This window comes from Erigeron canadensis, chromosome 2, assembly GCF_010389155.1.
Source record: "Erigeron canadensis isolate Cc75 chromosome 2, C_canadensis_v1, whole genome shotgun sequence".
Taxonomy (NCBI): domain Eukaryota; kingdom Viridiplantae; phylum Streptophyta; class Magnoliopsida; order Asterales; family Asteraceae; genus Erigeron; species Erigeron canadensis.
Window position 1 is genome coordinate 35,288,963 of NC_057762.1, and position 144,179 is coordinate 35,433,141.

A 144,179-nucleotide genomic window follows, 5' to 3' on the forward strand; every position below is an offset into this window, starting at 1 on the left:
TCGCTCATTTCACTATATATGAGAGAATATATGTCAAATTTCGTACAAAAGTGTCTTATATCATATGTATATATAGATGAAGATAATTTGATATATTTATTAGCTAGCTAGTCATATTACAAATATACTAATAGTCTTTACTAGTAGTAGTACAAGTTTGCCTAACTTAAATGTGTATTTTTTTTCTAACTTAAAAGAACTCGATCAACCCCACCACCCACTAACAAAATTTGTGACGAAAATGCCCGTTACTAGACCCCATCCATACTTTCTATTTGCCTTTAAATACCCTCGTCATATCTATTGTTCCTTCCCTTTCCCTCTCCAACCTTCTTCCTTACTATACTAGCTAGCTACTCTTTAATTTAATTTAATTTCCGGCCATGTCGTCTTCAAGCTTCAACTCTAGCAACGACGATAGTCTCACCTTTGATGGGTTCCTCGACAACATTCTTGTCGACTTCCCACCTCAAAGTCCAATCTTATTTCCCCCCGGTTCCGATAACTCCAATATCCTGAAAACTAACACTTCAAATTCTAGCTCCGATAGTGAAACCAATACATGGGAAGCTATCATAAAAGATGAACGTAAGAGGAAACGAAAGATATCTAACCGTGAGTCGGCTAGGAGGTCACGATTGAGAAAACAAAAGCATTTGGAGAACCTAACAAACCAGGTTACCCGATATAAGTCGGGTAACCAGGAACTTATCAACCGGCTACGATTTGTCAATCAGAACTGGCAAATCGTCCGGCATGAAAATGAAAGAATGCGAGTAGAGTCAGTAATGCTCCAGCAAAAACTATACAATTTACATCAATTACTAGTCGTGCCTGATTTCCATCAAGTCCCAATTCTACAGTCTGCATGGCCATGCAATAATAACGTTACCACTATCATTGAGCAAAACCTACCATCACTAATCACATTCGAATCTTAATATTCACCCAAAAAAATGATCAGTAACGTGCATCACTCCCTCTATATATATGGAGTATAGATTACGTACTCGTATTATATATATATGTATATCGAGGCTGGATCAGCTTAGTAATTAAGTAATTAAAGAGAAATTAATTTAGTTGTTTTATTTTGTCCTTAATTATTACATGTAATTATTAATTAGAAAAGATATGGTGGCTTTGGACTTTGAGCGAGCCCTATGATATATTCACTTTTATTTGGTGTAAGCTCTCTTTTTTTGGGTGCAAGTTCCATTCGTGTGCATGTGTTTTTACTTTACGTATATAAACTAAAACAGATTCGAATTATAGTTGGAAACAAAATTAGTCAACCTAAACGTGTGGCTATCAATTTAATATCAACTTATTGATATTTCGATCGTGTCTAAATTATATTATACTAGGATTTTTGCACAGGTTCTTGAATTATATTTTTAAAATTTTTAGTATTTAATCAATAAAATTTTTAATAAGCAACATTTAAATAAAAAATTATATAAAATTAATTGAAAATATTTAAAAATCTAATATTCAAAATTTTCTTAATATCAGATCCACTGCATTAATAAGTGGAAAAACAAAATATTAAAATACATACATACATTTAGCAATAACAATTTTGTGAAATAAACTTGATATACATACATTTAGCAATAACAATTTTGTAAAATAAACTTGATATACTGACTTAGACACTTCGTACAAAACACATATTGATATAGACGTATTTATAGGTTGGTAATTAACAAACTTATATATTGAAAAAAGGTGCTAGCAATTATTTATTTGGAAACAAATAAAAACTTGACTATTTTACTTAATATATTGTTATTTTATTTTATTCATATTGTAACGAAAAAAGGAATGTAGTATATATTAAATAGAAAAATTCATGGAGATGACACATAGAAAAAATCTTATGTGACAAAGTATAAAGATAATTTTAAGTTGAGTTGGATGACTTTAAAATGCTAGAATAACTACTGTTTTATTAGATATATAGATATAGATATATGTTATTAATAATAAATTTAATTTTATTAATTTATATATATATATTATATTATAAAACAAATCGCACATTTTAAATTTCCCATAAACCATTGCATAATGAAGCTAGGTATATTATAAATCAATCATTTGTAATTCATCTAAGATATATCCATACATAATTATTAAGTTAAATTTAAGACTGTCATTGAGTCGAGCTTTTTTCGAGCAACTCAAGCTCGTGTCCGACCCCTAAATTCAAGCTCGAAATAATTATCGAGTCAAGTTCGAGCTTTACGTAGTTCGGCTCGAATATTTATCGAGCTTTTCAAGCTTTCAATATATTATGCAATATTTATATATATAGTTCTTAAATACTAAAGTTAAAATTCTATGAGGGCTACTTGTATTTTCGAGCCGCTTATCAAGCCAAGCTCTAGCCACATATATAGATACAAGCCAAGCTCGAGCCTTTTTCGAGCCACGTATATAGGTACCGTAGGTATAACGAGTTGAGCTCGTGCCTACACACTGAAAGCTCGACAAGCTATCAAGCCGAGCTCGAGCCTACCAAATATTTTTCGAGTCGAGCTCGACCTCGGCTCAGTTTGATAACACCATAGTTATATTTGGTATTAGTCACCACTATTAATTTCTATTTATTTAATAAGCTCGACTCGGCTCGATAACACCATAGTTATATTTGGTATTAGTCACCACAATTAATTACTAGAGAAAATTACATTTTTGGTACCTCAACTTGGCAACTTTTGCACTTTTAGTCTCCAACTCAAAAAATTACAGTTTTCATACCTAAAGTTTTGTGTTTTTTTCAGTTTTGGTATCACGTTCATACGCCGTTAAATTTTGTCGTCAACGCCCTCACATGACAAACACGTGAGGGGTATTTTAGTCTTTTGACCCCCTCTTTTGATAGAAAAATTACAGTTTTGATACCTCAAGTTGTCAATTTTTTCACTTTTGGTACCTCAAGTAGACAACATTTTTTTTTATAACACATTAACACTTTATAATTTTCATATCACACATTAACATCTATCAAACACACTTAAAAATCAACACAATCACCTGTAATTACACCAACAACATATAATATTAAGGGTGAGCGAATTCAGGTCTCTTATATGAATCATACACCACCAGAGAGAATTTTCCGGCGACATGAGTTTTTTTTGGCCATCGATCCGCCAATGCATTTAGTTCATCCACAATCACCCGAATTACGCCAACAACATATAATATTTCAAGAATAGATACACACCATTGGGTGTTTGTTTAATTAGGAGCCGTAAAAAAAATTAAAAAATCATGTTTGTTGATTTTTGAGTGTGTGTTCTTTGATAGATGCTAATGTTTCTGAAATGAAAATTGGAGAGTGAAATAAAAATATGTTGTCAACTTGAGGTACCAAAAGTGAAAAAATTGACAACTTTAGGTATCAAAACTGTAATTTTTCTCATAAAAAAAAGGAGGTCAAAAGACTAAAATACCTCTCACGTGTTTGTCATGTGAGGGCGTTAACGGCAAAATTTAACGCCATATAAACATGGTACCAAAACTAAAAAAAACACAAAACTTTAGATATGAAAGCTGTAATTTTTTGAGTTAAAGACTAAAAGTGCAAAAATTGCCAAATTGAAGTACCAAAAGTGTAATTTTCTTTAATTACTATTTATTTATTGATCGAGTGAGATTTTCTTTTGGGTTTCTATATAATAAGGATTTCTTATCGAGAAATTTAAATTATAAATATTCTACAAAAGGACTATTAAATGTGGAGCCGATTAAATATATACTAATCTTTCCAACATTCGCTGACCTTTTAAAAATAAATAAACTATTAAGCCATGGAATGTTAACGAAAGCATTGATTATATGTAATCAAATTAGTAGATGATAAAGAATTTTTAAGCAAAATAGTTTAGGGAAATATTTACTACTCATTTGATAATAAAAAAAGAAATTCTAAAAGAATCCGTGTATGAACTCATCAAATTGCACGCTAGCTTTTACTAGGTGACGCAAGCAAAAGGTAAAATCAATTTCTTCTTCTTTTTCCTTTAATCTTTATATCTTATTTTCAGTTCGATCCCATCATTGTTTTTTGCTGTCATTATCAACACATTTGGCGACATAGTTAAGTTTACAATTAAGCAAATAATAAGCCAATTAATATAGGTAATTGACATATCAACTCATTTAATTGGCCACGCCACACATGCAGTTTACAATGATTGATGATGGTGTATGTGTATGTAGACGAATTGAAATTGCCACATATAGGCAGATAAAACTGATGGTACTGTACCTTTGAAATTGCCATGTAGGCTTGTGTGATGACATGGATACATACGATTGTCACGTAATCCTATATATGTATATGTTCACCCGGCCAAGTGTACCAAATTAATTACTGTAATTGGATTGTGTAACTTGAAACCGGAAAATATATCCAAAGTAGGAAGCGTATCCCGTATGTAGAGAGGCCGGGTTATGAATCACATAGAAGCTAACTAGCTACTAGCTAGGGGCGGATATATATGATAGAATGAAAAGCTATCGATCGAAGCTGCTTAGGGTGGCAGGGTAATAATGGTTAATTAGTCGATCTAAAAAAATACCCTGGCCGGTTTACAGAATTTCATACAAACACGTACAAGTTAATTTTTCTTTTAAGATGGAGCTAGACTTAATTTTCAAACTATAGAAATCCTCTCAAATTAAGAAGCCAAAAAGTTGCTATATATATCCCATATATAATTAAAGAAAAGTTTAAAAAAAGAAAAGATGCACATAAAGAAGTTGATCTTTAAAAATTGGTAGTCTAAGTAGAAAAGTTTAATTTTCTACCGTCTGTTTCTTGAAATATAATCTCAATGTTAGATAACATCTATGATATGATCTATGTATAAGTTTACACAAAGAAGTGAATGTAGTTATCATATCATTAAGCTTTTGATGTAGCACTTTTGTTGAGGGCCACATTGTGGGTTAAATGTAGACAAACAAAAGTGGTTGCGGTTGTAGTGCACATGAATGGTTCGAGGATACATCCCCTAATTAAAACGTATATGCAACCATCACTGAATATGATCCTCAGCATCTAAAGTGTTTTGTATGTAACGTTGATGTTGGTCAAATCAGCTCGGCTTCTTTTGTGAACATGCATCTTTATATATGAATATGAAATTTAACAACAACAACAAAAAAAAAAAGAACTTCAAATTCATTGCCAAGTGTAAATGTAGGAGCCACAATACACTTTTAAATACTTTTCAACTATTTCTTTTTGCAACAGACCATACACATGGCATTGCTATCGGCTATGCAATCCTACAAAATCAAAGAAAATCAATAAATAATGTAGACCAAGGTACTTGGCTTTTACATAATTTGAATAGAAAACATTTTAGTGACACAAAATCAACAGACCATATACATGTTGGATTGTGTATATTTGAATTAAAGACTTATCCTTTTTAAAGTTAACTTTTTTTAGAACCTTCAAGCTAAGAGGTTTAGAAACTTGACCTTTCTTGAACACCTAAAGCAAATTAATGCGACTGAAAGTTGAATTTTAGTGTAGTAGTGAATTGAACGCTAATTCCTCATCCACATATCATTTTGTGGGTTATTTATTTTATTTTGATTAACTTGTCCAGGAAATGAAATGATTACAAGTGTCAATCAACTATTTAACTGCCTAATTGCTCCTAGCTTTATATCCCTAGGCAAGCTCCAAGAAATGAGCATAGAAAAGATGGGGAACAAAAGACACAACAAAGATCACATCCATGATTGAGGATCCTCTTTTGGTAAAATACAATTCTTTTTTCTCATCAAAAACTACTTTTCCAACAACCAAAAGCAGTTGTGCACTTTTTTTCTTTACCATTCTTATCTCTTTGAATTTTACTAGAACCTTAACATCAGCAAAAAACATAACCTAATACCTCAGTGAAATAGAGTACAAATACTTTACCTTGTTAGTATCTTTCAAAATATCAACTAATACAGAACAAAGCACACACGTTCAAAAGCGATATCAAGATCGAACAAAGAGGTTTGGTGGTAAAATATATAATCGGACCAAATTAGCTTACTCGCTTATCATCCTTGACCTCAATTACCTTGGTTATATACAACATTAAATCCTTGATGAACAAAATTTAGATTTCATACAACATATAATAGCTAACCCAAAATTTTCAATTTCTTAGCAACAGTGGCGGCCTGGTTATCGGATGACAACTGTATGTAAGCCTTTTTTGTCCCATCATAGTTTATCAATGTGTTGATTTTCTTGGTCTTAATCTTAAGCATGTTCTCAAAGGCATTCCTAATGTCTTTCTTGTCAGCACGTACATCCACCATAAACGTTAATGTATTCTCTAGTGTGATTAGCTTTATAGCAGCTTCAGTGACGATTGGATACTTAAGAACCTGTTGATAGTCCATGGATGTTTGCGTAACCACCTTCTCCTTGGAGGATTTCTTTGCTTCGACAAACTTTAAGGATTGCTTTTCGGCTTCAGGTTCCTTGAAATTGTCTATTCCAGGCTTACTTGGTGCTGTCACGCTTCTTTTCGGTTGGAGTTCTCTTGGAAATTGCTCCTGTAGTGTCATTTTTATTTGTCAATGTCCGCAAAATTTAAATTATAATTGAAAATTGTATAGAACTAGTGGAAGTAACTATACAGACAAAAATCCAAAGTGATATCATATAACTGAAACATATAAGAGAATAACTATACAGACAAAGCTCTCGTCCCGGAAAAAATTCATAGTGATATCATACAGAAGAAGAAAATAACTCAGTTGGGTACCACTCTAGAAGGAATTTCAATTTTCAAGAGCTGTAAAAAAAAACATAACCATATAGGCTTTTGTATCAAGTCAATTAACATGAGCTCTATGGACTTTCCGGAAACATAGATTTGTAAACTCAGAACATTAAAATGTATGTCTTTCATTCTCGGTATGGTTATACTATGTGGTCTAGTTGGTGTTGTATTAGGTGTGGTATTCGGTATGGAACCTTACTCATACTGCCTAGAGCCGAAACCAATGTCCTCCCAAACTCAAAACCGATCCAATACGAATTAGACATATATTAGTACTGGTTTGGTACCGTTTCCGGTGCCGGTATTTTCGGTACAAAAGCATTCATCAAAGTTCACTGAGAAAGCCTATGTGATTACTGGAGGTAAGACTGTTATTATTGTTTAATATATATCTTTTAAAGAGTAACGGCATGAAAGAATCAATGAAATAGATTATTACAGTACTAGTCAATGAAGGAGGTCATAATCTCAAGCTACTATTACCAGGCATTTCGGTACTGATACCGGGTTCGGTGTTTCAGTACTTCTGCTCATCCCTGATTAAGTGTTACTCCGTATTTGTTATTAGTGTCACAGATTAACTTTGTAGTGAAAGATAAAAGGTTGTGTCACAAGTTGTAAAGGTGACAGTTTAGGACACTTTTTGTGGTTTCTAAGAATGGACTTGAAGGGCATCAAAGTAAATGGTTTAACTCCCATTTTCCATCTCTCATTTATTCCGTAACATCTCATGCCTGAGTCCCCTTATTAAACTTTCATTATTGGATTAGCCATACACTTCATATAATTCTAGCAATTTATCAAGTCCAATTTCTAGTAGCCGCAAAATAGGCCTAAACATTCACTTCTACAAAGATTGCCATGACCCACTATCTCCCATTAACAAAAAATCCCAAAACTTAAAGAAAACAACACAATTTGAGAAAAGCTTATGATAAATCAATCAGACGGAAACTACTACCATAAACAGATTGAAATACATGTTATGTAGTTTCAGCAAGAGCAAAAGTTAATAAGATTCATTCGATATTTTTAATAAAGTAGACTACTAGAATGAACTTTGCAGCATAAGTATACTTATTATGACATTAGAATTCCTTTTAAAAGATAACAATAGGGTAAACGCAGGAACCCTCTAATCCCCTGTACCTTAGCGGCAAACACACTAACATACAAATGTTGCGGTTTAAAGAAAGCTTAACTTTTATTTATTCTATAATGCCTGAATAGTAGATGTTCTATGGTGCACTAATAATATGCCTTTAGAAAAATTGCTTCAGAACACAGGTCAAACCTTAAAGATCAGCCATAAATGATTGTAATGTTGGCGGATAATGGTCATGGCAGTAATGTTGGTAAACTATTGTCATACTTTGGAGGACATTTGCTTCTAAACCAAGATTGTTGACCAAAAATACAAAATATTTAATGAATATGGTGAACTTCTATACAAGACACCTTGGAGACGTGCCACATATAGAACAAAGCTGGTTATTTTCTATTTGTGGCATCACAGGCCCCTCTTACCCCCGGTACCTAAACACATGCACACCACTACCACTGAAGCTTCCTTTCTCTATTTTGCAAAATCAGTAATTATCTCTGTTTATTTGAAGTTTTCTTTGTTTATTACAATAGTTATTATGACTTTTTTTAACCACATTTAATCAATATACATTGTACTAATTAAAAAGAAATTGTCCAACCCAAAATATGTTCAAAAGTTTGCATTATCAAAATTCAACGGGTGAGACATCGTGAAACTTGGAAGGCCATTCATGTTCAAAAAACTAGCTGTTATAAAAACATATTTTTAAAAATAACTATCATAAAACTAATCAACCTTCGAGAACATCTCTATGAAATTTTTTATATTTAAAATTTTGAAATGGTCATACTACTAAACTAACTAATTCGTACAACTAACGCCTACAATGAAACTTGAACGCATGACCACAAATCCTTCGGGGGCTACCGATGCCTACCAGTGGGCCAAGACCCAAACGGGTCAAAAGGGGCAGATTTTCATAGTCCTAAGATGGGAGTTTAATATTACCAAAATCTGAAGGTATACATTGTCACATGTATGGATTGGCCAAAACGGGTCAAAAGGGGCAGATTTTCATAGTCCTAAGATGGGTGCCCAAAACCAACTAAGATTTGGATTTATTTTAGAAATTAAGCAAAAGAATCACCCTAAACTAATACTAGGAACCACCTTAAAGATGAAGTGTCGTTGGCTTAGTGGTCTGAGGCACCTGTAAATCAGTATTGCAGGTGTTCAAATCTCTACTGCTGAATAATTTTTTCTTTTGATTTTTTCAGATTCTGTGAATGACAATTCCTTATTCCTTAAACTTGAAGTTTTCCAAATTGTTTAAACTGCCATTGAATCTATATAAAACCTGCATATTAAATTTTTAACCCTTTTATACTTTTTAATTTACCAATATTATCATTATATCGATTATTATTAGTAGTATAGTATATCGTTCTTGTCATATATTGAAATATATATTATATGGTATTAGTATAGATAATAGATACACTTAAGCATGCTTATAATATATAAAACAACATCTGGAACGAGCGTAAAAAAAATTATACTAGTGAATATATGATTTTTGTTTGGTATTAACAATCTGACCAGCCAGTCAGAGTGTCAGACCCATTCATTTTCCACCTTAACCAAAACAAGAAACCACAACTTTCAACCATAACTCTGCCGCTAAAATTAATCTATTGGATCAATGGATCAATTTGTTTGACCCATTAGATCATCCAAATGGACTGGAAAAGATCTAGCTTAAGAATTCAAGAACCAAGCTTGTAGCAATCCTATCATAAATTAGGCCTTTCCTCTTTACAATTTACAAAGAATAACCATAACAAGAAAGCTAAGCTTGTTGCAAGCATAAAAAGATAACATTTTGTATATATACACAAAATCCCTATGAAATGCCACAACTGAAAGTTGGTAGACTCTGCCAACAACCACACCAAACTATAGATGGGGCCATGGGGGAGCTTATATACATGAATTCATTGTTTCTCTCCTATCTAGCTATGTATCTTATTTGAAAGCCTATGTTTGTGACTTAAAGACTTCTAGTCCCATCGGGAAAAAAAACAAATAGAAAAACATGCCGCATTACAATATAGTTTTTAAAAGTACATTTCATTTCTTCAATCACCAATAATACCCTACTACACACCTTAACTTCCCTCTTAATCTTGTTACAGGACCACGCTACACATATATATAAATAGCATCACTAGTAAAACATCGACATATTATCTTAGTTCTATCATCCCATTGGATCACATTGAATATATTGTGCTACGTTTTTCAACAAAGAGCTATGCATTGGCTCATATATGCAAACCACTTTAAATGGACCTAAAGTGCATTTCAATGTTCATTTTGTTGACAGCTTAGACATAGAACTATTTGTGTGGTTAACTTTTATTCAGCCGAAGCTTCTATGATAATGATAGTAATAATATTACTTTGTTCGGAAAAAATGTGAATTAACTTTGTCCAGCAAAAAACTACTTACTTTTTCAACTTAGTTGTCTTCGATCCGAACTTACCAGCTGATAAGGTAGGCATGTTAGAAACCATACAACAGTTGAAGGTTATTTGGGTTATGTGTTAAGAGTCGAGTTCAAACTACGCAGAGCAAACACTTCGACCTACGTTTTGTCTTTCAAAAAACATTATAATCATAAGCACTCCCAAACCAAGCAGTTATCAAAGAAACGCAAGTAATTGAAGTATTTCCAAATGGGGGGTTACATGCACAATGACACTACTTCTTTTGCATCGAAATTTACCTAATTTTCACTAACATATTGATTTTGAGCACACAAACATATACATTCATATAATAATAATACACATGGAAGCATTTTATTTGGAATTAACAGATATATCATATGCTGTAAAAAAGAAGAACACCAAAAAAAAAATTACCAAATCATCCTGAAGGGCTTTGATAGCAAAATGAGAAGATGGGTAAGTTAAAGAAGAAATCTTGATAGATTTTACAAAAGGCCCATTTGATAAAGCAAAGCCCTTTACTGACTCATGGTTTCTGAGCTGGGTCATCATGTTCAAACAAGAAAATATTACCGCCATTGATTGCCTTGCTGTTTTCTTTGAATTATATTATGAATTTATTTATTCTGTATTCTTAATTCTTATATGAATATATATGTATATATATGTATGAATGATATGAGAGGATAGATTTCAAGGGTTTTACTGGAACAAAATTAGCTTGAAGATGAAATGGATAGCAGTTTTGTAGTTTCGGAATAGTTTTAAAAGGTAGCCCCTCATGCTTTATTATTTTCAATCCCACCCCTAAACTTTTTAGTTTTTATCCTCAGGGCGTGGGTGGCGGAACTTGAGCTAAAATCCTTTCGACCTAAACGAGTACCCATCATCATAGTCAAACAATATCTAGGAGTCATGGCTGAATTGACTTTTGATTTTAACTATAAAATTACAACAGGTGACCAAAAATTAATAATCATCTCAATTTTGAAGTTAATAAGTTTTGACTTGAGAGTCAAAAATGTAAAATTAATAATGGAAGTGTAAAGGCATAAGAGAGTCATCATACATGATTGTCTAGATCAAACCCTAATTGAATCTAAGCTAAGATTTAAGTGGCATTTTAAACAAAAATGATGTACGCATCTTAAATTATTAATGTGCATCTTAAATCCACCTTGATGACAACCCCATATATATGATCAATCGATGCAAGGGAAGTAGGGAACCACAATAGCGATGTTCAAACAAACTATTCATATATTACAAAACAGTACTTAGGATTATAGTTGGATTATTATCTATATCTATGTCTATAATCTATATCTATAATACCTTATAATCGAGAAACCCCTTTACCAAAATTTCAAAAGATGAATTAATATACCTAAAATATCTCTTCCTTATATTCATTAATTTAAAAATGTTCACCTAATATATCTATAATACCTTTAATGAAATAATTTACAACATAAATCTCTCAATTCTTAACATAACTAGATCAATACCCGGTCGTTGACCGGGTTACAAACAATTTACTTCTTTTTTTAAAAAAAAAAAACAAAACGGATAAATAATTAACACCCCCTACTTTGATGCGTTTACGCCGGGTTCGAATCTTGATAATGCCCTAAAAGGTTTGATCTTCCATGTGTAGATAAGTATAGCATTGATAAAGCCCCTCACTATATTTGCATGTGACATAATTCGAACCTATGACCCCCTAGGAAAAACAACAAATTGGAATACATAGTACACAAAACATGTTCATCTTTGTAAATAAAGATTTGAATTAACTTTCAATACATTCTGTAGCAACACACCACATCTATCTAAAATATCCTTAAAATATTTCTAACTATGTGTATCCAAATTATTTCTCTTTTTATCCACTAATTTAGATATTTCTATCTAACATACCTATATACTCTTAACAAAATTATTTACAACATATATCTTTAAACCTTTAAAATAACCTCAATACCTATTTTACATCAAACTTTTACATCAATAATCTCATCAAACTTCTAAAGGTGATGTGCTATTTCAAGTCGATATTTTCATTCAAGTGAAATGCATCTTCTTCTTTGTTATCATGATATATATAAGAACAAGTACTCGCGCGTTGTCGCGGTGAGATAGTGAAGGATTAGGTCATAGGAGGTGATATGTTATAGAGTGTCAAAACCAAATGCCTTAGCTGTACGGGCTCCGCCCTCGGATATAAAAATTCTTCGAAAGTATATCGAATGACATCTCTAATGAAAGAGCATTAAATTTTAAAAACACCCATATAACTTTTATAATTTATCGATGTACGGTTTTTGAGATAAAAGATCTTAAAAAAATTAGAGGAATAAAATGATTTATGGAGGAGAGAAAAAGTTGTAGGCATTGGTGTATGGTACTTCTTGCATTATTATGTGTATATTGTTGAAATTAAAAGTTGAAACCCTATTTGCTTTATAATATAGTATAGATATAGATATGGGGAAAAAAAATATGGAGAAATATATGAATATAAAAAACAATACTTTTTTTTTTTTTTTTATGAAATTTGAAAACTATAATGTGTTAAAATGAAAAGAAGATATTTGTAGTATTTATAATGATGTAGTAAATATTTTCGAAGATTTGCAAAGATTTCTTATTGATTATAAATTTAATTTTTAATTATATACGTGATAGGTCAAAACACCACGTACTTAAGGCAATACGGTGTAATAATTTGGTACACTATTCAAATTGTATATACCACAATTCGAAATTCGAAATATGAGATATGATTATTTTTCTAATTGATTAAATTTAGCATGTAGTAAAGATGTTTATGTGGAAATGTCAATAATTCCAATATTTCTAATTTTGGCTTTTGTAAATGTGATTGTCTATTTTTTGTTTTTGACTTTTGTAAATGCGATTGTCGACTTTTGTTTTTTATAAATATATTTCTCTATTTTGTGTAAATAACAGAAAAGTATGCAACTATTAATATAGCATGTACTTTTTAAAGTTAGGAATCATCGATGTTTGCTAATGAATGTCTTCAATAGACAATCCATATAATATTTCATAAGTGCTTTAAACTTTGTTCAACACTTCTAGCATGTCATTCTTTTTCTTCTTATGTTATAAGATACATATGTCATTAAATTTGTTTAGTTTTCTTCTAGCAATTCTTTTACTAAAGGACTAACAAATTTAAATGTGCACTTGTAATAAAAAGATGCTATAAATAAAATAATACGTGTACAAAATAACTGAAACAAAAACATTGAAATAAATATTACCATATATCAGATTAAGATCATTAGGCATAAATGACTTCCATACATTTACAATAAAAATATTTAAATAATTTAAAGCCTTCAACAATGTAGAATAAAAGAGTAATAAGCAAAGTTATACAACATCAAAAGATAATGGATTAATCTTCACCTATTAGATAAAATCTATTATTGTTTTTGACTTGATTCATATTCTTATGTTTGATCAATGGGATGTAATCATTAACAATGTACAATAACATAAATAAATACAAGATTGGTATACAATTGAAATGAATGACCTCACTATTTCATGTACATAATCTTTATGAATATATATACTTGCACATTGGCCAAAGGTATCCGAAGTCATCATCGTCTAAAAGTGTATCACCAACATCTAATCACAAAAAGCAAATATATGTAGACATTTAACAATGAAATAATATGAATATGGGAAATAAAGATTAAGAAATATATATAAGTATTGAACACATTACCTTCTTCATCTTGTTTTGTTTAAAAATTGTGATGTATTAAAATGAAAAGAAAATTGTAATGTATCGAAATGAGAAAATGTGTTTGGTTTTTATAATGGTATAAGAAAATCTTCTTAATATTTGTAAAGATATCATTATTAATTATGAAATATTACTTTCACTTTTGTTGAATAAAATTAACCTCATTATGTATTAATTAATTGAGATGTATAGGTAGAAAACATGGAAAGTTAGAATTTTAAAATTGCTAACCGACGAAAACATATTGCAATGCATAAATTGAACGTGATTATACTTATATTATGGTAACATTGTAATGTCAAAACATATACCACCTTTGAAGGTTGACTTGTATGTTTTTTATATTTGACTTTTAGTTTCATTATGAATTTATTGATAGTTAAGCTTGATTTTTTTTTCTCTTTGTTTTGGGAGCAACTAGCCTGGTGCCCGCACGTTGCGACGGTTAGAAGGCGGTTGTCAATATTAGAAAAACCCTTGTTGATGGTGAGGAATCTGGTGGTGGTGGTTGGGGCGATGAATCCGGAGAGAGAGAGGTTGTGATTTAGTTGTTGATGGTGATGAATTGATAGCAATGGTTGCGATAGGGAGATCGGCTGGAAAAAGTGATATATATATATATATATATATTTTTTTTTTTTTGATATGTTTTTTTTTTGTGGGTTTAAATTTTGATAGAGATAATTTTAGCATTTAGAGGAGAGGATGTAAAATATAATGTAATTAAGGAGGGTAGTATGAGAATAAAAAAAAGTGTTTAAAACTTAATCCCAATACCCTTTATAAGAGTTTATAGATATGTTTATATATAACTTGAATCTAATTTTTATAGTTTCCCTTTAAATTTGGTTGTTACCATAAATGAATATGACATTTAAAAATAGTTTCTAAATATAATCCAACCAATCAGAATATAAAAATATAAAATTTTTCAGCCAATCAGAAGCGAGAAAATTCATTATTTTTTTCTCTCTGCTCTACCGGCAATATATATATATATATATATATATATAATTACACTACCTCCTTTAACATTAATTACTTTTACATCCACCACCATTACCGCCCCACCCGTCAGCACCACCGTTGCCGACACCACTTCCACTAGGGTTGTCAATGGGTTCGGGTTTGGGTTGGCGGGTCGAAAATCTTCAACCCTAACCCAACCCACTAAAAATTATAGGTCAGAAATTTTCAACCCTGACCCATGACCTGTCAACCCGGACCCAACCCACCAACCTGAAAAAAATCGAGTTGACGGGTCGAGTTTCGGGTTGACAGGTCAAATGGGTTGGTGGGTTGGCGAGTCGACCTGTTAACCCAATGGGTCAACCCGAAAAAAATCAAGTTAATGCGTTAGCTGGTTAACGGGTCAAGATTTCACAACCCTAACCTGATTTTTTTCGAATTTAGTCGAGATTGACAGCCCTAACCGCCACTACCCCGCGTCGCTACCACCATCGGCGCCACATTATACGGGCATATGACTCATGTATATATGTATAACTAAAAAGGGTACATAAATGATAGGGATTGATGTCACACACCCCCAACGCTCGTACATTTTCACGCTAGCATCGCTTTCACTATAGCTAGCTAGGATGGACCAAATTCTAATCTATGAAATAAACGAGATCATCAACAATATCATGGATCACTGCCACTCACCTACCACCCTTGCTACTAAATCTTTACATCAGCAAGCTAGGTTGCATTCATTTACAAATTAATTAGCTGATCTATCATATATATTATAGTACCTCATATATAAAACAAATCAATATCGGATTGCAAGAAGTAGAAATGAGTATAGATAGCTTAACTGAATTCATATAATCCAACTCGAAACTACGTTGAACTAGCTACTTATTATAGCCATTTTACCTTTTAAGTATTTTGTTAATCATATATATTAGCATATATACTAAGGTTAAATATGTGTATAAGTACGTGTTCCTAAATAAATTTACTGAAATTCAAATGATAGTAAATGAATCCTAAAAAGCATCACCAAGCGATTATATTGTGGTGATATTCTACTTAACATTATTTTGAGGGTAATTTGTATTGTCTCTCAAGTTACATTTAGGTCGATCATATGATTTGGTTAACTAATTTAGTAATCATTACACCTTATGATTATATTCAAACGAACATATATAGGAGTAGTTCAGGCTGACGAGTCTTTAGCGCGCTAGATACTATCTTTTTGGTAAGTAATAATAGATTATAACGAACAACAAGAATCCATATAATTGACAGCAATAAAGTAGATCGAAAAATAAATCAACAAAGTAAAATCATGCACATATAATATATATGCATATCTTCATTATATATGATTGATCATGTATTCCAATACTTTCTTGAGCCCTTGTGCATTCTCATAATAAGACCATGATCGGCACGTTGTTGATGACCCACCGATCCGACCCTTGATGGTAGTACTACTGGCCTCTTCCTCACGAGGTTACCCTCTTGGACATCAAACGAACATCTACACCATAAAAAAGACTTGTTTCCCCATATTCCAAATTTCTTCTTTTCACTACTACTTTTATTAACCTTACAACAACTATCCTTTGAACACTCTTTCAAAGCCACCAAGAAAGGGTCCTCCTCCCTCCAAAATTTACTCGACACACTTCTTTTCATAAATGGATCTCTATAGCACCCTGGCGGCGGTACTGGTGGTGGCGGAGTTGGTGAATCATGAGCTTTTTGGCTGATCATCGCCTCTTTATGTAACTCTCCAAGTGTAGTAGAGGATTTCGGAGAGGTCATATACTTTGGTACACCAGGGATCATCTCCCATGAAAAGGGTATGGTGCATAATGAGTTAGTTTGCTTGTGGCTCATGGCTTAATTAACTTTTGTACAATTTTTTATGATGGTGATTTTAATATATTAAGTGGTGATGGTGGGTTATATATGTATATGTATGATATATATGCATGGATAGTGTGTTTAATTTCACATTGTTGGAGAAGAAAATGTGAAGGTTTCAAGCAAATGAAACGTGAAGGGGAAGGTATGGTCACATTGCTTTTAGAGTAACTCATGAGAATTTGATGAGACTTTTAAGAGAAAAAAGGAAGTTAGGGGAGTCTTTTGGTGTTTCAAAGTCCAAAATTTACTCTTTTTTAAAAACTAACTATTCGATCGGTTATTTAGTTAGTTAAAAGGTTAAAAGGGAAAATGACTGAAAAGGATGAGAGGTTATAATATTTGACAATATAGGTATCTTACGAAAGGACACTTGTTTGTTGAATGAATTTAATTTCAAACCGATAAGCTTAAACCAAATCAAATTTAAAAGTGAACTAAACCATTGTTAAACATGTTCATATGTGACTTTCTTTGTTTTTTACTAAGTTTTTTAATTATATAATATGAGATGAGATGACAAATACGACGGTAATTAGTACATTGGAGTGGTGAAATTTATATACGAAAGAATTACGGTTGATCATATCCAGTTTTAATCAGATTAAGACTCATTTTTTTCATAATCAGAGTTATTTTTATTTTAAAAAAATGATAGAACTTTTAAAATTTATAGTAATTAACTAATCTATTTGTTAGTGGGTTAGTGGCTACTCCAAAAGGTTAAAATGGGCTTAACGTACTATAAATAATGATACTTGGGCCTATTTCAAGAATGCGAACATGGGCTTACATTACTATACTAGATAGCCCGGGAAATCAACTCAGAAGTAGAAGTTTAATAAAAACAGGGAGAGGTCATTAACAAAAGAGAAAATCATGTCATTAGCCAAATTTTATTGGGATTATACCAAATTAGTCAAGTTTTTTTGGATTTTCAGAAAATAACCAACAAAATTACAATAAACTGACAAAATCGCAATGAGATCTTCAAAATCGCAACGAGATTCTAAGAATCGCAATGCGATTCTGATGATCTCTATGCGATTCTGATAACCTCGTAGAGATTTTGCAGAAGAATCTCATAGAGATTATGCATGATCTCATAAAGATTCCGTAGGATCTCATAGAGATTCTACAGATTGCGATTCTAAAGATCGATCTCGTTGCGATTCCGTTAATCTTATTACGATTTTGATGTTCTAATTGCGATTTTGAAGATCTCATTACGATTTTGTCAGTTTGTTACGATTTTGTTGGCTATTTTCTGAAAATCCAAAAAAACTTGGCTAATTTAATATAATCGCAATGAAATATGGCTAATGACGCGATTTTCTCTTAACAAAATAACAAGAATCAAGAATGACATCACCTATTCACCTAGCTATTTTTGTATTCAGTTAAACAGTAAAAATTACATTTTTCTTAAGTTATGTAATTTGATCTCGTTAACCTATAGACTATAGTAAATCACGAATCGATGATATCAAGTTTATATGTGAAGCAATGTGGTTTTTGGCTGTGTGTATAAGCCGTGATTTTAAATGTTGAAGTATACAAACACTTTGATTTGGTTACATGTATAAGACAGAAATTTTGATGCTAAATCGATATTAATGTAAAGGTGTTGATAAAAGTATCAAAATTAAAATACTATTGAGTAATAAGTAGTTTTAACTTGTCAGCTTACTTCTTAAACAAATAAGGTTTTCCTTATTATGCAACCTAATTTGATATCTGTTATTATTTTCTAATCTGTTTCTTGGTAATCTCTTAATTTTCACCTTGAACAACCTTAGCATATATACTTTATGTTTTTTTTTTCTTCTAATTTTGCTTATTGTCAGTTTATAGTGGAATACTGGAATGATAAGTGGATGATGACTTATAAGAAATTAATATTATTTCTTCACCGTAATATTCCTTGATTCTTGGACTCTTGGTCAAAATATACATTAATTAGTGTTAGTGCGCCTTGTGCAAAGTGCGAATACAAATATATTATGATTATTGAAGCATAAAAATCCTTTAAAATGGTCATTAATAATAAGATGTCTATAACTTGATGGCTTGTGATGTGTTTTTTAGATAATGGATGATTATTATCAACCAACAATAGCTTGGATTACCATTAAGTTGGTATAGTATAAGACATTCGAATCTAATTGAACTGATTAAAATTTATTCGCTTACATTTTATGACTTTGCCACAATAAGCTCTTGCTAAATACGGCCTGCGTTATACACTTATTATATAACTTCATGATTATTATCGGTGTACGCTTTTAAATATCCATAAAATATCTTAACCAGTAGATTAGAATTGAAAACAGTGAAAAACAAAATATGAGTTCACCCGTTGCTTGTGTATTAAAGCATTTTAACCATAAAACAAAAAACAAAAAACATTTTGGCTTATGCAATCCTTTGAATATTACTCGTGTTATTTGTAAATACGCGGATATAATAATAATATAACAAAGGATATGTGCTCTTTAATAGCTAAATACAATAAGGTCTATATATGTTCATACTAAATGTTCATTGAATTATTTGTGAGACCACGTTAAATGAATGAAGATGAATAAAACACTCTATTTGTTCTAATATATCAACGAACATAAATATAGCTTTGTTAACTCATTTTATGCCTATGAATATTCGATAATTTGTTTGTAAATATTGAGTCATTTATAACATGTGAACCATTTTTTTTTTATTTAATCTACTTATATTTTTTTTTTTTCTGTTTTTTATGTTTTGTGAAATTAGACGTTTCTAGTAATTAGTATGCGTGATTTAAATTGTGTTTCTATTTGCAAATGCAAATGTGTTTTTCTTTGTGTAGTCGTTCATGAACATATAAGTGAAATGAAATATAGTTTTATATTTGGTTATTTATTCATAAATTGTTTGTTAACAAGTTATATAAAAGACATAACAATAATTTATTCATGTTATATCAGGTATGTGTATAGTCTTGATCATAAATTTTAGATGTGTCTTTACGTTATTAACTTATTTGAAACTTGGTGTTGCCCTGTCTCTCTCAAAACTGTAACATGTGGTGTGGGTGCAATTTTCGTTACATATATATATTTATATTTATCTTATTATATAATAATTGAAAATAAACGTTTTAATTTTGTGAAGATAATGGTAAATACTGAATGTCCAGATGATTGATCTTCCCAGATAAAAGAGAGAAAAAACTCTAATAGGCACCTCGTGGACACCTTTGTACGTACGTACAATGCCTAAATTTCAGCTAACTTTTAATATTATCTGTGAAAAAAAAAATTGTAACTGTAAATCTTAATAATAAAATGAAAGTTAGAGATAGTTTAATGTTTATCAAACTTTATAATAGCTAAAAACCAATGGTCAAGATTTAAATATCAAATTGTAATCTTGATTATTGGATTTAATCTAATGGTATTAGTGGATCTAACTTAAGGTTAGATCAACTTTAACAAATCCTAATTTTAAATTGAATCATTATTTGCAATATGATTAAGTGTCCTGCTATAAGAACATCCAAATTTGACATAAAAACTTATTATTATACGACGAGTATGCTCTTTTAATGGCAAGTATCAACGTATAGACCCATGCATCATAGGGGAAGTATCTACTCCTCGTATGAGACTTTGAATATTTTGGTCAAATCGCGTATATTTCTCGTATAAAAGCATATACTTATGTATGGTGAGTGTTTATGTTGAATTGACAGGTGTGGGTAGAAACTCCGTATATTTATTGTTATGTTATCTTTATAGATATACATATACACTATAGTATCAACCGTTACCAACTGAACTTTATATAAATAAAGCCTTGCTCCTAAACTATAACAACAATATATACATTCCCCTGTTACCACTCCTTAAAACCAAACCAAACCAAACCAAAAAATGTCTCGTCATTTCAGAATCCTCACAGGCCAAAACTCAACCACGACGGACACACCACCGCCAGATCAGCCAAGCAATGTAAACTCCGACTTTGTCGTAATCCTTGCCGCTCTTCTCTGTGCCTTAATCTGCGTTCTGAGTCTCGTGGCAGTAGCTCGTTGCGCCTGGATTCGTCGAATTTCAGGAATAGTAATAACGGGCCGTGTTGATCCTTCTTCGCCGCTGCCACCACCACCAACGTCAGCTAACAAAGGTCTTAAAAAAAAAGTCTTGAAGACCCTCCCAAAATCGACATACCATAATACAGATGACACAATTGCGGATAATAAAGTTACCGATTGTGCTATTTGTTTAACCGAGTTTGTTATAGGAGATGAAATACGAGTGTTGCCTCAGTGTGATCATTGTTTTCACGTTGTGTGCATTGATACGTGGTTTGGATCACACTCTTCGTGTCCTTCGTGTCGCAAGATTTTAATAATGCCCACGACATCTAGATGTAACAAATGTGGTGAATTACCTAACTGTAATTCGGTTAATACGTTTTTACCGTAGATATATGGAAAACATACATATTGCATAGTGATTTGTTTAAGTTGTTGTAATTAGTTAGGTTGATTATTGCAAAGATATATAATTATTGGTTTGTTTATATAATTATGATAATATATGACATGAAATTATAATGGATGTACAAGTTTTTTTTCTTCTTTTGTTAGTACTGTTAATTGGTTTGTGAAATTACAACTGTGAGAAGTTCTAACTTGTGGTTTACTCTAGAGATATTATAATCTTTATGGTTTAAACTTGACAGAGAGGTGTCGGTTCCTTTTGGAAAAAATAGCATAAAAAGTGACACTACTAGCTATAAGGAACAAAAACAAATAATAATTGAGCTTCAATAAGAAGCTGTATAATAAATATTGAATAGTGGTAACAAATTGGGATCCAATGATATCTATGAAACACTTCATGTTGTGGACTGTTGCAACTGCACTTATTAAATTAACTAGCAGATTATAAGATGTAATTATACAGTTAATAAGGTTTTTTTTAATCTAATCGGGATTTAATGTCTTTCAGAAGCGGAGATAAAAAGGGATATCAACACATTTCATTTCATAGCTATAAAAATGAAAAATTATAAAAAGCATTTTTTCTATCTAAAGTTTCATTTTGTAAAAAGTTTTGTTCTCCATGTTTATTGGTTTAAGTTTGCCTGTTCAATTAGCTTTTTGGGACCAACCTGATACCGTTAAAACAGAGTTATTTGAAAACTAATTCGGTTTATGCTTACCAAAACAAAGTCGGCATTGTTGATGCGCGAATTAAAGTAAGAAATTTGCTTGTGCAAAATATTGTTGTGGATTGTATATATAAAGATGTGTGTGTTCAAAGGAAGTAAATCTACACGCAAAGATTAATTACATGCCAAGGAGGAGGGTTAGTTGCACAAAATATGGACATACATATCGCATGTCAAATAATATTTGAATACTTTCGATAAGACAAATATTAGTGGGCAAACCTAAATTGCTTCTCCTTTTGGAAAACCATGTGTGATTTGATAAATGATTAAATTAGTTGACAAGGCGGTGTGGAACGTGTGTTTGAGAATGATTGTGGTGATGTTTACATATAAAAAGAATATGTTATGAGATAATTGGTAGCAGACTCTTTACTCCTAAATAAATATATGTGAGTGTGCATGTCACACGTCTTTTATATCGATCACAATTAGAAAATTTTGAAGTTATTGTAAACTTTGATGATAACTAATATAAATATAACCGATAAATTTCAATCAAAATTGTGAAGTAATATTTTTTTTATATTATTGTTGGTTACGATAACCGATGTATGGGGCTGTAATATATATATATATATATCTACAGTTCTACACTCATGACATACTCAAGCTGTAATGTAAGAGTAAATTAATGTATTAAGTTAGAATTAGAATAAAGTCAAAATGGTCAAATTTGGATTAAAGAATGTTGAAAGGTAAACTCAGAATAAGACAAGATTGGATTAAAATAAGTGGAGTAGATGATAATATTAAGTATTACTCCATTTGATAATCACTAAAGATAATGATACTGCACCCTATTTGTGTGTGTGGTTAGTACTATATTCTAAGCCTAAATGACTAATAAGTTATTCCTTTTTAATAGGAACCGTTGAATATACTAATAAAAAGCCTGATAATAATCCACCGATCCTCTTTTTTTGTGGGCTTGTGGCGTGAAACGTGATAAGAATTGTTTCTTTACATTTGTTGTGATAACATAGTCGATAAAACTCACGAATACCCATCATTCGTTGAAATTATGATGAACGAGTCACCAAGAATGATGTATATTCCGATAATTCGATCTGCATCATGTTATGGTAGATGTTTTGAAGTTGGCTAGCTAAGTCGGTGTGGCAAAATATGTTAATAAATCGTTAATGAAACCGTGTGTGAATAAATTGTTAAAAAAAAAAAAAACAATATATATTTATTACATAAAAATATTATTCGTGTATAAAGAGAAATTTATAGACAAGATTCGTTTACAGATTACTAATTTATCGTTTTATCATTGAGGAGGTATGTGTATGCTATAATGTAAAGTTTTTTACAGGACAGGAGTTACTTTGATTGGAATGGTTTGTCATTGCATGTATTGTTAGGACTTTAGTGTAATAGAACATTGTATTTTATGATTTTAAGGGTACGGAATAATGAAGTATACGAAAACCAACCGGGACCAACATAGTGGGAGTCAACTAGTCAAGTGGTTGCGCCGCCCCCTTGTGGGGTCCTAGGGCAGCACCCCTAGCAAGGTCTAAGGGCAGCACGGCAAGTCGGCAACACCCCTTGTAGCGGTAACAGCAATATATTCACATAGCTGGACATCATGTAGTCTATAACGCCTATTTGATATGTTATGTGGCCTTAGTATCTCAGAGGTTGATCATTTATCCAAAAAGTTAACCATTGTTAATGGTCTCTTCACCTCTCGTTTCCCCATTGCTCATTTCGTATAAGAGTTACTAGTGTCATATGCTTGATCTTATATTGTTTGCTTGATGAAGTCCCATCTCATGTTTCACCAAAACCTCATGTGGGACTTTATTTAGGAACAAATCGATGTAAATGCATTAATAGGTTCATCAAGGGTTCATCGACAGAAACTGCTGTCGATTTACGTTTTGATAGTCTCCATCAAAGGCATTCGATCAGTTTCCATTATATATGTTAAATTTTCATATTTGTAGTATATGATGCAAGACCTCCCAGCTCCCACAGTCTTTGGTCTACATACTTTGTGCCATGCCACTCTACAATCCATCTTTGTTTTCCACCCCATACAAATTGACGCTTTAGTCTTTTAGTTAATTTCACAATATCTTTTGGAGTTTCTGAGAAAGGATAGATAATGAAGTGACAAACTATCCAATTCTACTTTTCTTATAACCAACCTTCTCCAATTGATAGCAATCTGCCCTTCCATCAAACTAGTCTTTTCTCGGTTTCAGTCACACGAAACCCAGTAGATATTCTTCTCCGACTACCTTCAATTTACCCAATTACATCAGAGGCAACATATCAAGTTTGCATACATAAATCTCAGTTCAATATTTCCAAAACATGTACCGTTTATCAACGTAGTTTCAATGGCATTATCAAACACCTCACTCACTAGTTCTCTAACAATTAGAAGAAAGAAAGGAGTCAGAAATTCTCTTTGCCTAATTCCATTTTATATGTTGAATTGATTCAAAGGTGATCCATTCACAAGTATAGACATTTTCGTGTTCCACCTGATGAAAGTAATTAACTTCCAAATCCCAACGTTTTCAGACTCATACTCAATGGACTTATTGAATAAGAAAAAAAAAACAATCTGATACTAAAGCTATATTCTCAGTAGGTGGACGATTTTTTCTGAAATGTCAGTAGATTTGTAATCTCAGATTTCATCTCAATGGCACATTTGAAGGCAAAAGGTCTCCAAGTTCAATATCATTTGCAACTTCATTCAATATGTCAAGCTCTTGTGTCGCATAATTAAAGAGACATCTTTCTCTAGCTAGCATGGTATAAATATGGATGCAATTATATTCTCCAGCAGAAAAGTTATATATTGCATATGATATCTTGTTACCAAATAATCATATCTTTGTCAATAATTTAGCAATGACTAAATTAGTACGGCTTGTTTCACGATCGCCAACAATGTATGAATATTATTAATAACACCCTTGTAATACATATCACAACAAGGGACACAAAAAGCAAAAAAATTAACACTCTTCTAAAGAAACCGGCTAAAATTAGCTTCGGCTTAATACTGTTGAAGCTTCACAAGAAATATCAATGTATTTTCATACAAAACACTAAATCTTACATCAGAGGTTACTTGGAAAGAAGCAACAAATGTTTTTTGATACATGTTTTTTTTTTTTTGCTCCAAATTGGCTTTTAATTGAACCTTTGCCAATAAAAAAACAAGGTCAAAAAACCAACAAAGCCAAACGAAAACTCCATTATCTCAAACTGGATACAAACTTACAAGGAAGATTAATTGGCGAATGTTGAAACAAGCAGTTCGTCACAAAGGCTGCCGCTATATTCATCCTTTTTGTCGCCTTTAGGGCTGCTCCCGGAACTGCTATTGGATAGTGAGACGAATGTCGTTTTCTGAAGCACTCCTGTAGGTGAAGATCCTACATGATAGTTAACTGCATCCCACATTTCATTCATCTGGTTCATCTCTGAGCCAGATGATGCATTCTTGCTCTGTATCCCACTATTACCAGAAGTTTGATTCAAGGCTTCACCCAGTGGACCACCCATCGAGTTTCCCCATGAAATGGGAATCCAGTTTAATCCTTGTTTATGGGTTGGATCAAGGTCAAACTCAGTAGTCAGAGCAAGTGGTGGCGTAGTAAGTTGCTCTTGAGCAGGAGAGTTTGAGGATGACGAGAAATCTGAAGCCATGGGAATGGACATAGAGAGCTGGGTCCAGTCTGACTTAAGTGACTGTTCTTTGGACCATTCATCTATAAAATTCGGAAGTGGGTTAGGGTTAGGTGCACCTTGATCCAAGAATGAGTTAAAGTTTGTGGGATTCATCAAAGACTCGGATGATTCTTCAGTTGTGTTATGTTGTTTTGGAATCGAAAACAAGTTAATACCAAACGTTTGTGATTCTTGTCCTCTGCATCACAACCAATGTTGTTTACAAAACCAAATCATAAAAATGTAAAATGCTAGAAATAAGAAATGAGAAATTGAACTTTATTTTCACCTATTAATGGGGGTCACTATGGATGAAGAGAGAACGGCGTTATGGTGCTGCAAGAGCGTGCACTGGTTGTTGACAGTAGCACCAGCAAGAGCGGTAGTGGATACCTGGCTGGTGGAAATGGGTACAGACAAGGAGGAAACAACTTGGCCCGCTTTAGAAGCAGCAGGACCGGAGACAGCATGGCCATTTTGGCCTTCCACAGGCTTTCTTGAACGATGGCGGCCTCTGTTGATGTGTCTTTCACAGTATTTCTGATCAGGGACAGCATCTCTAGAGCACCTCCATTTCTTCCCATCTGTTCTACGACACCTCCCTGGATCTGGATCGCCATTACCTGAGAACCCGAGATGGAAAGTTCCCCATCCATCTTCATACCAAAAACAAACAAAATCAGATTCTAGATATTCATACAAAATACAGATACATGATTGGATTGCAAATAAAAATTGTTCGTATGTTCTGGTAATTAGTACTTACTAAATTATTGGTTTTTAATAAGCAGTTCCAAGTTCCTTATTGTAATCCGTAATCACATGTAATCTAATAAACAGTTTGGACAAGCAACCCAAAAACACCCTTAAAACAGCTAATCTAATGTATGAAAAGGCGATAAGGAGATAAACATATTTAAGAAGTAATCCCAAACACCCTCTAAAACTTAGAGTATTATACACGTACATGAATTGGGGGCATAGGAGATTGAAGACGAAGATCCGGGGAAAAAGAAAGTGTTAAGCGACTTTCGGAGAGAAGTGAGCAAATGCGACGGAACAGGCACATTAGCAACAAGATATTTATAGATCAAAGCTTGGTGTTCAAGTTCCATCCATTGAGAAGGGGTAAATGGTCCTTTATACCTTGAAACAGCAGGCATATGCATACCTGTTTGTAACCCTGTAACAATAACAGAGGACCATAAAAAATGTCAAGATACAATTAGTATGTAAAATAGTTTTACATTCATATATCCCTAACAAAAGTTAGGTATACAAAAGTATGTTAAGATTTACATTTTATATTATTGTACATTCTGCAGTATACCATTTAGTATTTACACTTGTAGAGTTAACCAATATTTATCACCTCCTAATAAGATATGGTAAAAGGAAAATGAATAGAAAGGATAAAAATGAAAATTTTGACAAGACTCAAAGAACTTGCTTCCAAACAGCATTTCATAGATGCCAATGAAAAGACCACTCTGTTTTCAGACCAAAAAATAGTGACATACAGACTAGTAGTAATAGTAATAGTAACTTTGCACAACACACAGTGAAAGTTACAACATTGATGATGTGGTTTACATTTCAGTTATAGAAGTCAAATGAACAAGATAACACACTTCCAATCATAGATTCCATTTGTTATAGTGACACCATCTCAATAAAAACCAAAAAAGGATGCCCTGCCCATTTTACATTGAGGTAGACATGTGTAACTCCTAATGCATTCAGTACAAGTCCCTATAGCACATTCCAATATCAAAACCGAAAAGGCTAAAGGGGTTTGTTAAATACAGCCCCTAATGTGCATAAATTGTTTGTACATTTACCATGAAAATCAGGAGCAGACTTTTAATATGGAAGGTACAAATTTTTTTATGCACGTTAAATACTACCTGTATTTAGCATTTCCCAAGGCTAAAATACTTTTCTTGGCCTTGTTCCCTAGGATCCTATTTCTTCCCCATTAATTTGTGGGGTTAGATGAAATGAAACTTAATAAATATCTATAAATGAATTACTCCGTAAAAAAAGATTTAAACCCCTTTAACATAGATTCATATTCCAAAAAACCCATCTTACAAAATCACTAGTTTAACATTAAAAAACCAAGCTTTTACTTCAATTTACATTTTGGGATTGGTTTTTCTCAAAATATTTTCTAGTGAGCTGGGGCCTTTCATGAAGAAATCAATTAAGTATTCCTCTAACTAACATTACAGATAAGTTCCAGATATCAAACTTCATAAATTAGCACACACATACATAATACATATACATATAGATATAGATAGAAATGTATGTATACCTGTATTTTTAATATAAGAAGGTGGAGGCTGATAGAAAGAAAAATGCGAAGCACCATCTTTAGTAGTATTTGAATTTGAATTTGAAGAAGAAGAAAAACTAAGCATAATATTATTATTGTTATCGGCATCATCAAAATTAGGAGCTGAAACTGAAAGCAAAGAATCAGATCTTGAAGACATTGTTTTATTTGGTTGGTCAAAGTAATCACTTCTTAAAGATTTTGAGGTCGGAAACAAGTTTTGTTGTTGTTGATCAATGTCAAGTTTGTGTTTTGTATTGTAGTCGGATCTTTGTTGTTTAGTGAACACTAGAGATCCATGTTGTTTTTCATTATGACTTGAGATTTTTGAAGTATTATTGTTGTTGTTGAAAGTTGACATTATCCCAAAGTCCATGTTTTAATTTGTTTTATAAATTGTTGAGGGATGGTTTTATGGAATGTAAAAGTTGTTCATATTTGAAGATGAATAAACAAGTGAGTTATGATGGAGAGAGATGAAAAAGATGGATGTTGGAGAAGACAAAGTTTGGGATGAAAGAGGGCCAAACTCAAAATAAAAAATTTATAAACTTGTAAGATATATCATGAAATTGATCATTGTGTAGTTCCCTTTGTAAGAATTGGGAGATTCAAGTTCAAGATATCATTGTAGTGAAGTTCACTTTGTAAGAAATTTGGAAAGAGTACTTGTAGTTTAAAGGTTTGACAAGATATACACTTTTGTAGTTCATATGTATGTTGCATATGATACTTCTTTCATCACTTTTGTTTTGTCTAAGATATATACTCGTATTTGTCTTGGATATGTTTTTTATTTATAACGTATTAGTTGATATTCCATTTTAAATTTAGATAATAGAAAGTATAATGAGTTAAAGCATCATTGGATTATCCATTATGGTGAATAATTACAATAATCTGTTATATAAACGTGAGAAATTGAAAAGGACAAAAGAGAAAAATATATATACACTACTTAATTTCTAGAAAGAAATTAATTCTTTTAGTTTAAGAATTTAATTCTTTTAGTTTGAGTTTTGTTAACCGAAACCTTAATAGCTATCATTAAATTACATTAAATAGTTGTATAGTTATTATAAAATTCAATGGTAACTTTTGATATGAAAATGTCCAGTTTTTTTATACACGGTAAGTTGAATTTACAACTTTATAAGCCTTGAACAAGTTTAAAGAAAAAATAACGATAAATCAAACTAAAAGTTAACCTAACTATAAAATGATGATATTTGTAGATTTCAAGAGATAAGATTGACAAAGAGACATAATGAAATCTACATGTCAAGTTAAGGTTTTAGGTAAATCGTTATGACAATGAGTTAAATTGATTTAATTATTTTTTTTTTAAACAAAAGTACTTTTAAACATGACCCTAAACCTTAGTCATCCTTTACTGACTTGAACTCAGATCCACTCAAAACTACCTAATTAATCACCTTGAACTCTGAACAATCACACTCGTGTTTGAAGTTAAGATAAGTCTCCTCTCAAAATCGTCGTTATAATCTTTGTGTAGAAACCATGTCGATCCATTCATGGTTTCGCAAGACCATGCCAAAAACCGGCGTGGTTTTCTTTCACCATACCAAAAATTTTACTCTACTAATTAAGAGTGCTGCAATATATCATTTAGAGTAAATGACTCAAGCTCTTCGTTTTAGAATGTATGAAGATAAATACATTGCATAGAAAGTTATTTGTAATACATTCATAATATTATTGTTGAATGTATTTCGAAGGGGGTAAAATACTTCACTGGTTAAGATGCAAATACTAACGGGAGTTTTCTTTAATATAGAAGGGTTGTTAAGTAATTTAATTTTGTAAAAGGGGAGCTTATGTCATTTTTAGTTGAATAAAATTATAGCTATCACAAACTTTTATAGAAATTGATTTCTATGCTTGTCTGCCTATATCTTATCCATGTTGAATGCATATTTCACATTTTTGGAGAAATTTGGTTAATACGTTTTTTTTAAGAGTTCCCAGCTTCATAAACAATTGCCTATGAGCTTGAAAGAGTTTAACGTGTTAGAATTATTAAATATAAGTGCGTATAATGGAAATCTTATATCAACCATTTTTGTTTTCCAAAATATATATTTCTTAAAGTACAAATATTTATACACAATGTAATTGTTTATTGCATGATAAAATAAAAAAATAAATGTTTATAATTCATTATATATAGGCTTTTGCTAAACGTAGCCTTTACGGATACAATTAAGATGCATTATATAGTTATACACTTACTATAAAGTTCAAGAAGTGTGATTTTGGTATGAAAAATAAAAAATTTTTATGCGCGTTAAATGCATTTATAAGGACTGATTATAGCATTTTTCTTCATTTTAAAATGCTAAAAATTAACTATTATATACATTTTTAGATTTATTCAATAAACATTAATTATTTTTAATGATCTTATAGAAAACTTGGAGAATGCCCTAATCTTAAAAAAAAAAAAAAAATGATAAATCATCTTAAAGAATAGCCTAAAAAATCTCCTAAAACTATAAGAAAGTGACATGTATTATCCACTAATTCTCTTTCATAATCTTGTCACCTGATTTTTTTCACATGTCATCATCTCATGATTATGATCAAGGATCTTTAGGCTATTTAGTTAAAAGAATTAAATATTTTTCTTAAAAAAACTAACAATGCCTTGGGGCATTATTTGCAAATCCCATTTAGAAGCGAGTTACAAAAAATTAAAAGTAGATACTCACGCATAAACTTTATGTCAATATAAGATTAGTTTACTTGATATGAATTTTGTCTCTTGAGGTGAAATTCATATCACAATTCATAATGTAAAGTAATTTAGTTATTTTTTTTTAAAAAATAATTGGATTATTTCAGGTTTATCTTTGGCAATACTCGAATCTAAGACCTCTCATGAAAAGTGGCCACTGGGCTATTACCCATGGAAAATGATATTGGTACCATTTATTTTTATTAATGTACCACACATGTACAATGTTGGTTTGTACAGTCAGCTGTAAAACTTGTACTTTGTGGTATATTAATCAAAAACAATGGTAGGAATATCATTTCCCATTACCCAGTGGTTATTTTAAAAATATAATAAGTAGAAAAATTTACATAAAGTTCAACAATGTTGATTACTTTTCCAAATGGAAATGACCAATGTTTTGTATGAGTATCGATCAAGTATCAACATCAGGGACAATAGGTTATTACTCATTTACGTACGGAGTATAACTTATGCACATTACCTAATGTAATACTCGTAATATTCTATTACTTTTGACATTAAAAATTTTGGTATGTGTTATATGTAGTATGATATTTGATCAAAGTTATTTCAATACAACTAAATTAAAATTTAATTTATTCATATATTTTATATCAAATATTGTATAACATAAATAAAATAAAAACTAAGAGTTACTTTCAAAACATCAACAATACCTTTATTGTATATGTTTGCTTCAGAATATAATCAAATTGATTGACATTATAACATTACACATAGAAAAAAGGTACGCTAGAGAGGAATGGCGTTTCGTATGGGTGGGTCATGAATCATCAATATCATAAAATGGGTAATGGATGGAGTGTAGTAGGTTCCATGCATTCCCATCACCCATTAACCATCCTGAATATGATACTCAACGATTCCTGCTCATTCAAAGGAAACAAACTCCTACCAACTAACATGCTCCCTAAAGTTGGTGGCTATTTAACTCCCACATTAACAACTTCTTTGGTGTGTCACTTCACCCGTTTGTTATATCAATTATCAAGTACCTTTTTATTATTGTTTTTACCAAAAGACTCAAATATTGTGTTTTTTGAACATAGTGTATGCAACCAAATAGGGGTGTGTAGATGCCTTTCCAAAATAAAAAATCTATACTCCCTATATAAACAAACTACCCCTTCCTCTTAAATATTTTACCTTTAAATTCTCTATTTTACCCTTATAATTTACACTTTTTCAAACACTTTATTCCTGAACTTCCTAAAATACCCTTTAAGAAATCTTATGCATCTACATATCTATCATTCATTTTTTGAAATAGAGATGTTTGTGCGTTTAGGTAATGGATATTGTTGTATGTTGATGTTTACAAGTTGTTCACAATGTACATGTAGATTGAAATGAGTTTTTTTTTTCAATTTTATTTTAATCTTTATAACGCTGGTTTGATAAGGGTTAGTTGATGTAAAAGACAAGATCTTAGTTTAATTTCTATATTCGATTAAAATTATTAGCCGCATCACGTGTATTTCTATTCAATACAGCTCATTGTTTTTTGTTCATGATACCCCACATTTAACCGTCTTTCTTTTTCCACATGTGCCGCTGTAACGCGCGGGTATCCCTCTAGTATAAAAAATAGGGGTGTGTGGATGAGTCTGTTTGGATAGGTTTTTAGTTGAAACCAAATCAAAAACGATGAATTTTTTTTAATGGTTAGTTTTCGGAGGTTGTGTTATTAAACTAATGCTAAATAATTTTAGAGTATCAAGTAGTACTCAAACTAAAACGTTTAATTGTTACAAAAATAATTACTGTATTAATTCTACCTGTTGGTCTCTAATCATTATCTTAATTTAAAAAACTAATTAGGATTAACAAATTAAGGTTTCACCCCCCTTTTTGATTATGTGGTTCGACTTCTTTAAGAAACCCAATGATGTTTCGATTTTCATAAGTCTACTAGCTAGACTTGTGTGTGGGATTTGGTAGTTCGCGGTTGATAAACGTGGAGGTGCCTAGCAGCCATCGTCTGGAGCATTTATGCATGATCGTTTGCGTAATTACAATTTGGAGAATTCCTAATTTGGAGTCTTCTTTTTTAAATTTCACAATGTCGTTGTATCACAACATGGTAAATATTTTGACCCTCTTATGTAAGTTTTTCGTATTACATGTATGAGGATTTTGCTGTTGGGTTTTATTATTAGGAGGAATAGATATTTTATTTACTATTAATTATAGAAAAATGCTAAATGAGATCCTTAAGGCTTAATTTAAGGTGCATAAAAAATTTGTATTTTTTCATATCAAAAGCCTCATCCTGAATTTTATGGTAAATGTACAACTATTTAATACATTTTAACGAAATTTTCCAATGTATGTGTACGCAAATGATAACAAATGCGCAAATGATAACAAATGCTCCGGCCGATGATTGTTAGACACTTACAAAAACACGACTTGTGAACTATTAAAACCCAAACACAAATCTAGCTAATAGACTTATGAAAATCAAAACCCTTTTCGGGTTTCTTGAAGAACTGCACAAGAACAAAAGAAGGTGAAATGTTTGTTAATCATAATTGGGTTTTTACTAAAAAACCTAAATAACAAAAACCAAAACAATAAGTTTACTCATTTTTGAAACCATGGAGAAAAAGAAATGGACCGGACTTTATCAAATTTATTAATAATTAAATTATTTAATTGATTGAATATTTATAATATGTAGCTTAAGTTTATTAATAATTAAACTTTTTTAAAGTTTTAACAGTTTAATACTTTAACCACTAAGAAAGATTGTTTGCTGGGTTGCTGCAACGCGTTTGGGCCGATGTACATACCAAACCCACATTTAGAGATACCTCGGTAATCTTTTATATAAACTGGGCCATCTTAAAAGTGAAATCCTTATAGACTGGGCCATCTTTTTATATAAACTGCAACGCCTATATAGTTTGTTGTTTGAAGAGATATACATATATAATTATTTATAGAAATAGAAATAGAATAGTTGGAATCACCTATAGTGAATTTTTAATCATTTATTTCCATATTTTGAGATGAAAACTTTTTTAGATAATTCATTAGATTAAGAGTAACTGCATATATTTAATTTTCAAAAAATGTTAAATACATCCAAGACTGTATTTAATGTGCATAAATTTTTTTACCATCCATTGAATTTTATGATAAGTATACGACTATTTAATGCATTTTAACTACAATCTTTAGGGTTTTGTTTAGTAAAACTCTCTAATTGTTACATATGATGAGTCTAAGTGAGGTTTTTTTTAAAAATTTTGGGCGATAGGAGTTTCTCATCAAGGAAGTTAAAATGTGGAGGACTTTACCATTGTATGAAGATGTGTTTTCTGATATCGAATATTTACTTGTTAAAAAGAAACTAAAAAGAAAGAAAAAAAAATTAAAAAAAAAACATAAAATGGAAAAGTCAATGGAAATAATATTAGTGACTTTGATGGTTACACATCTCATATTCTCAATTACTATCGCGCTAGTGTTTATTTGTCCACCAGAAATGTATGTACTGATCACATTACTGGATCTTCTCTGTTTCGTGGTCTAACAAAAGTTCATAAAATTCCCATCGAAAAAATGGCAATACATATATCATCTTCGGTATCATTCTCACAGATTTTATCAAATTCAAACTTTAAATCTCCACCGTTGATATCTCCTCATCCATCCGTCTTGTCATCCAATACTAGTGCCATACGTTCACTTGTAAAGAGAAACAGTACTAGTGTGGTCATACCAAGAGCTGCTTCTTCAACTGCTACTTTTTCACCAGAAATAATAGATGGACTTGGAGATGTTAACATCTTTACTGCTTCCGGTGATTCTGTTATGTTCAACCAACTCTGGGATCAATCTCAGGTATATATATACACCCTTACTATACTATATATATAGTATTGTGATGACTATACAACCCATATTGTGATGCTTTGTGGTGTGCTTTACCCATCCTGTAAGTATGATGGATTTCAGGGCCTAAAGATTCTTGAAATAACCTTGTCCACATGACACATGAATGCAGCTCCCGAAATCTTAGTGTAAGACTGTAGGTGTTAAAAAAAAAAAAAAAAAAAAAAAAATTTATATCAGGCCTTAAACTTCATGAAAAATAAGGTCCCTTTTCGCATAGTTCGATGGTAATGTGGTATTTATTTCTTGCTCATATTGATGGTAGGGTGGTATATTCGTGCAACGAAAAGTAAAATTGGTTATCCATGATTCTTGCTGTTAACTGCACAATATTTTGTTTACTCTCCAAGTTTTCAAACTCTAGAATTTTGTTATTCTTTTGTAACCTTTTCTTTGTCATTTTCAGGGAATTGCTGTTGTTGCTCTACTGAGGCATTTTGGATGCCCTTGCTGGTAACCCGTTTACAGTTTGATTCCTTCATTTGTAAAGTAGACAATGCACATATCAAAATGGGATAAGTATCTTGAGATGTAACAAACTTTGAACGAATGTCGATAGTAGGAAATAACTAAAGTTGTGTGTATTGTATGTAAATAACTCGAAAATAATGTTTATTGTATGTAAGAAAATGTATTCAACCAATTAAAATCAGACAAGTGGCACCTCTATATGGTTGCCACGTATGTTTTCTTACATACAATAAACATTTTTTAAAGTTGTTTACATACAATACACACAACTTTAGTTATTTCCTACAATAGACATTCGTCCAAAGTTTGTTACATTTGGAATACTTATCCCTATCAAAATTGGTAAACATCAATCTAACTATGTCTCCATCTTTAATTTCATTTTGTAACACATATAGCTGGGAGCTTGCTTCAACTCTTAAAGAATCTATACCAAAATTTGAGTCTGCTGGTGTGAAGCTAATTGCTATCGGTATTGGTGAACCTGAGAAAGCTCAAATTTTTGCTGAAAGGGTATCCATTTCATCTTTTGTAGTTAATTCTGTTTTCAGCCCATTTGCTAAACTTATGATTTCTACCCTTTTCCTTAATGTAACATGGATTAGTTTTCCTATGGCCGCAGTTACCATTCCCATTGGATAGCCTCTATGCAGATCCAGAACGAAAGGTATTTTATATGAAATGGTAATCTCTTGTGTGTTCTCTTTGGCCGTTAGGGATATTTATAGCACAAACGTCCGCCTTTGTGGGCCTAAATGCCTAATAATGAAGCTATGGACTAATAACGAGAAATTATGTGTGTATTATACTAGTATAATAATAGCATATGCATTAGATCAGTCAATAGCTTTGTTATGAGTCCATTGTAGTGTTGGCCCATGGTAGGGCACCTTAATTTGTAGTATAACGATCTCTAATGGCTCATGAGCATACACGATTGAGAGATTACCCTTCAATATTTTAGTCTTTAATATTTGCAGTTTCTGTGTTTGAAACTTGAGTTTGTTTCTTTTATCTTAGGCGTATGATCTCTTGGGTTTGTATTATGGCATTGGACGAACATTTTTCAACCCTGCCAGTGTAATATCCCCTTTCCGTCATGTCGCTATAGTAGAAACTAGAGTGTTTGGCATTTCACATATATACGAAATTAGTGATATGTTTGAATGTTGTAACTACAGGCGAAGGTGTTATCAAAAGCGAGATTTGAGGCTCTGAAAAAAGCTACAAAGAATTATACGCTTGAAGTAACTCCAGATGATAGAGCAAGTGTTTTGCAACAGGTTTGATTTAAAACTATCCCAGCTATTGTGGTACTATTCAAAATTTCACTCTTATATTCTAGTTAATCGGTTAGTTATCAATTGGCTTGTAGGGAGGGATGTTTGTGTTTAAAGGTAAGGAGTTGTTGTATGCATGGAAGGACGAAGGCACAGGCGATCATGCCCCATTAGATGACATCTTCAATATATGCTGCAAAGTACCCGTTCCATGAACAACACAGTTATTCAACTTCCATAGGTTCGTGATGTTTGCAGTTTAATTATCAAGTTGTCCATGTATATATGTATAACTCAAATCCCCCCTTTTCTTAAAACAAGGATTCATACACCTATAGAAAACCATCATCCCAAATATTTACCCCAAGCTAATTGCCTAACATGGAATACTTTTTTGGTTTTTAAGCTATCAAACTACAATGCGTTCTGTGAGGCCTTAAAAATAATACACCATTGTAAACAACTGAATCAAATCATCTTGAATCCCATTGTCTAGTTCTATGCAGATATGTTCTAACAAACTGATACACAATAGATATTCTGTAGAGTGTCCCTGAGCACAAGTTCCTTTGGATTTCTTTATATCATACAAGTATCTACCATCTTTGGGACTGACTTATCAACTAACATTGTGTAGGCTCAAATCTTCTTTAAGACAAATATGTGTACTTAATACAAGGTTAAGGTGCAAGTTGTTAAGCTTAAGAGTAGAATTACAAAGTATTTCCTTAACGTTTCAGTTTCGTTGGTTTATCATAGGTGATGCCCTCATCCTTGATCAAATCATTTCCCCCCTCATATCATGGTTTGTAAATTCCTTGCATTCAGTATGTTATTAATAAAAAATTAATCCATACACATCGTCAAGTCGAAATCACACCTCTTGAATTCCACGGCTTCTAAACCATCCCATATCGACTCATGGTTATCTTAGGCTTCATGATAACTAGTTTCAACGAGTAATCTTGACACCTCTTTAATTCAATCCATCTAGGATTTAATCGATTTTTGCCGTTTTATTGACTCTTGAATGTACATTCTTACTAGATTTTTATATTTGGCCTACAAGGGAAGGGGAAGATACGTTGTCAAATGAACTTTTTACTTCTTTAACAGTTTCATGTCGTTCTGCAAGTTAATACAGTATTAGGCAAATAAGTCGCACATTTTTTATGAAGATTCAACCATCGCGACCTCATACACATCACATTGACATCTTGAAGAAGCGCCCAACTTTCCATTAACTATGGCACATAATTAATGTATGTAACCTGATTTCATCCGCTCTTATCCAATGATAGAATTTGCAGACATTTATTGGGAGATGAAATCATCATATCCATATTTTTGGAGGGGACATAATGTAAATTTTTCTATATCTACAGTACTATAATCTATACTACTCGAATGTTAAAAAGCAAATTTAGGATTTTATTGAATTTTAAGTATCAATTTTCAACATTAAATTTAAAATTTCAAACAATTTATCAAAATTAAAAACTTAACTTTAAACAATAAAAGAGGCCACTGATCAATTCTAAAAATATAAATGGGTATTACCATAAACTATCATAAAAAACCACTACCGTATACCACTATTATACTCAAACAATGTTTTCATTTCAACCTTTATTTGTTTTAAACTGATTAGCAACTCCCTTTATTGTCGTAAAATTAACACTACCTCTTTGTTACGGAAAAGAACAGCATTGCTCTTATTTGGTAATCGCCCTATTCATATAATGAACACATCTAGAAAGGGACATGACACCCGTATCACATATATTGATATATTTACCACATAGTATAAATTTTAAAATATACAGAGTACTGTAAAAGTTAGTAAATCATGTTTGTAATAAATAAAATCAAAAGTTATAATATGAATATCATTTCCTTTTTAAAAAAGGTAATGGTCTGATTGGTCTATTTTATGCATGGTAAAAAAAATGGTACAAAAATTACCTTCCTTTTAGTAAAGGTGTGTATGGTAAGAATGAAAGAATGAGTACTAAGAATTGTGCGTTTCATCATTAATTGGAAAATTCAAACTGGCTTGAACGTCGTTTTGTACCGTGAAAGTGCTATAACTGATAACTTCTAATTAGGTTTGGGGCTTAATGAGAATTGAGAAAGTATTGTGATCATTGTTTAATCATAACATCAAGTTTAATGTGATTGAATGCATAATCTTTGAAGTGAAAGTAGTTTTTTTTATATAAAATGTAATACTTGTAGATAAGTACAGAAAAAAAAATGTTGGTGTTTTGGGAGTAAAGGCAAGTTGAATTCAATATTTGGAGTATGTGAAATGTGAGGCAAAGTCATGTCATATTCATATTAGATTCTCCCTATCTCTCACCAAGTCTAGAATTGCAGAATTGGCTTCAGTGGCTTGAATCAAATTCACTTTAATGCTCATGACATGTCTCTTTCTTTTTTTCCACAAACCTCCCGGTTCACCAATTATCCAATCAATAATCATATTTCATGTTATTATTTTGGCCAATCAATATGCAAAGTTGTATTGGCTTGTAATTTTGTATACCACTTGTAATTGGTGTTATAAATGAACTGAACGAACAAAATCATGTTGGTTTAACTTCAGACGAATATATAAATGAAAACACGGACAAATTGTATCTGTGTTCTTCTATTTTTGGTTTGTCTAAATGTTAAACAAATATAAATGAACAAAAATAAAGATATACAACCAAAATACTTGTGGAAATCCATCAGGGTTCGAATCTCACTTTCTACATTTGTAGTAGTGGATTATTAGGGGGATCTCTAGAGTCCTGAGTTTCATCCTAGGCATGCGTGGTTCAGACAGCGCATACTGTCCAATTGGATGTCACTGTGGTGTTTCAAATGCTAACTGCTAACTACTAACTCGTTAAAAAATAATAATAAAAAAAAATTAGATTATACTTATAAATTTACCCCATCAATGATACGTTGATAATTCTTATACACTTCATATCATATATTGATTATAAATAAAATTGTATTCTTGATAAACATAATAAAATTGCATTCTTGATAAACATAACAAAAATGGACTACGTGGAAGTTCAACTTATATTATATTTATAAATAATGATATATATGCTTAATTAATATGCCTAAAAATAAGTCTACTTCATACATGTCATGTTTTCCACTCATTCTCTTTCATTATTTTTACCTTTAATTTTACCACATATCTTAATCTCTCTTTTATACAAATCTTTAGGGATACAAATTAATCACATAAATTATTTTCCTATATTTATCTTTGAATAAAGTGGAAGTTGAAAATGAGGCCTTAGTTTTGGATAATACTAGTAACATTTTTTTGACTTTGACCAATGTCCAATTGACTATTTTGGTAATTCCTGTTTACATCTATGCACTGAACTAGACCTATAGAAATGTGGAAAATAAACTAGACTAGACATGACTTAACTCTGTTTGGTATTTTCTCCAGGCAAGCAAACAGCAGGCAGCCACAATTAGCGACTGTGTAGGAACTTGTCATCAACCTGCATCCTATATATGAACCCTATAATGGTGTGTGACTATATAGCAAAAGGTACTACTAGCCTACAACACCAGATGCTGCTGCCTCAAGTGACCAACAGGACTCTTTTGTCTTGTTGCCTGCGTGCAAATCTATCGTAATCTACTCGTAATATCCTACCATATCTATACTACATTTTCAATTTTTTTGACTTAATTTCGTCGGCTTTAATTTGTTTAAACAATTACTGTTTGTTCAAAATATCTTGCAAATAATTGGGTTTCATTTTCTCTGAGACTGTGGTGTTTGGCATGTATATATCAAAAAAGTTAAGTATGCAAATCACTACTCGTGTCTTATTATGTGAGAAATAAAATGTGTATATCTTTCTTATTTTCGGTATCACTTGAACCTTTAAATTGAGGGATTGCAAAAGGGAGCCCCCCGTGAACATGTCTTTTTTACTGCGAATCGTTTAGCAATCGGTGCCACAAGCCCACAACAAATAATTATTTAGGCTATCTTCAATGCTAAGGGCATTTTAGGCGTCCTTGAGCTGCCATATCATATCCCTACAAATCCTTATCCTACAAATCTTTCAAATCTTATAATATTATCTCTAACCATGCAAACATCCTTACATATCTTTTTATCTCCGCTAAAAATAAAAAATATATTAGGTACCCTTAGGTAAAGACATTATTCAAAAAATCTTTAGTTTTGGACAAAATTCAATAGCAAAGAATATCCAAAAACAGGTAGGAAAACCAAGGGTACCCATTCGAGATATTTAGGTAAAGATTGTTACTAAAACTATTTCCAAAAATGAATTAAGTATACTATAAGTTGCATGCATAAAACATTTACCTTATAGATGAAACATCAATATCTATCCATCCATCACATAAAGTAAAAGAGAAAAGAGATGAGAGTAAAGAGAAAAAAAATAAATAAATAAAAGCAAAAGATCAAGTCTTTCTCAAACACAGATCCCTATGCAATGCTGGAAGGATTCCCAACATTGTTTGCTGTAAACTCATTCTTTTTGTTTTAAGTTTGAAGAAACTAATTTGCTTTGTTTCCCCTTTACCAATCTTTTCATAGATAAAGACTAGTATATGCAGATTTTACGAATTCTTGAATATATACGTATATACACACATAAGGTTTAAATAATTATCAGATATTTTGATCTAAAAATTAGAAAAGTATTAATATTTTTTTCCTACATTAATTACATCTTAATTTTTTTCCATAACCATAACCCTTTTCATTTTCTACTCCAAAATGTTTTATTTTTTTTTATATGTTAAAAATGCTTTCCTGAACATATCCATTGTTTAAAATTATCGTAAGAGGGTTGTTTTTCCCCATATCTTATATTAAACGATATGAAAAATGATAGATTTTTTTAAAAAATTAGCATGAAAAATTAATTTATGGAGCTAGTAAGGGTTTTCCCTGTAAGGTATTTTATATAGACATTTCTTATTCGAATGAGCACTCTACCGCGAACCTGGTTAAGATAACATATGTTAGACTTCCACTGTAGAATCGAGGTTTTAAATGAAATTCACCTTTTAAAAAAATTAAATTCCGCTTGTCATGTATCAAATTTTTAAAAACTATTAGGTCGATTATAAAAGGATATACTATCATTTTACACACAATACATATACACACATCTATAGATAATCATTTTCCATATGTATATAACATGTAAAGAAAATAACTATGTAACATATAGATTCTGTTTTCTAATTACCCTGCAACTAGAAAACAACAAAAAGATAGACTCTTGATTTCTTCCCTCCCTCTCCAACCCCACCCCATCCCCACCTCATTTGTTATTAGTTTCAAATATGGTGAAAAACATAGTATCATAAGTTTACTACTATATACCACCAATCATTAAAAAAATATATTCAAAACTTGAATATATATTTGTGCTACATTCTTTACTTTCTTCTTTTTATCTTGATAGTGAGTTTGAATAATGAAGTCTCCTATGGCTAGTAACAACAATGATGACAACAATGAGAATAACAAAAACAGTGATAATAATAATAATAATAATAATAATAACTGGTTGGGGTTCACTCTTTCTCCTCACTGCCCTGATCAAGCTGCTGCTGCTCAAACATCTCCTTCAAATGCCATAACTCTATTCACACTTCCTTCTCATTTCAACTACCAAAATATGTACTATGGTGGTGTTGAAGAAGGTGTTAATGGTGGTGGGCTATACTCTGCCTTTCCCATTATGCCCCTTAAATCTGATGGTTCACTTTGCTTAATGGATACCATCACCAGGTCACAAGCACAAGGTCTCTTTTTTCTTCTCCTTTGTACTTATTTTTTTAGGGTGTGTTTATTTAGCTTTATTTTTTTGCTTATAAGCTTATATATCTTTAATTCTAAGTCATGACAAAGCCTATATGACAATATGCAAAAGAAATGATCCCACAAAAAAAATAAGCCAAAATATGACAATATGTTAATTTTTTGCACTTTTGCTTAAAATGTTCTAATGGTATGTTTTCTTTTTAGGAATGGTTACACAAACAACACCAAAACTTGAAAACTTTTTTGGGGGTGTAACAATGGGGACCTCTGATTTAGATACTAGTACAATGTACTCCCACCAAACCATTGAAAATCATCACAACAATATTAGGCCACAAATCTACCAAATTCAACCTCAACATTACCAAGATTGTTATGAAATGTACCAAGAAGAAGCCAAGCATTCTGCAGATACTACAGGTGGTCTTTACTTGCCAACTAATGGAGAAAATTGGATTTCAAATAACTATCATTCTACTGGTGAAAGTGGGTGTTTACAGTCACTAAATCTGTCAATGAGCCCTGGCTGTTCACAATCAAGCTCATGTGTCACTATATCACATCATCAGCAAATTGTCCCTGCTGCTGCTACTAATGTCACTGAAAATATTGCTATGGAAACAAAGAAAAGAGGGTCTGAAAAAGTGAATCAAATCAAGAAGGTTGTTCATAGGAAATCTATAGATACATTTGGTCAAAGAACATCTCAGTATAGGGGTGTCACCAGGTTCAAATTCTTATTTCTTTCTAGTACTTAGCTTTTTTATTTTCTTAACCATAGTCCGGGTTATGGCTAAAATACATAAAATGCTGTACATAAAATTTGCAACATGATACTGCCTGTTAATTACTATGGTTAGTGAAATTATTTTTATTTTTGTAAATGTGAGATGAGAATGTTTCTGAATCTTTATATACATTAGGCATAGATGGACAGGTAGATATGAAGCTCATTTATGGGACAACACTTGCAAAAAAGAAGGCCAGACCAGGAAGGGAAGACAAGGTAATAACAAGTGTTGACTTTTCTTTTTTGGCATTTTGTTTATTTTGACTAATCATCATTCTTCAATTTCTTACCAATTTTCTTGTTTTTGTTTCATGGACTGTAAAATCTTTGCTTCAGTTTATCTGGGTAAGTATCCATTTATAGTTTTAGCTACAAAGTGTTCGACTTTATTCTACATAATAAGATTGCCTAATAATGAGTACTTCATGTTTACCTTTAGGTGGTTATGATATGGAAGAGAAGGCTGCTAGAAGTTATGACTTGGCAGCACTTAAGTATTGGGGACCTTCAACTCATATTAACTTTCCGGTATCATATCAATACCAAACTATATAGCATTCGTGTTTCTCCGTTGAAATCGAGCCGATATTAACATCCATATTGTAAACTTAGTTGGAAGATTATGAATTAGAACTTGAAGAAATGAAGAACATGTCCAGACAAGAATTTGTTGCTCATTTGAGAAGGTACTTTTTTAAAAAATTACTAATAATTTGCTAACTTTGAAAATTTTAATAAGCTATATGATATATTACAGTAATAACTTTGTGAAATATAATGTTGCTTTCTTAAATGATATTCAGGAGAAGCAGTGGCTTTTCTAGAGGTGCTTCTATTTACAGAGGAGTAACAAGGTCCAACATTTGTTCTTTTTTACATTTATAAGTTCCTCAAGAAATATACTTATTGATATTTTATATAATAAATATAAGTTTGTGATTTTCTTTTTTACATTTATAAGTTCCTCAAGAAATATACTTATTGATATTTTATATAATAAATATAAGTTTGTGATTTTGCAGACACCATCAACATGGCAGATGGCAAGCTCGGATTGGTCGTGTAGCCGGGAACAAAGATCTCTATCTAGGCACATTTAGTAAGTGTCTTGGTTATAAATACGGACTGATAGTTTAAGATGTTTGATTAAGAGTCTAACAAACATTTTTAAAATCCGAAATACTATTTCAGGCACTCAAGAGGATGCTGCTGAGGCATATGATGTGGCTGCAATCAAATTTCGTGGTCTAAATGCTGTAACGAACTTTGATATATCGAGATACAATGTGGAAAAGATCATTGAAAGCAATACCCTTCTAGCCGGGGAAGAAGCAAGGCGAACCAAAGTCACAGACCCCACAAACCATGACATACCGAACCAACTTCAAGCCATTCCGGATGAAGACACTACTAACGAATGTGGCTCACAATTACAAGATAGCCCCAAAAGGAACAACAATCTTCCAATGGTTCTTGGGAATACATGGATCCCACCATCAATGGAACTAGCAACCACCCAATTGAAGTCACATGTTCCAATTTTTGCTTCATGGTCAGATGCATAGTATGAACCACTGTGGTTGGGTACTTTTTTCTTGCATCATTTTGGGTTTTAACTTGTGGGTGTTTTCTTTGCTTTTTTGCTTTTTTTTGGAATGGGAAGGCTAGTTTGGGTATTTTGTAGGATATTGTAGCTGTAGGGAAACTAAAAGTATTCAAACCCATGAAAAACCATTTTGATTGTAATGGAAAAGAAAAGCAAATGCAAGAAAAAGTTGAAAGGAAAAAATGATGAAAGTAGGTTGATGACAGAATGATCCTTTGACCATATTATATGACTACTTAAATTAGCTAATCTTTGTCATTATGGCACTACTTAATATAATGACTTTGATTTAGGTAGTTTGTTGAATCTTGTACTGTAGTTTATCTTTTATAGCATGTCCCTCATAAAAAAAATGAGGGAAAACACTTTACACCAGAAATTCCAAATCATTGCTTATTTCTAGATAATTTGCCATAAACATATAAACTTACTCCGCTTGTCATTAGGCATCCTATTTGGTATACATTATAAACCTCTCAGGGTAATCAATACGAGGGTGCATTATGAAATCTTCAGATGATCAGTGAACAAGACCAATACTTTGACAACACGGTCATCTTACGCAACGAAGGTTCATGCTATTCAGAAATGCTTCCGACGCTCTAAGTTCTAACCTAACCATTCCATATTAGCTAGCACGGATCAAGATAGAATGGGTATTGGGGTGACAATCAACATTCGACCTGATAGAGAAAAACTGCTAAGATATTGGGCTTTGCATCTTAATTTTTATGGGCTTATTTCACTTCTAAGAATATGAACATCGAGTTAAAGTTGGATGGTATGTGGTGTGCCATATAATTTGTGTAAATATTCGTTTGAAAATCATTTTGTGTTGATATTATTTTTTTGAATAATAAGCTACAAATTTGTTTAATATGTATGATGAAAAGTAATTTACGTATCTACCTTAATAGTTATATCTAACATAAAAGTGAAAATTCCATGTACATCCATCCTTTCATTTGTAACAGGCTTTTCAAGGAACAAGCGTATACAGTTAATTATTTTGATGAAGTAATAAGGCCCGAGTCACTGAACACTTGTAGAAAAACTTTATTACAATAAAAAAATCGCTAGAAGGAGGGCTTGAACCTCCGACCTTGTGGTTAACAGCCACACGCTCTAACCAACTGAGCTATTCCAGCTGCTTGTTTTCTTTTCAAGGTTTATTATAATCTAACAAAGTTTTATTACTGTAGTTTTCATAAGAAAATACCAGTTTTTAGCTTTCACTCGAATGATTATCATGTTGTACCTGAACATGGATATATACTATAATAACTTAGCTACTATATTCTATACATACAAAAATACCCTAGATTAATATTTATAATTAGTCATAATATCTATAAGGATGATTACTAATAATAGTTTTATAGAAAAACCACTAGAGTTTACCATAAGACGTTATACATGCAATTACCAGTGCCGTCTCATGGATTTTAAAGGCCCTGCACTGCATTATTTATAAGGACCTTTATCCATATCATTTACGTATTCTCTCATTTTATAGAATAAAAAAAAATACCTTTTATAATTAGCAATTCCAAACAGAAACACAATATCACATTGTAATCGTTAGGTATTATGATATGAATATTTAATACTAGCAAAAGAAAATTGAACTTTTGGACCCTTAAACAAAATTAGGCCCTATTCGTTTGAACATGTTGAACACCCTCAAATCCGGCTCTCGCAATTACCAAATATTAAGAAGAAAAAGTGACAATGAACCATCTCGCTTAAAGTTGTATCCTTGATGATATGTAGGATTAAATTACTTGGACGCTCGCAAATTGATTCGTGTTCGTGTATTATATTAAAGAGTAAATTACACTTTTTGTCCCTGAAGTTTGCACGTTTTTCACTTTTCGTCCCTTAAGTGAAAAAATTACAATTTTGACCTTAAAGTTGGCAGATTTTTTCAATCATCGTCCCTCGTCAAACGTCGTTAAGTTCTAGTCGTTAAGTCGAACACGTGCAAAACACGTGAGGGACTGAAACTACAAAAAATGACAAGTTCAGAGACAAAAACTGAAATTTACTTTTCAGTTGTCATCATCTTCGTCTTTTCCGGCTGACTTTCGTCGAAAAGTTTGTCGGAAAACTTAGAATACCGATATCTCACTCGTTTCTTCGAATTAGACCACGAAACCACCACCAAACTTCTCAAAATTAATTTCCGCACGAATCCTAACAAAAAAAAAATCTTAAAATGCCGATATTTCATGAAATGTAAATAAAAAGCATCGTAAATGTAATTGTAACCAAGACTCAGTTGACCAAAAAACTCAACAAACTAGATTGGAACTTGTACGAACTGGAAACTTTGAGTGCGAATAACTTATAACCGAAACGAGATCCAATGAATCGGTTGTCACACCCGAATTCTTTGTACCTCAATCTACTAATCTAACTATTGTAACAACTTAATAACCTTAACGATTGACCAGTAAACTATATCGAAAACCTTACGATGAAACTAACATCTAAGTAAACCGCCAAAAATGAAAGGTAACGAATCACTATGAAACTTAACACAATACTAGATGAATCAATAGTAAACTTGTAACAACTTTCAGAATGAGATTTCGACGTAAGGATTTCACGAACAACGGATTTAAAGTTTCTATACAAAATATAAAACAAGAGCTATAATCAACCAAATGACGAACTGTAAATTGCTTTGAACTTCTATTACATAAACTAAGAATCAGGTGACGATGATCGAAATTTTTGATCTGAAATATTTGAGTTGCAGGGGCATGTCAGGCCTCCTGGTCCTTTTGTCCCTCTTTATATATATTTTTAATTTTTTTATCTTATGTCTTTACCTCATTGACAAAAACCGAACCCACATGAAGGTCTCTCCCCATTTTGTACTTTTCTTTTTGGTTCAGAGCTTATGGAATAATAAATGAGACACACGATTGGTGTCTTAGTTAGGAGCACATACACCTAATCCAACATGGACTTATTTGCGAAAACAAAGAATGCATTCTTGGAAAAAGCTAAATCATATAAAAATATTGCTCAAAATCCATGTTATGGGTATTTTGAGTTTTCCGGCAAGTATTGAATCTGAAATCTTTTTGTTAGGATTCGTGCGGAAATTAACTTTCCAACAAAAGTCAACCGGAGAAGATGAAGATGATGACAACAGAAAATTAAATTTCAGTTTTCGTCCCTGAACTTGTCCTTTTTTGCAGTTTCAGTCCCTCACGTGTGTTGCACGTGTCCGACTTAACGGCTGAAACTTAACGACGTTTGGCGAGGGACGATGATTGAAAAAATCTGCCAGTTTTAAGGTCAAAATTGTAATTTTTTCACTTAAAGGACGAAAAGTGAAAAACGTGTCAACTTTAAGGACGAAAAGTGTAATTTATTCTATATTAAATAATGAACATAAACATGAAAAATCTGTTCGTTTTATTAAATAAAAAAAAAAAATAGATATATATAACTCTCGTTCTTTTATAAAAGTGTTTGCATGTATGTATGTACATTTTTCATTTTAATCCATATTGGTAGGATTTCAAGTCATTGGGCTATCTCCAATGGAGTGTCTTTAGGTGCCCTTGGATATTCTTTATCGTTGAAGCTTGTTCAAAATTGAGGATTTTTTTAAGGATGTCATTACCTAAGGGCATGTCCTTACTTATCCTTACCTAATATATTTTTATTTTTAGTGGAGATAAAATGATATGTAAAGATGTTTGTATGGTTGAAAATAAATTATAAGATATGAAGGATTTGTAAGGATGTATAAGGATTTGTAAGGATATGATGTGACAACGTTGAAAATAGCCTTAATATAAATTTAAAATTTTAGTTTAACTTTTAAATTCCTCTCCCTTTTTATTTTCTACTTTTAACTTAACTTTTAATTTTATAGTCTATACAATGTGTACAAGAGACAATATACAGTTTAATATGGTCTATTTGTGATTAATCAATGGTTTCCATTGTTTAATGGCTTACCTCTAGGAGTAGTTGCAATTTTAATAGTTTAGAATACAATAACTTTAAAATTAATTTTGATAATACTCTTAATTAAGGACCAAGTTCTTAGCTACATTACACATATTGAAGGTTGACGTAGCATTATGTCAAACAATATGAAGCTTTAAAATACATTTTAATTTTGTATGTTATCATGATTAATGATGCACAATTAATTTTGTATATTATCATGATTTATGATGCACAATAATCTTTAATTAAAAAGATAATTATTTTATTTTATCTTAATAATTATTTTAGTTTAACTATAACCTAAATATGATATATCTACTATATCTACTATATATATATATATAAAGAGTATTGAATTTCTTAAATTCAACATTTTTTTTTCTTTCTAAAATACCCCTATTTAAACATAATACCTTTATATACCATCCTTTCCCCCATTCTCTCTAATCATTACACACTCTCATCGACTTTCTATCACCCTCTTCCGTCGCTGCTTTCCTTCTCCACTCCTACCTCGCTCTCCACCACCGCCTCCCTTTTATATTGTCGTCACTTTCTAGCCGCTGCAACGCGCGGGCACTATGCTCGTCTACTATATAAGGGTAATGATAAACTTATAACACAATTTATCCACTGCAACAATAATTATTTAAAATAGTTATATTATGCATTATCATACTCTTATATGTTGTAAATGAGTTAAACGTGCGGTAGATTCGTCACTATTCATAGTATAAAATAGATTAAATTAGTTAATTAAAATATATAAAATATGAAAAATAATAATTTTTCGTAGCAAATAATCTAATAATCTTCCTAAAAGTTTTAAATCAAATAAGTATATTCCATTTAATCTTATCTTTTAATTCCATCCAGTGTCATTAAAAAAAATTTTAGAAGAACTTTTTGAATAATTAGATAAGCGAATTAATCATTTTCTATAAGATATAGCCGCGTACAAGATAAGATAATATAAAACAAAAACAAAAACAAAAACTTTATTTTCCATAAGAAAAAACCAAATTATAACAATCTTTTTCATTGTTGGGTTTGCACCAAACACAATACTTTTAGTGCTCTTCCATAACTTCACACCCTCAATGGCCCAAACCTCTCAACATTAACACCATCACCACCATCAATTCATCCATTTTCTTAACATGCGCACTAGCCATCTACCACCCCAAACATGCGCATTTCCACTTCATTCATTCCCATCTTCTTACTAACATGCACCACTTTCTTTGCACCATCTTCACAAGATCCAAAAGATGAAACTTGTTTAACTCATTTATTCCAATCTTTAAGTGATCCAAACAACAATCTTCACAATTGGTCCATACCCACTTTTTCAAACCCATGTTCTGACTTCAACTCAAACCTAGCCGGAGCCACTTGTAACAATGGCCGGATTTACAAACTTTCACTCCAAAACTTAAATCTTGCTGGACCCATTTCACCCTTTATCTCAAATTGCACAAATTTACAATCTTTAGACCTTTCTAATAACTCTTTAACTGGTCCTATTCCAAATGAGCTTCAATATTTAGTCAACTTAGCTGTACTAAATCTTTCTGTTAACCATTTGACCTCTGTTATCCCTCCCTCACTTGCCATGTGTAATTACTTAAATGTTATTGACTTACATGACAACAGACTAACCGGGTCAATCCCAGCCCAGATTGGGGCATTGGCCCGGTTGTCTGTTTTCGATGTTTCAAATAATAAACTGTCTGGTCCGGTTCCTGCTAGTCTTGGGAACCGGACCGGCAGTTTAAACAGGTTTAATGTGAGCTCTTTTTTGGGTAATAAAGATCTTTATGGGTACCCTTTAAGTGGGGCTAGAAATAAAGGGTTATCTGTGTTAGTGATTGTTGGGATTGGATTAGCAAGTGGATTATTGAGCTTGGTTTTGAGTTTTACTGTGGTTTGTGTTTGGTTAAGATCTGTTGAAAATAAAAGAGCTGCTGCTGATGATGATCAACAAGGCAAGGTTCCTCAACTAATGCCTGATTATTGATTTTGGAGATTGATTTAATTAAATCTTGTATTAATTAGCCTTTTTTCTTGTTTACTATGTGTATTATTATGTTATTACGTTAATTTGATCTTTTTGGACAGAGTTATTTCTGGGAATTGTTTAATTTTATTTTCTTGATGATCCAACAAAACAAGGTTATATATTTTTGGTTGGATAATGGAGTTGTAGAAATTGTTTTTCAGCATGCAAGATGTTAATAACAGTGTTATGTAATTAGTTTTCTCATATTTGATCGAGCCTAAAATACGAGTACTAGTTATTGGCTTGGTTCCTGTTATTGAACAAATTTCTTTATGTGTATTTAAAATGTATATCCTTGATAAGCCAACAAGAAAACATTGGATCTTTGTGATGGAAAATTCGGATGTACAAAAGTATCAAATAAACCCAAATTTGTGTATAATGGTTAACTTTTACAATTGATATTATTGGACAAAAATCTTGATGGGTTTTTTTTATTTATTTTGAATTTCGAGGTAACCAAAAAAAAAAAAGACAAAGTTATCATAATTATTGATTACTTCCTAAGGCACTTCGAGGTAACTCATTTCTTCTCCCTTCTTCCACTATTTATTAGGTTTTTTCTTTCTCATTCTTCTCCTATTCTTCCACTCACGAAATCAAAAACGGGCCCACACACAGCCTTAAACGTGCGTTCAAGTTTAAGAGAAACCCCTCAGACGCCATGGAAGACACAGCCATGCTAATAGCATCTAAGGCCGGGCCGGCATCAGATGGGGTCAGACGCAACCTTAGACCCGCTATAAAGATAGGCCTTACAAAAGAAAAGAAAAAGTTATACCATATATTCTACAATTCAGTAATACGAGTATAAAACTAAGATAAATGTATCAAAATATTGGATAGTATATCGCCTCTCAGAAAAAAGCTTGTAATTGAGATGTGGAAAGTGTCAATAATCTAATTTTAAAATTATTTATTTTGCCTAAAATAATTATAATATCATTTTTCTCTTATCAAATTTCAACCATTTATTTTTTTTCACTCTTTTTCATAAATCATTTTATTTTTTTAATTCATTTAAAATCTTTTATCTCAAAAATCGTATATCGATAGGTTATAAAAATTATACGGGTATTCTTAAAATTTCATGCTCTTTCATTAGAGAGGTCATTCGATATATTTTCGACGAATTTTTAAATCAAAGGGCAGAGTCTGTACGGCTAAGGACAGAGTCCGTCAGGTAGATTACCCATCACCGTCACCGTCATTACATCACCACCCCGCTATCACCTCCATCACCGCCGCAATGGTCGGATACCTTTCTCTCGTAAACTATAAAGCAAATAGCTTTGTCTAAATTTTAAGTTTCAATATTTACTTCCCAAACTGCTCATTCTATCTATTATATATTTACCTAAAATAACTATAATACCCTTTCTCCTCAAATCTCAACAACTCATTATTTTTTTACTCTCCTCCATAAATAATTTTATTCTTCTAATTTATTCAAAATCTTTTATCTCAAAAATCGTACATCGATAAATTATAAAAATTATATGGGTGTTCTTAAAATTTCATGTTATTTCATTAAAGATATCATTCAATATAATTTCGACGAATTTTTAAATCCGATGGCGGAGTCCATTAAGTAGATCACCCCATCATCACCACCACCGTTACATCACCACCCCGCTATCACCTCAATTACCGCCGCAAAGTGCGGGTACCTTTCTCTCGTTTAATTTAAAGTTTAGATGAAATGATATGATTAATCGTTCTAAAGATCATTTTAAAAAGGATAATGATAAATCAACCTAATTAGTATGCCTAAAGTTGTGCCTAATTATAAGATGATGACATGTGAAAAAATCAGGGGGCAAGATTAAGAAAGAGAATTAGTGCATTCCACATGTTAAATTCCTAAGGTTTTAGGCATATCTTTAAGCACATCAATTAGGTTGATTAATCATTTTCCTTTTAAAAATCTTTTTAAAATCTTCAAAACTTAACATTTGAATTTCACTAATTTTATTACCTAATCTCATATTTTGATCATGACATGTGTCTTGATTTTATAATTAGAAGAATTTTTAAATTGATTAGTTCGATTATTTGCTTTTAAATTAATTAATGTAAGAATATTGGAAGGCAGTGTAATATGCATGAGTGAGTACAGGTTTCAGACTTTCAGGTACTATGGATCGTACACTGTGCCACTGTGGCCTATGCGGGTGGTTGTGGTGGTGGGAAAGAAGCCTTGGGCCGTGATATTTTGTCTCAAGGTTTGAATCCAACCATGTTGCCATGTTCCCCAAAACTCATTTTCGTACAATATTTTAAATTGTACTGATTTAATTATTGCTCGTACTATTTACTTGTATATTATATTACGAAAAATGATAAATTTTTCTAATTAATCCTCTTCAAATTTTCTTAATATATCCAATTGTTAATACTTGTAATCCACTAATTCTCTTTTCTAATCTCACCCCTTGATTTTACACATATCATGATCCTATTAATTAGGAGAATTTTTAAGCTAAACAATTAGAATAATTAATCATTACCCTTATATTACTATCTATATCTATAATAATTTCTTTTTGAAAAAGTATCTATAATAATTAGGGAAATGATTTATTCTCATAATTCATTATTTTAGTTATCATCCTAATTCATACAATGATGATATGTGAAAATTCAAGAAGTAATATTAGGAAAGAGATTAATTATAATACACTTGTCACATTCATATGGTTTTACGAAGAACTTCATATGGTTTTAGGAAGATTTTTAGTCTAATCATTTTTCTAATAATTAGAGTTAATTGCAAGAATCATCCGTATAGTTTGTTCCTTTTCGTGATTTACACATCCCTTTAATAATTTTAGTGAAATTGGTCCAAAGTTCCTAATTTTGTTGCATGTTACATCCCTTACACTGATTCCGTTTATTTAACTTTTTCAAAATAAGAACAATACACTTGACCAAAACTGCAATTTCATATTTTATTTAACTTTTTCAAAATTTTAGTTCAAAGAAACGAAGCAAATTACACTCTTTAGGTTATTATTTAGTAGAACTATCCAATTTAGTAGAACTGGTCTTATTATGTTTATATGTTTGTTTATTATTGATGTTTTGTAGGTTCTCGACATGAATATAAACATTACATGTAATGAGTTATTAAGATAATATTGTAGCAGCGTATTTACTACCGTAGAAATATACTTCCAATGGAGGATTAAGTTAATTGTTGTTGCAACGTATTTACTGTTGTAGAAACATTAACTAAATGTACACTTCCAATAGGTAATACAGACAATGTTGTTGCATCGTATTTACAGCTGTAGAAACATTGTCTGAGCTAATTATTGTGGCAGCGTATTTACTGCTGTAGAAACATTGTTTGAGCTAATTATTGTTGCAGCTTATTTACAGCTGTAGAAACATTAGCTGAGTTATTGTTGTTGCTGCGTCTCGACTGCAGTAGAAACATAACTCAAATATTCCTAAGTGTTATTCGAGAGTTCTCGGTAACTAGCAAATAGTTGCTTGTGGAGAGAACACTCAAATGGTTTGAGAGTTCTCAGGAACGAGCAAATAGTTGCTTGTGGTTGGAGAGAACACTCAAACAGTTTGAGAGTTCCTGTGGAAACAAGCAAAAATATGCTTGTACATAAGAACTCTCAAACAAGGCCAAAACCCTAATGGGCTTATGGGCTTGACATGAAAACACTCAAATCTAATGGGATTTGAGAGTTTTTATCACTTGCCTATAAGCAGTGGGTGTGTGTATGCGTGTTCCAACAAGAGTGTATAGAGAGAAACGAGCAAATCCTAGAGAGAGAAACTATAAGAACACATATATAGTTAGGGGTGTTCGCGGTTTGGTTTTTACCCGGTTAAACTGTAAACCAAACTGTTTAAAAAACCAAAAAAAACCAAACCGTTTTTGAATTTGGTTTTGGGTTTGGTTTGTAACCAAAACCGAATTAAATATGTGGTTTTTGGTTTGGTTATGGTTATATGATAATGAATTCGAAAAAACCGAATAACTTATATTACTATGATGTATTATTAAAAATATTTAATGCATATATTTTTTGTATGGATAATTATTTATGTATTTTTTTACTTTTTATGTCTATTTGTTATGTTAACTTTTTCCCAAAATTAGAAAAATTCAAATGACAAACAATGAAGAACTCGATGAATTTTTTTTAATATTGATGACAAACAAGAGTTTAGCAGTTTGAGTTATGTTTACTTATTTATCCATATTGCGTTTGAAGTCTAAATTACCACATTGGTGAAAATTGAAATTATGAACCTATTTTGATTGAACACAACTTAGACAAAAAAAAAAGGGGTGAAATTGTGTTTTTCATATTTGGTTTTTTCGGTTTGGTTTTTTAATTTTGAATTAGGTTTTGGTTCGGTTTTGGTTTTAAAAAATAAAAATAAAAAAACCGAAAAACCCGAACCAAATAGACCGAATAACCGAAAACCGAACCGATGAACACCCTTATATATAGTAATCTTGTGGCTAATACTCGATCTCACGCATGAACCACAAACACACACCCGATTTGGTAGGCTCGTAAATTTCATGTTACCACGTTGGTTGATAAAGGGAATCCGAAGATCCGTTTCACTATAGTAACCAAATACAAGTGTTTATGTTCACGCAAAGATATATATATATATATATATATTAGAAAAGGGAATATAAGGCTGTCTGGCACCTAAGCTTAGGTGTGGAACCCTTCACATAGTAATATTTTATTATTTCTTGTTTAATGAATAAATGCATGGGACCCCATGATTTTTATGGATTAAAAAAACAATATGTGAGTATTCCATACCTAAGCTTAGATACTTGTAAGAACCATGATAACTCTTAAATAATATATTTGTTTACATGTTTTTTTTGTTCATTCACATGTGAAATGATATAAAAAAAATATGTTGTAGAAGAAACTTTTTAAAAAACCTTCAAAATAGCCTTTTGTGAACTTGTGAATGAATATGTTCAAGTTTTCGTTCACATGTTAACAAATGATTATATATAAGGTTTTGAAAAAACTTTCTTCTACAACATGTATTTTTATAACATTTTACATGTGTTTGATCAAAGAATCGCACGGTCCTCCGATCGAAACAAGGTGAAGGTTTTGACCGATTCGTTGGCGATTCCCTATCGGTGTAAAGCTTTGTGAAGCTCAACGCCACAAGATCGGGTGTGTTTGTGTTGGCGGTGGAGTCGACTTCGTGGAGAAGACGACCACCTTAGGTGATCGGGTGATCGGGTGAATGAGGTTTCGTATCTCGTAGAGAGAATATGATACCTTTATTCATGAGGGGATAACTCTATTTATAGGACTAACTTACCTTGGGGGATAAGTTAGGGTTTTAGGGGGATACGCTCGTGTTATGTGGGTACAAGATATGGTATGACATGTTTATGTGATTTACATGCCATATTATAGATATATTATAATAATAAAAGATAAGGAAACTTACCTTTGCTTTAGGAGGAAGAAAGTAAGAGATTTCCTCCATATTTGGCTGAGCTTCGTTCTGACGGATGAGCTCCGTTCCTGACGGAGGTGATCTCCGTTTTCCTGAGGTGACCTCCGTTCTGACGGAGGTGAGCTCCGTAAGCTTCGTTCTGACGGAGGTGAGCTCAGTAATTCTGGCGGATTTACCTCCGGAGATAGAGCTCCGGAGGGGTATATCATCAACATGTGAATGAACAAAAAAAAACATGTGATCCAATATATATTTTAAGAGTTCTCAAGATTCTTACAAAAAAATGAGTTCTCAAAATAAGGCTACCATATCTTTATATATATCATAAAAGCTATATATAAAAACCGTGAGTTATCTCGAGGATTTTTCGCACCTCGACATATCCTTAAGTCAATCTCGGTTCAGTAAAACCCGAGGGACTTACATAGTCATGTTAGGAAATTTAGACCATTGGATTATAATGAAAAGTCAAGATTAAAAAATTATTTTTGAATCTACACCTTTGATTTTAATTCAAAAGTCTAGATGCTTCTAACTTGACTCCTCAAGTTAAAAAATAACTTAAAGGGATCCCTTCCCCTTCACACCCTAGTAAAAAAAACTATAACATTGACAATCTTGTTAACAGTGAACTAGTAAAGGAGGAATATAACAATATTTGTTATGGTGTCCATATTGTTACGGTGACCTCTACACACAACTACACAAGATGCTCTTAATTAGCAATGTACACGTCTGACTCGTCATAGATTTACAACTCCATTTGTGCATGATCATTAAAATCATTTGTTAAGCTGACCCACGCGACAACTTGTGTGTCTTAAAGTTCATCATAACTTCAAGAAAATAAGACAATTAATTACCCCATCGGCTCAAACACCTTGTAGTTATACCATAAATATTTATATTTGTACTTAATTTAAGGATGGTATTGTACAATGAGTGTTATCGGTAACATTATATGTTGAGGTGATTAACAAAAGACCCAACATCATACTAATTTAACCGTGAAGCAATACTCCTTATAAATTAATTGACGCCATTCAGAATTCCGTTTATTTATTTGAATCTATACGTAAGTCGATCTACTATAAGATTTCATTCCATGTGTTAGGCTGTCATGTGTTAGGCTGTGTGGAGTGGGGGGTTGGGGGTGCAAATGACCCGACGATGCCCTAAGTTGACTGCAGGCCGCCTAGCACACTACCCGAGGGACAACAAAGGTCAAAAAAATTGCTTTCCGGCTAATATTGATCGCCCCTCTCATTTTGTTTCCCAAAAATATTCGAACGTTGCAACGGCTCATTTGAGCATGTATTCAAAAAATTTTTATATTTTTTTGCTTTAAAACTTTACCTATTTATACACACCCAAAACCAATTCATTTTCTACAAACAAAAAACTTCTTATACTCATTTTCTCTCTACATTTTACATAATATTCTAGCTTTTTATCTCTATAATCAAATGGCCTGGACTCGGTCTGAAAAAATAAGTTTGGCACGAGCTTGGATCGAGATGTCAGACGACCCGTTATGCAATAACTATCAAAAGGAACGTACGCGCTGGTCGAAAGTGACCCATCTTTTCCTTGCTTATGAAAACCAACCATTGACATATCGAGATTTAGATGGGGTGGCTGCTAAATGGCACCACATGCGTAGAGACATTCACGAATTCGATATGATGTTCTACCATGTGAACCAAGGTCGCGCCGATGAACACGGTGCAATAGTTGAAAGGACTTTGGTCGAGTACAATGCGGTATCTTGAAACAGTTTTCATCACGTGGAAGAGTGGAAATTGCTCCGAAACAATTCGAAGTTTAGAAAAATTTAATCGTTTAGTTGTTTAGTTGTATTGTGTGATGCTTGGAATAACTGTTTAGTTGTGTTGTGTTGATGTATGGAAAAATTAATAAAATTATTTTTTTTTTATAAATAATTAAGTAATTTAAAACAAAAATAAAATAAAAAGGGTGGGGGCTACCCCAAAGAGTTTTCTCACTCCAAGAAAAGGGGGACAACTTTTGGAGGAAGCCTCCGCCACATGGCGGAAGTCCCCCTATGTGGGAAGCCCCTTTGCCCTCCCACTCCTTATAGTCTTAATTGTTGTAACATTTATTTTGACTTGAGTGCAATTTTTTTTTCCTGAAAAGTAAACTTTCGTTCCATGTGTTAACAGTTGTAACATTTATTTTGACGAGTGTAAACTTTTTTTTTTTTGAAAAGTAAACTTCTATTTACATTTGCCCCGGCAACCCATATATACAAGTATTTGCACAAAATTGAAATTACACCAATCGTCCCAAGATAAATTCCTATGTTTCGATCTATTTTTAAACCAAAAATACCCGAGGGTCTTAATGCTTTGAATGATTCCCATGGTATTAACTTCCGCATTGTCAAAAATTTTCGCGTTTCTAGCTATCCAAATGTACCAACAACTAATGATAATGATACCTTTGATAGCCATAGCCTTTGTTTTCCCTATTCCTTGCTGCTTGTATAATTCCAGAATGTCAGACCAAATCAAAAACAAAGAAAGGTGCAGATTTGCTCCAATCATTAATGAAGTGCCATACATGAGTAGAAACCTCACACTCGCAAAATATATGTTGCGTGTCTCCAGCCCCTCCCCACAAAGGGCACAGGAGGTATCCCCATTCCAATAATTGCGTGTCTTTAATGCCTCTTATGTGAGGATTCTCTCAATCGTAACTCGCTAAACAAACACATTACATTTTTTGGGTACTCAGCTGCACCATTCTTGAGCATTCGTTTATTTTAATGGCAATTTTTTTTTTACATCTATATGACCAAATTTCTTATATAAATAAAGTAAGATTGTGATGACATAATATTTTTTTAAAAAAATCTTATTTGACATCATTAGACTTTTTCTTATTAATTATGTATTATTTATCTAATTAATTTATGACATCATCTTTTGAATTTAAATTTTTAGTCCCTTCATTTGAAAATTTTTAAATCTTTCAAGCCTAATGTATAATAACATTGCTTACTTGCTTCTAAAATATAGACATTTTTACTTACAATTTTTTTTTATGTTTCATTATAATAATAAGCATGTATTTACGAAACTTGTTTAGAAATACCTGGATTAAACCCGAGATAATTAGCTAGTAATCTTATATTACACCATTGTTATGGATATAACCTTGGTTTTACACAAAAAAACAAAAAAACATCTACTTACTAAGTAAATTGACAATAATTTTTTGTAGTTTAACAAAAACCATCAGTAATGTAGCTATGGGTATACTGTCCTAAAAACATCAAAACTTTATCCGGACGATATCAATTCCAATTCAGGTATCATTCAGGGTCCAAATCCAAAACCATGATATTATGATATGATATTATGACTTACAAAAAAAAACATGTACATGGGTATACTGTCCTAAAAACCATCAAAACTTGCTACGGGGACTGAGACCATATAATCAGTATTGATACAGGATCCGGACGATATCAATTTCAATTCAAGTATCATTCAGGGTCCAAATCCAAAGCCAACAAAAGTGGATACCTGTCCCGCTCTTATTTGAGATTCGGTACTAGAATCGATATAGGATCGGGCGAGATCGGAATTTTATCTTTTTTGCACATCCCTAGTATAATTTATAAAGGACCCAGTTTGGAAAGTAAAAATAATACAAGGGCTGAAGTTGGAAGAAAACACATCATGGAAAATAACAATCCTTGAAAATAATAGGTCGAAGGGGAGGGGAAGCTTTACCTCCTTGGTTTCATATTCACTTAAACATCAAACCACCGCCGTTACTCTGCCGCCCTTCCTCCTCCGTCACCGCCACCATCTTCTCCCAAAACTTCCACCTTTAGAGAAGACAATAAAGAATATGTCAAATTCAGATGAAAATATCCAAAAAGAAGACACCCAAGAACAACAAGAACTTACCTTTGAAGAACTCGGTTTAGACCCACGTTTAATCCGTGCCTTAACCAAGAAAAACATCCAAAAACCCACTCCAATTCAACAAACTGGAATCCCATTTATTCTTGTAAGTTTTCTCTTTTTTCATTATTTACATTTAGGGTTTAAGGCCTTAAATGTCAACAAATTTGTTGGTTTATAGACCATTGCAACTTCCAAATTTGAAAGTTTAATCCTTTATATGTATGTCAGTAAAAAGGTTGTTGCTTTTTACTACTTAAACCCTTATTTTTATAGCTTTAACTTTCATTTTTTTAATTTCAAATTTGGTCACTAATATGTATATATTTGCATTTGTAATATCTCAGGAGGGTAAAGATGTAGTTGCTAGAGCGAAAACCGGTTCTGGTAAAACATTTGCTTACTTACTTCCATTGCTTCAAAAGCTGTTGTCTGATAGTAATCTTGCTTCATCAAAAGCCTTAGCTCCTACTGCTATGATTCTTGTACCTTCAAGAGAACTTTGCCAACAAGTATATAAATCTTGACCCATTTATAAAGTTTTGATTTTTATTGGATTTGTGATATCAGTTACTTATAGTTTCTGTTGTGATAGGTTTATTCAGAGGTTTTGTCATTGATTGAGTTGTGTAGAGTGCAGTTGAAAGTTGTTCAGCTGACTGGTGAACCTAGTTTTTCTGAAATGGTTGGTTGGTCGTTTTTTTTTCTTTCTATATTGTAATGTAAAGATTTATGTCTTTGATTGTGTTGTTTGATAAGTTGAATAATGATGTGAGGTTGTGTTTTTGGGTTGGTATATAGGCGACCGCGTTGTCAGGGCCTCCACATATACTGGTTTCTACACCAGCTTGTGTCCAAAGGTGCTTGTCATCAGGGGTTCTTCAGGCGAAATCTGTTCAAGATTCACTTTCGATTCTTATTCTTGATGAGGTATGAATATATGCTTTTGTGAAATTTAGTGGCTTAGTTTCAATGTATGGTTTTTTTAGTGTGGTCCAACATTGTTTGCGAAACACTCAATTGGTTAGTTCCTGCTGAGGGTTAGTTTAGCTGAAAATAGTTGGAAACCACTCAATTGTTTAGCTGTTGTTAGTGTCTTTGTTAATACATCAGCTTGTGTCCAAAGGTGTTTATCATTAGGTGTACTTCAATTAAATCTCTTTAGGATCTGCTCCCGATTGTTATTTTGATGAGGTGCGATATCAGTTTCTCTGAAATGTAGTTGTTTATTTTTTAATTTGGTTTCTATAGTGTCGAACTGTCGATTAATCTTCACAAACCAGTTTAAGCATCTAGCTCCTGCTCAATGTATTTCTGTAACATGCTAGGGCGCCAGGCTTTGATAAATTTATATTGAGCATGTAAACATTGAGGTATTCTATTAAGAAAAAAAGGTCCAAATCTTGTGGAAGATTAAGTTAATATAGTATATGGTATTCAGCTTGGATAATATGGTTTTTATTTGTTGAATCTTGATCAGGCAGATCTTCTTTTCACTTACGGATACGAGAAGAATCTTAAAGATCTTAAGGCTCACATTCCTAAAAAATGTCAGTGTCTTCTTATGTCTGCCACCTCAAGGTAGCTATACAGCTTTACTCACTTTCGTGATGTGCTTTCTTTGGTCAATAATCGAAACAAATCTATGTGTCACCTTTTTAGTTAGAATATTGCTTTGTCATTTAGATATATCTAATAAAATGTGATGGAATTCTTGTAGTGATGATGTTGAAAGTTTGAAGAAACTTTATTTACACAATCCCTATATTCTAACTTTACCAGAAGTTGGTGATGGAAAAGATGAGATTGTGCCCAAAAATGTTCAGCAATACTGGGTAAGTCACCAAGTCCTATAACTTGATCTACTTATTTGTTCAACTCAAATGGAGCTTTTCGTTGGAAGACTGAAAATCTCTTATGCCATAATTTGTACTCACTTTTCAAATGTTCTTCATATATGTTCTTGTATAGTATAGTTGTGTCATTCCACTTCTTATAGGAATTGGTTCAGAATTTCATAAGTTTTTCATTTCCATCTGCTAGATGATAAGCTAAGCTCTTCTCTACTCTTTAGATACAATGCGGTGATCGAGATAAGCTTCTTCACATCCTTGCACTTTTGAAGTTGGATCTTGTGCAAAAGAAAGTCTTGATATTTACAAACACGATTGACACTAGTTTTAGGCTGAAACTTTTTTTAGAGCAGGTATCCTACTCATGTTGCTTGCATAATAGAACTTGGCCTCTATCTTACTTGTTTACTAACACTACAGCATATATATATATATATATATATATTTTTTTGACAGTTTGGTATTAAATCTGCTGTGTTAAATGCTGAATTGCCCATAAACTCAAGGCTACATATTCTTGAGGTATCCTCTTCGACTTACTTGCCAGTGTCTAAAACCAAATTGTTTTTGCAAATCTCATATAAGTATATAACTCATATTATTTATCCTTAACAGGGGTTCAACGCCGGGCTCTTTGATTATTTGATCGCCACGGATGATAGTGACTCGAAAGATAAGGAACAAGCTGATGGAGAGAACCAGGCTGAGAGGAAAAAGTCCAAGAAACATAAGAAGCGAAAGGTGGACTCTGAGTTTGGTGTCGTTAGAGGCATAGACTTCAAAAATGTTTACACGGTAAAGACTGTTCGCGTTATATGTTTTCTGTATATTAAAATTTTTTTGCTTTACCTTGCAATTGTCATAGTTGGACAAGTTTCTGACTCATCAGCTATGTAATAGGTCATAAATTTTGATATGCCTGCAACTGCTGCGGGATACGTACATCGAATCGGGCGAACCGGAAGAGCATATAATACAGGACAATCTGTTTCGATTGTAAGTTTGAAGACCTTTTCTCAGAAGTTTTGTTCCTGGAGACTTAGCACTTGTTGATATCTTTAATTGATAATTATTAAGCACCAACTATTTCACATAACATGATGGCCTTACATGATGGGAAGCTTTGTATTGGGGTTTTGTGTAGACTCTAATGGCTGTCTCTGAAACAGGTTTCGCCTGATGAAATGGAGATATTTGATGAAATTAAGTTGTTTTTGGGAGAGGATGAAGAGAAGAACTTGACATATATTGCTCCATTTCCACTTCTGGAAAAGAATGCAGTGGAGTTCTTACGATACAGGGCTGAGGTAATTGTTGAATTTCTATCTGATATAACCTTGTTATAATTAAATTAAGCTGTTTATAATACGGATTTATCTTTACAGGATGTTGCAAGGAGTGTGACAAAAATTGCTGTTAAAGAAGCACGAGCTCAGGATCTACGCAGAGAAATTCTCAATTCTGAGAAGTTAGTATTTTTATTTTATCTTTTGACCAAATATGTTCTTTGTCTATAAATGCCTGTTTGATACATAGCTATGACTAAAACGTCTCACAAGGCCACTTGAATACCCTTGATAAAACACAATCTAGATGACCCAAAAGAGGTCATTAATTTGGAATTGACCAATCTAAATAATACATGTTGCAACTTTTATGGAGTGATGGATCTAATGGTTGATTGATTTGACCAGAATTCATTTAACATGTAGTACTTGTTTTTAAACTTTATTAATGCATGAGCTTTATGTGATGCCAAATGGGGCTCTATTTTTTTTTCCCTCAGGTTGAAAGCTCATTTTGAGGAAAATCCCCGCGACTTAGGTAAGGGATACAAGGTCACTTTATTCATGCATTTTATGAAACTAGAGAACATTGATTAATTGTATCAAGTAATAACTGACAAACAAACCATATATACTTGACAGATCTTTTGAAGCATGACAAACTTTTAAGCAAGAAAGCTCCTGCACCTCATCTACGGGATGTGCCAGAGTATTTACTAGATTCCACAACTCAACAAGCAAGCAAGTTTGTCAAACTCACGAGAGCCGCTATGGGAAGAACTAATAACAATAACCCCAGAGGAAACAAGGGCAGATCCAAGAAAGCCGGAGATCCGCTCAAGACCTTCTCTGCACAAGTATGCCTTTTGTAAACTTCATTCATCATATCTTCATATCTGCTTAACTATATGCTTATAAATATGCGGTTTTGATATGATCAGGCTAAAGGAATGAAGAGGACGTCCAAAGACAAGGGGTTTGGGCCAAAACAGAAAAAGAAGCAAGCTGTATGATTTGTTTTTACTGCTTTATAGCAACTGTAAAGCCTCGGGGTTTTAGTTCACCACAATTTTGTAGCATTATTGACATCTGAAACCATATATATGTGGATCATTAAGGTTTGCTTTTCTAGATTTTTACATCTTATTGACTTACCATATGATAATATTAATGCCACCATAATCACTTGTGTTAATTCTGTTTTGGATGGCATAAATTATCAAAATACAAGTTTAAACAGTTTAATGATTCATCTACATATACAGGCTAGTATTTACTCATCAACAACAATCTCTTCCCTTTTTTCAGGGCACACTTTTGGTTGGACTATCTCTAACCAAGACGTTATTTAATGCACATTTACTTTTTATTTTATTTTTATAGAAAATGATTAATCCTCTTAAAGATGCTCTTAAAAATCCTCCTAAAATCAGGAAGGCGCGACATGTGAATTTCGCTTAACTCTTTTTCCTAATTTCTATCTTTTGATTTTGTCATTTGTCATGATTTGTAACTAGGAGGATTTTAGGTTGATTAGTTAGATAAATATATTATTTTCCTTATTTCATATCTTCATCATATTTTGATTGATTCAATTAGGTTTTTACATGCTCAATAAGGTCAAAAAGTTGTGCACAATGTATTATTATTATTATTATTATTATTATTATTATTAAGAGAATCAAGAGAGTAAAATAAGTGGATTTTCTATCTAGTTTTGACTGTCTTAGTGTCTATGTTCCAAAATGAGAATGTAGTTTTAACATAACTTAAAACTTTTAGCATCCAAGTAGATAGTTACAATCGGTTTTCAAAGAGGTCTCTGATGTTGAAGTGTAGAGATTCATGCATCTAAAATTCTTTTTCTGGAAGGTAAACAGAACTCCTCTACCAGATTACAGCTATAAGAACAATCAACTTTCTGTGATACTGCTTAATCTAGTATTCAGTGAAGGGCTTGGGGATTGAGTGGAACAAATAATAGTGTCTGAATGCCGTTCCACTCTAAAAATAGTGTATAAGCAGGCAAACCATGCAAAACGAACTAGAGGACGCATGGTCGGTCAAGGCAAAGACACCGACCCGCTTTGACCTATTACCAAATCTAACAAAATTAAAAGTCTAAGCAATCTGACCTTTTCAGACAATTTGTCATCCGTCACAAAGCTAGTATGGTTCTATGATCTGATCAAGCTATATCCAGGTTGCTTCACAACTCCACAATTCCTCATCATCTTCCTCACATTCTCAGCCTCTTCCCAATGTCCACCATTTGCAAGAATATTTGCCAAAACGACATAAACTCCTGACTTATCTTCTTCTGTCTTCAGAAGAAACCCAGCGACAATTTTCCCCAATCTTAAATCACCATGAGTAGCACATGAGCTAAGCAACGTCCACCAGACACTACTATGCACTTTAAAACCATCACTCTTTATCAAATTTTCAGCTGCATCAAGATACCCTGCCCGCCCCACAAGGTCAACAACACAAGAAAAATGGTCAATCCCCGGTTCTAAACCATACTTGTTGACCATTGAGTTAAATATTTCAACTCCAGCATCAACAAGCCCAGCATGACTGCAAGCTGTGAGAGCTGCCGTGAATGTTGTGTGATCTGGTTCTACTTTCACCCTTGACTTTTGCATTGACTCGAAACACCAAAGTGCCTCCTCCCCTCTTCCATGCTGCCCTAAAGCAGAAATAATTGAATTCCAAGAAACTACATCTTTGTACATCATCATCTCAAAAACCTTTTGTGACCAATCTATAACCCCACATTTTGCATACAATGCAATAAGTGCATTTCCTAATAACGTCTCGTGGAAATGAGGACACTTGAGTATGTACCCGTGAATCTCTTTCCCATTTTTGAAGTTGGAAACGCCAGCACATATATTCAAAGCAATGCTTAACGTACAAACATCTGGAGTTACAGACGACACAAGCATCTCAGAAAATAGATCCAACCCGTGTAGTAAATACCCATTTAAATGAAATCCGGAAATCATTGAATTCCATGATATCAAATTCTTCAATTCTGATTCACTAAATATTCTATATGCATCTTCTATAGCATTATACTTAGAAAATGCCGATATCAAGGCGTTGGACACTTCAGTTTTTGATTTAATACCATTTTTAATCACAATGGCAAGAATCATTTTAATACTTACCACTGAATCCACAGTTGCTAGAAGGCTTCCAATGGTAAACTCATCTGGTTCAATACCTTGACGCTGCATCTGCAAATAGGCCAAATTTGCATCTGTAAACAAACTTTCTTGAGCATAGCTCGTTATCATAGTATTCCACGAGACACGATCCTTTTCCTCTAATCCCTTAAAAATCAATTGCGCAGCCTGCAAGTCCTTACAACTTGAATACATAGTAATTGCCGCATTACTTACAGAACTAAATTCTTCAAAACCTGTCTTGATGGCATGGGCATGCACTTGAATAGCAGTTATTCCAAAAACACACGAACTCATAACGCTCACAAAAGTCCTTTCAGTTGGTCCAAGACCAACCTCCTGCATCTTTTTAAACATCACAAAACCATCTTCATATCGGCCCAAACTCACCAAACCAGCTATCATTGAATTATAAGTAATCTCGTCATGCACCATATCCCCACTCTCTTCAAACACTTTAAACGCCCGAACATCATCTCCAACGTTAAAATACATACTAATCAACGCATTCAAAACTGACGCTTTAACCAAAACCCCCGTCTTAACAACCAACGGATGCACTTGCTTCCCAAAATCCACCAACTCCTCCAAACAACACAAACTCAACACACTAGCAAAACTATAGTTATCATGCTTAATACCCACCATATGCATTCTTTTAAACACATTCAAACCAACAAAAGCATACCCATTATCCACACACCCCGTGATCACTGCATTCCAGGCCGCTTCATTTCTTTCGGGTATTTCATCAAGCAATTGGCATGCATAATCTACGTCCCCAAGGTTTGTGCATGCAGATAATAATGTTGTCCAAGAATACACATCAGGTTTATTTATTTCATTGAATACTTTTTTAACTGAAGTTAAATCTTGTGTTTTTGAATACATAAATAGTAATGTGTTTGATACATGTGGGAATTTTTTATAGCCTGTCCGGATAACGTACGAATGGAGCTGGTAGCCGGTAGCTGGAACGCGGAGATGGGCGATAGCGGTGAGGGTGGTGGAGAGGGTGTATTGATCAGGTTTAAGATGTTGGGATGATTGGATTTTTTGGAATAATTTTAGGGTTTTTGTGTATTGTTGTGATTTTGTGAGGTTAGTAAGTAAGCAGTTAAACTTAATGAGTTCGCTGGTCATTTAATTAGAGTTAAGTACGTAATCACTTCATATGTAAAGTTCATATATATATATCACTCAATAATTTAGCTCTAAAATTTAAGAGGTTTTAAAGGGTTGGAGGGAAAAGTAAAGACACCTATGAGTTATGACCCACTTAAAAGAAAACTCTGATAATTAAATCTCAAAATTAGATTTTTTTTTCCCCCGACTTTATAAAATACTGGCAGAACTCGGACGATGACGGTTTATGTATGTGACTTTTGGCTGAAAAAAGTTCAATACGCTTTCATTGAATATTTATATGCATATAATATAGATTTGCAAGATTACCAAGTTTCATGTATGTCGACATGTCGTTAGTGTAGGATAGACAGTTGGACATAATCACTTACAGATAGTTGTTAACAATGAACAACCTTGAGATGAAGAATACACTAAATAAATATCCTAAACAAAGGTATTGATTATTCCTCTAAATAAATATCCTAAACAACCTCCTAATCATGATAGGACAAAATTAAGAAAGAGAATTAGTGTATATCACGTGTCTTCTTATAGTTTTAGAAGGATTTTAAGGTTATTTTTTAAGAATATTTATCATTTATCTAAAATAATCACGGGAATTAAACGTTGCAGATCTAGACATCAGATGCTAAAAAAATAAATTTAAAACGAACTACGAATAAAGTTAACCAATTGAAAAAAAACACCTAAGGGGTCTCGCTCCTTTACCCCTTGAAAGCTTGGTCGCTGGTTGTAATACTTCTAGTTCTCGATCGGCACATGGGCGGTACCGAAAATTGGACTCTTAAATTTAAAAATTTACGCGGAATAGTTAGATTTTGTTTATGGTTTTTTAGATTTTGTCCTTTTTTAACTAAAAAATATATGATTTTTTAAATTTTGTTCTTTTCAGATTTATGTATGCTACCGACTTTGGATCATGCACATATTCATACAGGCTAAAACTAGTGGTTTTCTATCTGTTTATTCATTATGATAATTCGCATTCATCAAAAATCACATCCTAATTCCTACATTGTACATAATACCAAGCTAGGAACAAAATTCGTAAAAATAAGAAAAGACTTCTACATATGACTGAAATTCTGAAAACGAGCATGACACATGTATATATACTTCTATGAGAAAGTGTATATGTGAGTATTGATTGAGTGTTATTATTATTATTACTGAAAAGCGTTTCAAGTACCATAAAGTTTTGGGTCAGAACTTGAAAAAGGAAAATGACACCCTGGAGTCAGGATATTTTAGAAACAGAGAGTGTTTTAAGTTTTTTATTTTAAAGTACGGATCAAACATCTCAACGGTAAGTCTAGACTATATTATCTTAATAGAAGTAATACCTTTTATTAATCTGTCCGAAGGCACGATAATTAATAAAAGTAAAACCCTACATCTCCAATTTCAAACCTAGATCTCTCGAGAACAAGACTTTATTGAAGGGCTTCCTGTGCCATTGAACTATTAACCAACTTTTACTTGGTTGTAAAATTTAAAGATAATAATGATATATACATTGCTGTACATCATGTATTTTTACATCTTTTTCATCATAAATCTATGCGGGGACCAAAAAGTTAACTTGTACACATTTATTTCATAACAGAATATAGTTATGATTTTAGTTCCAACTAAATTTTTGGTCTCGGTTGAACTTTATTATTTAATACGAGAGAAAGTACTCGCACATTGTGATGGTAAGATGGTGGGGTGATAGGTCATATATTGTGATAGGTAATAGGAGATGATAAGTTATAGAGCGTGATAGCCAAATTCTTTAGCTGTACGGGCTTTGCCCGGATTTAAAATTCATCAAAAGTATATCGAATGACATCTCTAATGAAAGAACATGAAATTTTTAAAATACACATAATTTTTACTATAATTTATCGATGTACGGTTTTTGAGATAAAAGATTTTGAATGAATTAGAAGAATAAAATAATTTATGGATTAGAGAAAAAAAATAAGTGGTTGAAATTTGAGGAGGGAGAAAAAAATGAGTTGTTGAGATTTTTTCTAATGGTATTATGAATAAGTGACATGGGTATTTTCAATGTTTTAAATACCGGAATATACTAGCCGGTATTACCGGTATAGGAGGGTACTCCGGTATTTTAAGCCCAGTATTTTTTTGGTATTTTCACTATTGTATACCGGCATTTTCACTATTTTTGGTATTTTCCGGTATTTTTAATGTTTTATAATGTACTACAGATAAAGATAGAGATAAAGATGAAGATTTAATATTAGAAATAGTGGATGTTAGATATATATACACAACAGGAAAGTAACAAGTTCAAAATGTTTTATCATATAAGGAAACCGCCGATCAAGTGTTTGAGGTTACAATCTTCGTATGTCCCAATTGTTAAAGAGTTGCCTTGAAAAAAAAAAAAAAAAAAGTTACGAGAGTTTTTTAGAGATCTATCTTCCCATTCCCTAAAAGACGCTTGTAATACTTTCATAGGCAACACAAACTTCTTTGTTTTTTTTTTTTTCTTTTTTGTCATCAACACATCGACACTTTTAAATTAAGACATCAAATAGCAATATAGCATACCTTTGTCAACAATGTCATTTCACCTAATTTCATTTCACTAGGTAAAGTGATATTCGTACCACTAACTTTGATTAATGTATCACAATGTATATATTGTATAGTTAACGGTATAAGCTGATAATATTTATTTATTTAATTTTGTACCTTTTACAATCAATTATATATACAATAATTAAAAAAAAAATCACATTCGCAAAACAAAATATTATATCAACAAAATAAATAAACATTTATAAATAAAGATACACATTATAAATACGAGCATAATACTCGTATGTTGTGGCGAAATTTTGTTTCAGGAGTGACAATTTGTTATAAGGATAAATATGGTAATTTAGTTTTGTAGTGTTTAGAGAGACATTTTAGGAACCATAAATATGCTGAAAGAGGTTTTTTAGAAAAAAAAATGCTTAATCTCTTAAGACATACCATAAATAAAAATTCAAAATATTTTATAATATAGTAAAAAAAGATAAAGATAAAGATAAAAAAAGAAAAGAAAAATTACATTAATAAAAAAGTACTTCATTAAAACAAAAGTTACTTAACGGGTACAACAAAATACATTTTTCCAAATTCACATATTAGGTGACCATTCTTTTTAATGAATATTAGCATGGTGCCTGCATGATGCGGCGGTAACGACGACAATGCAGTGATCACGGATGGTGGCGACGAATGGTGGTGGTGACGACTAATAATGTAAGTTATTGATGTAAATCTAATTGATTATAATGAGTGTATATGCGTTAAGGTACGTGTATTTATTTCATTAAAAGTATTTTTAGTATATTAGTAGAGGTAATTAAATTAGTAACTAAAAAATGAAGTGATTTAGAAAATAAGAAAGGAGTATTTCTGTCATATCGCATAAAGTAACTTTCAACATTTCCAAAAATAGAAATGGCTATTTTTTATAATATAATAATATAGATGTTACAATTTGCATATTTTATTGACGCAATATGGCCTTGTCAATAATATCGAATTATCGATAATAAATTTATGGGGTTTGCTAAATACAGTCTTTAGGGCTGTGTTTAAAGTGCATAAATTATTTGTACATTTACCATAAAAATTAAGAGACGGACTTTTAATATGAAATGTGAAAGTATTTACCATTTTCCCTTTTATCTTTCTATCACATTTGATATTTTATGTCAACATAAAAAAGGAAAGAACAAAGAAGAAAAAGTTTTTAACAGCTAAAAACGAATAGTACACCGACAAGGGAAATCAAGATCCAAATCATTTTAAAGATGGCCCACGAACCATGAGACTTCCCACAACTTGCTCTCTCGTCTCTTCAATTCTGTCACTATTCTGCCTTTCTCTCTTTATACAACTATATTTTAGCTTCATTTTCAACACCATCAAGTTTTATACGAACAACTCATTTTATATATACACAGATCCATCACATTATTTTAGATCCAACTCCGTGACACTTTCCCATTAACCATATTCATCATTTTATCAAAAAGGTCAGTACTTTATCATCAACAATCTCGTTTTTCATCATTCTGTTATATTTATATATGTAAATCTGTATCTATATGACTATATGTATGTGTGATCTTCTTCTTTTTGAACTTTTTGTTGATTTATGTTGATGGGTATTGAAAATCTTGAATCTTTTTGTAAAGAAAATAAATCTGACACAAGTTATGGGAGATTTTCATGCTGAATTGAATTCTGTCTTTCCTTTTTGGGAAAGTACTAGTTTTGGCTTTACATCTCTCTCTAGTCAAAATAGGAAATAACTTTGCCTTTTTAGTGAATCAAAATGCCATTTCTTGTTATCAGGTGGATGTAGTAAAATTTTTATTATTTACATCTAGTAACTTTTTACCTTCTTCTTCTTCTTCTTTTTTTTTTTTTGTTAACTCCTTAGAAAGACAATGTGTAATTATATGATGTTATATTGGATTAGTTTATCTTTTTATGGCTTAGATAGGTTTGATCCTTGAAAGATAATTATTCACACACCTCCCAATTGTCCCAAATAGGAATCGATCACCGACATTTCTTGATTCATGGGCCATTTGGTTTAGATTCATTTTTGGCTTATACTCCAAAATCTCTTGGTTCGTGGACTAAGTTATTAAATTATAATGTACTTCAGTGTGTAAAGTTTAAACTTTTTTAGTAAGGTTAGTAGTTTTTCAACTTTAATGTACTATAGTCATTTACTTTATGTCAACATTATGATATAAGTAAACCTTTGAGGTTGATAGACTAAGAACTTTGTCAAATCTGAATCTGCAGATAACAAAATGTGAATTTTATATAAGAAAACTTGAATTTTTATGTATTGGAGCTAATAAATAGCTAGAATCACACTGATTTTGTTTTTCTTATATTTTTTCTGTTTGTTTTGACAGAGTGTAGAGTCTTTTTCGTTTCATACTTTAGGTATATAATCATGTCAAGAAGGCCAGGAAATGCCACACGTCGGCTTATTGGTAATGGGGGCAATCCACTAGGCGGGATTTTTCATTCGAAATCACAAGCATCTCCTCTATTATCTGTTGTTCTTGTATTGCTAGTAAGTTCATAATCCTTCTTATTTCATTTTTAGTTGTTTACTACATTCCTCAACACCTAAATCGATTTATTTTTTGTAATACAGGGAACACTCCTTGTGATTGGCTATGTTTATCGGGGTTCAGGTTTGTAATAATATTCTTAATAGTAGATTTTTGATTTCATTGGTTGATAGTGGATTCGCTTAAATGCATATGCATATTGTTTTTTGATATTTAACTTGGCACTTATCGTAAAATGCAGGTGGATCTGGGGACTATAAAGCATTTAGCAAGGTCGAAGGTAATGAGTTTCTTTTTAAGATCAATAATCAGTTAATCACAAATCTAACTTTCAAAACCAGACTTGGTGCCGGATTTTGCTGTCTTATCACAAATTATATAATAGAAGTCAAACTTTAATGCTATAAACATTTTCAGGTGACTTTAGTTGCACGTTTGATGTTCATACGGCCATACCTATCTTAAAGAAAACATATGGTGACAGCATGCACAAAGTATTGCACGTTGGGCCCGATACTTGCTCAATAGTGTCTCAGTTGACTACAGAAAAAGACACTGAAGCATGGGGTGTGGAACCATACGATATTGAGGAAACTGATGTTGCTTGCAGAAGTCTTGTGCGTAAGGGTCTTGTTCGTGTTGCTGACATCAAGTTCCCTTTGCCATACAGGGCTAAATCGTTTTCTCTAATTATAGTCTCCGACTCAGTTGATTATTTATCTCCCAAGTACCTCAACAAAACCCTTCCAGATTTGGCTAGAGTATCTGCTCAAAATCTTGTTATATTCACAGGTAACTCGCTATTTTGCTATTAATGGCTACTGTAAATCTAGGTTCAGTTTCTGATGTTGTAATCTTATTATCTTCCAACTTAACTGCAAAATATGCTCTTTCAGGTAAACCTAAGAATTCAAAAGCTAAACTACCACAATCATCAAGATTTGGACGCCCGGTAAGCACCTGCTTGAACTGTATGATTAGAGGTGGCAAGATGGGCGGATGGGTGGGTTCGTGTGGGTCTTTTTCTACAATGGTCAGAATGTGCTGGGCCAGATTGGTTTGACCCGCTAACGTTTTTTTGTCCATATGAAAAGTATACAAGTAAATGCATGCATTTTGATGAGAAAACCATACTAATAATCAGTTCAGGAGGCAGTAAGAAATAGACTTTGGGCCCATGTTACCCATTTGAGATAAAACTCGACCCAATTGGACCCATTTGTAAATAAATGGATTGAGAATGATTAATCAGCTCTTTATGTTTTTAAAATAAATTTTTATATGGTATATGTGTGAAGGCTAAGATGCGGAGCGCGTCGTGGTGGGCCCGGTTTTTCGTTCAGACGAGTCTTGAGGAGAATGAAACAGCAGCAAAGAAGTTCGAGCAGGCTGCTTCCAAGAGCTCATACAAGCCAAAATGTCAAGTTTTTCACTTAAATTCATACCATTAATGGTGAGATACTAATGATTCATAATCAATTTAGCCGGTTTTTTAGCCGGGGAAGAAGACTCCGGCTCACATATAGTTTATAGTTGTGTTGTTGGTTCAATATGGTGGAAGATGTTGATTCCATCACCACCCTTATGCTGTTATTTATACCAATTGATTAAAATTTATGAACACTTTAATAGTTATATAATTATTTGTTTAAGACAACGAAGAACAAGTTTTATAGTACCTTGTTCTATAGATTGAAACTTTTGATTCCCCAGGCTACGAATGAAAATTCATGGTGTCAAGTTGATTCATGATGACATTTTTTTGTTCATAAGAATCCATTTTGTATCTTAATTCTATTTGGCCATATATTTCTGATTCATTACAAATCGGTCCTAATGTCATATTGCCAAAGAGACATGGTGTGAATTTTGAACCTTTGGCATCTATTTTTATGCTGCATATGTTACTATTGTTCGTATGTTGGAAATTAATATTGCACCGATCTACTCGGTTTCACCGAAATATTTTAAATTTTCTCCTAAAACAGATCAAAGTGGGTCATATGATTATGGGTTAGGCTCACCATGACAATGATGTTACAAGCAATAAGGGGTCTTTATGTTGGAATAGTCAAATGAGTTGGATGTCAAATCTTGTCTGTTTCCAACAAGAAACATTAGTATCCCCGTCCTCAATAGGATTATACATTATACGATCAAATGACAAATGTATATATATGTCGGTCCCTTGTACAAATGTATATAGAGTATTTCTCAGAGTCACTTGCTTGATGAACCAAATACATGTCGATACAATGATGCATATTTATACATCTGATCAATCATAAAAGGTGTCTTTTGTTTAATAGAGCTCTTATAATCATTTGTATGCTAATGAACACAAGACTTTCTCTTATAAAGTTTCCACCATGACTACTACTCTCAAACTGTATCTTTGCTTGTGAGATATGAATACTTTTACAAAATCCATTTATGTGTTGAGCCAAGTTTATATATAAATACCCACATATACATATATTTTGATAAATTTATTGGCCCCAACATTCCAACAAACTTGAGGTCCTACACGATCCATAGACTTCCCACCTAAGTAAGTTCACTTTGGTCAAAAGTTAAAACCCGTTTAAAATTATGGCTCTTTTTTCATGTGTTCCCACGTAAGTAAGTTCACTTTGGTCAAAAGTTAAAATCATTTTTTTTTTCCTCCTAGCCACAAAGAAAACGAGACACTCAAACCAACATTTGTAGACTGGGATGAAAATTATTTCTGCAGGCTCCTTTCATAGTGGTAGAGATAAATTCTTTGATATGAGTTGTTTGGACCACATTGCCCCTGGGCCCAACGAAATGATCTTTACTTCTTTAGGATGTATTTGCATAATGGGAATTGATATTCATACCATATCTTTTGATAATTTTATCATAACTGTTGGAGCGTGATCATTTTATTATAAATCGCATGTCCGGGATTAATTTAAGCCTACGGGGTCACACGAAATGACACGGTAACTCGATAATATTAATTGATATATTAAAGTAATATATTGATTAGTTTGATCACGAAATGATTAATTAAACATAATTAAAGGGTTAGTTATATTTAATTGATTAAAGAGGAGGATTAAAATGTAAAAATCGAAAAATGGACTTGGACCTAAAGTCCATAATGGGGGACGACACTTAGAGGCTTGTTTAAGCCTTTATGTTGCTTATTTTCCAAGCTAGGATTAACCTAATTAAGCCCTATAAATAGAGGCTTAATTCTTGGTTTTTTACATACTTTCACATAAGCAAATTCTCTCATTTTTCTTCCTTTCTTTGAAGTGGCCGAAATTCCTTCTCCTAAGAGGGGTTTCGACTTTGAAGTTTAAGGTTCAAGCAAAAGGTTTGTTTGGTTTGTGATCGAGTACTAGCATACGTTATTCGGGGTGTCTAGTGTGCGATCGTAGAGGGGTTTTGCTTTAAACCCTAAGCATTAATAATAATCTTATTATTATTATCTTTATTGGAGCTTTGCATAAGGTACACAACTCAATTCTATTCTTTGTTAATTAATTTGATTGCATATATGATTCGATTTCTTCCATTGCGTTCACTTGTGATTATATGGTTATTTATGTGTTCATATTCTAACAATAACTGCGCATCATTGATTTGTACAATCAGTTGTAAAATCTATACATTGTGGTATATTTATCAAAAATTGTGGTACGAATGTCATCTCCCTTGCATAATGGGTTTGGAGAAAAAGGAAATAATTAGTATTTAGTAACGTTTGTTTTGGTATATTTATTATAATTGTGCATTACTGTTTTGTATATACATTCATCAAATATGACCATGTTGGAAAGAAAAATGATTGAAGTAGTTTATTTTAAGACTTTGGAAGTTATATACAGGAATGGAATTTAGTAAGGGTTAGATCATCCAGTTTTAAGGCATGTGTTAAAGGTCATTTGTGCCGGCTTTGATATTAAGCAATTGGAGCTTCGGTTTTAACACCGGTTAATGGCTTCGGTTTTAAAATGTTCACGTTCGAACTCCTGATTTTAAAGGCATTTTCTTTTTCTTTTTCCTTTTCTTATTACGAGTAATATTTTGTTTTCTTGAAAATGTTAAAAAGTGGGATAAAAGTGTTGTTTATAGTGAGGCCCATTGAGGTTTAAAACTGAAAAACTGGGGGTAAATATATAGTAAATTAGTGTTATATCGAATGCTATAGTGATATAACAAAATTAAACTGAGAAAAGGATAAAACTGGAATAACAATTGGAAAACGGTCTTATGAGTAGTGGATTTACAACTTTATACCCGTTTTCACTAGCTCTACGCTTTATTCAAACGCTCATTTTTTTTAATAAATCTAATTCAATCAAGGTAAAAATAAAAGATTTAGTCGAAACTGGTTGTTGTGAGGTCATTTATGTGTATAAATTAACGTAAAATGTTAACCTATATATAGAAATACAAAGTTAATAGATAACATGAATTGTAACTAAACGTGTTACTGGGCAGGGTTCATATCGTAACGAGGGATTCTTATCATTATTATTATTACTTTAAAATTACATTTTTACCTGACCATTTCACTAAACTAAACTTTAATACATACATTGTCACCAACTCATACTCATCAAGTCATCATAAATACTCATTGCCGTGATAAAAGAGCTAAAGCATCACGTACAATTACCGTGGGCAACGCAAGACAAGGGGCAATCTTGTTGGCCACCAAGACATAAAGTTCTATAAGCACACAATTTTCGGTATTAGCCAAAATTTCAAACTAATATGTAAGCTTAAATATAATATCACTCACTTACTAACTTTTTAATATTTATTATATAATATATAAATGTTTGGGTCCCTATATCATTTAAGGATTAAATAAATGAAGTTTAGGTATAGGAATAAATTAGTAGATGTAATACTTGGTTATTTATAAAAAAAATCTAATTAATTGGCTAATACCCCAATTACAAGATTTTGATTATATACATTTTCTTAAATAACTCTTTGAAATAAGTGTTTTCAAAATACAGTCTTTAAGACTACGGTTAAAATGCAGTAAAATGTTTTGAATAGGAGACCGAAACGATTTTCAATCATGATGGGGGATTCTCTCAAGTTCCTCCAACTTGACTAGTCAAGTTGGGAGGATTTTGGCATTTGATTTTCCGGCCAAGATTCAATGATAATAATTGAATTTTGACCCTTGATTTTCAATCAAAAGTCAAAATCCTCCCAATTTAACTAGTCAAATTGAGAGAACTTGAGGGAATCTTGTACCTTGTTTTATATACTATATATTGTAAGCTAGCTTATCAAAACCCATTTAGTTATGTTTAACAAAATTCATATTAACAAGTCCTAGTAAGTAAAATTAAATTTAATACTATATACCTTAACTAGTTTTTAGTAATCCACTTGAAAATCAGTTGGCAAATACCACAGGCGGTTTGATTGTTTGGTGTTTTTTGAATTAAGCATTTTATATGTTTTTATATAACTACCAACTCGTAGTTACTAATCTCACGATAGTTATTTTCTAACCACCCTGGTAATTCGTCTTACCTCACCAAATATATTTTATTTACAACTACAAAGACATTTGCAACTTACTCTTTTAAATTTAATTATCTACATGAGTTTGTTAATTTTATCATTAATTTATTACTGCTATTATTATCATTACTTAGAAAAATGATAGCACATATCCATATCAATACTATATTATAAAAAAAAATAATAATAAAGGAAGCCCTTAAAAAAGTTATACATTTTCATATTAATTATAAATGTCGACCCTTAAATTTTATGGTAAGTGTACAACTAATTAATGCACCTTAACAAAACCCTTTAAGACTTTGTTTAGCAAAATCCAATAAAAAAATAACATTTTATTTTTAGAAGTGTTAAAAAAATAGGGAATGATATTGCTACAACAATATTTAGCCATCTATAACAACAATTGCATTATACAGTTGTACACTGTATAATAAAATTTGTATCATTGTTGTAGATGGCTAATTATTGTTGTAGCAATATCATTTTCCTTAAAAAAAATATGTAATATTTTCACTTAGCATCTTTTAAAATATTTTTACACACACTACCCTTAACATTAATGATAAAATTATACTATCAATCCTTTATCTTTTAAAATATCTTCATTAACCCTTTACATCAATTATCTATACCACTTGACGCCACATCCACTACCAATAGTTGCTGCCACGACTACCTCCGCCTGCGCAGGTACCGTGTTAGTGGTTGATAATTATATTTAATTAAATTAATTTATGTACAATAGTTTTCTGTGTGTTAACCATAACACTACGATTAGTACGATAATATATAGTTGGCAAAATGTGTGACATTTGTGAACGTGTGTACGAATTTAATGAAGACAATTGTACAAAGTGATACGTTATTCAGAATAGTAGTGAGCAAAAATCGAACCGAAAAAACGAAAAACTATTGGTTTTGGTTTTTTAAAAACCGAAAGTTATGGTTCAGTTTTGGTATCTAATGAAAAAAAGAACCATAAAAACCGAACCGAACAAAAGATATATATTGTTTACTTTATTTTATATCATTTTATTATTAACTTTTGGTAAATATGTTAATATATTTGCATTTTTAGGTGTATATAATAATATTATTTATATGTTTTAAGTGAAAATACATAACAAGGTTGATTTGCCTTAATAATTAATGTATAATTAAACAACGCGTAAAACATATAAATAGTTATATATAAAATGTGTTTGAAGTTTTTATAACTTACTTTTATGGATTTGTTGCCATTGTTGTAGTGTTATTATTAATAATATTGTTTTGAAAACTTGTTAAAATTATTTATGGTGTAATTATTGGGTATAAACTTATAAACTTTTTAAACTCAATTTGACCCAAACCACAAGTGGTTAAAAACTGACTAAAACCGAACCAAAATAGATCCAAATCGAAAAAACCAAAACCCAATGGTTTTAGACTTTTATTTTTTAAAAACCGAATTATAACGGTTCGGTTTTAGTTAAAAACCACCCAAACCGAACCGTACTCACCCTTAGTTCAGAATATGTCATGTTATATTTGAAATGCTAGGCACAAATAAATGTACTTCTTGAGTTCTTGTGACTTCGAGTTCATGGTCATGATCATTTATTTTTATTATTTTTTGAAAAGTGTGGATCATTTGCTCGCAACAGGAGATCTAGCTTACGTTGTCTTAACAGGGTTCGCACTAGAGAACCCCCTCACCCTCAATACCTAGTAAGATGAGAAACTCCCAACTAAACCACCCGGAGGCACGACATTTAACTGGGATAAAACTTTGCCCCTCTGCAGGACTCCAACCTGTTTCACTAGAGGACTTTATTGTGAAATTTCTTCAAATGTCTTTTCATGTCTCGAACTCGAGACCTCTAGCTTGTAAAGCTGGTGCTTAAGCACTAACCTATAATACATTTTGGGATTAAACTTAAATTTGATAAGTAATTTTTATGATGTGAAAGTTAATTTGTATTATAATATGAATTATACTATAACTGGATTAAATTGTAGACCAGTTTGCATGATTACGTGATACTCGGGTAGCTAGTAAATGCCATATGGAACTGAAATATGTCCCGAAAAGGAACAAGGTCTGAAGTAAAAGATACAAATTAATCATGATAATAGACTATGGTACTTTATCATTAAGATATGTATATCACAAAAAGTGTTTTTTTTTTTCTAATATGATACATACTTGAAGCTTAAAATATCCCAATATAAGTACCTTTATGGCTGTATGTGAATACATGTTGTTTTTATTATGAGAAATGGTGAGAAACGGATAACAATGGTTATATTCAAGCTAGATATATTATTTTCTCATATTCTTGCAAAATAACAATATAGTACATGGCATTTGATTACAATATCTAATTTAACACTAATAGGCTATACATTACAACCATGGTGGTCTATTGGCAATTCATCTTGTGCCTCTTAATGTAGGCACAGGTTCTACTTTTGATATCAAATCCCCGCGGAAACAGAGGTTCACCAACTCGCAAATGAAATTAATTGCCTTGAGATTAGTCTATTCACTAATTAAATGAAATCATCCAAGTTAAATTTTTAGGTGGAAAAAAATGATTTATACGTTCTATGAATGATTGAAAGACATTGCAATTTGTTTGAGATCATAATTGTAAGATAGACTACTAGTTCACACAAACGCACCTTTTGCTAGAGAGTTTCAATAACTTGTGAATACTTCGAATATTTTGGATTTTGTATCCAGATACTTTATATAGGAGATTTTAAAAACACATAGACATCTTCATCTTAAATCATACATAGTAAGTTCTAACATCGTGGATTGCTTATCTAATAATCTTTCAACAAACTAACAATTAAGTTGATTAACTAGCAATGTTCAACTTTAAAGAATTAAGAGTTATGACTGATTAATAAGTGGTTAGATTAATTGTCTTTTAATATATATAAAACTTATAATGATAACGTTGATCCGACTTACATTAAACCACTTTAGTTTAGATGGTTATTTAACTATTTTAGTATCAATCATCAATATATTAGTATATGGAGAATTTTAAGCTTATAAAGTTTTGGATTTAATTCTGTGCATGAACAAAACAGTTTTCGGGATGAAGATAGAGGTTTCCTCATAATTAATTGTGTATATTTTGAAATAAGAATTGTATAAGTGGTTACATTCAAGAGCTCTATCTCAATGTCTTGTAAATCTAAAGGTCCTTTTTTGTCTATTTTAAATAAAACCTAGAAGCAGCATATTTACACCATCGTAATAGGAGTATTATTTTTTATATATTAACCTCTTTCATACCCGTCAAAGTATTAAAACCTAAAATCCATACAAGATTGATATGGGGTACTTACTTATTTTTTTATATATACATTTAAAACCCAAATTTATTGTTAAGAAAAACTCTTTCAATTCGGTTAATGTAAGAGATATACTTGATACTCTAAACAAGTGTTAGTAACCAAGTGGCATGTGTGAAAGTGAAAGTTGATATGTGAACCGAAATCGTTTTTATATCGGAAGCTCGAATTACTAGTAAAAGATGAACTCCTACCACGTGGAAAACACGTACGAATGACGGTGGAGCATGTACAAGAATGCGCGTGAAAATCAGAGTACAAACATCAGATCGAGTAAAACGCAAACAAAGATTAAAGCCTGCTAATTAACCCAAAGGTCAAACTGTTTAGTGTCATTTAAGTAAAACTCATTAGTCAACTACACCTCCACACTCTATATATACTGGCCAATACACAACACAATCAAATGTGTCCTCCTTTTGATCATCACTTTTTCCATCTCATCATTTCAACAACTTCAACCATTATTTTCAAACACATCTAAATAATTACCAATATTTTTCTAGAAAATTTGAAGGCATTGTCTAACACGAAATTACCAATTCAATTTGTAGTGATGTTGTCTAAAAAGGTTACTGAGTGTAATGCTCATGGGCAAGATTCTTCATATTTTCTTGGATGGGAAGAATATGAAAAGAATCCTTACCACGAGATTGACAATCCTAATGGTATCATCCAAATGGGCCTTGCAGAAAACCAATTATCATTTGATCTTTTCGAGTCATGGTTCGAGAACAACCCGGATGTGACCGGGTTCAAAAAAGATGATCAATCCATCTTTAAAGAACTTGCTCTCTTCCAAGATTATCATGGTCTTCCTTCTTTCAAAAATGTAAGTCATATATATAATTACCACTTTCTTTATTTTACAAACCTTATATATAATTTTTGGACTATTTATTCTCGTATTTAACTAATTAAATATTATGTATATACGTTTCCTTTTTTATAGGCATTAGTGAAGTTCATGTCGGAAACAAGAGGAAACACAATTACTTTCGATCCAAACAACCTTGTACTCACTGCCGGGGCGACCTCCGCCAACGAAACTTTGATGTTTTGTGTCGCTAACCCTGGGGACGCTTTCCTCATTCCTACGCCATATTATCCAGGGTATGTTCACATTACTTACTTATATATATAATATATATCTTTAACTGAATGTCTAATTAAGTAACGTGACAGCAAAGCAACTCTGCCACTTCTGATTCTAATATTGTTTTCTACGCTATTTATAGATTCGATAGAGATCTCAAATGGCGAACTGGAGCTGAAATCGTTCCTATTCATTGCTCAAGCTCAAATGCTTTTCGGATTACAAAAAATGCCCTTGAAGAAGCTTACCAACAAGCACAAAAACAAGACCTTAAAGTGAAGGGTATTTTGATCACAAATCCTTCAAATCCATTAGGAACAACATTGAACTCCAATGAGCTCGATATTATAGTCAACTTCATATCTACAAAGAATATACACCTTATTAGTGATGAAGTCTACTCGGGCACCGTTTTTGGCTCACAAAATTTTGTTAGCATAATGGAGGTTTTAAAGAACAAAAACCTCATGCAAAATGAAGTTTCTAAGCGAGTTCACATTGTTTATAGCCTTTCCAAAGATCTTGGTCTACCGGGTTTTCGTATAGGAGCAATTTACTCTAGCAATGCAGATGTGGTTTCCGCTGCTACAAAAATGTCAAGCTTCGGGTTGGTTTCATCTCAAACTCAATATTTACTATCAGAAATGCTTTCAGACCGGAAGTTCACGAAAACTTATTTGTTGGAGAACCGAAAGAGGTTGAAGAACCGGCAAGAAACCATGGTGAAGGGGCTTCAAAAATCCGGGATTCGATGTTTAAAGAGTAATGCTGGTTTATTTTGTTGGGTGGACATGAGGCATCTTTTGAGGTCACAAACATTTGAAGGAGAAATGGAGTTGTGGCAAAAAATTGTGTATGATGTCAAGTTGAACATTTCACCCGGTTCATCATGTCATTGCGTTGAACCGGGTTGGTTCAGGGTTTGCTTCGCTAATATGTCGAAGGAAACCTTAACGTTGGCGCTGCAACGGGTCAAGTCATTTGTGGACTGCTTGATGTCGTCCAAGAAAAACAATGTGTCTCGACAACAAAAGATACTACAAAATAGTGCAAGGAGAACAAAGTCATTACCCAAATGGGTTTTTTCGCTTTCGTTAAACCAACTCGAAGTTGGGGAACAACGTTAGCCCATCGATCGATCGATCGATTGATTATACTTTTGTGAATTTTTTGATCTTTATTTTATTATTTTTATTTTTGGGACTTGATATACGTTTGATATATTTTTATTTTAAGGGGATGATATAGTACGTGTATAGAAAGTGGCACTCAATCCATATATGGATTAGTAGGGGCATATGCTGCTTTCTTTAATTACTTTGTAAAACAATGAAGTAATTTTCATGTAACCTTTTTGAATTGTTCAAAGTAAAGGATTTGATTATATACTGCGTTCACTTAATTAAGTTCATATAATTAAGAGTTATTAAAATTCGAGTAATAGTTTAATAGCACCTGTTGACTAACTAAACCTATATTATTGGGTCATATGCACATATAACAAACTTATTATATTTTTTTAACGTTAAATTTAGGCTTAGCGGCATGCCTTTTCATATACTAAATTCCAATTTTAGGAGAAACCTATACTGGAAAAACTCTTGTCTCCATTCCTATAAGGATTTTACTCACACCAAAATTTGAATCTATGATCTTTCACCATATACCAATCCATCTATTGATGATTGGTCCTATCACAAACTAACTATGATTACCTCTACAAGTGACAATTTAATAATTTTGGGCAATCTTAATTTATTGAAAGGAGATCAGAACATATCTTATTATAGAACTAATTATTTATAACTTTTTGTCGTTAAAAGATATCTAGACACATAATAATTAACTAATATTAATGCGTTATCTAACATAGAAATACAATATTTAAACTGGTATACGTATCTGTTATGACTTATAATATATTTTTGAGCGCAATCTACATATTTTGCTTCTATTCGTAAGCTATATAAATGTTTAGCATGCAACTTAAGACTCGAACCCATATTGTTTTACTTAAGGTCAAATACCTTAATTATTAATGACCACTAACCTTATTGACATTACGAGTTATATGTAACCCATATTGATTTACTTAAGGTCAAATACCTTAATTATTAATGGCCACTAACCTTATTGACATTACGAGTTATATGTGCAAGTGTTAATTTGAATAAGCCGAGTCAATGTACATAGACTTAACAAATTCTTAAATAGGCAAAAGTAAACATGAGGTTTTCTCTCATCTAAATTTAAATTTAGATGAAAAACTTTTTACAATCTAGTATTTTAATATTTCTTTGGAAAATAAATTAATGATGAGCCCCCTAAATATTGAATTACGAGGGATTCTCCATCTATTTGTAGATAAAGAACAACCTTACTTTCAGCTTCCTTTTCTTGGATTACCATCTAGCTAGCTCAGAGTTGTTTGTTTTTCCTAATATATAACACAATATAAGTATAATTAGTTTCCAATATATATAAACTAGAAAGACACAACTACCAATTGATTATAAATTAATTGGTATCGTCATCATGTGATCACATGGTCTCATAATAAAAACTGTAAGTCACATGTTCAAATCTAACCAAAGACAAATGGAGAAATTATATCGTTTGATTCATGTGTGATAATGGTGAGTCACCGGACATGAATTCTATGCAATACGTATTCTGAGTACTAAGACGGTACATACATGAGACTAGAGAGTTTTCAGCTAATTACCTTTTTAAAAAAGACACACTACTTTAACCAAACAACTTGGAAAAAACAATGGTCGATTAGAAATCAGAAAGCAATGGCGTATTATGGAGTCTGGTTTTTGAGGTTATTATTTTGTTATAGTGGATCCCGATTTCCGTACTAGCCTGACCACCTATTTTGAGAACAAGTAAGTAAGCTCTAATTACTTAGTCAATAATTACCGTTTGGTGTTAATGGCGTTAACGTATAACACCCATCTTTTTATGTTAACATGACCATTGGTATGCTCGATCGATGGCCAGTCGTAACTTAGAGTGAAGTTTGGAAATAAGTAATAATAGTAATAATAATAGACGGAGTACATATGTAAAGATGGCAGCGCTCGCCGTTATCCGCGGCTACCTACAGGCGTTGATACTTGGACTGCCGACGTCGGCTCCGATCCCCACATATCAGTACGTTTTTAATTATTTACATTAATATTAATAATAACATTATTAATGTATAATAATTAAGCAACTATTTAATATTTTCTTTCTTCAAACCGACCATTTTTTGTGCTTTTTAAGACAAGGTGGCATCATGATCGGTGGGCTTGTCGTCACTGGTTTCAAGTTTTAAACCACAATCATAGTACGTACATGTGTTTTTCTATTTTGTTTATACTCGTATAACTTTTCAAGATTTTGAACTTTTTTTTTGAATTGTGAATTTCGTTTGAAACTTCATGCCACGATTCGATAGCGAGAGATCTAGCATACGTTGTCTTAAACGGGTCTGCGCGTGCTTGAAATAAAAATGTCTATTTCACATACCCAATGGGGGAAAACCCCCTACTAATCCGCTCGAAGGCACGACAATTAATAGGAGTAAACCATGCCCCCTCAGATTTGAATCTGGGTATACCCAAGTCAAGCCCTCATAGAAGGACTACCTATATCTCAAAGTTGGTGGGAAGGAGATTCGAACCTGAGACCTATAGGTCACTAGGGGAACTCCAAACCACTCCATCAACTCATCATTGATATGATTTTGACTTAATACTACTTAATTTGTAACTAGATTTATGTAACACCCCGACAGCGGCGGAAAACTCGGGATGTAAGATAAAGCACACGCGCACATGGATGTTACATAGGAATACTAAATGAGTGCATACATTAAGCATAAATAGTAGTCATCACACACAAGTTAAAACAAGCATTCAAATAAAGATGAGATAAGTTCCCACGCAGGGGAAAAGGTTAGGCATATTGCCATCGAGCATAAACAAAAGCATGCAAACTTCAAAACCTAGCCTGCAGTCTGTTAAAAGTCTCATGCTATCAATCCTAGCTACGATTTGCTTGATTACCTGAAAGGAATACTTAAACGTGTCAACACAAAGGTTGGTGAGTTCGTAGGTTTGAGTAAATAAACAAGTTGTATAAATATGTTTTATGCCGTCAATAGAATGTTGAGAATAAAGTAGTATGATGTGGCTAGAGACTAACTTTGCACATAATTATGTGTTTGAGTATAAACGTGCACTTACGGTACCAGGCTAGCATATATTAATCGTGCACACACAGTCATCAACATGACCGGCAAGTATATCAATCGAGCACTCACAGTCATCAACATGACCGGCTAATATGTATCAATCAAGCACTCACAGTCATCAATATGACCGACTAGTATGTATTAATCGAGCACTCACAGTCATCAATATGACCAGCTAATATGTATCAATCGAGCACTCACAGTCATCAATATGACCGACTAGTATGTATCAATCGAGCACTCTCAGTCATCAATATGACCGGCTAATATGTATCAATCGAGCACTCACAGTCATCAATATGACCGGCTAGTATGTCAAAAAGTAGTCAAACAGCCATAGAATAATAAAAGTAGTTACGGCATATAAAAGCATGTGTAGTATTCCTTTCATCCCAAAACATAAGTAAAGAAGTAGGGGCTACGAAGACTCACAGTGATCTGGTACAAGCGTACTTTACAAGCACAGAGAACAAGCACATATATAGGTAGAATATATCTATTTGAATCCAAGTATGTCTTGATGTCAACCTAATCACAAGTCATTGAGCACAGATGAATACATGTATTAGTTCTTCTGATTAATTATTCACTGAGTTGTCCTTGATGAACTGATGATTTGGTCCTTTGAAGATCTTTGAACGTTTTGACTCGAAAAGTGTTTAAATGAACTTTAAGTTCTCAAACTGGACTCGATATGAACGTCCTAGAACTCACACACAAGTGATTACCATGATAAAAAGTTGAACGTGTCTTTAGATAATGAACTTTAACTTTAAGAACTCGATTTAGTTGTTCATAGGACTCGTACTTTAAAAATCAAGGTAGAACATGTCTTTGTGTACCTAATTAGGGTTTGCATCATGTACATTGTTTTCGATCGATTTATGAACTAGCTTTGATGTAAATATGTAGCCTCTAATGTGATTGATCAAGTGATAATGATGTTATGAATTGGTTTGGTGATCAAGTACGTGTTTAGATTGATTTAGATTTAAGCATAAGGAGTTATAGAACAAGTTCGTCTAGGGTTTTTGGCTCAAGGTCGTCCTAGCTTCCCAACCAAGATAGTCCTAGGTAACATCCAGTCGAGATCGTCATAGGTTGTCTAGGTTCAAGATCGTCTTAGGTAACATCTAGTCAAGATCGTCTCATTCTTCATGATTCAAGATCGTTTCAAGTGTCAAGGCTTAAGATCGTTTCATATGTCCATATGCCCAAGGTCGTTTTAGGTTTCTAAGTCACAAGACCGTCCTAGTGTTTCTTTAGCCTAGATCGTCTCACATTTTGTGACTCAAGGACAAAGTCTTTCATGATTCAAGAACACAAGTTGAGCCAAACCGATCTTAGAAGATCAGTTACCCAGTAGTGTATCAACTCAACATCACATCACAACATTCACACGAGATCAAACGAGCAACCAAGAGAGAGCATAGGCTGCCCTAGGACGATCTTGGGGACCAAGATCGTCCCATCTAGGACCGTCCCACTGCCCCAAACGAGCTGAACAACATATGAATATAATACGAAGATCTAGATCGATTTCAGGACTTGTTAGAACATAAAACTAGTACATATATACATAATAACACTAACCAATAACACTTTTAACAATTTCAAGACCATCTATAACATGAACAAGATGTGGCACATCAAGAGCAAGTTTTCCCTTATTTTTAAAAATGGGTTTTGTAGATTAAAGCATGTTATGACCCAAATTTGTTCACAAAAAGGTTACTAAACACATTTAGACACAAACTCATTAGCTATTAATACGTTGTTCATTCAAAAAATTGGACCAAATCATCAAGAACATAAACTTGAAAAAGTACACTTTTAATTTGATCAAAAACTCAAAATTTGTTGTTGTTATCTGAGATTTGATTTCAGAAATGTGTTTTGATTATCACAATGATGCTAAAAGTACAAATAATTTTGGTTTAACAACCAAAAATCAAAAGATGAATTTTGTGTGTATGAATGGAGGCTGCAAGTGTGTGTTTTAGAGAGAGAGAGAGGTGAGATGAAGAAGATGAAGGAATGAGTTTCTCTCACTAAGTTCTTCTATTTATAGTTTTTCCAATAATAATGATCTTAATAAATATAGGGACTATTTGTGAATATGTTAGGGCTAGAACTTTCATAAATACGATCGTTTACGACTCGAAATCTAGTATTTTATCATAATAAATTATGAACTCGTCTTATAATTCAAGGTTTAAGATCAAATGGGCCTTCATGTAAATACATACTTGAGTCTAAAATATATCAAGAACTTAAGTTAAAATTTGTGGATTTTATTTACTACATTTCTAAGGCGGTTGTTACAATTTAGGCTCGTGCCTAATACATGGAGCTTACGACATTATCAATATTAAATAATAAATTATTTTTAATTAATTAATTTTATATTTATATAATAGAACATATTTCTGATATATATTAACTACTCCGTATTATTCTATTAGCTATTATTATTTATTTATTATATTAAAATTATTGGATAAAAAGTGTAAATTTTTAATTAAAAAAAAAACGGTGTAAATAAAAGTCCAAAATGAAAATAAAAGTCAACTTTAAAAAATAAAGAGATGTGATTAGTCGATAAATTATTAGAGCAATTGTGTTTTGGTATAATAAAAAGTTTTAGTGACTGCGAATATCGATATATATATATATATATAGTGATCATTATATTGCACTTTTATACAACATGTAGCCAAACACGTCGCGAAATCATCATGACTAGATCGAGTTTGTTTAGGGCCTTGATTTGTTACATATATCTTTGAAGAGCAAGTAGGTGTGATTAACTAGAATTATCATAATCAGTTATTCGATCAAGTCAGTCGTTGATTAACAACCAAGTAGAACTCAATCTGCCTAATTAATCACATAATTTTTGTGTTCTTTTCTTTCATACAAATTTGTATGTGTTGTTACTTTTGCGTTTGACTTTGAGTTTGAAAATAATCCTAACAGGGAATGCTACGTTAACGCTCAAAAGGTTCCAAGTTAATTTGTTTTAATGAGTCGTTTGACATGGTTAATTGTTAAGAAACTTAATTAAACCCGGCTTATGTATCTATAATCTAGATATATGGTTTCAGTATTGCTTATAACATTATATACTATATACACAGTATATAGTTAAATTAGTTACTAGCCAAATGTCCGTGCGGTGCGTCAGTGAGATAGTGGGATGATAGGTCATAGAGTGATCGGTGATAGGGTGATCTACATGAACAGGCTCCGCCCTTGGCCATACAGGCTCCGCCTCGGATTTAAAAATTCGTCAAAAGTATATCGAATGACATCTCTAACGAAAGAGCATGAAATTTTAAGAACACCCATATAGTTTTATAACTTATCGATGTACGGTTTTTGAGATCAAAGATTTTGAATGAGTTAGATGAATAAAATGACTTATGGAGGAGAGAGAAAAAAATAAGTGGTACAGATTTAAGGAAAGAGTAAAAAATAAATGTTTGAGATTTACTGGTATTATAAGTATATTAGGTGATGATATTCAAACTAATGGATAAAAGAGAGGGTAATTTGGATAGATCAAGTTTTTTTTTTTTTTAGTTATAAGGAAAATGATCCGTACTGTAGACTTTACCTAAACTTAAGTACTCCCCTTTTAAAAAAGTTACAAATTAAACCTTTGAATTTAATAAACATATATAACCCCACTGAATTTTACATAACCTCCCCTTGCATTTTACATAATCCCCTGTTTTACCTAAAATAGGTACTGTATACTTTACTTAACCTTTCCCTTTAATTATATACTTTTGTTGTCATTTATATATAATTAGGTAGACAACTTAACACTACTGTACGTGTCACATGTTTTAGTCTTCCAATATTCCATCATCAGAATACAAGTAAACTCCCACTGACCAGGTAAGGTTCTATGGTTTTTAAAATTCAAACATGTAACTATCATTAAACAATTTCGTCCCAAGGTAAGAAATAACCGGTTACATCAAAAGAGGCAGTCAATACGCCCAGAACCATACTTGTAACGAAGTTAATTCATGAGGTTTTTTAAATCCACCGGTGAGATATACACAAAATACATGTAGGATCATCATTAGGACCATCATACTTGCCGACCATCGATGAACTGATCGGATTAACCAACCAAACTTAGCTTCAGTCATTATGTATTGAACAGAAACAAAAGCATCAGTAACGGTCAGACGATAGTAAAAGGTCATAGCAAATCATGTAGCCACTTGTACTAAAAATTAGGTAAGCGTAATTCCCCCTAGACAATAAAATATGTTTAACTTAATTACTAGATTATGAGAATAATATCTTGCAAATAAAAGAATATTAATTAGATACACATATCTATCTATAATACCTTATAAAACAAACTTAACTCCCTCGTTACTTAATTAAGATATTGAAATACCTGAATTACCCCTACAAATTCAACCTTATTCTAATTCATCCATTGAATGTACCCAAAATACCCCTAACAATCTCATCTCATACAAATCTACAGTCGAACCCTAATCTAATTATCTATCTACATCTATATTATATTATACAACAAATCTCATTTTGTTGAATTTTAAGTTTCAATATTTCACAATTCATCAAAACCGCATTACATCAATAACTTACACTACTTGCCGCTGTCACCATCACCACCAATCGCCGCCGCCAACATCATCGCCGCTATCGCCGTACGCCAATATTCGTTGCTGCCACCATCGCCGCCATCACATCACCACCGGCCACCACTGTCACCTCCACCACCACCGCACGTCGCCATCATCGCCGTACCGCACGGGTACTTTTTAGTATATACTATATATGTTGTTATTATTAATTAGTATTCAATGTCAAATTTTAATCAGGTCAAAGACGAGTTGTGACATAATTGTAAGACCGTAGACGAGTTGTGACGTAATTGGTAACATCGTACGAGTGTTGGTAGTAATCACATGCACTATGTATAAAAAAAGGAAGGGGGGGGGGGGGGGGGGGGGGGGGGTATGTCTCTGTCATTTTCCTCTAAATTGCTTCCGATCACATCCGGTCCAAGTTGAATCGAATGTTCAAAAAAGATCAACAACAATATGACTGCAACTTAGTCGTCAAACTTCCATCGAGTAATTGAGCTATTATCAAATTCGAGCTTCTGATATAGCCTCTGCGTTAATGGTTATCGAGTTTCACGAGTAAGGTATATTTTCGAGCTTTTGAAGCTTTGTTAAAATAATTGAGATATTTGAACTTTAATCACCCTTTTTGATTTATGTTAATGTTAGAAATGATTTATGTTAATGTTAAAATTGAGTTTAAGAGTATTGGTGTCGAAATGCTGAAATGTAGTTTGAAGTTTACTTCTAAAAATAATAATACTGAAATATAGTTATTTTTGTACTTATAATGTTGACTTTTAACTTATGGTACTATCTTTTAACTTTAGTATATTATTGAGCTTTTCGAGCCTTATTCCAATCATAATCAAGTCGAGTTGCACAATGCATAATGAAATTTGTCGACCTATTGTGCCAATCTTGAACCTAGTTGAGCTTATTCAGTCTAAAGCTTAAAGTTGGCTCGGTCAATTGCAACCTCAAACCACCACATTGCAACAACTAACTATTTATTAAAAAATATTAGATTATGGTGAAGGAAACCTACACTTTCCACATTGAAAAGAGTATGGTACCGAAGATTTCATTGGTTTTTCATAAGGAGAGTAAAATACTAATATACTCCGTATTTGATATGAGATGTGATGGGATGGGTATTGGGTAGTGACTAGTGAGTGTTATATGAGAGGTATAATATGGGCATCACATGCAAGGGAACACACAAACACCTGCCCAAAATAAAAACGTGTCCATGGGGTCCCTTACTATCATACATCAGAAATTATGACATAGATACCGAGTATTAAAGATTATTTTGTCGGTTTACATTCTTCAAAGACTACCACAAGTAATCATTATTACATTGATACGTATGAACTATAGATCTTCGTATTTATATTATCTACACTTTTCTCTTATTGTATTCATAGAGAAAGACTTGTTTGTATTGGTGGAGTCAAAATTTTTATTCTAAAGTAATCGAACAGTTTTTATAATACTAATAAATGTAAAGTTAAATTACAAATTTCAATCACACTACTCTAAGATTGTCAATCACTTTAAAATTAATAAAATTTATGAAAATAATACTTTAAAAATATAAAGTTTTATATATATATTGTAAAGTTATTATAACCACCTTTGACCACCACATAGCTTCTAGCTTGTTTGTACTTGTAAGTTGTGGATTATCTATATCTATATCTATGTTTCTATACTATATTATAAAAATAATATCTTCTTATTTATGGAAATGCTGAAACTTATGTAATATTTTTATTTAATACCATTTAAAATATTTTTACTTACACTATCAATTTTTTTTTCTTCCAATATATTTTCATTGACCATTTATATCAATTACTTTTACATCAATATATTAAATCATTCGACACCGCCTCCACCACCAACCGTCACCCCACCATATAAGAGTAGATATAGTTCTTTTTTCCTTCATGAATAGCTATATGAGTAGATATAGTAGACCATTTCGATAATTTAATAGTCAATTTCTTTAGATTCGTAGTAAGAAGTGGTAAACAAACTCCTCTCTTCTGGCTACCAAACTAAAAAATGTTGCATACAAAACAAGAAGTTGAGTTCACTAGTTAGGCTCTATAGTTTGACTAGCTTGTAGCCATATACAAATATACAATCGAGCTTTTCATTTCCAAAGCCTGGTCCAATTCCGATGTCTCTCATTGTCTCATGCATGTTGTTAATATAAACTTTGTACTAACAGTGAGCCAACACAGAAAAAAACTCCATGGCTTTAGGTTCTATCAGCTTTGAATATTGACCATAAACTCATTACTTAACGCAGAACGAAATAAATATAAAGACGATGTAAAAAATGAACACGGCATTTTTAAAGTTTGAATGATTAAAACTCGAAAGATTATGAATCAGCTACCAACTCAAGGGCAATAAAAGAAAAACAAAGAAATAATAAAGCTAAAGAATATCTTACACAAATATAGTTCAACAAGCAGCATCAGTTTACCAACTGACCACAATTGACACCAAATTTAAGCCAAGGTTAGGAAACCATATACAACTCCAAACCAACCAAAAACCTTAAGCCATTATACATGCTTAAGTGGTTAAGACTATGCGGGCAAAACACATTAACACCCGAAAAAGTGGTTAGAGAAACCCTCCTCTAAACCTATTGCCTATAGGTATTTGCGTCTATTATCGTCAAACTTCTCTCAACACCAAACTCTAAAAAAGATGACTTTCTTTAAACTCATGACAACAAACCCTAACCATGAAAAGTAATGCATGAGGAGAAAGGTTCACATACATGTAACTAAAACCCTAATATATATGGGTTATTATGCACACCAATCACTACTTTAATCTACAACTTGTCCCTTCAGCTTTTGGCTTGCGGATTTCCTGGTATCATCTGATCCAAGATCATCTTTATGTTCAAGTTGCTGCTCGCCCTCCTAGTCAATACATGTAATTAGATTCCATGAAATTTGAAGACTGTGATATCATAAATTACCAGTATTTTCAACGTTAACTCAACAAAACATGACAGATGTTAAGTCACAAGATGTTACCTGAGTATTTTTAACAGCATTTGCACCATTGACAGAGGTCACTTCTCTAATTGTGATGATCTTGTCTATATATACAGTAGTCTCCTTGGTACCTACTGCAGGCCTTCCATTTTCATTCTCAACATTGCTTAACAGTGATGATAAGCCACTGCATACAGAACAAAGATGGTAAACTCGATAAAACATGTCAACTGAACCAAGGTAAGCATGATATAAATAAATTAAAAAATGTACCGAGGGCTAATAGTCTCCGCAGATTGTTTCACTTCACTTTGCTTCCTTCTCTTGTTACTCTGTGTTTGTTCCAGCAAAGTACTAGCACATCTTTTAAGCCATCCAAAAGGAGCAGAGAGAGGAGGTGACCCATTACTTATTTCCTTATTGGATGACGAATTGATTGCAGCATCTTCACGACTGCCATTTTTCTGAGCTGAATCCAGCTTACGCTGATGTTTCACATATCTTTTTGAATGTTTCCGGGAATCTGAATCACATTCTTCAATCTCACTTGCTACAATACGATAAGGAACAGCTTTTACATTTTCAAGTTTCTTCAGCTCCTCAATCTGACCAAGAATCTCTTCTCGATCAGCATGCAAAAGTTCCCTCTGTTTCTCCAATTTTTCCCTTTGAACTTTAAGTTCTTCTATAGAATTATTTAATTCTGCCCATTCTTTGTCCCTTCTCTCATGATCAACATTAATTTCTTTCCTCTCCATTTCAAGTCTTTGCATCTCAATGTTAACTTGTTCTGCTTCTTTTGCTGCTATTTCTTTAAGAGATGAGATATACTCGAGTTCTTTCTTCTTCTCTTCTTCAAAGGCTTTCTCTTTTTCCTTTAAATAACCTTCTAATTCTTCACGTTTCTTTTCAATGCAATTCTCCAACTCCTTTTTCTGCAACTCAATATCTAGCAAGAAATCAGTACGCTCTTTCTGAATTTTACTGAACCAATCAGATCGTTCTTGCTCGATTTCTCTCATGAAGACTTCCCGATCGCGTGAAAGTGACTCAGTATCTTTTTGATATTGTTCACGAAATAGATCCTTTTCTAACTTCAGAACATCACGTTCATCCTTCAAAAACTTTGAAATTGTAACTCTTTCTTCTGCAATACGCTCGGCCTCAAGTCTCAATTCTTCTCTTTTTTCATCGATCATCTCCCACTCTGCTTCAAACTTCGCTTTCTCTGTTTTCAGCTTGTCTGCTTCAATCTCAAGTTCCTGTTTTTGAGCTCTTATCAAATCAATTTCTTCTTTCAACCTGCCTTCCAATATCATTAACTCATTTGTTTCAGTTCTCTTAGCCTCCACTTTCTCCTCTGCATGAGAGATGTCTTTGCTTTTATCATCTAATAACTTCAATGACTCTTGAAGGTCAGCTTTCATTCGATTAACCTCTTCTTTTTGTCTCTGCAATACAGTTTTCTGCGACTCTATCTCTTTCTCTGCAGAAATTATACTTTTTTCCTTCTCCTCCACAGCGTTCATCTTTTCAGAAAGTTCATTTTCTTTATCACCGAGGGCTCTTGACTGAACTTCCAAATCTTGCTCCTTTTCTGAAATCAAATCCTCTCTCTGACTAAGCTCGACTTCCCTTAATTCTGAAGCCCGCCTCTTGCTCTCAATCATTTCCTCTGTTAATTTGAGTTTTTTTTCTAACTCGGCTTCAAATTGGGAACTTCTTTCTTTCAAAGCAGCTTCATGATCAGCCAATGCTTGTTTAATTCGGTCCTACAGAGATACAAAAAAGCAGCAAACTATAAGCAATTATATAAAAAAAAAGAAGAAAGCATACTTGGTAATTGCAATTATAAACAACCATATAGATCTATCAATTAAGGCAAGGTAACTCACAGATTCCTTGCTTGCAATTAACTCTTGCTGCTTATGCAACTCTTCATACTTCATTTTTAACTCATTTTCCTTCCTGGTGAAATCCTGAAATCACCCGTATAAATACTCATGCATCACTTCACATTTATCAAGAGCTTTTACTAGTATGTACTTAGAACAGATAATAAAATATTTGACCGAACCTCTTCTCTTTCATCCAACGAAGTTGCTTTTAAGTCCAAATTGGATTTTTCCTCTTTGAGAGATTTCTTCTCCTCCTCAAGGTTTAATTTTGAAGCCTCTAGCTCCTTCTCAAGGCGAGCTATTTCCTGAGTCCTGCTAAATATATAATCTTCTCGTTGATTTAGCAAGGCCTGCCCTTCAAGTAATCTCTCTTGTGATTGTTGAACAGATTTCTGTCTCTCAAACAAAGATTGTCGTTCAAGCTGAATTTCTTTTTCTTTAGACTCGCACCTATAATGATAATAATTAAAAGAGCAAAAACTCATAAGTTACACTATCTTTAAAAAAAAAACATCAATGCAATAAAAGTATGTACTTAATAAGACACAGAGAATGGAAATAAGCATTAGGTGTTATACATTGTTGCTAGATCTTTTACAAGATATAAGTTCATTCAAAAAGCTGCAGCATTGTACATGCTTTATACGCAGTGCTCTCTACCTACACCTTGCTTACATTTTGTACTGTCTTGTTGTAATACAAATACACAACCATATTTGCAAACCATTAATACGCTAATGAAGTGACAATAATTAAAATTCACACGTGTAAAAATCATGTTTCAACAAGCGATGAAAAGAAAACATACTCGGACTTGAAAGCATTCATCTGTCTCCTAAGATCATCTTCACGGCCCTCAACTTCATGCAACTTCCTTTCAGCAGCACGACGATTCCTACTAGCTTCCGCTTCCAAAGACTCAGCAGCTTGCATCTTCAAATTAGCTTCAGCCATCCTCTTCAAAGCATCCTCCATCATAGTCCGTGCATCAGCTAACTTAATATCAGCCGCAACTTTTGCCTCAGCACATTCCGCACGCATCTCATGCAACGCCTTCTCAATCTATAAAAAATCCAATATTTATGACAAAAAGAAAACCAAACACCCAATTCAAAAACAAACTTCACAACCAAAATATACATACATTGGAGACGCATTCTTTCTCAATTCCAAGCGCCTTCTTCAAACTTTCCTCCCTTTTCTTCCCTTCCGCCAACGCACACATATTCACAGCCTCACCCCGCTTCAGCGCCAATTCAGCCGACTCCGCAGCAGATTTCATCTCCTCGTAGTTAGCAACCCACTCCTTTTTCTCGATAATCAATATCCCCATTTGATTTTGCAAATTATATATCTACATTCAATAAATAAAAAAAAACCTAAATCACTTCACTTACCCTATTAAACAAAACCTCCTAATTCATAAACACACTATTAACTCAACATACATTTAACTCAACAATATTATAACATGTAAGTATATATACATATAACTAATTAATACAAATTGTGAACTACTTTTTAAGAACACTTATTTTTATTATAATTATATATATAAATACAACATTTTACATAAGTCATAAAAACAATGATCAAACTTCATGTACAATATTTTACTGCGGTAATAAAAATCGAATAAAATAACCTAACTTTACACAACAAACATTATATTATAATAAAAATATAATATAATATATATATATATATATATTAAAGTGGGTGAACCTCGGCTTCGAGTTTAGCAATATGAGCAACGAGGGAGCCTTTATCTCTGCGTTTAATAGATTCTTCATCAAAACCTGCTTCACGAAGACGTTTCCATATACTTTCGTCGCTTAATGTAGGGGTATTTGGGCTTTTTATATTTGAAACCCTAAAATTATTATTATTGTTATTATTATTTGCAGGTGTGACTGCAAATCGAGGACTTGCCATATGATCTTCTTCGGAGAAATAAAAAAACCCTAACGAGATTGAGATTGAGATTGAGATTGATTTTGATTATTTGCGATCGGCTTTACTCTTATTTTTTCTGTTTTAGTTACAGCTGTGAGCTGGCCGGATCTTTTTTTTTTTCTTTCTATTTCGAAAGAGGATTTTTGGTTTAGTGGAAACCACGTCGTATTTATTTTTTACGGGGCGTTACTCCTTTTTCCGATTTTAAACGTTCATATTTTCGTTTTTAGACAGTTTCTTCATTTATTATTATTTTTTAAAAAAAAAAAAAGAAGAAAGATTTATATATATTTCATTTTTTATATTTAAGTTTTAATGCATAAATACAATATTTCTATAGCATATTTTTAAAAATATATAATTATACCTCAAAAATAGAAAGTATACGTGATTTTCAAGAAAAATAGAACATATAATTATTACCATTCTTTTAAAACTTAAGTAAAATAGTCATTTTTACTGAGACGAAAAAAATAGTTTTGCATATATCTACTTTTTTTTAAAGGGTGTTTGTTAAGTTCAACTTTGAAACATAGTTCGTCTCAACTAAAAAGTTCAATCGAATTTCACTATTTTTAGTTAAACTTAAGCTCGATAAGTAAATGTACGGTAATTGATGTAACGGGAATCATGTAATTATTTGACTAGTTTATGAAATATGGATACATGGTATAAATTAATTTATTAATAATACTTTTGTTATGTCATAGTGTTAGACTATGTATGTTAGGTATTAGATGAGTTGAATTTAAAGAGGCAAATTAGATACATTGGTTTGAGATTCTAATTCTTAAGGACAAGGTGGAGTCGGCAAAAATCTATCGACAAGACCATCGGCAACAATCGGCTCATCGGCAACACTACACTATACTTGTTGGCAACTATCGGCTTGTGACATTGGCTCATTCAATCGGCCACATTTGGCCAATGCAAGTGAACATTGGGTGTGCATGCATCGAGGTAAGAAACAAAAAAAATCATAAGTTTATATATATACACACACATACCTGTTGTATATATATATATATAAAAATTTATATATGTATATATACACATCGTCGCCTCATTGGAATAAATGGGTATTTCCCGTCGTCGTCATCATCATCGACGTGCCCCCATCGTCGAAATAAATGAGGAGGAGGTTTTTCAACCATTTTCACGCCCTGAACTCTAGTATGTGTGTATATATAGATGTGTGTATGTATAGATATTGGAATTGTTTGGGTTACAGGGAAGAAGACCAAAAAAATTTTTGGGGAGTGGTAGGTATAGATGTATATATAGATTTTATATTTATATATGAGTATTATCATTATTTTTTTATCATATGAAGAAGCCGATTGGCGCCTTTATCTTCTTACACCCTTACGGTGAGTTCTTGAGTTTATTAACTAAAAGAAAGGAAATGATTGGGAGTGAATATCTTTTCTTCTAAATCGCCCCAAATTTGGGCTGAAAATTTTTTAAGCAAAATAACACTAAATCTTTCATCCTTTTCCTTAGTAATCATTTCCTTTCCTCCTTTAAAAAGAACTCAAGAACACAATTAATTTTAAAATCATTTGTATTCCGTTCTTTTCCTCCCTAAAAAGGACTCGAGAACTCACCATTAATTTTTGCAACTATTAGGTAATTTTTGGCATTGACACACATGGCAAGTTGTGATTGGTTAAAAATTTGGCAAAAGTTAGCAATTCCGCTTTGCACCCTTTCCCTTATACCTCAATTTAATACACATTTCAGACTGAAATCTTAAGTCTGGACTTTTGATCAAAGCTTGAATATTTGCTTATCAGTTATTATTGTGCGTAGATATCATAAGTTGGTCAAAACGTGAATCGTGTAGATTGACATGTGTTTAAGTGGACAGTAAAGATCGATCTACAAATGGAAATTCAAAATCATGGTTTCATTAAAATTACCTACTATGATAAAGGTGTAGGATGTGAACAATATTTTTTTGTTTTTACATGCAGTTTTAATATAAATAATAGACTTAGCAATTATAACAACAAAAGTGGATTTGGTAGAATGGTTGGTCTCTATGGCTTAGGGGTGAAGGTCACGAGTTCAAGCCTTCCCCCCAATTTTTATTTTTTTTTTTAATAATAAAGTATTTGCATTTTAGCCCTTCCTTTTTTTGCTTTGTACTTTTTAGTCATTCCTGTTTCTCTTTTATTACTTTAACCACCTAACTTTATATAAAAAAATTTTTAATCTTTTGTAACATTTTATTTTTTTATACCTATATCACATTTAATATTTTTTTATAACTTTTTAAAATGCTATATATTTTGTTATTTACTATGTTTTTTTAATTTTTTTTTAAAAATTTTTTGTTGCGTTGTATTTCTTTTGTACTCTTTTAAACATTTCGTTTTTATACCTTTTTCGCATGTAACATTTATTTTTTTATATAACTTATTCATTTAGTTTTCATATTTCTTTTTGTTTTTTTGGTTTACTTTTTTTATTTTTTGGTTTAGTATATTCCTTTTGTAACTTTTTTAAATTGTGTTTTAATATTTTTTGTCTCCCATAAATTTGTGATCTTTTTAACCCTACCCATAAACGCAAACGTTTTTAAAAACTTACGTCACCCATTGGGCGGCATGAAATTGCTAGTTATAAAGATGGGAAGACCGATCGAAGAGCAATGATTGAAAAAGCTTTTGTTAAATTTCAAACATAGGATTAAACCCACCAAAACATAATATAGTGGATACTCCTCATTCCCTCCCTATTCAAACGCATTCCCATTTTCGTTAGAGCAACATTCCAAACGGCCCCCTGAAAATCAAACATGAAGAAGTAGATAAAAATCTAAGTCAACGGATTAGTCACACACACATTGAAACTGAAAGTGCCTTTTGTTAATCCATTTATCATGAAAGAATCTTTATTCCATTCATCTTTCTCATTCTTCTTCTTACTACTACTACTGTTACTCATCGCATCAACATCAAAATCAAAATCTCTTCACCTCACTCATCATTTTCTCGGCAAATTATCACGTCCACACAAACAGCAAAACAACCTTATTATTCAAACACAACAAAACTATACTTATGATATAAAGTATTTTCAACAGACTCTTGATCATTTTAGTTTCAATGATGATCTTCCTAGCTTTCAACAACGTTATCTTATCAACACTGATCATTGGGTTGGCCCGTCTCGAATGGGTCCAATATTTATGTATTGTGGTAACGAAGGCGATATCGAATGGTTCGCTGCTAACACGGGGTTTGTTTGGGAACTTGCTCCTCGTTTTGGTGCCTTGGTCATTTTCCCTGAAGTAGGTATTCTATATATATATATATATTTAGTATATTTGCTCATATAGAAATTTCTATGCTAAATATGTTTGCATTCATTCATATATATAGGATGAAAACTTAATATTTGTATAATTAGGATAAGACTTAAGAGTACCCGGGTAATTTAAAGTGGGTTAATCATAAGATAAGACTACTAGGTAATCTAATATGAGACAACATAAATTAGTTAAATAGGATGATCTGACCCAAGTCGAGTTTTGTGGAAAATTTTGTTTGGATTGATTGGAAAATTAGTTAAATAGGATGATGTGACCCTCTGGTCCCGACTTGGTACCCAGAGCGCACACCACATAAAACTCATAAGGCACTGTTCTCATACATGGATCACAAGATATAGTTCTTCCACTTGCCTTTGTCAAGTTTCGAACCTTTGACCTACAACCTTCATCTGTGAGTCCATTAAGGTTATGAATAATCATAAGAATCATTTGTTTACAAGCTAACTTATGTCACTTCATATCGAGGTCAACTTAAGTTTACCCTCTATGCTTGTGTATGGGTTAGGAAATATGACAAGTTTTAAAAGTTTGATGGTCTTCAGAGACATAGTTAGTGAGATGGTGAATAACGCCACAAATGATGATTAACCCTTTTGATTTTCCAAAAATGTACCATTATATTAGAATCTACTTTAATGTGAAAATATTGTAGTGATTTGTCAATTTTGGTGTGCATATTTCTTTAATTGCAGCATCGATATTATGGGGAGTCAATGCCATTTGGGAGCGTGGATAAGGCATTTAAGAATGCTTCTACTTTAGCATATTTAACAGCCGAACAAGCACTTGCAGATTTTGCTATTTTGCTGACTGATTTGAAAAGAAATTTGTCGGCAAAGCTTCTCCTGTAATCTTGTTTGGTGGATCATACGGTGGAAGTAAGACTTTCAAGTTTTCTATCATTTGTAAGCACTTTAACATAGATGAGATGAAACTTCAAATGATGTTTATATATTTAAATAAACAGTGTTGGCAGCATGGATGAGGGTTAAGTATCCTCATATTGCTATTGGTGCACTTGCTTCTTCAGCCCCGATTCTCCAGTTTGAGGATATTGTGCCACCAAAAACATATTATGATATTATCTCCAATAATTTCAGAGTTCGTGACTACTTTACCCTATCCTTGCTGTAATTATTTCATATTCCCCTTATAAATCTATAATGCTAAAAAAAGATTGGGGATTTATTTTTAACAATCGTAATCAGAATTGTATAAGTTGTGTTTTATTAATGATATCTAGTATGAGGTATATATAAGAAAGCATATTACATAATAGACCCTATACTATAAAGGACTAATTATATGTAGACTAAACTATTGTAATCTAATATCCCCCCTCAAACTAAGGCCGAGAAGCGACCCTTAGTTTGGATCGTAAAACAAGAAATCGCTGAGTAGGCAACGCCTTTGTGAAGATATCTGCAATTTGATCGTCTGTAGAAATAAAATCAACCGCTAGTTGGCCTCTGGCAACCCTTTCTCGAACAATGTGAAAGTCTATCTCAACATGCTTTGTCCGAGCATGGAAGACCGGATTTGCAGATAAGTAAGTTGCTCCCAAATTGTCACACCACAGAGTGGGAGTAGAGCGAATTGTAACATGAAGTTCACGAAGGAGAGTTTGTAGCCATGCAAGTTCAGTAACAGCATCTGCAAGAGCTTTGTACTCGGACTCAGTAGATGACCGAGAGACAGTCTTCTGTTTGCGAGCAGCCCATGACACAAGATTTGATCCCAAGTAGATAGCATACCCCCCGGTGGATCGACGGTCATCTGGATCACCTGCCCAATCAGTGTCTGAAAAGGCAGAAAGATTATTGAAGGCGGAGTCAGCATAAGCATGGAGTACCTGAGACGACTGATGTTGAATGAGCAGCCCATGACCATTGGTGCCTTTTAGATAGCGCAGAATTCTCTTGACGGTGGACCAGTGATTTTCCGTTGGTGAATGCATAAACTGACATACCTTGTTAACAGCATAAGTGATATCCGGTCGTGATAAGGTAGCATACTGTAGAGCCCCAACAACCTGACGGTATTTCACCGGGTTTTCAAATGGTGGGCTATCCCTAAGGCAAGGTTGGCGGTGGTAGTGATAGGAGAGGAAACAAGTTTCGCATTGGATAAGCCAGCCTTGTGTAAGAGATCAGCAATATACTTTTGTTGTGACAAAAGAAGATCAGCCCCCTTATAAACAACTTCAATTCCCAAGAAATAAGAAAGGCGACCCATGTCCTGAACCGGAAAAGTACGACTAAGAAATTGAACCACCGTATCAATAGCCTGTTGATTGTTTCTAGTGATGATTATGTCATCAACATAAACTAACATATAAAGAAGAACACCTGTGGACTGATAAATGAAGAGTGAAGGATCCGTTTTAGATCCTACAAAGCCGAGCTTGTGAAAGGTGCTGGAGAGTTGTGTAAACCACACGCGTGGTGCTTGTTTCAACCCATACAGAAGTTTGTGAAGCAGACAGACATGATCCGGTTTGGTCTGATCTACAAAACCTTGGGGCTGCTTTAAGTAAACCGTCTCCTTGAGAACACCATGTAAAAAGGCATTCTGAACATCCAACTGTCTGAGGGGCCACTTGTGTGTAACAGCTAATGATAACACAAGACGTATGGTGGTTGCTTTGACCACGGGACGGAAGGTATCTTGATAATCGATGCCTGGTTGTTGTCGATACCCCTTAGCCACAAGTCTGGCTTTGTAGCGTTGTATAGCCCCATGTTGATCTCGTTTCAGCTTATAAACCCATTTGCAATCAACAATGTTAGAACCTGGTACACGTGGGACAAGAGACCATGTGCCGTTTTTCATCAAGGCCGAATACTCATCAGCCATGGCCTGGCGCCATTGTGGGACAGTGTTAGCAACAGTAAAGGATGTAGGTTCTTGGTCAGGGTATGAGGTAGATGTGTTGAAAGATTGTGCATTGTATGGCTGGTGCTGTTTGGGGTTCGGCCGAAGGTTAGATGGCCGAGTGCGAGTGGGTGGTGGAAGTGTGCTCGGGATGGGGTGTGGTAGTGGTTCTGTTGTTGTCCAGCTTGATAGGTGTCAAAAGCAGGCTTAGAAGGGGCATGTGGAGCTGTTTTGGGCCTGCCGGCAAAGGTCATTAACGGTGGGGATGGGGGCTGTGGGGGTGCGGTGGTGGGGATGGAAGGCTGTGGTGTTTCAGCAGATGTGGATGTGTGACTAGCAGGTGTAACAGGCTGCATAACAGGTGGAGTAGGTGGCTGGTCAACATCAAAATGATTAAAGGCTAGGTCAGGAGATGGATAGGAAGAGATGTAAGGATCGGTGGAAGAGTGAGTTGGTGTTGGTGGAGAGGTTTGGACAAAAGGAAAACATTGCTCGTTAAAACGAACATGTCGAGCGATGTAAATACGATCTGTGAGAGGATCAAAGCATCGGTAACCGTGATGCGCGGGACTGTACCCGAGAAAAACACACGGAGTGGAGCGGAAATTAATCTTATGATTGTTATACGGACGGAGGTGAGGAAAGCACTGAGAACCAAACACTCGGAGAAATGTAGAGGTAGTGATCAGCGAAGTTGTGTATGGAGGGAAATAGAATCAGAAGTATTGTAGAGGTAGAAGGGTTTGATGGCTGCCGGAAAATATAAAAAAAAAAAGAAAAAGAATGCACGCACAGATGTCTTGTGCGGCAGATTAGGGTTTTGTAGGGTTCGCTCTGATACCATAACAATCGTAATCAGAATTGTATAAGTTGTGTTTTATTAATGATATCTAGTATGAGGTATATATAAGAAAACATATTACATAATAGACCCTATACTATAAAGGACTAATTATATGTAGACTAAACTATTGTAATCTAATAATTTTGTAATTTGTTGTTCTACAAAGCGAGAAAGCAAAAGCTGTTTTGACACTATTAAGAAGTCTTGGGATGCAATAACTTCAGCTGGTCTGAAGGTAAATGGTCTTCAACGTCTTGCCCAGAATTTCCACTTATGTCGGTGAGAATATGACATTGTAGGCATCATTCATCACCTTATTTTTACTATACATTTAGTCTTACCATTGTTGTTTATTTTTGTGTCATCTCATTGTAATTGTCCATATTCTTTGGAATTTCCAACTCATTTGAATGACAGGAAACTGAAGAGCATTGATGATTTTTCTAACTGGTTGTACTCGGCGTATGATTATTTGGCAATGGCAAACTACCCATACCCTTCAGATTTTGTAATGCCTTTACCTGCGTACCCAATAAAAGAGGTTAGATGATTTTCGTATTCTTTGTATTCATGATTCAGTGTTTCAGCATTGGAATTCGCAACACGATGAAGTAATAACTTTATCTTCAAAGTATTCTATTCATATTGCTATCGAAAAAATTACATGGACTATCTTGGTTTGGAAAACACTGTGGATTTCACCAACTTGTTGCTTTAGTTCAGGTTCCTTTAGTTTTTGAAAGAAAAGTGTTTGTTTGACAGGTTTGCAGAGCGATAGACAATACTCCTGATGGGACTAGTATATTAGACCGAATATTTAGAGGTATAAGTGTCTACTACAATTACACTGGACTAGTGCAGTGCTTTGAATTGGATGATGACCCGTATGGCACGATGGGTTGGCGTTGGCAGGTAAAGAACTCATTCGATAGAACTAAAACTTGTTCTGTTTATCAAAGACCATGTTTGATTTGGTAATTCTCACGAGGCTCGTTGTGGATCGGTTTGGGCTATTTGGAAAGTTTCCTCGTGTTTTTGATCACATATAAAACGATGTTATGAGTATTTATGGCATTACACCTTTTTTATGTTACAGGCATGCACTGAAATGGTTATGCCAATGTCTAGTAAGAGAAACTCTAGCATGTTTCCTGAGTGGGACTATAATTACACTTCTTATGCAGAGGAGTGCTGGAACGAATTCCGAGTGATACCCAGGCCTACTTGGATAACTACAGAATTTGGTGGACATGTAACAATTTCTTCTCAATACTCGTGACCATAGTTTAGTGGCTTTGGAGGTTACTTACGCCTAATTGTTGCTTTTCTGGTTATGGGTGTCCAATTTTTAAGATCATGATGCATAGTATAATGTTTCTTCTTTTTTATTGTTACATTTATTGCAGAAATTTGACAGTATCATCATCCTGGTCTTTTTTTTTGTAGGATTACAAGTCTGACCTCAAAACCTTTGGAAGCAACATAATCTTTTCAAATGGTCTTCTGGATCCTTGGAGTGGCGGAGGGTAACTTTTCTAACCAGCAATCATTATATATGTTCTTATTTTACAAGCAAACTATAATCATGTAAAAATCTGGAAACACGGCAAATGAATTGGAAAAATGGACAATCCTGGATGTATTATCATAGAATCTAAAAACACCCTGGTCTTTCCAAAATGTGGCATTTTTTGGCCATGAACTGTTTTCTACAGCAAAAAGCTATATATCCTGCTTCGAAAAGTTAATCAGATTTCTGTTATATGTTGTAACTTTGCAGTGTTCTGGAGAATATATCAGATAGTGTGGTGGCGCTTGTGACAGAAAAAGGTAACCTTTAACACAACTTATATTGACTTCCTCGTCGATTATAGCATATATTGATCGACACCCATGACGAGTTTTTATCTGTGAATGTGTTAGGTGCACATCACTTGGATCTTCGAGCAGCTACAGCTGATGACCCTGATTGGCTTGTGGAGCAACGGGCGTCTGAAGTTAAGTTAATTGAGGGTTGGATTGTTAATTACTACACGAAAATGAAAGCAGTTTCTAGCATTTAGAGATTGATTTGATGTTTGTGGTGAGTAGGAATCTGCTAAAGTGTGTGTTAAATTAATCAACAGAATATCGATGCAAGAATATGAAATCGAATTTATGGGTCACCAAGAAAAATGGCTTGTTATTGAAAAAGATGGTGCTCTTTTGGCATGTTGGCATGAGCTGCTGTTTACAGAAAAATGCCAAATATAAAGCTTCCAAGAGTTGATGACATTTCCGTTATGTGTTATAACCGAGTTCTATACATGTTAATTTGCCAAGTAATACTATATGCAGTGCTCTGAAGTATATATCAGGTAGCATGGTTGCACTTACAAGCAAAAAGGGCAACCGTTAACACACCTCATTGGTACAACACGAACTTCTGTTCCAAAATGACCAATTATGATGACAAGTTCTGATTGTTTGAGGCGCACATTACTTGACTTTACATACAAACAACTATACTACTATAGCAATTAGCCCTGAATTTTGGTGGAGCTGAGGGCATCTATAGTTCAGCTAATTGAGGGTTAGTTTACTACAAATACAAAATAAATAAATAAATCCAGAAGCACTTCTTAGCATTTAAAGACTGATTATGTACTAATTGCTGTGAAGACCAAAAGCAACTACTTCTGACCAACCTTAAACAAAATGTATACTTCAAAGTGCAAAACATGATTAAAAGCCTATAAACCCGGTCCATCTCCATCAAGTTTCAAGTCACACAGAAAACTCCTTATCAGACAATGAAGGAACTAAAGATGGTTCAAGAAAAATTTTTAAAAGCAGCAAGATAATAACTCAAGGAGAAATAAAAAGTGATTTGTGGCTTTCGAATCCATGTTTAACACTCTTTGACTCCGTGCTACATCTAACTAGTTCGTGTGCAATTAAGGAAGTCAATATAATAAGATTACTGAATTTGAATTGGGTCACAACCCATAAAAGAATACCTCGTAAAAGAAGACGCGAGAAATTATGAGAACACAGTTGTTGTATTAATCTGTAAGTTACCAAGTAACTTTATTCACTAAAACTCTAAAACTGATCAACCATTCGCATATTTTGGAATGACAGCAAGTATAATAATCTGAAAAGTAGCTTATACAATCGATATGTGGAATGGCAGTTCTGTTAGCAGCTATACACTTATATACTCACTATTAGATGCTGAAAAATGATTTCATTCGCTGCTTGTAATCAACAATCCAACCCTCAATGAGCTTCACTTCAGACGCCCTTTGCTCCACCAACCAATCTGGATCCATAGTAGTAGCTGCTCGTAGATCTAAGTGATGCGCACCTAAAACATGCCCAACTCATTCATGGACAACATAACTCTTTGACCATAAAAGTCAAAATGTTTCCAAAAGATGTGTCGACGGTTACCTTTTTCTGTGACAAGAGCCACTACACTATCTGATATGTTCTCTAATACACTACAAAATGCACCAAAAGCCAAATCAATCATTTCTAAAACTAGGCGATAATACAGAAAACAAGGGCCGGTTATCTTTTCAAACCAGCATATTTGGATTCTGTATGGTAAACATTACAAAACATGATTCTACAAACCAACCCAAAAAAAAAACTACACTATGGGTCATCTAGATCTCCAGTTAATACTGTTCTTTTCTCGAAGACCAATAAATTGTTTGTAACAGAAGAAGAAATATGATGATCAATGGTTACAGTAGTTACCTGCCACCACTCCAAGGATCCAAGAGACCATTTGAAAAGATGATGTTGCTTCCAAATGTTTTCAGGACAGACTTGTAATTCTACAAAGAAATCAGCAGCAATCGGGTTATTTTCCATCAGACCCAAAATAAAATAAAGGCGACAAACCTAACGTTATGAAAACTTATACTTTGAAGTCCAAAAAAAACAAATTCTGATCTAAGTTAGCTAATACTATTGTTACAAAATAGTTCTTACATGTCCACCGAACTCTGTAGTTATCCAAGTAGGCCTAGGTATCACACGGAATTCATCCCAGCACTCCTCTGCATAAGAAGTGTAGTTATAATCCCATTTTGGAAACATGCTAGAGTTTTTGTTACTAGACATTGGCATAACCATTTCAGTGCACGCCTGTGACAAAAAGGAGGTCAAAAATGTGGGGAATCCACGATATTTAGTAAATAAACGACATTTTGTTAAACCATAACACCTGCATACCTGCCAATCCCAACCACTCATGCCATGAGGGTCATCATTCAAATCAAAGCAGTCGGCTGTTCCAGTGTAATTGTAGTAGACACTAACACCCTTAAAGATACGGTCCAAAATGCTACTCCCATCGGGAGCATTATCTATCTCTCTGCAAACCTGTTGAAATTAGTACTTTCAATGTCTAAACCAGAACTTTACCAACTTATTACTATAGACATATATCGGAGCCTATCAGTAACATAAATACCAACTAACCTCTTTTATTGGGTAAGCAGGTAAAGGCATTAGAAAGTCTGATGGGTATGGGTAGTCAACCATTGCCAAAAAACTATATGCTGATTCCAACCAATTATAAAGATCGTCACTACTCTTTAGTTTCCTGCCATTTATATCTTAAAATAGTAAACGAGAAGAACATGATATACGTATCCACTGAAGACAAATAGATAGATAACGTTTCATTTACCAAAAAGAGGGTGCATTAGATATTATTACCCGCAAATGTGGAAATTCTTGGCAAGATGATCTAGACCGCTTGCACTCTGACCAACCGAAGTTATTATATCCCAAGATTTCTTTATAGTATCAAAACAACTTGTGCTTTCTCGCTATATACATAAACCAATCAGAACTAAACTTATTTATTTGTAACCTCATTATGAAAACATGAAATGAAACTAACGAAAATTGAGAAAAGTAGTCACGAACTCTAAAATCATTAGAGACAATATCATAAAATGTTTCTAGTGGCACGATATCCTCAAACTGAAGAATTGGTGCTGAAGCAGCAAGTGCACCTATAGCTATATGAGGATACTTGAGTCTCATCCATGCTGCCAACACTAAAATCCAAATAACAAAAAAATACAAACATCATTACAAGTAATATATATATATATCCAATTATTGTAGAGAAAAGATCGAGAATTTCATACTTCCACCATATGATCCGCCAAACAAGATCACCGGAGAAGCTTGTGCTGACAAATTTCTTTTCAAATCAGTTATCAAAACAGCAAAATCTGCAAGTGCTTGTTCAGCTGTTAAATGTGCTAAAGTTGAAGCATTCTTATATGCCTCATCTCGACCCCCATAAGGCATTGATTCACCATAATATCGATGCTGCAATCAGACAGTTCATATTCATCAGAAAAATCACTCTACTTCAAAGCGAAAACATTTTTGCAACCACTTACTATACATGACCTCCCCTGCCCCTGGTTAGGTCGGGTATATCTGAGCCAAGGACTCATCCTACTCGGCTATTTTACCCGTTTACCTTATATAACTACTATACATGACACCATTGTTGCAAGTTTTGGGAGGAAAAAAACTTATTGCATTTGGCTTAATCCACGGGTGCATTAGGCATATATCTTATTGAATCGATAAACTGGTTACATTACATAAAAGATGTATATATCTAAAGATGTATATGTGCCTAATTTGGTAACCAAAATACATGCCTAAAAACCTACCATTAATGAGTAATTAACAAATAAGCAGTTTTGATATAGCTATCCTAAATACTCCATCCGTCCTGAGTCAAATGTCTTGACTCTTGAGTCCAATAATACATATATTATATCGTGTTTCTCATTCTATCCTTAACTATTTATTTATACTTGCTAAACCGTATTAACTACTATATGTCTATATACACATTTCTAAAGCTTTCTTTATATCATTATATATATACATCAAAATTCAAAAACATCTAACACTTACTTCAGGAAAGATGACCATGGCACCGAAACGAGGAGCAATTTCCCAAACAAAACCAGAGTTAACAGCAAACCATTCGATATCGCCTTCATTACCACAATACATAAATATTGGGCCCATTCGAGATGGGCCAACCCAATGATCAGTGTTGATAAGATAACGTTGTTGAAAGCTAGGAAGATCATCATTGAAGCTAAAATGATCAAGAGTCTGTTGAAAATATTTTATATCATAAGTATAGTTTTGTATTGGTTGGTTTATATTGTTTTGTGTTTTGAGTTTGCTGAGAAATTGAGGAAGGTAACGAGATTCAGAAGATGATGAAAGAAGAACGATGATTAAAATGAAGAACAATGATTTTGTCATGATGGGAAATAAAAAACAGTGAAGTGGAGTGGCCAAGATTTATGTTTATGTAGCTGTTTGTACTATATACAATTATATACACTCTATAGATCGTGTTGATTTTTTATTGGGCCCTTTTATATACACAAGGTGATACATCAATCAAAACAAATAATACGAATATCACTTCCCTTTTACATGTGGAAATGATTTTATGGATAGAAAGTTAAAGTCGCTTAAAAGACTTTAAAAAAAAAAAAAAAAAGAACGACGGAGTGATCAAAAGGGGGTTTATCTATACAACTATAGACCTTTATCGAGAAAGAGAGTTACATAACGACCATTTTAATATTAATAAACTAATTTACATAACGAGTACTTCTATGTTTTAAAATAATTTTACCACCCGGTGCAGACACCACAAGCCCGGAGTGGGGGCCAACAGCGCAAGTAGCGTGATAGTTTAATAATGAACTAGAAAGGTATATGTGTAATGCGACAATGGTGGTGAGTGGCAACGACGGCTAAGATGGGTGGTGCCGACAGCAGTGAGGTAGCGATGTGGTAATTAATATAAAAGTGATTGATTTAATGAGATAATGTAGTTATTTTAAGGTATTTGGGAGATAGTATTTCCTCTTAAATTATTAACCTAAAAATCCTCCTAATATTATGATGGTGACATGCGAAAAGATCAAGGACTAAAATTAGAAAAGAGAATGAGTGGAATTCACATGTCACATTTATAGGGTTTAAGGAGAATTTTATGCAAATGCTTAGGAGGATTAAACATATTCCTATATTAATAGTTAAGGGTTGTAAGTTGTAAATAATTTTATTATTGTATTATAGGTATAAGGGTAGTTTAGGTAAAAAAAAATTATCTAAAGAATATATCAAATTATCTAAAGAATATATTATCTCCTATAAAATCATATATCAAATTATTGATTCAAATACCATATGCATCTATATAATACAACAACATGATATTCAAAATAAAGTTTACATTACAATGGCCATAAACCTGAAATATTATCTCATCTGACCTAACAAATTCATACAAAGGTAAAAATATATAACCATTATGTACATATTATTGGATGACAATATTAATTGACTAATAAAAGACTCATAACATGATAGATTAAAAAAAGTTTTGAAGCGCGAACAATTGTATGTTTTAATCTCTTCATGTTAAATAAAAAAGGGATAAGTATCTTGGAATGTAACAAACTTTGAATGAATGTCTATAGTAGGAAATAACTAAAGTTGTGTGTATTGAATGTAAACAACTCAAAAATAATGTTTATTGTATGTAAGAAAATATATTCAACCAATTAAAATCAGACAAGTGGCACCTCTATATGGTTGCCACGTATATTTTCTTACATACAATAAACATTTTTTAAAGTTGTTTACATACAATACACACAACTTTAGTTATTTCCTACTATAGACATTCGTCTAAAGTTTGTTATATTCCAAGATACTTATCCCAATAATAAAAACTCTAGGTGTAGATATGCATAAAAGATGAAAGATAAAAAAAGATACTAAATTTCAGCTATAGATTATTACAAAATATGTTAATTCAGAATTACATTATTTTACTTTGATTTTAATTAGATTATTTAAAATTTGTCTATAGATTATTACATAATATGTTAATTTAGATTACATTATTTTATTTTTCACCAATTGGGTTAGATAAGTGGTTAGAGTCCTTTCCTCTGGAAACAGAGATAAGGGGTTCGATCCTCATGTTCAGCAAGACTGAAAGTCCTTTTTCTACCTTTGGTATAACCTAAAAGCGGGCTCTCTACCTTTGAAAAGGGTAAGACTGTTTATATTTTAACATACCCCATACACCGTCGAAGACAGTATCAAGACTTATACTCCGTAGAAGACAGTATTAAGAGTTATTTTTTACTTGTTTACATATTCTAAATTAGTTAATCCAGACATAAACCTATTTATATGATTGAAGATATAAAGTTGTAGTTTACGTAACTTTAGACTTGTTACCAGATGTACAATTGTTGTATAGTTTTCTTTTAGATGCATTATTATTTCAACAAAATTTAATCAAAAATCATTGAGTTTTTTTTTTTTTTTTCTAAATGTTTTTTAATTAATATTGTACATACTCATTATTATATTTTGCAAAAATATATATATATATATATGACATTTAATCAATAGATAGATTACATATGATATAATCTTTATTTAACAAACATGCTTTTTGTTTTTATGCATAGATAGATTGAAAAAATAGTAGATCCAAGATAAATATATAATTATAAATATTAATATAACCTATGTATGAAATCTGGTAACATATAAAATAATATAATAAAAAATATATATCACAATTGAAAAGAGACGAAAGAGTCCGAATAAGATTATTATTGTGAAGTTATTATTTATGGTATATTAATATAATTAAGAAGGGTATAATTTGACAAAACATATAAAGTATAAGTATTAATATTGTTATTTAATAAAGTCGAAATAATTAAATTTGATATAATGATTTTAAATCAAAAATTGAATCGCAAGGAATGAATTTGAGATCTTATTATATATATATTGGTAGATTGGTAGAATTAATTTTTTATTAAAACTTTTGAAATGAAAATCATATTTTTCCTAAAATTTTCTGCCAAGTCATTGCATATAATTTTCTTTTCTGATGATTGATGAATATCTATCGCATTTTTGGGAAACAATGACATTATGGTTTAACTAAACATAACATACAATTCTATATTTCATCAGTTCACTTTGTTGGGCCTCGGCATTGTATACAAACTATAAGCCTGGTTACGGTTTATGGGCCAAGCTGAAGCGGGCTGTATTATACTCCGTGAGTCTGAGGCATGACAAAAAGAACTCCGTAATAAAGTCCAAATCATGTTTATTGTTCACTTTGTGTGGAACCGTGAAAGTAATATTATTTTATGTAGGACTAATGTAGATTGAACTAAAATCGACATTGAAATGTCACACACACGATAAAAAGTATTAAAAAAAAAAACAACAAACAAACAAACTAAGTAAGTGCATATTTCGTATTAGTTAAAATTGCCAAAATTTAAATATGCACAAAAAATTATATATGTGCAAAGCCATATGACCATATCAACATTAGAAGCACCTCCCACCTTAAGCTTTTCGACCAAAAGTTTTTTACTAGCTAGTTCTCACAAATTTTTCATTCTATTTTAACTATTTAATAATCAGTTGATTAATAAATATTTTTATAAAAATAAATGAAAAGGAGAGCATGTGTTCTTTTCTATCAAAGTTCTTACTAATAACTTACTTTAAAAAAAGCTAATGCTCTAATGAGAAAAATCTTAGTCAAAGTTTTTTTAATAATAAAAAGCTTTAATAAAAAGTTCCAACTAAAGATGCTCTCTTAGTTTATAATCATTTTTTTAAGAATTGTATTACACTTTTTTTTTTATTTGACTTATCCATATGACATGATTAGCACCTTAGCAATATTCTGATAGGTTGATTACATGATAATATTGCGCGCGCGCGCACATATATATATATATAGATAAGGAGACAATCAAATAAGAACAGTTTTAAAATAAGAACGATAAGAACACTTAAAAACATCATTTTCATGCATTAAAAGTCTATAAAACTAACATAGTGTTTAACTAATTATCATTATTTAAGTGTTTAACAACACATTGATCCGTCAAAATCGAAAAAATCATGTTTTTTGGTGGATGCATTATTTTAAAGAATATGCATCCAGGATGGATGCACAAAACAAAAAACATGATTTTCTTGATTTTGACAGACCAATGTGTTGTTATACACTTAAATAATGATAATTAGTTAAACACTATGTTAGTTTTATGGACTTTTAATGCATCAAAATGATGTTTTTTAAGTGTTCTCACCGTTCTTATTTTAAGACTGTTCTCACCGGAATGTTACCATATATATATATATATATATATACATCTACCAACCAAGGAGAGAAACCATCATTTGATACTAAAATTCTTACAATCCAACGTTGATATAGTCAGAATGTATAGGCTTGTAATAATAACATAAATTATAGCTATAATTAAGATTAATTAAATTGAAAATAACGAATAAACTGAGAGAGATTTAAATTTGATTAATCTAAAAAACGTATGTATATATAATAGGTTAGTGATTAATTCATAATTTAATCATATTATCATAATAAATAGTAATATACTAGATTTTAGACCCGTATAAATATATGGGTTTATATAAAAGTTCTACATGGTAAATAAAACTTAAATAACTTCATGACATAAGTATAGATAGATACATGAATGAATGTAAAATATCTAAAAGATAATATATGAGAGTAATATATCAAGATGTACCTAACCCTAAAAAGTTTTTGAATTTCTTTTTTTATATTAAATTCTATATACATAAAGCTATAATTTTCGGCTAAATTGCAACTTAACTAAACAGAGTTGAAGAAAGAAAACTTTTATATAATTATAATTCAACTGTTAACGATTTTTTATCAAGTTAAAGGTATAACAAACAAAAACAGTTAAAAAACTTCTATATAATTATAATTTAACAGTTCACTAATTTTTTTAAAGTTAAAAATACAACAAACAAAAACATTTAAAAAAGTTGTTCCTATTGCATAGAATTGAAGAAAGAAAACTTTTATATAATTATAATTCAACTGTTAACGATTTTTTATCAAGTTAAAGATACAACAAACAAAAACAGTTAAAAAACTTCTATATAATTATAGTTTAACAGTTCACTAAATTTTTTAAAGTTAAAAATACAACAAACAAAAACAGTTAAAAAAGTTGTTCTTATTGCATGTCATGAATGTCAAAACTCATTAAAGTCAACTGCCTACGAACGTACCTATAAAATTAACTAATATTCATATATCGATGATACCTCTATTTTAACAGAAAAGTTAAAGCCTGTTTCTAAAAGCCCTCTTACGATATATAAACAACAAATTAAATTTTACTACGTATAAGAAACCAAAATAAATTTTGGCGTGCATTATTGACCGAATGAACATTGATTATCGTTTAAAGTTTTGAACTTCAAACATGTAAAAGGTAACAAATAATAATAAGGAAAAGAGGAAAAATAAAACAGACGAATAACCAAATTATTAACATACTGCTAGCTAGAAGAAGTATAATTTGACATTGAAAATTCGCGTTGAAGGACCGACGCTCCAAGCCTCTAAGTGAAAGGTTTATATAGTTTTTTAGTTTAATTTGATTGGTAATTTAATATAATAATTACTCGTAATATTTTTTGGATATTAGCATGATGAGTGGATATATAATAATATTTTTATATTTAATTAGTTATCTATAATTAAAATTTAAATTGTAAAAATAATGATGACATAAGCATGATTTAATTTGGAAAAATTGAGAGATCTGATTGGTTAATAAGCTATTATGTCAGTTTTCTTTTAGTATATATAAAGATATTTGAACTCGAACATAATCAAAAAGCTAGTGAAAGAGTTATTAGTAATCTAAAGGGTATCGTATATTAGTATGTATTAATTGTGGATGGGAAACATTGAACAAACGGGTTAATGATGGATTAATTCTAAACTTTTTATTCTTTTACAAGAACCTTACCCATATATATAGTCACATGTACCTAGCTAAAGGATGCATAATTGCATATGCTTTAATTTCGCATTTACATTAAGTTACTTTTATCTGGCTATGTTGTAGATGTATGCATATACTAATTGGACCATCCTCAATCTGTAATCGACATATGTGTTTGCAAGGAATTGTAGCAAGTATGAAACATGAACATGTGTGTACTATTAAAACATGCATGTGTGTCTTCATGAGAATGTAAATCAGATTATATCTTTTAAATTATCAATATAAACATGAACATGTGTGTATAATTTAATTATTTTCCCATTAGCATGTAGTTAATCTAAATTTCAAACATGCCACTCATACTTTTCTCTATTTATCTTTAATTAACACAATATAATATACATTTGATCTAGTCAGACAGATACCTAACTTAGGTTTTCCCCTGGCAGCCAACAAGTTGGTCAAAATTGGGTATGTTTCCAACCACCCAATTGTTTCCCTCAACTAATAAACTCTGTATTTCAACTTTCAACAAATGCGCACAAACTCACCTATGGTTTGTGCATTGTATATGGATGTGATCAGTTCTCCCTTTCATCACTTTTAAAGTATTTAACCACTAACCAATCATGTTTTATATCTTCTAAAAGTTAGTTTAGTGGTAATATAAACTAATAATTGGTCATTATCTTAATTCTTTAAAGGTATTGATAATATTAGATAATTATAGTGTACAAAAACATATATGACTATGAAATTTGAGTTTTGTTTACTTAATCTTTTGACAAATGAATTTGATATATAATGATGACTCTTGTTTGTCCCTTCTCTTTCTTTTTTATGATTATTCTATGAATGAGTTTTATCTTATGATAATGACTATATATGGCTTTTTAAATGCAAATCAATGATATGATGCTTCCTATCAAATCCACTCCCTTATCCTTTATTTTCTTCAAGTTGGTGGAATTAATCATTGGTTGACAGAAATTATAGAGTAAACAATTAAAAACAATGAAAACTATATTTTCGGTAGCTTTGAATAGGTATGCAATGTGTATCAACTATCAAGTTAAACATTGAATATATATTCAAAGTTAAAAAGAGTACATCACAATAATAACTCATCAATATTAATACCGCCACCACTAAATTAACATTGATAATCAATCCTGTTAAAAATTACAATTCAATATGATCATAATATAAAGCGACCAGTTTTATTATGTGTCTGTTTTATATTAGCGGTTGTTCTGTTTTTAGCTATGTTGGCTCAAACCATAATTTACACATCTTAATTACAAATTAATGTCAATGATATATATATATATATATATATACACATACTCAAACTATGTACAAGTGCCCAAACAACCTTTTGGTGAATGAGAATTTGTTGCTCAAATGTCATTTTTCATCACAATTAAAAAAAGGTGGAGATACAATATAATTAATATTTAATAGCGATGATAATATGAGTAGTAGTCCATGATAAGAATGGGACAGCAACCAGGCAACATTGGTCGGACGGCCATAAAAAACGGACCCAATAGAAAGAAAAAATAAAAAATCAATCTTAAAATCAAAGCCACCATGATTGCCAAATGCCAACATCTACGTACCATAAAATAGTCATCAATTCAATTCTGAGAATCCAACTCAAATCATTGGATGGGTCCCTCCCTCCCATGTCACCTTTGACATGTGTCTTTTTCCCATTAGCTTTATTTTTGCTTTCTAGTTTCTAATTCTAACTAATTTCATTTAGTCCTTTAGCTTTTATCTCGATGGTTGAATGACCATCCTCAGTTGCATGAGCTTTTGAGTTTAAGTTTTGGGTAGGACATAATAAATTAAATCCCTTTATGAAGGCTTGACTTGGGTATACTCAGGTTCAAGTCTAAGGGGGCAGCGTTTACCCCTATTAATCGTCATGCATTCGGACGGATTAATATGGGGTTTTCCCTCCATCGGGTGTTTGAAATAGGCAGTTCTACTTTGATGGAGCTCTCTAGCACGGACCCGATTAAAACAACGTATACCAGACCTCTGGCTGTCGAATCGCGACACAAAGTTTTCAGCGAAATTCACCTTAAAAAAAAAACTAATTTAATTCACTAACTATATATTAACCGATGAATTGATATAAAAGCCTAAAATTTAAATGTTATGGGTTCAAATCCTATTATGAATAAATGCTACCAAGAAAAAGACTGAAGTTTTTTTAATATAGGTTTTCTATAAAATTGAGGTTGAATATAAGAAGAGAAATGCCACTGAACCCAAAATACCATAAAAAGTTATCTAATCTCACCCAATCAAGTATCATCCCCCTCACATTAAATTTTCAATTAAATGATTGTTATATTTTATGTTAATACGTGATATATAAATATCGTCATGTTTGAAAAAACCTATATTAACATCCGAGCTTTCTTTCCTCGTTTTTATTATTTCTAAAACTTTTAGCCTTACACAATTGGGGCGCTTACACGACTGGGGCGATTGATATGTCACTAGTTGTGTAAAAAAGGAGTGATATGTGACATTTTATGTTGGGCTGTTGGCCGGAAAAAAAAAATACCAAAAATACGGAAAAAGATCGAAAGATGATTCGACACCTACGTATATATGTGATGTTTCATGTGTATAAAGAGGCATTCATGTTGATATGATATATATCTAATACTATCTTATAAAACATTTTACCCTTTTCTTTAAGAAAGATGATTTGAACTACCCAAATTACCCATCCTATTCTTTATTCACTAATTTAGCCATCTCTACCTAATATATCTATAACAACATTAAATCTCAACCACTCATTTTTTCTCTCTCCTCCAATCTCAACCACTCATTTTTTTCACTCTCATCCATAAATCATTTTATTTCTCTAATTCATTCAAAAATTTTTATCTCAAAAATCATATATTGATAAATTATAAAAATTGTATGAGTGTTCTTAAAATTTCATGCTTTTTCATTAGAGATATCATTCGATATATACTTTCGACGAATTTTTAAATCCGAGGACGGAGCCCGTACGGCTAAGGCATTTGGCTATCATACTCTATGACTTGACCTATCACCCCACCATTTCACCGCCACAATGCGCGGGCACTATCTCCCCTACCTAATAACGAGATTGAAGCGCACGTCAAATTTCAATGTTTAGATCTTTGAGTTGTATACTTTTCCAGGATGAGTTCCTCTCCTATTAACACTTTAACATTGATTTCTTAACAGTAATACGACGTCGCTTGACCTTCAACTATGTATATATAGGAAACTAGGAAAGTCAATGTTTATACACATTTGAACTTTGAAGTAGTCGGATGTTATACGTATAGTAATTATATTGAATTATCGCAAACGTCAAAGCATCGATATTTATACTTAAACTTGTCTACTTTAAAATTTTTAAAATCAAGCTTTACGAACTTTGATGATTAATATTTTTGTTTGTGTTATGTAATATTTGATGAAAATCATATGAATTGATTGTGTTTTATAAGTATATTTCATTGGTATAACTTTTATCAACTATTATATAACACAGATAAAAATATTTATGATCAAAGTTATTAAAGTTTGACTTTTAAATTTTTAAAAGTGGACAAATTTAGTAAGACGGAAAGAGTATAATTCATGCTAAATCGTTAGAAGCATAAAATCTAAAATCATATAAAAGCACGAAACGCACACAAAAAAATAGCAAATTAAAACCAATAAACATCAACCGGGTTACTTCATTTAAAAAGGTAATACAATTGAGAAAAAAAATGGGTCATGCTATAATTTGGCTTAAACACGTACCCACCATACGGAAAGTATACATTTGGTAGGTGTTTAAACACTCACCATACAAAAAGTATATATACATTGATTCTTCTTGTATGATACTTTGACTTTTGTAGTCAAAGAGGATATACTTTCAAGTATACTGAGCGTATGATTGGTGTTTATATCATATTGATGTGTGTGTGTATACCACGTTCCCAAAAAATATTAGCAAATGTCAAAAATATATATATATATATATATATATATATAAAAGATAAGTTAATCTCTGAAGTTTTGGAGTCCATGCCATCAACAAACATACGAGTATTATAGTGCACATCTTTGTCTAGCTAGTCTTCCCCCATACTCAACTCATAAAATTAATAATCCTTTGCTATCCATCAATACCACCACTCCATTTATGAAAGTTAGCAAAACATGCAAGCAAAGACAACATGCATCTGACTACTGCAAAGTTCAGTTCAACCAAGAATTAATAATTCATGAGTGGTTGTGGTTTGCCACAATATAGAAAAGAAATTTGAAATGGATATCCATTAGTTGCAAATCCAGCTCAAAATTATATTGTCAAATGTCATGATACCATAAATCAACATGAATTGTATAATTAAACTTATTCGGCTATTAGACGTAAGTAATTATTTATGTCTAACCAACACTTGATATTAAAGACATACATATATATATATATGAGGAAGGAAATATGAGACCGTTAGGTATCTAAATTGGATGAAAACCCCTCACATGCCTTTTTTTAAACCATTAAAATCATGAGGGCCCAAACAATTTTTTAAAATATTAAAATATTGGTATGTGAAGGATTTTTCACCCAAATTGGGTGCATAACAGCCCCATATTTACTTTTCTATATATCTATACTATATTATAAAAAGAATATCCCTTTTTATTTTTTATAATGTTGAAAATATGTAATATTTTCACTTAGCACCCCTTAAAATGCTTTCACATACACAATCCCCTTAACATTAATGATTAAATTACACTATCAATTCTTTTATCACTTAAAATATGCTCATTAACCTTTACATCAATTATATACACAACTCAACGCCGCTCCACCACCAAAAGTCGTCCAACCATTACACCATTGCAGTTACGGCCGCCGTCGCATCGCGCGGGCACCGTGCTAGTATATATATATACATGTATATGCTAGCTATCACACACATAATTAATATAAGCATGCATATTTTTGACAAGTACCTTACTATCAATAAAGTTATTGATGTTCTAAGCTACCAAATATATAATCGGTTTGCTACTTTTGTCTTGTTGGTTAAGAATTATGGACATGTACAAAATAATGGACCCATAAAGTTTAAACCACAAGACATATTGTTTTCCAAAATGCTACAATGAATATAGCATTATTAAAGTAACAATTGGCATGTAAATAATGATTGAATATATAAATATATTAAAGTTATTCTAGAATTTATTCATCGACTACAGTAGGCATGAGCACGGTCAAAAGACCAAACCGGACCGATGTGTACCGAAGACCGAAATGGCATAAAAACTCAAACCGAAGACTGGACCGAAACAAGCTCGGTCGGTCTGGTTCGGTCCCGGGTTTCCTCGGGTCGGTCCTGGTCTATGTAGGGTTAGACCGAAAATGAAAAATGGGCTTAAGATGTTGGACTTGTGTGGCTTTGCTGGGCTCATTTTTGGAGTATTGGACTCTTTTTGGATGTTGGACTCTTTTTGGATGTTGGACTCTTTTTGTATGTTGGACAGGAGGATGCAGGTTGGAGTTTTGGACTCAAATAAAGACTAAAGCCCATAATAAACCCATTAAATACTTAAGCCCACAGTCAAAGTCGGGTTTCGGTCCTGGACCAGCATTTTCCGGGTTTTGGACCGGACCGGACCGGACCGAAGTTGCAGGAAACCACAGACCGAAGACCGGACCGATTGTGGCTCGGTTGGGCCGGTCTCGGTCGGTCTTGGTCGGGCTTCGGGTTTCTGGTCCATATGCTCATGCCTAAACTACAGTATGTGTTTATCATTGATCTCGCCGTTGGAGAATTGAAGATTATTGACTTTTAATTCTTGTCCTTATTCTTTTATTATAATATAAATCAAATATGCACACTACATTACTACTAGCTAGCTAGCTCCCCTTGTTACTTTGTTAGTACTTTGTTCTTAATTCTTTCATGCATGTAATCTATTTTTCTCATTTATTGAGTATATATTGCTTTTTCTTCCTTGAAAAAAAACGTTTATATTGTGTGAACACATGCATTACTACAATTAAGAATGAGTTCACGAAACTTCATGTAATGAAAAGGGTTTAAAGATCGAATCACATAGAATGAAGTGAGAATATATATATATTGAACATATATATATATATATATATATATGAAAGATAACTATATTACAAGCATTTAAAAAGGTACAAAAGTATAAGGTTTTTCCTCCTTCTTCTTACTTCTTCCTTCCATCTCCGACCACCACCGTCACCACCATGATCCTACGGCGACCATCTCCGGTGAGACTTACACATGTATTTTTACCAGAGTGTTACCCTATATCTTTAATAAATACTAAAACAGAACCCTTAATTCAAAAATGGAGTAATCTGTACCCTTTATTAAATTTCTTTTTATTTCTCCATCCTTAGATCAAAATGATGACATCATTGTTCATTTTTCATGATATGCATTTTTGCTTGGCTCAACTTTTAATAAAATACTCTTTTAGTCCTTCAACTATGTATAAAATGTTTTAACAATACATATTATTAATTAACATTCTACTAATCATATCAAAATTAATGTGTCTAACCTTTAATTCAAAAAAGGAGTAATCTGGACACTTCACCTTTATATCAAAATGATGATATCATCATTGACTCAACTTTTAATCAAATACTCTTTTAGTCCTCCAACTATGGATAAAATATTTTAACAATACTTATTATTAATTAATATTTACTAATCATATCAAAATTAACGTGTCTAACTTTTTGGATACCCATTAATATGTCTAACTTTTTGGATACCCTTTTGATTCACATCATCATTTATCTTCTTTTAGTTTTATTATGATTTTCTTACAAATCTATCAATATATATATAACAAGGTGCTAAATTCATTCATAAACAAACAAGAATCCTTGGATGGATTCCATCTTTGATTTAGAACCATTAGATCAAATTTAGTTATTTCATCTTTATTAAATGACAATATTAATACTTATACTTTTTATAACTATACAAAAAAAATCCCTCTTTATATTTTATTTACACTTTTTAATTTTCCATCACAAATTTAAACTTTTTACCCAATAGTTTTAATATAATATATTCAATAGATTAATAGATAATATATATCCTAATAATAGAATAATACTATCTATCTTAGATCTTATCCAATAAAATAATAGTTAATATCATATGAAAAAAATAAAGCATATTTTAATTTGAAATATTTAATATATGTTTCATATAAAATATATAGATCAATTCTCTATTAATAAAAATAGTAAGCTATATTTTAAACAAAAATAAAATTGAATATTAATAATGTCGTAACAACCTGTATCTACAATATATATATAATGTCGGGTTTAGAAATTATCAACGACAGTGTTGAGAAGGTCGAGTTTAGCTTAGGTGAGTGACAACTTTGGGAACATCAACCTTTAACATTGATCTGCAATTTTGGAGCATGTGGTGACGGAAAAGTTGTGCTCTATTAAACAACATAAAATAAATTATCGAAATTAATGATATATAATTTAGCTTCTAAATATGCATGACTATTGTGATTACTATTATAAAGGAATTTGAAAAAAAAATAACGTTTTTACATACAATTATATTATCAATGTACTGTACATTTACCAAAAAAAAAAACCCTTTTTCCAACCTTTTTTTTTTCTATTTTATTAAAAATAAAAACAACTTAAAATTGTTACTCTACCAATAGAGGGGTTTATTTCAAAAATAATGTTTCCAACCAAGTGATGTACTTTCAAAGAAGAGGCATATGACAATAAAGTCAATGTTTGTATATATTCTTTATTTATTAATATTTTGTATGAACAAAATTACAAAAATACCCTTAAAAAAGTTTACATTGTACCAAAATTGGAGTAGGGACTCCATCCATGGTTATATTTTATAAATTTTGCAAAGTTATTATAAAATAAAATCTAAACTCAATACTAATGCGTTGTATATGATGGATTCTAACTCCGCAATTCAAAGTATTTAGAATATATTATTTTTCTCTATTTCGATTAATAAAGATCACAACTTCATTTTTTATTTTTTGTAGAAGGGGTAAGGGAGGAGGGGGGGTCGAACTCGGAAAATGAAATATAATAGATCTATTGGAAGGCAATTGTCAGGTAAAAAAATGGGTGGTTTATGTTTTGGTAGTTTAGATACTCTTAATTTAGCATTGATATGTACAAATGGATATGACATGTGGTTCAAAATCTAAATTACGTTAGGTTTAAAATCATCAATGTGATTCATGGTTCTGAGTTTGCGTTCCTGTGTAAAACAAATAGGAATAATATATAGGCAAATATATGTTCCTCATTTTTTGAGACACACTCAATTGCTAGCATCCTTAAGATGTTATTAAAGAACAGTTGAGAGTGAAAATAAGACAAAATTCATCAAATTGGAGTGGGGATTCCATCCATGGTTATATTTCATAAATTTTGCAAAGTTATTACAGAATAAAATCAAAACTCAATACTAATGCGTTGTCTATGATATATTCTAACTTGGTAATTCAAAATATATTTAGGATATATTATTTTTCCTCTATTTCGAATGATAAAGATCACAACTTCGTTTTTTTGGTGGAAGGGGTAAGGGAGGAGGAAGAGGGGGGTCGAACTCGGAAAATGAAATGTAATGGATCTACTAGAAGGCAATTGTCAAGTAAAAAAGTGGGTGATTTATGTTTTCGTGGTCTGGATACTCTTAATTAAGCATTGATATTGTACAAATGGATATGACATGTGGTTCAAAATCTGAATTATGTTAGGTTTAAAATCATCGATGTGATTCATGAATCTGAGTCTGTGTTCCTGTGTAAACAAATGGTAATAATCACTCGATTGCTAGCCCCCTTAAGATGTTATTAAAGAACAGTTGGGAGTGAAAATAAGACAAGATTCACCAAATTGGAATGGGGACTCCATCCATGGTTATATTTCATAAATTTTGTTTAGTTATTATAGAATAAAATCTAATCTCAATACTAATGCGTTGTCTATGATGGATTCTACTCGGCAATTCAAAGTATTTAGGATATATTATTTTTCTTTATTTCGATTGATAAAGATCACAACTTCATTTTTTTTGGTGGAAGGGGTAAGGGAGGAGAAGGGGGGAGGTCGAACTCGGAAAATGAAATGTAATCGATTTACAAGAAGACAATTGTTAGGTAAAAAAGTGGGTGGTTGAGGTTTTGGTGGTCTGAATATTTTTAATTTAGCATTGATATGTACAAATGAATATGACATGTGGTTAAAAATTGGAATTACATTAGGTTTTAAATCATCAATGTGATTTGTGGGTCTAAGTTTGTGTTCCTGTGTAAAACAAATGGTAATAATATTTAGGCAAATATATGTTCCTCATTTTTTGAGACACACTCAATTGCTAGCCTCCTTAAGATGTTATTAAAGAACAGTTGGGAGTGAAAATAAGACAAGATTTTGGAATGATCATTGGCTTGATGGCGGCAATCTCGCAACTCGGTTTAGAAGGTTGTATGCATTGGCACCATTTAAAGAATGTGTCATGATTGATATTTTTTATGATATGACATGAAAATCCGAATGAAATCGAGATATTTGTGATGACATGGATAACCAATAACTTTTGACATTGAATAATTTATTTAATCAGTTGACTTAATGAGCAACACAATAAGTGTTGTAAAATTATCAAGGTCAAAAAAACAAATGTTAATAAAGTGAAATTGAATATTTTAATTTGTTAACTATTAATTAAGAAAATAGTATTTTAGATATATATATATAAGTATAAAAATATATCTACCCGCGTATTACGCGGGACAATAATCTAATATATATATATGAGGAAGTATTTTGTGAATTGCAATGGGTGGCAAATTAAAGTCGCCCGAATCATTTCTTTTTACATGTTTTCTTTTCCAAAATGATTTTCAGTCCCCATATATCTTTATACATCAATCATCCGTGTATGTTTTTGGTTCACCAGCTTGATTAATCCACTTTTGGTTGGTTAATGTTTTTGTACGACTTAATTTTAATTTTGTTTGGGTTTAATTTGTTATATAGTTAACCAACCAGGTATTGTCAATGGGGTCTGTGACCTATTAGTAAGGTCTTTAACTTTGGGGATTCATCTGGATTCGAGTCCCACTACCTACATTTGTGAAGGTGAATTAATAGGGATTTTTTGAGAGTCATGAGTTTCATCTCAGACATGCGTGTAATTTATGACTAGAAGTAGATTAGAATCTTAATCTTAATATATACTATAAGACAGTTGAACTAATGACTTATTAACCAATCACACCGCTCGATTTCATCAAATTGATTTTCGCTTATGTCGTCATTTATATTAATTACAAATTAAAAATCCTAATAATGATTATCCAAATATATTATTATATTTGTATTTATATTAATTTATAGAAAAAATCTCATTGATTTACATTTTTTGATTTTTCATCAATAATTTACACTTTTTAGCCTGAATACTTAATTTATATTTATTTGTAGTCATCAACTTGAGATGATTTTTTAAATTTTACAATCATTTAATTAATTAAAAAAAATTCAGCATATTAAGTATTGTATTCAAAAAATTATTTCAAAACCTAATTACTTATAAAAAAATATTAGATTAGATTTTTATAAATTATAAATATTAATATTTAGCTTAACATTTAATATAAACACAATTTGAATTCTAGATACATATCCCAAATATAATAACAGATGACAATATACAACATCATTATCCTAAACACAATAAGAATTGCAGAAAATGGGACGATCACAGAACAAAACACGATTTAGAGGGTTACTTGAATACTTAACCCAAATCAACATGAACTCCTTTCAGTATTCATAATATCTCTCAATAAAAAAGGAATAATTTTCTCATTTTTTATATATTAGTTTGCGTATTAATGTTTAAAGTTACAGTTGTCACTTAAATCAAGAGTCCTAATTGTTATCAAAGAATATAAAAACAATCGTAATTGTTATATAATTATCACAGGACAAGTGATTGAAAATAAACCTATGCGTGTTATGGGCTCGCATCATGATCAAATACATATACTTGAATGTCAAGTACATGATCGCAAGTATGTTCATATTTTAATTCTTAATTATCTTTCATGATAGTATCACATTATGAGTACAAGTGTACAACTGATTTCAAAATATTCTATAATATTATAACATGTGCAATGTGAAATGACTACGACAAACAATTCCATCAATATGTCTCGGGTAATAATGACACTGACGAACCTATGATTATTGTATTACAAATTGCAAAATATGACACTTAAAACCATATATCTTTAAAATTATAAGATTTTATGACTTAAATGTATGAAGATCTAATATTGATAATATCGTAAACCCCGTGTACAGTGTTGGATACGGGTCTAAAATCTAGTGTAGTTTAAAAAAAAAGCTAACATTTGTTAATTAATTAATAAATAATTTCACAATTTATCGTATATTTATCATTTAGTTTCTAGAAATTTATTATTTTTGCTTTCATTACAGGAATATATATATACACTTTTAACTATTATACAACTAATCAAAAACTTTTCAATTTACAATTTTTTCCATGACTTTCATAATTCCATTCCCCACATACTAAAACTTTCCACCATTTATTTATTTCATTATTAATCATCATAACCTCCACCCTACCCCCAACCAATTATTTCTCTTACTTATATTTCATCTTAGCCACCCTCCTTCCCCAGCTTCATACTATCTTTTAACAAACAAAAAAAATATTCAAAATAACATTTGATCGAGCAAGAGGGGGAAAATTAAAGATATGGGATTTGATAGTATTTGTAACAAAGGCCTTGTCCTAGAATTAGGCCTTAGTTCATCCATGGTGGAAAACAATTACTCCTTTAACACCACCAAGAAGCCAGCTGGTAACACCCTAAATTTTGATCCATCCTTAACCTTGGCACTTTCGGGTGATCGTGAGCGTGATCATGACCATGGTTTGATTGTCAAGAAACAAGCATATCATGATCACGCCGGCAGTTTGTACCGACAAGATAGTGTTAGTGGCGGTGGTTCATCGTTTTCGGTTGCAAGTGTGAGTGTCAAGAGGGAAAGAGAGGTCAAAAGTGAAGAATCAGAAAGAGTGATTAGCACAACAACAAGTGTACTTGATCATGATGTTGAAGAAGACGATGATGGTATTGTTAATGGTCGAAAAAAACTTAGGCTTACTAAAGCTCAATCCGCACTTCTTGAAGAAGCTTTCAAACATCATAGTACTTTGAATCCTGTATGTATCATGCATCTTTCTCACACGTATATACATATATGGCTTTTTTTTATGTATTCTTTTTGTGTTTTCAATTAAAGTTACTAATTTAATTGAAGGTTAATTATGGTAAGGAAATTAAAACTAACGATGACTATTGTTGAATATTAGCAGAAGCAAAAGCAAGAACTTGCAAGGGAGCTAAAATTAAGGCCTCGGCAAGTTGAGGTTTGGTTCCAAAACAGAAGAGCAAGGTATGTTTAATCTGTGAATATATAATATATACCGATATACGTACACTTTCTATCATTTAGAATATAATATAATCTTGTTTTTAAATTAACAAAAAATTTATATATTCATAGAATAAAAATGAAATGATTTAGTATATTTGTGACAAGATCGATCACTTATAATTTCGAAAAACAATTCATGGTATGAACTTTTTCAGTTGTGTACTAAAAGTAAAAAACATATATATAGTTTTATCTTTTATGAAAGCATCAATTATTGACTATACAGTACGTACAAATATTTTGTAAATAAGTCCTGCCGGAAGTATGTATTCAATCGTACTGATTACAAAAGTAGCCCGTTTCATAACTTTTGTTTATTTTCATTAAATGAATGATAAATTAGATACTACTACAATAATATTATGATTGTTGATCAGTGTTGACATGTTCTTCAAGATATAAAATTTATTTGAACCAAAAACATTTTAGAAATTAAACGAAAATCTCATTTTAGAAATTAAAAATAGTGATACCAAATACCTAATACTTATATAACTCTGTTTTATAGTTCTATCACGTCCCTTATAATTTATTCATTAAAAGAAAACATCAATATCAAAATTGTGAAATGATTATAAATTAACCAATAAAGTAGTTATATACGCGTCTTTGTCGATCTTAATTACGTGTAGTTCTTGGCATGTAGAAAGCGCTTGTTACGTCACGATATACTGCGTCATAATTGAGTTTCAACGAAACTATTTATCGAATATTCCTATATAATTGTTTTTTGTGAGAAACTTTGTAAAATGTAAAATAATATTAACTTCAAACTAAGGAATTAAAGATGTACATTAATTTTCAGCTATTATATATGTACTGTTTTAATTTGTTCGATATTTTAATGCTTACAAAGTTACAAGTATATTTAATATTTGTTAAAAATAATATGAGAAGAGATTAGATTGAAAATAATGTAACGCACGACAAATGAGGTTTCAACTACAACAAAACAAAAAGTGTGCGAGTGGGACTTTTAGTTCTTCTGCTTTAACCAACATCGATCATTTTCATTTTATTTTTATTATTGTTATTATCATTATTGCGCGCAATAATTCTTGTATTTTATTACAATTACAATTATAATAATAATAGTTATTGTTACTATATTATTACTGGTCTTGTACTGTTATTATTAATACGACGACGAAATTATCGACTTTAACTTTCGGCTATCCAAAATGATCTTAATTTGATAGAAAACGACATGATACAAATATAAAAATATGTGGTGATTTCTTTGAAGTGAATATATATATGCCTTAAAAAAATGAATTAATTGGATTCTTTATTTTTATATTTTGTGATTATAGGACAAAGTTGAAGCAAACGGAAATAGATTGTGAATATTTGAAGAAATGTTGTGATGCATTGAAGGAAGAGAACATTAAACTCCACAAAGAGCTTCAAGAACTGAAAGCACTCAAAGTACCAACAAAGCCACTATATATGCAGCTGCCGGCGGCCACCCTTACCATGTGTCCGTCTTGCGAACGCGTTGGAGACACCACGGCATCCACCAAGGCTCTCCCTTTTACGATGGCTCCAAAACCCCAGTTTTTTAATCCATTCAGTAATTCATCTGCAGCTTGTTAATTATTTAATTAAATTTATTACTAGCATCTTAATCTTATATATATACTACTACTCAAATTAATCATCCATGCACGCAAAGCCCTTTCTTTCTGTTTTTTAGAGTTAAGGGTTTGCATGATTAATTAGCAAGGGATTAAATTATAATTAGTACATAGTGAATTTTGTAGAAAGTTATATGGTTTTCTACTGCTCACTTTTTCTTTTATTATTTGATAATGCATGTTTGTAAAAAAGCAATTATATGTCAATGAAAAATGAATATATATTTTTTATTAAAAAGTATATATGTTGTTCCTATTCAATGCATTCTTCTTCTTATAATAAGTTTGAATCGGTGCAAGTCCTTAGATATTGACTAGGCAATTATATATACATCATGATCATATACTCTATGTAATTATATGCCACTGGTATATTTTAGTATTAGTATATTATTATGTGATATGATTTAAGGTAAACTCTATAAATATCTTAGCATAATAATAGGAATATTTACTTTTAAAATCACATATGAAAATAATCCGATCTTAGCTAGTTAAACTCGGCTTAATTATAAAAGCATACAATTTGAAACTGACTAATTATAACTCACACTAAAAATGCAAAACGAGTCAAATCAGATTGGAAACCAAAAACATAATGTGCCTACGACCACCTATTTGATCATGGGCCAAACAATTGGCTCGTGAGAGTCTTAGGAGTGACACAACAAAAGAGAGGAGAAAAAGGGGGGGAAAAAAATAAAAAATGATTTAATCCTCCAATTTCACAACATAATCAAGCCTATTCCCCTTTTAGTATAAAGTATAAACATTATATGATCTTGCACCAAGGTACCCATTCTTCCTCTTGGAATTTCGACTCTTAACCCGTCGAATATTGGCAACCCAACTTAGTTATTTTTCTGGTTCATGCTTTTGGTAACTATCTTAAAGTTGTAGCTAGCTAGCACGTGTTTTGTGTTGAGAAGTTGCTTGGATACAAGGATTAATTAAGAGGTTATCAGGTACTCATTTTTTTTTCCAGGTTATTTTGTGAAAGCAAATTTTAACTACGTAATTTTAACAAGATGTTATTGTAATTGTTTCAAAGCATTTTATCCAACTTTTAAATATTTATCTAAACACAAGACAATTTATAATTAAAGACAAATAAATATAAATGATTAAAAAACAATAATGTGCATGCTTCCTCACTAGATGATCACCTTATTTGAACTACGTACGTAAAAGAATCCATCCCCCGTTATATATCAACTATTGATGACGGCCTAACTACACTTGTGCGCTTAATTAGCTTGATATATTTTTAAATTAAATGACTGTTGAACCAAGTATATTTGGAATAAAGATAAAGATTATACTATATATTATAGTACTCGTACAATTGTACAAATGCTGGGGAGATGATTAAGCACGATTCTGATGGATAAGTAGGGGGTCAAATGGAATCTTGAACTCAGGTGAGTCAAAGATACGAGTAAGGAAGCAACGAAAACATTGCTCTCAAATAAAGGGCGGTGGAAGGATAATGAAAACGATGCATGTATTTGGGGTTTTCTATTAACTAGTTACGTGTTGGTTAGTGTTTAATTATTAGCTAGCCTTTTTGCTCACTTGTTCTTTTAACAACTACCTATTTATATAAACTTAAAAAGTCATCTTAGTAATATATTAATTAACGATCATTTTATTTGAAAATAACAACCTTAATTAGATAATATCAATAACATGTTACAATATGCATATAATACTCGTAATATATTTTTTTTTTAAAAAGAGAGTCGACTTTTTGAATTTTTTAACCATAAACTATAAAAAAAATTTAATTAATGACAGAGATAAATAAGTCAACTAAAGAGTAAATTTTAATTGCAAAAGACGAATTTTGAGGCGACGAGTGGCTAGTCTCCATGTGTACATATGACGACCCAGTCTTTCATTTTTTGCGTTTGCTTCGATCACTTCGATTTCTTGATCTAATCAATTTATACAGCTTTACATACTAAATTAAATAAACTAAATTTAACCCGAAACATTATTTATATATTGTATTAATGTAATGTAACTTATCCATATTATCTCTTGGAATGAGATTTTCTTAAGTTTCCTCAACTTGACTAGTCAAGATGGAGAAACTTGAGGTCAAATTGGAGAAACTTGAGGAAATCCTTCTCCTAATCTCTTTCTGTGTCTCATTATTTGTTTATATCTATATATTTTTTAAAACAATAGTTATCAGGATGATTCTAGAGCCTCTTTAACTCAAACCTATCTTCAAACAATGCCACATAAGATTTTATCCTAGGTGGCATCTATATATATATATATATATATATATTCTAGCTATTGAAGTGACACGTGACATATTTTTTGATCGACACGTGTTCATTTAATTTATTTATTTTATTAAATTAGCTTTTTTTAATTGTATATAGATTCAATTTTCTTATTAGATTTAAAATTAAACTCTAACTATTGACTTATTAATACAAAAGACATTATAACTTTACATCCTTGATCGTTTTCTCATCAATAAATTGTTTCTTTTTCTTTCTTAATTCTCCAACTCCTATTACTTATATTATTTATAATATTAAGTTATTAACATGAAGACTTCAAAAATTTGAGTTTATGATCCGAAATCACAAGGCTATTTGTCATCATCCACTATGCTTACAAGTTCCGATTTTGATGTGATTCTGAAAATCTAATGTATATCCAAAACTTTAACTAAACATATATTAATTTTATTTATCAAAACTGTTTATTATAATTTAGATTCGATAGTTACTTTAACCACAATTTATTCATACTCATGAATCATGTTTGATGCATACTCGAATTTCTTAATGATACGGATATTAGGACTAGTTTGCTGATATCTATATTCTAGCTAGAAACTAGAGATAAATATAACCATCGAGAAAAGTAGTTAAGGAATAATACTTTTCAGTGCTATATGCTGTCTATTTTATTCTATAAAACTTTATGCGCTCAAATCAGATATATATCTTAAAACATGCAGTTCGATTGAAGAAACTACAAATAAGAGCGTGAAATTCATACCGCTTTAGATAATTTGGGTGGTGTACATATAGCATCATATCATATTCTGAAACTAAATTCTAGCGCAATTCTAACTAGATATATACAATCTTTTGTTCGTATGTCATTATTCCAACTTTTTTTTTTTTCTTTCTTTCATCACCTACACGTGACCCGGCAACATACTAAAAGACCGTTGACAAGATATAGATAAATGGTAGAAGGTTTCTTCGAGGAAATTTAATATATGTGTCAACATTGACATTCACATTAATTCACATTTAGCCATTTAATCAATTTGATCCATAACAAGCTGTGATTGATAAATATATTGCGTACGTAAACCTTTTATGCACGATTTGACTAAACCATCATCATCCGCTAGCTTAGCACTAGTAACAATCACACTAGCTAGCTACCACATCGAAGTGTAGTGTACACGGGCAACTACTTAATTAATACAGTAACCACATAACATATTACACAACACTCGTAGTGACAATCACAATGAAAATTTTCAAATGCTGACTAATTGAAATAAAAATTTTCATCCTTGCATCACGATAGATAAATAAAAATAATAGTATATGTATGACACTATGAAGTAATGTGTGTAAAACTTGCATGTTAAGTTACGAGTCCAGATGAAATGACACAAGTCAAAGTCAATATCAATTTAGCCGTAAAATTTTCAAATGCTGACTAATTATAATAACATAAAACTTTATTGTCACAAAAAATGTTTGGTGTACGAAGGATAACCTAATATTTACCACAAGATAAAGCATAAAAAGAAAAGTCATAGTCAATAAAGGACCCATTTTTGGTTGGTAATCTAGCTGGAAGTTGTAACGCGTAAGTAGATTTTGTACAAAATTCCAGTAAATATATTCGATTAATAATTTTTAGATTTTATTTATGGTACGTTGCAACACTTTTTAATCTTTTTTTAATAGTAAAATAATATATGTTATGGATGTTAATGTACGTTATTACCTTTATTTTGAGTAGTTAAACTTGGTAAGTTAGTATAGTATTTTAGAGAAAATGATTTCGATTATTAACTTTTTAAAGCATTGTTCAACACTTCAACTAATGGATAGATGACAAAAAAGACTTGGTAACGTTTTAGATACGTCTTTGACTAATTTCCCAGTCAATGTGCCAATATAATGGCAATAATCAATAATGTATCCTTAGAATATCAAAGATATTTTTAACATCTTATGACTAAACTTATGAATAAACATTTGAAGCTTTCATGCATAAGAAGACTATTTAAGTCACGGTGCGTGATTTCTGTCTTCAACCATACATCATTTTAAGAAAAAAAATGTAATGGCGGGTTTAGTTCGTAAAAACACTCCCTGAGTTTTATTTTTTTAGAAAATATGAAAAACAGCAAACCTGTTTAAATCTAAGTTTTCCATAAATTTATTCAAGAAAATAGAAATTATTGTTCTCCACTAATCTATGAAAACATGAAAACTTGAAAACACTTCTTTTTTTTTTTCTTTTTTGTTTTTCACCTTTTATTTTTCATTTTTTAATTTTAAAAACCTTATATTATATTAATTATGGCTTAACCAAGTATATTAGAATATATTTTTTAATATGAAAAATAAAAATAATATTTTTTTATGTTTTGAACGTATTTTCAAAATTTTCATTTGTATTTTAGAAAAAAAAAAACTCCTTCCACTTTCTAAAAAAATAGAAATGAAAAAGCTAGAAAACATTTTCCACAATTAAACGCACCCTAAACTTTTATCTCCGTTTTATATCGATATAATCGATAAACACAAAGAAGAAAAAATCAAAGTAAATTTAGAAAAAACAAAAATATATTCAAGAGTAAAAACAAAAATTTTTAGAGAAGATGTTGCAACCTGAAAATTATAAATTAAAACAAGAACTGACATGCAAAATGATAAAATACAACAATTAAAATTTAAAAAGACTAAAATGAAAAGTACCAAAATTGAAGAACTACAATAAAAATTCAGCTGATAAATTAAGGTGCCTCTTTCGTTTTTGCCATTACTAATTGATGTAATTTGTTCCAAAAAGAGAAAATGAAAATAATAATAATAAATTCAAATAATAAAAAAATTTTTAACAGGATGATCGATGATGAAAAATCGAAAATAAAACACCAAATTTTAACATGGTGATATTTATATTGTTTCAGTATTCGTCATATTGGGTTTTTCTTGCTATATTCACTTGCACCAAAATGAACATATTAAGCAGGCGTCAAGCACAAACTGTATGGGCCTAAAATATACATCTCAATCTTAATATGCATTAAATTCTAAATCTACAATTGTGGGCCTAATATAGCCCAAAGTATCTTAGTTTTGGGTTTTTAACTTTCAATCTCTTAGGCCCTAAACAGTTTTTAATCGCATATTCGCATTCGATAGATAGTTTATTTACCCATAGCCATAGGTGTGTTTAGTTTGACATAGATTTGTATTTCCATAGAGAAAATTCTTATTTACCCATAGCCATAGGTGTGTTTAGTTTGACATAGATTTGTATTTCCATAGAGAAAATTCTTATTACGTGGGTTCAAATTTTAAAAGGCCGGGCGGAGGATGTTTTCAGAGTATTTTTATGAAGTCTTAGGTTTCATATATCATAGGCATTCAAGTTAGTTAAAAAAAGAGATTTTATCCTCTCATCTTGAATCCTGCAAAATTCTATTTAGCTTTCTATTCAAACAAATCCTGCAAAATACTATTTAGCTTTCTATTCAAACAAATTTTAACATCAAATAAAAATTAATTGTATTCCCTTTAATCAGATCTTTCATGAAATTACCCAATAATTGATAATCGAAGTTCTATCAACATCATAATTCTTTTCAATTACTTTCCACTCAAGAGACTTTAGAAGGGAACGAGTAACAAGTAAGTTCTAACATCACAATTCATACCAATAATTAATTAAAGCTCGCTAATAATCCTTAGCTAGTACAAGCAAAAGGATCTATCAATATATATTGATTAATTAAAGCTCGATATTCTAACCGAATTCCCATATCTTAAAAACACAATGTGCTTAGATAGATAGCTTTTTGCACCTAGCTCGGTCCCATATTCATGAGAACTCGTACTTGATCTCGTTGTATCTACTATTTAGATGAGTGTACTTTACCTTTGCACAATTTCATTGTTTGTCTTCGAAAAAAAACCAAACGAACGCATGTGTTAGCGGCCTCGGATCAAAAGGGGGTTTGATTTAAACATTTAATTAGCCAAATTTCGACTTTCCGACAATAACCCGTCAGTTCCTTAATGTGCACGTGCATAGACTTGTGACCACATTCCTTATAACCTCACTTACACATCTATACAACCCCGTGTGGGAACCATATTGGCCAATTATTGTATATATCATATATATCTCCCTGCTAGCTGGACAATATCGATCATCATAGCCTGATAGTCTAATCAGGTCACTAAAACGGGTCGATTGGGATTAATTAACCTAATTCTACCTTGGATGGCCGGCTACATTATTTTTGAGTATTTTAAGTTTTCTCGATCGAGGAAGTTATATTATTTTGATTAATGAAAAACAAACGGGCCGATACCCATCGTACTCTTCCTTACTTTGTAGCACGTTAAAAACATTACATATGTAACCGACGTATTGTTCGAACACAATTTGAAACAAAAAGAATACTCATATACATATTTTTTTTAGCAAATATATATAAGATTAGTTATACGTCACATCATATACTTGTATGTATTAAATAGAGGTGACAAAGTCGATGTGTAATTAAAACTTGGGTTTTGATTAAAACATAGAACTTCCAGTACAACCAAAACGTATCGTTTGTGTACGTTGTCTTGCAAACATTATTTTTTTACTCGTTAGTGTATAAATAATAAAGTTATATTAATATATATATGATTACCAAAACTCTATATCTTGTTGCAAGTACGTACAATGACTTTAATTAAACGATCTAAATTAAAGTGCGTCAGTTTTTAATTACATGTAGTAGGGGTCACATTATGCTTATTAGTCTCATGGTTAGACGATCTATTAATTATAAGAGATGTCAAGTTAGACTCTTTCTTAGATTTTGGGGTGGTTTAGGTATATAAATGGTTGAACGGTTACAGGAATATTTCGGTTAAACACCATACATCTGAGTCGGTTAAACATCATACATCTGAGTCAAAGAGAGTTATCATAATAACAAACATCAAAAAAACCTCGTGTGTACGTTTCTTCAGACCAAATCATTTGCCCTATTAGAGGTAAAATATCATTTTAAGTTCACGTACCTTCGGGTAATCCCATGTATATGTATTATGATAATCAAATTTTGCTGTATAAAAGAGATGATTTAGTTTTGTAAAATGTAGTACAAAAAATAATACAAATATTGGACACTTGAAAGACGAACTTGATCGAGGCCTCCATGCCCTTTACTTGATTCATGTCAAGTACCATTTTTAAAGAATTTTAGAATACAGCTTGTAATGAAGTATCTATATATACTATAACGATAAATATCTGATAGTAGTAAATATAAGATTCCAAATAATAAAGTTTCACATGATGAGAAAATTCAACTCAAACGGCCAATTATTTGAACTTTGCACAAACCTATATATATATATATATATCATGAGCCTAGCTATGCCATTGAAGTTTACTTATATGGGACAAACAAGAGCTACCTTGATGTATGTATACACGTGTAAATTAATAAGTATATGTCCTTTTCAAAATAATTGCAGAAACATTATTTTGGGTCATTCAATCTGCGGCAAATACTAGATACAACAACAATTTTATTCAGAAGAAAAAAGAATACTAAAATGCAGTTTACTGTATTAACCACACATCCCTCCATATGTATAACATAATGATACATACATTGGCTTTTGGACACATAAACATCAATATTAACATCTTTAAGAGGCCCAATTATATATTTATGGCGATGAAAATGGATTTTATTTTTATTTTTTATTTTATATACCATCCAAACATTCTGGAGGGGTAACCGGGTTCCTTTGTTTATCAGTGCAGTAATCATAGACCATATGGTTCATGCGGACCCATCGGTATCGGCGGGCCGCAACGGAGTCGAGTTGTTGGTAGCTGGAACCCTCCCACCAATTGGTTGGATTGGATGCACAAGCACTTGGCCCGGGTGCAGGGCAGCCCTCAATATCAAAGTCTTTATAGTATGCATAAAATGGTGCTTTGTTCCAATCAATTTTTTCAAGCCCACCCCTTGTGGCCCAATCATCTGCTTCCCATAATGTGGAGTAGATACCCATTGGTTGAAATTTTGGATAGGGAAGTCCTTTGGCTTCATTGTTTTTGTACACTCTTATTGGTACATCATCCACAGAAAACCTACACAAATTATTCATGTATTGTTATGTCATACATTTTTAAAAGTAACAAATGGCTTGAATGTAAATGAATAAGGGCATAAGTTATGCTTACACAACATGGCGGTGGTTCCATAGGATGGAGTAAGAATGGAAGTCAGCAGAAGGGTCAAACCATAGGTTAATCCTTTGTTCCTTGTCGCCTTTTCCATGAGCATATACATTGGTTTGGACCGAGTATGGTTGTCCACTCCGGTTCCCCAAGAACTCAAAATCAAGCTCATCACGCACGTTGTCAGTATCTGAATTCATCTATTATGAAAACCGATGTGCAATGAGAATAATGAAAACTCATGTTAAATAAGTTGTAAGAGAGTTTTACATGTTATAGAATAGGTTATGCTATGTTAATAGGAAACAACCCAAATATATTGGGTTACAGGTATAATGGACCGTGAGCCCATCTATACCGATGGGTTGGGTTGATACTGACCCAACCTAATTATATCTTAGTATGGTAAATTGTCTTACATAAAATGCAGTGACAGTGCCGGCAGAATCTCCAGGAACGAGCTTGATCTTCATGCTCACGCGACCAAACAAATATTTGTTCTTGGAAGCGAAGCCACATCCTACAACATATTAAGAAATAAAAACATAGGATGATGCAACTACTTACGGAACCCATATTGATCAATGATCATATATGTCTTGGTGCATATAAAACACCAGCTCAATGAGAGTCGTGACCAACAAAGGCGTTTTACATACCAGAGTTTTGATCAAGGAGTAGTTGGATTCCCATCCCGCCATCAAGCTGTTTAATATGGGAATCGGACCATGTTACATGAAAATCTTGAAGGAATGTAGCCGGCTTTGCATTTGCCACACACAACAATGTCACAAGCCCGATTAGGAAAAGAGGGACAACAACATTTTTACATAACATGCTAAAAGAGTATGACATTTTTTTCTATACAAGAATGATGTGTTTTGTGTACTATATGCTTTGTATGTGAATGTGATGAATAAATAAGAATGATGGTGGGTTATTTATAGCATAAGTTTGGGTAGGGAAAATATAGCTAGAGTAATGGGGGACGTGTAGTAGCGTATTCAATAGTACGAGGGTCCATGGTAAACTCGGATCAATAACTAAGACAATTTGTAACCCGTTATATTATAATTAAGTGTGTTTGTGTCATATCAACAAATTATACATTAGAACATTTTGCTTGCAATCAAAAATTCATTTTGTTGTGATAATATTAAATTAAATAATACATTATATTGACGCAACAGTAGTTTGAAAGATAATAAGAAATGAGTGTAATTTTGGGATCGGTCCATAATTGGGCGTTTTGGGCCCAACTCAATTAAGACTAGTTTGGACCGACTAAACCAGTAGGATCTAATACACGAGAAAAGAGTTATAATTAGCATAAAATAATAATAAACAAATTTGTTTGAATTTACATATCTAAAATCAAGATTCAAGTATAAAATTATCCAAAATAGAAGGTTACTTTCGATTTTTATCTATTTTAAAAATTCTTTGTACGTGTTACTAAGTGACTTTTTTATTTTGTATAAATTTTATACTTGATTTTTCATTTTGGGAAAAATCGAATGTTGATTTTTAAAATTGATAAAATTTGAAATTATTTTTTGCTTTGGATAACTTTTATATTTGATTTTTAGATATACATGATATCTAGATTATAATTAGATTTTAGACCCGTATCCAACACTGGACACAGGGTTTACGATATTATCAATATTAGATCTTTATACATTTAATTCATAAAAGCTTATAATTTTGAAAATGCGATTCTAAGTGTTATACTTTACAAGTTGTAATACAATAACCACAACTTCGTTACTGTCATTATTAACTGAGACATATTTATGGAATTATTTGACATAGTTATTCCACAAGGCACATGCTTCAATAATTTTCTTATTATATAACTTTTTTTAATCAATTGTACTCATAATGTGATATTATTATGAAATATAATTAAGAATTAAAATATAAATATACTTGTGATTCTGTACTTGACATTCAAGTATATGTATTTGATCTTGATGCGAGTCAAAACACGAATAAGTTTATTTTCAACCACATGTCCTATGATAATTCGATAACAATTAGGTTTGTTTTCATATTTATTGAAAACAATTAGGACTCTTGATTTAAGTAACAATTGTAACTTTAAAAAATTAGATATATAAATATTGTCGTTCTAAAAACAAACTTTTTAAGTTGATGGCTAAAAATAAATAAATAAATATATATATAAATATAATTTCTCAAGTTGGTTAAAAATAAATATAAATTAAGTTTCAGGGGTAAAAAGTGTTAATTATTGATGGAAAACAAAAAAGTGTAAATTAATGAGAGTTTTTTTACAAATTAAAATAAATACTAATTTATAATAATATATTTGGATAATGATTATTGGAATTTTTGATTATAACTAATCTAAACGATGACATAAACAAAAGACAATTTGATAAAATTGAACGATTTGATTAGTTAATAAGTTATTAATTCAGCTGTCTTATAGTATATTAAGATAAGATTAAGAAAGCTCACGCAAAAATTTGTTAATATTCTATACAAATAACCCCACCAGAAAAAGACTATTTAAGTTTGAAGGTACAAGAAGTTAGCTACCAATTGAATCATCCATAACAACCAGGTAAGTTGGGACCAGTTATAAATCTTCATAAATTCGTTAAAAAATGAAAATTCTTGATTTCTAGATAATAAAAGTCATGCAAAAATTTGTTACTATTTTATACAAATAACCCCACTAGAAAAAGACTATTTAAGTTTGAAGGTACACAACAAGTTAGCTACCAATTGAATCATCCAAAACAACCAGGTAAGCTAGGCCCAGTTATGAATCTTCATAAATTCGTTGAAAAATGAAAATTCTAAACTTTGCTAATATAACCAATCTTTTAAACCAATTTTTGTAGAAAAATATAAAAGTTTTTGAAGTAGTTCAAAAATAAACGTTATGTAATCTTAATTTACTTCTCATGTGGTATTACACGGATATTGTGAGGTAATGTAAATTAACTCCATTTTCTATATTTTCAGTCGAATACATTTTACGATTTAACTCTATTGCTTTTGAATCAACTTGAGTTTTAGGAGATTCATTTCATGCTTTTCTTCTCATATATAATATGATAATTAGGGGCAAGGGTGCAGTGACAAAATTTGGCTCTTTGGCAAGTTCTGCCTTACTTTTAGCCAATAGCAAGATGCCACTTGTACATGCCAAAATGGTGCCAACTCTTGTCAAAAACTAGCCAAAAGTGAGAATACAATGAAACCAAAGAGTCGATGTTTGCTAAAAGTGAGGGTATTAAAAAAAAGGTCATTTTAGCCATGTGGTCATGCCCCAACGTTCACATGGAAGGAGCCAATACTTGCCACAATCGGCCAAATATTGCCGATGAATAGGGTATAATAAAGTTAAAGAGCCGATTTTTGTCGATGAAAAGAGTCGATGCAAAATGCCAACTCCAGCAATATATATGAAGCCATATTGTTGAAAGTCAATCAAGTTGGTCTGTTAAAAAATAAAAGAGTTCTTTTTATTATTTAGAAGGACTGTATTACTTTCTGTATAATTTATAATTTTATATCTACTACATCCAATCATATAACAGAAATCTTTTAGGGCGCGTTTGGTTCACGGAATATTTTTTGATGGAATGAAATCTATTGAAGGAATTGGAATCTGATGGAA

The 144,179-nt window shown here is 32.0% G+C and overlaps 15 protein-coding genes, 1 non-coding gene and 1 pseudogene across 21 annotated transcripts; 10 read left to right on the forward strand and 7 right to left on the reverse strand.

Moving 5' to 3' along the window:
* Window positions 1–328: 328 nt before the first annotated feature.
* Window positions 329–1,063, forward strand: LOC122589928 (basic leucine zipper 4-like). The gene has a single exon (XM_043762261.1). It carries the CDS (start codon window positions 384–386, stop codon window positions 939–941), a length of 558 nt encoding a protein of 185 aa, XP_043618196.1. The 5' UTR covers window positions 329–383; the 3' UTR covers window positions 942–1,063.
* Window positions 1,064–6,025: 4,962 nt separating this feature from the next.
* Window positions 6,026–11,101, reverse strand: LOC122589011 (60S ribosomal protein L23a-like). Its single transcript, XM_043761240.1, has 2 exons — window positions 10,795–11,101; window positions 6,026–6,588 (listed from the first exon to the last, which is right to left on the reverse strand). Exons 1-2 carry the CDS (start codon window positions 10,957–10,959, stop codon window positions 6,169–6,171), a joined length of 585 nt encoding a protein of 194 aa, XP_043617175.1. The 5' UTR covers window positions 10,960–11,101; the 3' UTR covers window positions 6,026–6,168.
* A 9,833-nt stretch (window positions 11,102–20,934) lies between these two features.
* Window positions 20,935–21,652, forward strand: LOC122589999 (RING-H2 finger protein ATL8-like). The gene has a single exon (XM_043762332.1). It carries the CDS (start codon window positions 20,968–20,970, stop codon window positions 21,520–21,522), a length of 555 nt encoding a protein of 184 aa, XP_043618267.1. The 5' UTR covers window positions 20,935–20,967; the 3' UTR covers window positions 21,523–21,652.
* Window positions 21,653–25,317: 3,665 nt separating this feature from the next.
* On the reverse strand, window positions 25,318–28,722 carry LOC122589483 (growth-regulating factor 1-like). Its single transcript, XM_043761777.1, has 4 exons — window positions 28,299–28,722; window positions 26,946–27,161; window positions 26,268–26,634; window positions 25,318–26,177 (listed from the first exon to the last, which is right to left on the reverse strand). The coding sequence occupies exons 1-4, from the start codon at window positions 28,693–28,695 to the stop codon at window positions 25,538–25,540; spliced, it is 1,620 nt and encodes a 539-aa protein (XP_043617712.1). The 5' UTR covers window positions 28,696–28,722; the 3' UTR covers window positions 25,318–25,537.
* Window positions 28,723–34,572: 5,850 nt separating this feature from the next.
* Window positions 34,573–40,552, forward strand: LOC122586782 (prostamide/prostaglandin F synthase). Of its 2 annotated transcripts, XM_043758769.1 has the most exons (8): window positions 34,573–34,953; window positions 35,411–35,457; window positions 35,874–35,988; window positions 36,098–36,142; window positions 36,496–36,555; window positions 36,657–36,758; window positions 36,851–36,996; window positions 40,225–40,552. In XM_043758769.1, exons 1-7 carry the CDS (start codon window positions 34,672–34,674, stop codon window positions 36,968–36,970), a joined length of 771 nt encoding a protein of 256 aa, XP_043614704.1. In that variant the 5' UTR covers window positions 34,573–34,671; the 3' UTR covers window positions 36,971–36,996; window positions 40,225–40,552. The 2 variants fall into 2 exon arrangements, with proteins under 2 accessions (XP_043614704.1, XP_043614702.1); XM_043758767.1 differs by lacking the exon at window positions 40,225–40,552 and having other exon boundaries at window positions 36,851–37,127.
* Window positions 40,553–42,253: 1,701 nt separating this feature from the next.
* On the forward strand, window positions 42,254–45,200 carry LOC122586780 (AP2-like ethylene-responsive transcription factor AIL1). Its single transcript, XM_043758765.1, has 9 exons — window positions 42,254–42,584; window positions 42,808–43,330; window positions 43,527–43,609; window positions 43,730–43,738; window positions 43,833–43,921; window positions 44,006–44,079; window positions 44,197–44,247; window positions 44,416–44,492; window positions 44,585–45,200. The coding sequence occupies exons 1-9, from the start codon at window positions 42,254–42,256 to the stop codon at window positions 44,956–44,958; spliced, it is 1,611 nt and encodes a 536-aa protein (XP_043614700.1). The 3' UTR covers window positions 44,959–45,200.
* An 873-nt stretch (window positions 45,201–46,073) lies between these two features.
* Window positions 46,074–46,147, reverse strand: TRNAN-GUU. Its single transcript has one exon. It is a non-coding gene; the product is annotated as a tRNA-Asn (tRNA).
* A 3,866-nt stretch (window positions 46,148–50,013) lies between these two features.
* LOC122586781 (receptor-like protein 44) lies at window positions 50,014–51,113 on the forward strand. The gene has a single exon (XM_043758766.1). It carries the CDS (start codon window positions 50,167–50,169, stop codon window positions 50,995–50,997), a length of 831 nt encoding a protein of 276 aa, XP_043614701.1. The 5' UTR covers window positions 50,014–50,166; the 3' UTR covers window positions 50,998–51,113.
* Window positions 51,114–59,885: 8,772 nt separating this feature from the next.
* On the reverse strand, window positions 59,886–67,931 carry LOC122590108 (pentatricopeptide repeat-containing protein At3g49740). Of its 2 annotated transcripts, none has more exons than XM_043762442.1 (2): window positions 65,730–67,931; window positions 59,886–60,376 (listed from the first exon to the last, which is right to left on the reverse strand). In XM_043762442.1, the coding sequence occupies exon 1, from the start codon at window positions 67,929–67,931 to the stop codon at window positions 65,772–65,774; it is 2,160 nt and encodes a 719-aa protein (XP_043618377.1). In that variant the 3' UTR covers window positions 59,886–60,376; window positions 65,730–65,771. The 2 variants fall into 2 exon arrangements, with proteins under 2 accessions (XP_043618377.1, XP_043618378.1); XM_043762443.1 differs by lacking the exon at window positions 59,886–60,376 and adding an exon at window positions 64,395–64,490.
* LOC122590109 (DEAD-box ATP-dependent RNA helicase 16) lies at window positions 60,297–64,789 on the forward strand. The gene is made up of 15 exons (XM_043762444.1): window positions 60,297–60,561; window positions 60,803–60,967; window positions 61,051–61,140; window positions 61,257–61,385; window positions 61,936–62,036; window positions 62,176–62,290; window positions 62,530–62,661; window positions 62,765–62,830; window positions 62,924–63,103; window positions 63,209–63,304; window positions 63,478–63,615; window positions 63,694–63,776; window positions 64,095–64,132; window positions 64,237–64,451; window positions 64,536–64,789. Exons 1-15 carry the CDS (start codon window positions 60,400–60,402, stop codon window positions 64,605–64,607), a joined length of 1,782 nt encoding a protein of 593 aa, XP_043618379.1. The 5' UTR covers window positions 60,297–60,399; the 3' UTR covers window positions 64,608–64,789.
* Window positions 67,932–71,835: 3,904 nt separating the features above from the next.
* On the forward strand, window positions 71,836–74,705 carry LOC122587227 (probable pectin methylesterase CGR2). 2 transcript variants are annotated; one of them, XM_043759339.1, is made up of 7 exons: window positions 71,836–71,983; window positions 72,915–73,047; window positions 73,132–73,171; window positions 73,290–73,328; window positions 73,466–73,840; window positions 73,945–74,000; window positions 74,347–74,705. In XM_043759339.1, the coding sequence occupies exons 2-7, from the start codon at window positions 72,925–72,927 to the stop codon at window positions 74,497–74,499; spliced, it is 786 nt and encodes a 261-aa protein (XP_043615274.1). In that variant the 5' UTR covers window positions 71,836–71,983; window positions 72,915–72,924; the 3' UTR covers window positions 74,500–74,705. The 2 variants fall into 2 exon arrangements, with proteins under 2 accessions (XP_043615274.1, XP_043615273.1); XM_043759338.1 differs by having other exon boundaries at window positions 71,837–71,983; window positions 72,884–73,047.
* A 7,782-nt stretch (window positions 74,706–82,487) lies between these two features.
* On the forward strand, window positions 82,488–84,258 carry LOC122589291 (1-aminocyclopropane-1-carboxylate synthase 9-like). The gene is made up of 3 exons (XM_043761567.1): window positions 82,488–82,763; window positions 82,884–83,044; window positions 83,170–84,258. The coding sequence occupies exons 1-3, from the start codon at window positions 82,488–82,490 to the stop codon at window positions 84,152–84,154; spliced, it is 1,422 nt and encodes a 473-aa protein (XP_043617502.1). The 3' UTR covers window positions 84,155–84,258.
* A 10,061-nt stretch (window positions 84,259–94,319) lies between these two features.
* LOC122588403 (protein CROWDED NUCLEI 4) lies at window positions 94,320–98,938 on the reverse strand. Its single transcript, XM_043760508.1, has 8 exons — window positions 98,548–98,938; window positions 97,967–98,176; window positions 97,631–97,884; window positions 97,002–97,272; window positions 96,820–96,903; window positions 95,198–96,696; window positions 94,964–95,111; window positions 94,320–94,846 (listed from the first exon to the last, which is right to left on the reverse strand). The coding sequence occupies exons 1-8, from the start codon at window positions 98,755–98,757 to the stop codon at window positions 94,751–94,753; spliced, it is 2,772 nt and encodes a 923-aa protein (XP_043616443.1). The 5' UTR covers window positions 98,758–98,938; the 3' UTR covers window positions 94,320–94,750.
* Window positions 98,939–101,665: 2,727 nt separating this feature from the next.
* Window positions 101,666–108,011, forward strand: LOC122588161 (annotated as a pseudogene).
* Window positions 108,012–108,858: 847 nt separating this feature from the next.
* LOC122587490 (lysosomal Pro-X carboxypeptidase-like) lies at window positions 108,859–112,176 on the reverse strand. 2 transcript variants are annotated; one of them, XM_043759676.1, is made up of 10 exons: window positions 111,786–112,176; window positions 110,993–111,179; window positions 110,784–110,899; window positions 110,553–110,665; window positions 110,313–110,436; window positions 110,064–110,213; window positions 109,821–109,976; window positions 109,584–109,663; window positions 109,272–109,321; window positions 108,859–109,185 (listed from the first exon to the last, which is right to left on the reverse strand). In XM_043759676.1, the coding sequence occupies exons 1-10, from the start codon at window positions 112,146–112,148 to the stop codon at window positions 109,046–109,048; spliced, it is 1,479 nt and encodes a 492-aa protein (XP_043615611.1). In that variant the 5' UTR covers window positions 112,149–112,176; the 3' UTR covers window positions 108,859–109,045. The 2 variants fall into 2 exon arrangements, with proteins under 2 accessions (XP_043615611.1, XP_043615610.1); XM_043759675.1 differs by having other exon boundaries at window positions 110,766–110,899.
* A 17,297-nt stretch (window positions 112,177–129,473) lies between these two features.
* LOC122589353 (homeobox-leucine zipper protein HAT9-like) lies at window positions 129,474–132,233 on the forward strand. Of its 2 annotated transcripts, none has more exons than XM_043761640.1 (3): window positions 129,474–130,119; window positions 130,270–130,352; window positions 131,708–132,233. In XM_043761640.1, exons 1-3 carry the CDS (start codon window positions 129,649–129,651, stop codon window positions 131,988–131,990), a joined length of 837 nt encoding a protein of 278 aa, XP_043617575.1. In that variant the 5' UTR covers window positions 129,474–129,648; the 3' UTR covers window positions 131,991–132,233. The 2 variants fall into 2 exon arrangements, with proteins under 2 accessions (XP_043617575.1, XP_043617576.1); XM_043761641.1 differs by having other exon boundaries at window positions 129,477–130,119; window positions 130,273–130,352.
* A 7,607-nt stretch (window positions 132,234–139,840) lies between these two features.
* Window positions 139,841–141,452, reverse strand: LOC122586723 (probable xyloglucan endotransglucosylase/hydrolase protein 6). The gene is made up of 4 exons (XM_043758711.1): window positions 141,181–141,452; window positions 140,941–141,041; window positions 140,525–140,721; window positions 139,841–140,431 (listed from the first exon to the last, which is right to left on the reverse strand). The coding sequence occupies exons 1-4, from the start codon at window positions 141,374–141,376 to the stop codon at window positions 140,041–140,043; spliced, it is 885 nt and encodes a 294-aa protein (XP_043614646.1). The 5' UTR covers window positions 141,377–141,452; the 3' UTR covers window positions 139,841–140,040.
* Window positions 141,453–144,179: the final 2,727 nt, after the last annotated feature.

Excerpts from the sequence above, each read along its gene's own strand:
- LOC122589928 (XM_043762261.1), top strand. The coding sequence starts at position 384 with ATGTCGTCTTCAAGCTTCAACTCTAGCAACGACGATAGTCTCACCTTT.
- LOC122589011 (XM_043761240.1), bottom strand. The coding sequence starts at position 10,959 with ATGGCGGTAATATTTTCTTGTTTGAACATGATGACCCAGCTCAGAAAC. Across the intron at positions 6,589-10,794 it reads AAGCCCTTCAGGATGATTTG|GAGCAATTTCCAAGAGAACT; the intron begins GTAATTTTTTTT and ends ATGACACTACAG.
- LOC122589999 (XM_043762332.1), top strand. The coding sequence starts at position 20,968 with ATGTCTCGTCATTTCAGAATCCTCACAGGCCAAAACTCAACCACGACG.
- LOC122589483 (XM_043761777.1), bottom strand. The coding sequence starts at position 28,695 with ATGGACTTTGGGATAATGTCAACTTTCAACAACAACAATAATACTTCA. Across the intron at positions 26,635-26,945 it reads CTCCTATGCCCCCAATTCAT|ATGGATGGGGAACTTTCCAT; the intron begins GTACGTGTATAA and ends TTTGGTATGAAG. Across the intron at positions 26,178-26,267 it reads ATAGTGACCCCCATTAATAG|AGGACAAGAATCACAAACGT; the intron begins GTGAAAATAAAG and ends GTTGTGATGCAG.
- LOC122586782 (XM_043758769.1), top strand. The coding sequence starts at position 34,672 with ATGGCAATACATATATCATCTTCGGTATCATTCTCACAGATTTTATCA. Across the intron at positions 35,989-36,097 it reads CTCAAATTTTTGCTGAAAGG|TTACCATTCCCATTGGATAG; the intron begins GTATCCATTTCA and ends CTATGGCCGCAG. Across the intron at positions 36,759-36,850 it reads GAGCAAGTGTTTTGCAACAG|GGAGGGATGTTTGTGTTTAA; the intron begins GTTTGATTTAAA and ends ATTGGCTTGTAG.
- LOC122586780 (XM_043758765.1), top strand. The coding sequence starts at position 42,254 with ATGAAGTCTCCTATGGCTAGTAACAACAATGATGACAACAATGAGAAT. Across the intron at positions 44,080-44,196 it reads TTTGTTGCTCATTTGAGAAG|GAGAAGCAGTGGCTTTTCTA; the intron begins GTACTTTTTTAA and ends AATGATATTCAG. Across the intron at positions 44,248-44,415 it reads ATTTACAGAGGAGTAACAAG|ACACCATCAACATGGCAGAT; the intron begins GTCCAACATTTG and ends GTGATTTTGCAG.
- LOC122586781 (XM_043758766.1), top strand. The coding sequence starts at position 50,167 with ATGCGCATTTCCACTTCATTCATTCCCATCTTCTTACTAACATGCACC.
- LOC122590109 (XM_043762444.1), top strand. The coding sequence starts at position 60,400 with ATGTCAAATTCAGATGAAAATATCCAAAAAGAAGACACCCAAGAACAA. Across the intron at positions 60,968-61,050 it reads CAAGAGAACTTTGCCAACAA|GTTTATTCAGAGGTTTTGTC; the intron begins GTATATAAATCT and ends CTGTTGTGATAG. Across the intron at positions 62,831-62,923 it reads CAAGGCTACATATTCTTGAG|GGGTTCAACGCCGGGCTCTT; the intron begins GTATCCTCTTCG and ends TATCCTTAACAG.
- LOC122590108 (XM_043762442.1), bottom strand. The coding sequence starts at position 67,931 with ATGACCAGCGAACTCATTAAGTTTAACTGCTTACTTACTAACCTCACA.
- LOC122587227 (XM_043759339.1), top strand. The coding sequence starts at position 72,925 with ATGTCAAGAAGGCCAGGAAATGCCACACGTCGGCTTATTGGTAATGGG. Across the intron at positions 73,048-73,131 it reads CTGTTGTTCTTGTATTGCTA|GGAACACTCCTTGTGATTGG; the intron begins GTAAGTTCATAA and ends TTTGTAATACAG. Across the intron at positions 73,329-73,465 it reads AGCATTTAGCAAGGTCGAAG|GTGACTTTAGTTGCACGTTT; the intron begins GTAATGAGTTTC and ends AAACATTTTCAG.
- LOC122589291 (XM_043761567.1), top strand. The coding sequence starts at position 82,488 with ATGTTGTCTAAAAAGGTTACTGAGTGTAATGCTCATGGGCAAGATTCT. Across the intron at positions 82,764-82,883 it reads GTCTTCCTTCTTTCAAAAAT|GCATTAGTGAAGTTCATGTC; the intron begins GTAAGTCATATA and ends CCTTTTTTATAG. Across the intron at positions 83,045-83,169 it reads CCTACGCCATATTATCCAGG|ATTCGATAGAGATCTCAAAT; the intron begins GTATGTTCACAT and ends CGCTATTTATAG.
- LOC122588403 (XM_043760508.1), bottom strand. The coding sequence starts at position 98,757 with ATGGCAAGTCCTCGATTTGCAGTCACACCTGCAAATAATAATAACAAT. Across the intron at positions 98,177-98,547 it reads TTGCTAAACTCGAAGCCGAG|ATATATAATTTGCAAAATCA; the intron begins GTTCACCCACTT and ends TATTGAATGTAG. Across the intron at positions 97,885-97,966 it reads AGAAAGAATGCGTCTCCAAT|ATTGAGAAGGCGTTGCATGA; the intron begins GTATGTATATTT and ends GATTTTTTATAG.
- LOC122587490 (XM_043759675.1), bottom strand. The coding sequence starts at position 112,148 with ATGACAAAATCATTGTTCTTCATTTTAATCATCGTTCTTCTTTCATCA. Across the intron at positions 110,900-110,992 it reads TGGCGGATCATATGGTGGAA|TGTTGGCAGCATGGATGAGA; the intron begins GTATGAAATTCT and ends TTTGGATTTTAG. Across the intron at positions 110,666-110,765 it reads TTGTCTCTAATGATTTTAGA|CGAGAAAGCACAAGTTGTTT; the intron begins GTTCGTGACTAC and ends TTATGTATATAG.
- LOC122589353 (XM_043761640.1), top strand. The coding sequence starts at position 129,649 with ATGGGATTTGATAGTATTTGTAACAAAGGCCTTGTCCTAGAATTAGGC. Across the intron at positions 130,120-130,269 it reads ATCATAGTACTTTGAATCCT|CAGAAGCAAAAGCAAGAACT; the intron begins GTATGTATCATG and ends GTTGAATATTAG. Across the intron at positions 130,353-131,707 it reads TTCCAAAACAGAAGAGCAAG|GACAAAGTTGAAGCAAACGG; the intron begins GTATGTTTAATC and ends TTGTGATTATAG.
- LOC122586723 (XM_043758711.1), bottom strand. The coding sequence starts at position 141,376 with ATGTCATACTCTTTTAGCATGTTATGTAAAAATGTTGTTGTCCCTCTT. Across the intron at positions 141,042-141,180 it reads ACTCCTTGATCAAAACTCTG|GATGTGGCTTCGCTTCCAAG; the intron begins GTATGTAAAACG and ends AATATGTTGTAG. Across the intron at positions 140,432-140,524 it reads TGGAACCACCGCCATGTTGT|GTTTTCTGTGGATGATGTAC; the intron begins GTAAGCATAACT and ends TAATTTGTGTAG.